The sequence below is a fragment of the Thalassophryne amazonica genome, chromosome 2 (genome assembly GCF_902500255.1).
Source record: "Thalassophryne amazonica chromosome 2, fThaAma1.1, whole genome shotgun sequence".
Classification (NCBI taxonomy): domain Eukaryota; kingdom Metazoa; phylum Chordata; class Actinopteri; order Batrachoidiformes; family Batrachoididae; genus Thalassophryne; species Thalassophryne amazonica.
Window position 1 is genome coordinate 145832312 of NC_047104.1, and position 144179 is coordinate 145976490.

At 42.3% G+C, this 144179-nt stretch overlaps 1 long non-coding RNA gene across 1 annotated transcript; it reads left to right on the forward strand.

Moving 5' to 3' along the window:
• Positions 1–43354: 43354 nt before the first annotated feature.
• Positions 43355–112295, forward strand: LOC117532259. The gene is made up of 3 exons (XR_004566822.1): positions 43355–43366; positions 43662–43761; positions 112166–112295. It is a non-coding gene; the product is annotated as an uncharacterized LOC117532259 (long non-coding RNA).
• The last annotated feature ends 31884 nt before the right edge of the window (positions 112296–144179 follow it).

Here is a 144179-nt window from a genome sequence, read left to right on the forward strand (position 1 = left end):
TTTTGAGGAACCTGCCCGCTGCTGGAAGCTCTTATTTACTACATAGCTTCCAGCAGCAAAGCAGTTGAGAGGAGCAGCAAAGCTTAACTCTCTACACAATAACAGCATCTCCGTGAGGCAGAGGTCTTGGAAAATAAAGCAGTGCTGACTTATGGTTTGATTTAGAAATAAAATTAATACTGATAGAATAACTCCATTAATGTCAATTATGTCATTTGTACAAAGTTAAAATATAACATATATCTTTTAATGTTGAATAATGCACTAATTCTGAAGCTTTGTAACAAACACAGACAAATGCAAAAGGGATTATAGGTAAAATGTGCCTCTGCTAACACTGAATGGTTGACTCATTCATTCTATGTACAAACCAACATGTTAATGTGAGGTGTGTGTTGGTGTTTACATATAAATGTGCTTTTGTAAAATATGCTGTTTTTTTATTTGTAAAAAAAAAAGGCATTTAAAAAAAAGCCAAGTTGTAATTAGATAACCATCTGATATAACCGGTGTCAAAATAAATAGAACACTGCCATCTACTGGTGCCCAGACACTCAGTACTTAGGGAGAATACTGCCATGAATACTACTGGCCAGTAGATGGCAGTAGAGACCATGAAAACTTGCCAAAACAAAATTCCAGATAATCCGTGTCTGCTACGTTTAAGATGCATGGAATTTAATAAACACAAACTGAATTTCAGACATCATATATATATATATATATATATATATATATATATATATATATATATATATATATATATATATATATATATATAGTGTTTGACATAAGCAGGACTCTAAATAGCAAACAGGAATTGATTGCAATGATTCCAATTGAAAATAATGGAGAAGCAATCTGGGCTTCTTCTGGCATTTTTACATAAAACAAACACAATAACAATGTCTAGAAACCCAGAGAATATGTTTACGAGAGTTTTAGGCTTTAGGCTAGTTTAATGCTTTTGTAGGACAAAACCACAGGAAGAATATAATGTGTTTGGGATATTTGAAATTATCACTTGTGGATAATTTTACCTCAAAAAGGCACCACCTAGTTCTAAGTATAGGTACTTCTAATTTAAACATTCATTAATTGATTAGTCTCAATTTAATTACTCAGTCTCAATTTCTACGCAAAGCTACGCAGGTCAGATCTGACACCCTCTGTAAGACCATACAAAAATCACAGACAACTTCACATGTTTAAGATATTTATTTAACTCTGGCAGGAGTTAAATAACAGGACATATCACAGTGAGCAATTTAATGATGACGACATTCAATGTGTAATGAGTAAATGACGTTCAGATAATTTGGCTTTGTAGCAGGAGTTTTAGGAGTTAAAAACGTCCTAATTTAACAGGGAATTTACTTTGGTATTTATTAAATTGAGAGAAGATTAATGATTTTGAATACAGTTAAATAAAGCCACTCTGTTTATCTGACATCATAGCCTGGTCTTACTTAGCGCAGTGCAACTGGTCTCCGTGAGGTCCGATGGTGGACGCCATCTGGTTCAGTCGACACTCCGTCTGCCAAACAGCTTCTTCAGGGACCTTGACAAAGAGGCTCTGCCGATCCGACCTGCCTGGTTTCGTCGGTGGCGGGGACGATCGCTGTTAACGTGCTGATTTTGCGGTGGCGGTTCAAGTCACTGTTGAACGTCTCAGCTGACCTGGATGTTTTTATCTGCAGTGCTCTGGAGTCTGGTTCATCAGAATAAAGGTTTGAGCATCTTTATTCTCTATCAAAAATCAAAAATTCGTCTATCGTCGTCTTTTGGAAGATGGGCCAAATCAAAACTCAATGGAAAAATAGCTGACTTTGGAAGAAAAATGTTCACGAAAGGAATCTGGAGTTTGAAGAAGAAAAAGGGTTTAATTTGAAAAAAAGGAAGTTAAATGCGCCTGAGCGTTTAACTTGACAAAAGTTGCAAAAGTTATCTGTCGGAAAAAGAAAAGTACATTCTTGTCGGTGTGCCAAACAAGAATAAGTCTTAAAGTAGCATGTGGCTTTAAACAAAGAGTCATAAATCTTTTGATGGCCAGGCCGCGCCTTTAGACTCAAGAAGCGCATGGCACACGATGCAGAAAACTGAAGAGAGGAAAAGAGCAAGAGAAAAAGAGAATGAACAGAGCAGACTCAGTGAATACAACTACAAACATGACAGTGGCTAGCTACTTCACAACGCCCAGTTTCAACGCTGCAGTGAACACAGTCAAAGACAAATAAAGGTTTTCCAAAGAGCGAGGCCTCCACGCTGCTGCTCCCAGTTGCACTGGTGCCCACTGTGGTACCTGGCGATGGCATTGGCACACGACACATCACCAAGTGGCTTAATGAAATATCTATTGATATTATTTAGTAATATGAATATAACACAGATTAGATTGATAACCAACATGTTTGTTTGTGTGTTTATCCTTGTTGTTTGTGTGTGTGTTTGTCCTTCTGTGGTGTTGTGAGCTATCTGTCATGCTGCTGGTTCCGTTCTGTCTTAGTATCCATGACCATCCAAATCTCTATATTCACACCTGACAGGTCTCTAGGGATGGTACTCCAGGGTAACCCCCTGCCTTGAGAGACCATCTCACCATCAGACCTGCCATTTTAATGCACCAACATCAAACTTTAGCAGGACAGGTGGGTAGTAATGTCTTGGAATAACCTCAGGATATTACCTCACTAAGGTCCTGTGTTTTTTAATTGCACCTCATATGACTCCATGCTTTAGCAGGTCCTCACCAAGGACCTGTGTTTTTAATTGCACCTCATACGACCTCATAATGCACCTCATACAACGCCGTGCTTTAGCAGGTCCTCACCAAGGACCTGTGGTTTTAATTGCACCTCATACGACCCCATGCTTTAGCAGGTCCTCACCAAGGACCTGTGGTTTTAATGCACTCACCTCAAGTGCCTCAAACTAAGCAGGGTAAACAACAACAGTAATAATAATCATCATAATAAATCCAACGATATGTGTTCCTTGTGTGTCTTGTCTGGTCCTCTGTTGTGTGTTATTTTGTCTATACTGTCCAGTGTGTAATTGTTATTCACTCCTGTGTTATATTACTATGGTATTGTATTATGTTACGTTTATATTTATATGTGTATGCACGTGTGTATGTATGTATATATGTGTATGTATGTGTATATATATGTGTGTGTGTATGTGTATGTATGTATGTATGTATGTGTATATATAGTATGTGTATATATGTATATATGTGTGTATGTATGTGTATGTATATGTATATATATGTGTGTGGGTGTGTGAGTGAGTGTGTGTATATATGTATATGTATGGGTGTGTGTGTATGTGTATATATGGATATGTATGTATGTGTATGTATGTGTGTGTTCATATGTATGTGTGTGGGTTTATGTTCCCATACATATATAATTGTATTATTTATATGTTTTATATATTATATATTAAATATTAAGCTCAAAATGATGGCAACCGTGTAATTTAATTTAACTGAGGATGAAATTGGGAGTCAATAAGCTTGTCTTCATCCCACTCCTTTCCAAGTTGATTCTGTTTGTGTTATGTTAATTAATTTATGCCTTTTTTTGTCTTTATTAATTTTCTTTTTTCTTTTCACCATCTTATGAACAGTGTCAAGTGTGTACATAAAACTGTACTATTTGTTTATATTGTTTATATTATTGTTTATATATTATGTTGACTTGGAATAGACAAACAAACCAAACCATAACACATCAGGTATGATACTTTCATGCATGAGGTGAAAAGAGTCATGTTTTTTTTTTTTCCTTTTCTTTTCTGTTACAACAATACAATGATTTTTTCCTCTTTTAAATGTGGTTACACTTAAGTCTGCAGGAGTTGGTCACCTGCCCTTTCACAAAATCGCCCAACAGGAGTCACTCTTGTTCCATGGCTGGATTTTGTATTTATCTGGCAGAAATGTGAAAAGCGTAATACTGGGTCGATTTCAACCAGAGAAGCTTTACTGTAATCAGTAGATTGATGGTAATCCTTCAGTGAACTGTTTTCTTTTGAGTCTGGTTGGAAATGTATCTTTTTAGGACTTTTGGTGAAGAAAGTATGTCTTTCTGTGGAGGGTTTTTTTATGGTAGAGGGAGCTGACACATCTGGTTTGGGGTCTTGATAAGATAATTCACAGCTCCGTGAGGAATGCACTTTGGGGAGTCTTAAATCCTGATTAGTGGTGGGGCGTTTGACACAGAGCCAAGCTGTGCCTGGCCGGAGCATCTCTGCTTTGACACCTGGAGATATACCAGGACTTGCTGTATGGAGTTTATCCTTATTCTTTTCTTTTCTTTTTCTTTGAAGAAACTTCAGAGCTTTTGTTTGTGCAAACTTAAGATGTTGGTTGGTTGATCACAGCTTTCCGCTAAATTGTTGTCCGTGTGGATCCTGATCAGAGCATCTCAAATGCATTTCTTCTGTTGTGAATGTACTGAGATTACCCATAATGCACTGGGCACAGCATGTCCACACTAAAACCTTCAAAATTAGTGCATTACTTTTAAACTAAAACATATATCAGATATTTTCACTCTATAAAACTTCAGACGTGACGTTAATTTAAATAACTTGTCTGAAATTAGTTTGGTTAAAATTTTAACCATAAGTTAAAACTGTATGCCTCTGGATGACTTGGGTTATATTGGCAGCGTATTAGTATTGGGTCAAAAGAAATGAGTATTTTTCTTTTCTGTGACCAGTTTGCTTTTGTTTGCAGAGGATAGAGCGGTTTCTTCTTGAACCAACTCTCCTCTGTTTGCAGTGGCTAGAACTGCACATCTACTACAGAACATTTAACAGGTAGGTACTCAACTGATTTTGTCTGCACGTTAGTGATCTAAAAATTATCTGACCAAAACTTATCGGAAGATAATTGGTTCAATGGTGGTTTTCAAAGTTATCTGAAAAGCTAATCCTATAATCAAATCAAAATCAAATCAATTTTATTTATATAGATAAGATGGGACCTGATTATTCAAAACCTTATACTTTTCAGTATAAGGTTTTCAGTATAAGGTGGCTTTTCAGTCATGTGACAATTTCTCACACGACTGAAAAGCCACCGAAAGCCTTCTGAATTTTCCGAATTGTGCAAGAGCTGGGCATGTTAGGGCTTGTCCTGTGAGACCAACACGGAGGTGCTTTCGTCCCGCGCCATGAGCGGCTCCGTGGCGAATTTCTCCGCTCCTCTTTCCATTACAAAAACTCCTGTAACAGTGGAATGTGCCGAAAAAGTGCTATGTCCAGCTGTCTTGCCATTTCTGTGGTAGTCAGACGACATACCGGATCAACAAAGTGTTCACTTTGGAAATGATCTGGTCGTTTGAGCCTGTCGATCGTCGCTCAGTGCGCGGCGTGCCATCTGCCGCTGTGGGCCATCTTTAATCCAGTTGTAATTGTCCTTAATCTGTGTGATCCCCATAAGATCTTCACTGAAACCCATCTGAATTTTCCAAATGGTTTCCACCTGGCTGTCTCTCACACTTTCTGAAAAAATTTTGATGAAGCAAAGCGGCAGTCGATCAGCCAATTTCCTGACAATAAAAATCTGACGAGGGGGCTGGACCACTCCTCCCACAAGGCGTGCTCACCAGCGAATGACGCAACTGACAGGCGTGAAAAAACTTGCATGCGCACAGAGGTTCAAGCTTGGCTGATGCAGTCACACATGATTCAAATCCATATAGTTTTTGCAAAAAATAAAAAGGTCGGATAGTTTTCTCACAGACCTCGTATAGTGACTAGAGGTGGGCAATACCTGGAATTTTGGTATTGATCCGATACCAAGTAAATACAGGCTCAGTATTGCCGATATCGATACCAATACTTTTTCATATTTAAGCTTCGTAGATCCAAAGGATCCAAAAGACCAAGGATAGAATTTCGACAAACATTGTACGTGACAACAAAATACTTTATTATCACAATCAACATTTTTGTTTTTAAAATATCACTCAACACAACTTAAGACAAAATCTCCTGAGGTAGAGGGCTGACAAACCACAATACAAGGGTGCGCTGCTCCATGCTGTGTGACACAGTGCAGCGCTGCTCTTACAGACAGAGAGTAGACTTTGATGAATCTGCGTGCACAGCAGTCAGTGCGTGTAGGAGAGAAAAAAGTATCGATCTTTTTACACGAGGATCGTCAGCCATGGTATTGATATTATCGATATTAAGATTGATCGGCCCACCTCTAATAGTGACCTTCATTCAGCTAATAGTTGGCACCGTAGGTTACGTCACTTTTATGGCTAAAATTAGCTCTGAATCTGTGTGCATGTTTCAGATGCTGTATGGCTAATTTTACTTTTATCAGTACGGACAAGGTGACGAACCTTGGGGAACCATCTGCAAAGGGTTAGCGAGGATTTATCCCATTCTGTCCATGGCTGATGCTGAGACCCTGATTCGTGCTTTTGTTTCTTCCAGATTGGATTATTGCAATGGCCTATTTTCAGGGTTGCCACAGTCCAGCATTAGGGTCTCCAATTGGTTCAGAATGCTGCTGCCAGACTTTTGACACAAAGCAGAAAGTTTGACCACATTACACCTGTTCTGGCATTTCTTCTTTGGCTACATGTCTCTGTGAGGTCAGCTTTTAAAGTTCTGTTTTTAGCCTATAAAACTGTCCATGCACTGGCTGTACAATTTGTTCTTTTTCAGACTGACATTGCTTGACCCCACACATCAGATGTGCAAGATCAAAGATGTGTTGGAAAGCAGTATGGTGTGACAATTTGCCCCATTGCACCACTTTGTCCTCTGGGGTCTTTTAACCCCAGAAGACAACATGCATCATTACATTCAATAAAACACCCATGATTCAAACAAAGTACTTCAAGCTTATTACCGGAGACCATCAAATATGGCCATTGGGTATTGCAAAGTCTTTGCATCCATTCATCTGTCTGTCTGTCTGTCAATTTGTCTCTCTGTCCAACTGTCCCTCTCGCTGTGCTCAGCATAACTCCAGTCCTATTACTGCCAGAGTCTTCAGATTCACAGGGAACATTCTTGGGACACAGACCTTCAAAGATGGCTAACTTTGACCTAGGTTAAGAGGTATTTTAAGAAGTTAAAATGACACATTCTGTTTCAGTCTGTTCCGTTTTTTGTTTTGAGTGGCGGAGGTGGCAGCCAATCAGAGTAGAGTGGCAAGGTCTCTCTAAAAATAACCCTCTGAAGTAATTTGGTGGATGTTAGCGTGGTGACATCATAGACGGGTAGCTATCTGCAAACTCCATTTCATTTGTGTATAAAGATAACTTCTTTGTCATACATATTATGTAAAAGCTAGCAAGAAATGCACACTTCTAAAACTGAAAATGCTGTTTTGTCAACTGATAACAACTCTAGAGTGATTTAAATCTCATTATGTAGACATCAGCATGTACGCTAACTTCTGCTAACTCAAAGCTAACTTCCACTCTTGTCAAAAGCTCAAAAATGGAAATATTTCTTAGTACTGATTGATTGAGGGGCTTTATTGAACATGTACAAATTGTAAGACAAAAGGATCTTAATTATAAATGTAAATATAACAATAAATGTGCATCCATATATATACGTATATATATATATGTGTGTGTGTGTGTGGGTGTGTGTGTGTGTGTGTGTGTGTGTGTGTGTGTGTGTGTGTGTGTGTGTGTGTGTGTGTGTGTGTGTGTGGTGTGTGTGTAACGGAGGCCAGCAGGTGTCGCTGTGCAGATGTAGTTAGTAAACCTCACTCCTGTATGATATCTATGTATATTACGATCAACTTTGTATGCATTTGATCAAGTGATAAAAGAATAAATTGCCAAACAGTAAAAAGGAAAATAGCACAACACAATATGCACAAAGTAAAACCTTAAATCGTAGTGGGAATGCCGTGTTTTTAAACGTGTTGTGATCAAATCAAATCAAATCAAATCAATTTTATTTATATAGCACCAAATCACAACAAACAGTTGCCCCAAGGCGCTTTATATTGTAAGGCAAAGCCATACAATAATTACGGAAAAACCCCAACGGTCAAAACGACCCCCTGTGAGCAACAGGAAGAATCCTCCAGCAGAACCAGGCTCAGGGAGGGGCAGTTGTCTGCTGGGACTGGTTGGGGCTGAGGGAGAGAACCAGGAAAAAGACATGCTGTGGAGGGGAGCAGAGATCAGTCACTAATGATTAAATGCAGAGTGGTGCATACAGAGCAAAAAGAGAAAGAAACACTCAGTGCATCATGGGAACCCCCCAGCAGTCTAAGTCTATAGCAGCATAACTAAGGGATGGTTCAGGGTCACCTGATCCAGCCCTAACTATACGTTTTAGCAAAAAGGAAAGTTTTAAGCCTAATCTTAAAAGTAGAGAGGGTGTCTGTCTCCCTGATCCCAATTGGGAGCTGGTTCCACAGGAGAGGAGCCTGAAAGCTGAAGGCTCTGCCTCCCATTCTACTCTTACAAACCCTAGGAACTACAAGTAAGCCTGCAGTCTGAGAGCGAAGCGCTCTATTGGGGTGATATGGTACTATGAGGTACCTAAGATAAGATGGCACCTGATTATTCAAAACCTTATAAGTAAGAAGAAGAATTTTAAATTCTATTCTAGAATTAACAGGAAGCCAATGAAGAGAGGACAATATGGGTGAGATATGCTCTCTCCTTCTAGTCCCTGTCAGTACTCTACCTGCAGCATTTTGAATTAACTGAAGGCTTTTCAGGGAACTTTTAGGACAACCTGATAATAATGAATTACAATAGTCCAGCCTAGAGGAAATAAATGCATGAATTAGTTTTTCAGCATCACTCTGAGACAAGACCTTTGTAATTTTAGAGATATTGTGCAAATGCAAAAAAGCAGTCCTACATATTTGTTTAATATGCGCATTGAATGACATTTCCTGATCAAAAATGACTCCAAGATTTCTCACAGTATTACTAGAGGTCAGGGTAATGCCATCCAGAGTAAGGATCTGGTTAGACACCATGTTTCTAAGATTTGTGGGGCCAAGTACAATAACTTCGGTTTTATCTGCGTTTAAAAGCAGGAAATTAGAGGTCATCCATGTCTTTATGTCTGTAAGACAATCCTGCAGTTTAGCTAATTGGTGTGTGTCCTCTGGCTTCATGGATAGATAAAGCTGGGTATCATCTGCGTAACAATGAAAATTTAAGCAATGCTGTCTAATAATACTGCCTAAGGGAAGCATGTATAAAGTGAATAAAATTGTTCCTAGCACAGAACCTTGTGGAATTCCATCATTAACCTTAATCTGTGAAGAAGATTCCCCATTTACATGAACAAATTGTAATCTATTAGCTAAATATGAATCAAACCACTGCAGCGCAGTGCCTTTAATACCTATGGCATGCTCTAATCTCTGTAATAAAATTTTATGGTCAACAGTATCAAAAGCAGCACTGAGGTCTAACAGAACAAGCACAGAGATGAGTCCACTGTCTGAGGCCATAAGAAGATCATTTGTAACCTTGACCGTCTCTACGGGGATGGGGTAATGAGGGGATGGCAGGTGGAGAGAAGCTGCAGAGAGGTGTGTAAGACTACAACTCTGCTTCCTGGTCCCAACCCTGCATAGTCACGGTTTGGAGGATTTAAGAAAATTGGCCAGATTTCTTGAAATGAGAGCTGCTCCATCCAAAGTGGGATGGATGCCGTCTCTCCTAACAAGACCAGGTTTTCCCAGAAGCTTTGCCAATTATCTATGAAGCCCACCTCATTTTTTGGACACCACTCAGACAGACAGCAATTCAGGGAGAACATGCGGCTAAACATGTCACTCCCGGTCCGATTGGGGAGGGGCCCAGAGAAAACTACAGAGTCCGACATTGTTTTTGCAAAGTTACACACCGATTCAATATTAATTTTAGTGACAGGTTGTCAATCAATCAAGTCGTCTGCAAGTGATTTAGCACCAGGTTCTCCACAAACATGAGTTGCGTGGGAGGAGAGGGGCGGCCTGCATATCCGGCTTGTGCCCCAGTCCAGTCACGAGCGGCTCTGCTCACCGGGCATCATAACCTCCACCATTGCTGGCAGAGGTAACAATAGGGGTGAAAACATACCTCCACACCAGTATCTTGACAGAGGTAAATATAATGGAAAATCTAGATTTAAAGGGTTTTCAATGTTAAAAAGAAATCAAATATCAGCTAAATCGTAAATGTGGATCAAACTTAGTTTATTCATTGACACATTGACATATTAGTCTATTCTATTCAGTGCCCGTTTGCACCTCATTGTCACAAATGACAGTGATTGAGGCACTTTTGATTGAGATATAATGTATATACATTAAATGGGGTTTTCGATGTTAAATTTAAATGGTCACAAAATCTGTAATCTAGATCAGATCTACGAGGTCTGTTAGAAAAAGTATCCGACCTTTTTATTTTTTTGCAAAAACCATATGGATTTGAATCATGTGTGATTGCATCAGCCAAGATTGAACCTTCGTGCGCATGCGTGAGTTTTTTCACGCCTGTCGGTTGCGTCATTCGCCTGTGAGCATGCTTTGTGGGAGGAGTGGCCAGCCCCCCTCGGCGGATTTTCATTGTCAGGAAAAAAGCCGAGCGACTGCTGCTGCTGTGAGAGACAGCCAGGTGGAAACCATTCGGAAAATTCAGATGGCTTTCGGTGAAGATCTCATGGGCATCACACAGATTAAGGAGCATTACAACCGGATTAAAGACGGCCCACAGCAGCTGAGGGCGCGCTGTGCTTCGAACGGCCATCGACAGGCTGAAACGACCAAATCATTTCCAAAGTGAAGGCTGTGTTGAACCGGGACGTCCTCTGACTACCAGAGAAATGGCAAGAGAGGTGGACATAGCACTTTTTCGGCCCATTACACTGTTACAGGAGATTTTGTAATGAAAGACATACGGCGGAATTCGCGCGTCAGGACAGAGCCGCATAATGGCGCAGAACAAAAAGCACCTCCGTGTTGGAAGTCTCACGGGACATGCCCAGCTCTTCCACCATTCGGAAGATTCAGACGGCTTTGGGTGGCTTTTCAGTCGAGTGAGTATCCGAGAAATTGTCAAAGATCTGGGCATGTCACATGTCCTGTGAGACCAACACGGAGGTGCTTTCGTTCCGCGCCATTAGCAGCTCCGTGGCGAATTCCTCCGCTCCTGTTTTAATGACAAAATCTCCTTTAACAGTGGAATGTGCCGGAAAAGTGCCATGTCCACCTTTTCTGCCATTTCTCTGGTAGTCAGACGATGTCCCGGATCAACACAGCATTCAGTTTGGAAATGATCTGCTCGTTTCAGCCTGTCGATCGCCGCTCGGAGCGCGGCACGCCCTCCGCCATTGTGCGTCATCTTTAAACCGGCTGTAACATTCCGTAATCTGTGTGCAATTACTAATAAATGAATTAAAAGAGTAAAAAGTGTAAAACAAAACTGTACCAGTATAATAGCCATATGAAAAGGAAAATAAGTGCGTCTTAAGCCTGGACTTGAAAATCTCCACAGAATCTTACTGTTTTATTGATGCAGGGAGATCATTCCACAGAACAGGGGCACGATAAGAAAAAGCTCTGTGACCCGCAGACTTTTTATTCACCCTAGGGACACAAAGTAGTCCTGCACCCTGAGAACGTAAAGCCCGGGCCGGTACATAAGGTTTAATTAGGTCAGCTGGGTAGGGAGGTGCCAGTCCATGAATAATTTTATAGGTTAGTAGCAGAACGTTTCTGTGTAGGCTCTCAGTTGTCCAGGTGGTTTCCATAGTAGAGAAGCTTGAATCTTCGACTGGACTGGGTTGCTTGACGCGAGGACATTTCGCTTCAAATCGTAGAAGCTTCCTCAGCTAAAATTCTTGCTCTTGAAGTCTGACTTCTGTCTCAATCTTGTAGAGACGAATGAACAGAAGCCAGCAAAAGCTGGAGTTTTAAACCTAAGCAGACCCCCCCCCCCTCCTACTGAGAGGCAGACTTCTATAGGCTAGTGACTAAACAATAGCTCTAATTAGCAACTACTGTGCTCTACTTAGCACTCTCCTAATGACAGGGCAGCTGTCACTCCTAATGATGGGATGGATGCCTTTCTTGATGGCTCCCTTGATGACTTTCCTGATGACGTGAATGACTCATTACCATGAACAAAAGACGGAAACTCCTTTGACCTGAGTACCCCATTGTAAACAGGGGGAACCATCATTTCAGTCTTATCAGAGTTTAAAAGTAGGAAGTTTCTAGACGTCTAACTTCTCACTGCTGCAAGACAATCTTCTAAGGATTTTATGTGAACGAGATTACCAGCAGTTATCGGCATGTATAATTAAGTATCATCTGCATAGCAGTGAAAGGTAATCCCAGAACTCCGCAATATGTGCCCAAGGGGTGCTATATAAAGGGAGAAAAGCAGGGGGCCTAAGTCAGACCCCTGTGGAACCCCAAATTTCATGTCACTAAGGTTAGAGGTAGTGTTACTGTACAAAACACAGTGAGAATGACTGGTCAAGTATGACGTCAGCCATGCAAGGGCACTCCCAGTAAACCCAAAATGATTTTCCAGCCTATCAAGTAGAATATGAATTTAAGAGGTCTTACCTTATCTGATGATTAATAATCCCACTAATCCATTTGATCACTTCAAGACAGTCCATACAAAGGAGCTGTTGAGCTCTGAAATGACACATGCACAGTGGAGGCAGGGCAGACCAATTTTTAGGGGGGGACCGTTCGGTCAATGACAATGGTAGACCTGATTTCACTCTACATTAGATTGTTTTTACTCTAATTAGACTGGGATCAAATGTTGTCCCACCAGAGAAAAATTTTACTCAGGAAAATGTACTGTGTATGAGCTTGAAAACTGAATCAAGATATGAATCTCCAGTAAAAATTTCATATGTATATGAAAAATTGCAGGCTCTAGGCTGATCACAAACAGACAAACAAACAGGGGCGATAACATAATCAAAACGTCGATGGTGAAACAAAAAAAAAAAAATAATTGAGTCCCAATTTCTTTTACAACTGAATTTCATTTGGGTGAATTTTACTATAATTTTAGAACAACATCATATTGGCCAGTTTATTGATTGACTAGTTTCATGTTTGTGGTCAATGTAGAATCACATACTGGGCTATAAATGCACAAAGTAATCAGATTTTTCTTCATCTGAAAACGTTTGTCATTTTCTTTGACGTGCTAATTTCTTTTTCCCACATTGTCAATATTTTGTGTGTAAATAAAATGTAGGTTTTTGCTTCAGGATAATTTGAATGTTTGCTGTGAATACATATGACAACATTCTTCAACCTTGGGCAGTCTTCGCAGTGACAGTGTGACCAACCGTCACTACCAGAAATGACCTGCATCATTAACTGAGAGAATGAGTGAACTATCATGAATACATTTTTTTTTTTCAGAACTTTAAAATTCACTCATCATGGGAATGAATAGCCATTTGGTGCTTTAAATGACATCTTTGAATTGTTCTTTTGCAGTGGTGGGACGACCATACAGCATACATCAGCAATGCATTTATAAAAAAGATTTGGGTGCACAAGTTGAATTTATTTTGCATCTTCTCTAATCCACACAGATTCAAAATGATACATACAGGCTCAAATATATACATACCCCCCACCAGTGTTTGGTTAAAGGTCCCTTAACAAGCTGCACCTCGACAAGATGATTTTGGTAGCAATGTTTCTGCCATAATTCTGGCTGGATATTTGACCACTCTTCTTGGCAGAATCGGGAAGCTTCATTTAAATTGGTTGGGTTCTGGCTTTTATGGACCTGACTTTAAAGTGTATTCCATAAATGATCAACAGAGTTGAGATCAGGGAAAGTCCATTCCAGAACCTCTTAATGTTAACCTGCTTTGTCCAATCCACAACCAGTTTTGATATTTGCTTGGGATCATTGTCTTGTTGGAACACCCAATTGTGGCCAAGTTTCAACCATCTACACTAAACAAAAATATAAATGCAACACTTTTGGTTTTGCTCCCATTTTGTATGAGATGAACTCAAAGATCTAAAACTTTTTCCACATACACAATATCACCATTTCCCTCAAATATTGTTCACAAACCAGTCTAAATCTGTGATAGTGAGCACTTCTCCTTTGCTGAGATAATCCAACCCACCTCACAGGTGTGCCATATCAAGATGCTGATTAGACACCATGATTAGTGCACAGGTGTGCCTTAGACTGTCCACAATAAACGGCCACTCTGAAAGGTGCAGTTTTGTTTTATTGGGGGGGGGATACCAGTCAGTATCTGGTGTGACCACCATTTGCCTCATGCAGTGCAACACATCTCCTTCGCATAGAGTTGATCAGGTTGTTAATTGTGGCCTGTGGAATGTTGGTCCACTCCTCTTCAATGGCTGTGCAAAGTTGTTGGATATTGGCAGGAACTGGTACACGCTGTCGTATACGCCGGTCTAGAGCATCCCAAACATGCTCAATGGGTGACATGTCCGGTGAGTATGCCGGCCATGCAAGAACTGGGACATTTTCAGCTTCCAAGAATTGTGTACAGATCCTTGCAACATGGGGCCGTGCATTATCCTGCTGCAACATGAGGCGATGTTCTTGGATGTATGGCACAACAATGGGCCTCAGGATCTCGTCACGGTATCTCTGTGCATTCAAAATGCCATCAATAAAATGCACCTGTGTTCTTCGTCCATAACAGACGCCTGCCCATACCATAACCCCACCGCCACCATGGGCCACTCAATCCACAACATTGACATCAGAAAACCGCTCACCCACACGATGCCACACACGCTGTCTGCCATCTGCCCTGAACCATGTGAACCGGGATTCATCCGTGAAGAGAACACCTCTCCAACGTGCCAAACGCCAGCGAATGTGAGCATTTGCCCACTCAAGTTGGTTACGACAACGAACAACGAACTGGAGTCAGGTCGAGACCCCGATGAGGACGACGAGCATGCAGATGAGCTTCCTTGAGACGGTTTCTGACAGTTTGTGCAGAAATTCTTTGGTTATGCAAACCGATTGTTTCAGCAGCTGTCCGAGTGGCTGGTCTCAGACGATCTTGGAGGTGAACATGCTGGATGTGGAGGTCCGGGCTGGTGTGGTTACACGTGGTCTGCGGTTGTGAGGCTGGTTGGATGTACTGCCAAATTCTCTGAAACGCCTTTGGAGATGGCTTATGGAAGAGAAATGAACATTCAATACACGAGCAACAGCTCTAGTTGACATTCCTGCTGTCAGCATGCCAATTGCACGCTCCCTCAAATCTTGCGACATCTGTGGCATTGTGCTGTGTTATAAAACTGCACCTTTCAGAGTGGCCTTTTATTGTGGGCAGTCTAAGGCACACCTGTGCACTAATCATGGTGTCTAATCAGCATCTTGATATGGCACACCTGTGAGGTGGGATGGATTATCTCAGCAAAGGAGAAGTGCTCATTATCACAGATTTAGACTGGTTTGTGAACAATATTTGAGGGAAATGGTGATATTGTGTATGTGGAAAAAGTTTTAGATCTTTGAGTTTATCTCATACAAAATGGGAGCAAAACCAAAAGTGTTGCGTTTATATTTTTGTTGAGTGTAATAATGTTATTATTATTATTATTATTATTATTATTATTATTATTATTATTATTATTATTATTATTATTATTTTACAGTTGTTTTGTTTTTAAACTTCATTTGTAAAAAAAAAAAAAAAAAGCCATTTGCAAAGCAAAAAAGTTGATTTGACAATCATCTGACATAACCGGGGTCAAAATAAATAGAACACTGCCATCTACTGGTTCCCAGACACTGCCATGAACACTACTGGCCAGCAGATGCTAGATGGCAGTAGAGGCCCTGTCTGCTCACATTTAAAATGCGTGGAATTTAACAAATGCAATTAAAAAATCAACGTCTATAAACGCAGAGAATATATTCAAGAGAGTTTTAGGCACTAGAGTTTAATGCTGTTGTCCGCAGAGCCTGAACAGAGTGCATTTGTCCTGTCGTGACGTACTGAGATTACATCATCCTACCCAAAATGCACTGCGGGGCAGAGCATGTCCTCACAAAACCTTAAAAATTAGCACATTACTTTAAAACTAAGACATATATCTGATATTTTTACTTTATGAAACTTCAGACATGACAGTAATTTTAAATAACTTGTCCAAAATTAGTTTGGTTAAAATTTGAACCATAAGTTAAAAATGTATGCCTCTGGATGACTTAGGTCATATTGCGAATATATCAGTATGGTGTTAAAGGAAATGTTTTTTTTTTCTTTTTGGGGCTGTTTTTCCTTTGTTTGCAGAGGATTGAGATGCTTTTTATACAAGCAGTTCTCTTCTGTTTGCAAAGGTTATAACTATGCGTCTGTTACAAAACTTTTAACAGGTGGGTGCTGAACTAATTTTAAAAATGCTTGTCGCTGTTCAGCTTTGTTTATCGGTTTAAAAGTTATCGGATAAAAATTAATTGGAAGATAATTGGTCTGATAATGGTTTTTAAAGTTATCTAAAAGGATAATCTGATACTGAAAACATTATCTTTGATAATTATCTGTTATCGGATTATCGGAAGTGTGCCCACCACTGGTCACATTTTTAGATCTACAGTCTTGTGCAAGATGTCGAGGTTTCAGGCATATTAAAACACCTTCCCATTTTCTTTAACTTCTCCATTCTGATTGCGACTGTGTCTTCGGTGCACTGTTCTGACTTATGGCTTGGACTGTTACAAAACATGCAATTTTGAATGGAGGGGGTGTTTGTGCTGCCCATGTGGAGAGCTGCAGCTGATGGCACATTAGCTCCTCTCCACTTTTCTCTGCTTGAATCTGGCTTGTAATGTGGTTTTTGAGCAGCATGGGAATCTTTATTATTTCTGGGTCTCGTCAAATGCACGGCACATTGCCTGCTTTCAACTTCTTGTTGCAAAAAGCTAACAAGATCATCAATTTCCCACTCTTGCCCTACATCTGTTTTGCGTGTGTACGTGAGAGCAAGGTCTTCAGGAATCATTTGGAGCAGTATAGGACACAATAATCCTCCATAACTGTTGGGCACCACACCTAAAGCCTCCAGGCTTCTAATCTGTACTTCCACATCATCATAGAGTTGTCTCAAAGCAACAATGTCTGAGGATCTCTTAACTGGGCTCAGGTTGAGCAATTTTGACATGTGTGCACTCACAATTAGGTCCTTCCTGCCAAATCTTTGTTTCAGCATGTCAACAGCTGTGTCATAGCTGCTAGACAACATGGCTAACAGCTCAAGCAAATGATCGCTGTTCACGGCATCCTTACTTGTTTCATCTTGGATCTGTTGCAGCAGCTTTGTAACGGAAGAACGCAGGACAGTCCGTTTCTGTTTTAATCTTTGTAGTTGCTCCGACATGTTTCTCTTTCATCTCGGTGTCGTTGTTGCAGCTATGGGGGTAATCTCAACAAAGTTCTTTGTTTACTTCTACATCTCCCAGGTTTCGGCACCAAAAAATGTTGAGATCCCAGCTGCAACATCTATTTTTAGAAAGGAAACAGTCCAGACTGTCCTTCTTTTCGTTTTCCGTTCTTTTCTTTTACTAATAAACAAACAAAGGAGGCATGACAATAAAGGAACTGCTGCATCGTACGTACTTTCAGACGCTTCTAGAATTCTTCTTCTTCCTTTTGTGGGTTCAAGACAGCATTTTCATTTTACATGCAACACAAGCGCCATCTAGTGTTCAAAAAAATGTCATAGATATCAATGTAAATAGATTGTTTAAACCCAAAATGAACTCATGCCATAAAAATAGGCTGTTTTTTTAAACTTATTATTAACTGTACCCTTTTTAATATGAAACATTACAAATCCTTTTCTTATTTATTCAACCTGTAAATATGAACTCATTTTCTTTTAACAAATATTCAACAGCTGCATTTGATACAGTGGATCATCATATTCTACTTGATAGGCTGGAAAATCATTTTGGGGTTACTGGGAGTGCCCTTGCATGGCTGACGTCATACTTGACCAGTCGTTCTCACTGTGTTTTGTACTATAATGCTACCTCTAACCTTAGTGACATGAAATTTGGGGTTCCACAGGGGTCTGTCTTAGGCCCCCTGCTTTTCTCCCTTTATATAGCTCCCCTTGGGCACATATTGCGGCGTTTTGGGATTACCTTTCACTCCTATGCAGTTGATACTCATTCCAATAACTGCTGATAATCTCGTTCACATAAGATCCTTAGAAGATTGCCTTGCAGCAGTGAGACATTGGATGTCTAGAAACTTCCTACTTTTAAACTGATAAGACTGAAATGATGGTTCTTGGTCCAGTGAGACATCGGCATCAATTTGACCAGTTAATGCTTAGCCTTGGCTGGTGTGTCATACATCACACTGACAAAGTGAGGAACCTTGGGGTAATTTTTGATCCTTCATTGTCCTTTGGCCTCCACATTAGAAATATTACTAGGACTGCTGTCTTCCACCTGCGAAATATAGGGAAGATTCGTCCCATCCTATCTATGGCTGATGCTGAGACCCTGATCCATGCGTTTATCTCTCTCTAGATTGGACTACTGCAATGTTCTATTTTCTGGTTTACCACAGTCTAGCATTAGGGCTCTCCAATTGGTTCAAAATGCTGCAGCGACTTCTGACATGAAGCAGAAAGTACAACCACATTACACCCATTTTGGCATCCCTTCACTGGCTTCCTGTCCCAGTGAGATCGGATTTTAAGGTTCTGCAACTAACCTATAAAATTATTCATGGACTGGGACCTCCCTACCTAGCTGACCTAATTAAACCTTACATACCGGCCCGGGCTTTACGTTCTCAGTGTGCAGGACTACTTTGTGTCCCTAAGGTGAATAAGAAGTCTGTGGGTCACAGAGCTTTCTCTTATTGTGCCCCTGTTCTGTGGAATGATCTCCCTGTGATTCTGTGGAGACTTTCAAGTCCAGACTTAAGATGCACTTATTTTCCCTTTCATATCACTAGCATACTGGTACAGTTTTGTTTTACGCTTTTTACTCTTTCAATTCATTTTATTAGTACACGGAGCGTGTCACGGCCTCACCTTTACCTAAATTCTGGGTCTTTTAGTGAAGCTTAGGGCTTGTGGCCGGTGGTCACCTTAGTATTTCTTCTGTTTTTCTTTTCTCTGTTTAAGGTGCAGCTCCATCCAGAGATAGGAGTTGTATTTCTGTTGGCGACCATCCTGTCCTGTGCACCAACCATTTCTTGTATATTTGTCCATGAATTGTTCTGTGAATTGCTCTGTAATTTATGTTTGTAGCATGGCCCAAGCAGAGGGTCACCCCATTGAGTCTGGTCTGCTTGAGGTTTCTTCCTCAGAGGGAGTTTTTCCTTACCACTGTTGCTCTGGGGGTTGGTAAGGTTAGACCTTACCTGTGTGAAGCACCTTGAGGCAACTCTGTTGTGATTTGGCGCTATATAAAGGAAAATAAATTGAAATTGAAATGTCCTGTAATTAAAACACAATCATAATTAGGCATGGTCTCAGCTAAAAAGACAGAAAAGTCATTGATAAAATTCAAAATAGTCACTTCAGCCTACACAGAAACAACTGAATGAACATCCTCCGAGGCCGGTGATTCCATAATTTTTGCCAGGGGTTGTATATTTGAATTTTGGGCTATCCTTTTACCACCCAACCATATGAAATTTTGAGGTATGGGATTGAGGTATGGGATACAACAAGGTTCAGGCATCTTGTGCCCTACACCTAGCCCGATCATTCATCCAGTGCCATTTAAGTCCCGTGCGATCTGTACACCATCCGGGTAACTGATGCCCCATTACCCTTGGCTCGGCTGTCCCGTGCTGGCACATCCTTTCGATTCAGGTGCGGCTATCTAACTATTATTCTACAACTAACTAAATTTCTAGTTAAGCTATATACAGGGGCTTATTAGATAGCATTTGGGACACTGAAATACTGAAAACTGTAGTGAGTATACTACTACAATAGTTAGTAAACTACAACTACAGCTACTGTACTACAAGCCGACACTGAATCCCATGCTGAGTCTCACAGCAATGATGCCACCAGTGTGCACTGGTTGTGCTGTGGCATCACTCTGGCTGCCATTTTTAAAAATGGTGGCCATTTTGGAATGACATTGATACTATTAAGTTCTCCTGGTCAGAATACATACATTTTGATATTTACATTACTCAGATGTTTTGATTCCTTGACATTCTGAGCTGAAAACACCCTTTTTCACCTTTAACGTGGTGGCCATCTTGAAAAATGTCAGCCATTTTGTTTTTTTCACCTGGATAGTGACCTTTTCTAAAAGAGTAGGTCCTGAAGTACCTATGTACCAAATTTGGGACTAGTATCACCAAGTGAAAGATTCTTATGTTATATTGACTTAAGCTGCCTCACTAGTGGTGCAAATTTGGTGAGAATCCATGAAGCAGTTTTCACATAATCCATAAAAGGCATACATGTCAACCACTTTGAGGGTCCACCTGTATAACCAAGTGAGAAAATCCATAAAATCAACACAAAATCCTTATAACCTCCAAATCGCACCAAAATCAGTTTTATTACAGTACACACAACTGCATAGCGGGATCACATAATGGGTTTTGTCCACATATTATGAGTTGCCACAATGACATTAAAGTCAGGATCATTAGTATCTCCTCCAATTGAATTTCAAACAATAAAGATCTAGTATTCATGCATCAAGCTGAATTTTATCGAACTGAATGTGCCAAATTTAGTTATTTTTTACAGAAACAAGAACTGTGTGTCACTAGTGGAAATACATTAATAAAATCATGAAAAACATATATAATGAACAAAATAAAACATACCTCAGAACTTCATCAAGTGTATCGAAAATTGCCTCGCCAGTGCCGATGTTGGCATGTTGATGATCATCGACTTCGTCATGTGTTCATTAGGGATGGGTATCAATAAGATCTTATCGATATCGATACCATTATCGATTCCGCTTATCGATCCGATTCCTTATCGATTCCCTTATGGATTCCCTTATCAATACCTCTTGTGAATGTTTTGCATACTAAAAGTTAGCTTTCCAGGTGTTCTATGTCAGCGGGTCAAAGAGCTTTTTCTTGTCATGCACCCGCTCTGTGGAATGGTCTTCCTGCGACCGTGAGGCAGTTGGACTCCGTGGAGGTTTTTAAGATTTAAAGCCTATTTTTATTCTCTATTTTATTTTATTTTATTTTATTATTTTCTTATGAATAGTTGTAATTTTTTATGTTTTATTCTTTTACTTCTGTTTTTAATTATGTATTTGAATTTTTTTAAATTGTATTTATTTATTTGAATTTTTATGTTGAAGTGTTATATGTCAGGTGCCTTGAGACGGCGCTTGTTGTGATTTGGTGCTTTATAAACTGATTCAATTGTAATTGAATTGAAATTTAACAACATTTTATTGAGTCTTAAAGTAATACATCTGAAATTGGTCATTGGATTCTTAAAAGTTTGACATAATAAACTCTACATGGTGGATCCTTGATCTCTGGAGATAAATAGGAATAAACAAAATCTGTAGTTTTTGTCAAAAACATTTCCTTTCAGACAATACTGGCATGAATATTTTTCCATACCTTTGAGCTGAGCTCCTGCAGCTGGCTGTGCTGCACTTCAGGATGTAATTCATAAAGAATACAGCACGTCTCATTTTGGGAGGAAAAAAATGTTTTAGCCTATTGTAGGTTTTCTGTATTACAGCATTTGGAAAGAGGTGTCATTTTATTTAAAGCAGCAATTTGTTTTGAAGTTATTAATTCAGATCGTACTCTCTCTCAGCAGCACAGGGTTTGGAGCTGTGCCAACGGAATGGAGGACGATTCTCGTTTCTTGACTGCAACAAGACAAGAGTCCCAGTTAGTGACTTTAATCCACACAAAAGTGAATCACGATATTTTAATGGCTTTGAGAGGGGTTAAGAAGCGGACTTGCCATTTCTGAAGAGCAGCGAATCAAAGAACCAACGAACAAGTGGATGAAAGCACTGCTTCATTGGTTCACCATCAAAGTGAGTCGCGCTGCAGAAACGGTTGATTACAGAGCCGCTGCAGACCAAACCCTGAATATCCATAAGACTTTATTTGTACTTCTGTATGACTCTTAAACTCAGAAAAATCTGTATAATTTACGGACAATCCGTATCGGTTGACATGTATGAAAAGCCTATAAAGTTAAACTTTATCCAGAATCCGGAACCGCATCCAGATCACCTCAGAACTTCAATGGAGTCTTCCATGGCATAATATGTATTTGTGGTGCAAATTTAATGAGAATCAGTGAAGTCGTTTTGACGTTATCCTTAAAAGCCTATATAAAGTGAAATCCTGAGCCAGAATCTGGATCTGGATCACCTCCAAAATTCAGTGGAGTCTTCCATTCCCTAATATCTACCTGTGGTGCAAATTTGGTGAGGATCTGTGAAGTAATTTTGAAGTAATCCTTCAATGCCTATATGAAGTGAAATCTTGATCCAGAATCTGGGTCACCTCCAAAATTTAAATTAGTCTTCCATGGCCTAATATGTATCTGTTTTGAAAATTTCATCAAAATCCTTGCAGTAGTTTTGACGTAATCCTTTGAAGCCTATATAAAGTGAAATTTGACCCAGAATCAGGGTCCGGGTCATCTCCAAAATTTAAACAAGTCATGGCCTAATATGTATCTATTTTTAAAATTCCATCAAAATCTGTGCAGCAGTTTTGACGTAATCCTTAAAAAGCAACAAAGTGAAACATGATCCAGAATCCGGATCCATATCTGGATCACCTCAAAAAAGTTCATAATAAGTATCTGTGATGCAAATTTGGTGAGAATCTGTGAAGTAATTGTGACGTAATCCTTCAACACCTATATTAAGTGAAATCTTGATCCAGAATCCAGATCCTTGTCTTCCATGGCCTATTTTGTATCTGTTTTGAAAATGTCATCAAAATACATACCTTCAGAGACTATTTAAATTTAAACTTGATCCAGAATCTAGGTCCGGATCCGGATCACCTACAAGAATTAACAGAGTCTTCCATGGCATAATATCTATCTGTCGTGAACATTTCGTCAAAATCCATGCAGTAGTTTTGACGTAATCCTACTAAGGACCCTGCCCCACTGGGGAGAGGATTAATTGCGCATGAAATGAGTATACAAAGTACGGGCATTTGTTGTCGTCCGCAACAAAAATGGACAAAAATGACAAATGTCCCACTATGAATTACGGATATATTAATAATATATAGCGAATATATGAAGAACAATCACGGTTGGATAACGCATGTAGTGAGGAAACGGATCAGACGCATTGCGATTATCACGGCAGTATTATGGCACGTGTTGCGCATGCACAGCATCTGCATTGTGGTCATAAATGACGCACACTACGGCTGCTTAGTCTCACCTATGTAGTGTTCGTTCCAGTTTTCCTGACATCTGATAGAATACACTACATTGCTCTGTTTGTAACTAGGGATCCTGTCCTTAGGGTGAACTAATTTCTGTCTCAAGGTGTTAACAGATTTAAAGTAACCTGGGATTTTGTGCTGTCTGAAGATCCTCTGTAGTTTTTCCCCCTACTCCTGCTAAATAATGGAGAGACACTCATCTTCTTGTCTCCGTCTCCTGTCTGTCTGGTCTCTTTGTTCTCTGGGACTTCTGCACTTTATCCAGGGACCATCATGGGTACCTACATATTGTGAGGGCTTTCCCGAGTGACTGCAGCAACCTACAGTGACCCTGCTCTGCAGCAACGTACAGTCACCTCGCTCTGCAGCAACCTACAGTCACCCCGCTCTGCAGCAACCTACAGTCACCCCACTCTGCAGCAACCTACAGTCACCTCACTCTGCAGCAACCTACAGTCACATCACTCTGCAGCAACCTACAGTCACCACGCTCTGCAGCAACCTACAGTCACCCCACTCTGCAGCAACCTACAGTCACCTCACTCTGCAGCAACCTACAGTCACCCTTCTCTGCAGCAACCTACAGTCACCCCGCTCTGCAGCAACCTACAGTCACCTCACTCTGCAGCAACCTACAGTCATCCCGCTCTGCAGCAACCTACAGTCAGCTCAATCTGCAGCAGCCTACAGTCACATCACTCTGCAGCAACCTACAGTCACCACGCTCTGCAGCAACATACAGTCACCCCACTCTGCAGCAACCTACAGTCACCTCACTCTGCAGCAACCTACAGTCACCCTTCTCTGCAGCAACCTACAGTCACCCCGCTCTGCAGCAACCTACAGTCAGCCCGCTCTGCAGCAACCTACAGTCACCTCACTCTGCAGCAACCTACAGTCACCTCAATCTGCAGCAACCTACAGTCAGCTCAATCTGCAGCAGCCTACAGTCACCTCAATCTGCAGCAACCTATAGTCACCCCGCTCTGCAGCAACCTACAGTCACCCCACTCTGCAGCAGCCAGAAGTGGAAGTGTGTGCTGGGCTGGATGCACAGGCTGCATGAACCAGATTCATTGTGTTTGTTTATTTATTTATTTGTTTATTTTTCTGACTACAGAAGAAGGGGAAGGGGACATAGCTTAAATAAGAAGGGGAAATAGCTTAAAAATAATTCTAATCTTATATGATAAAACACACTAAAACATGCATTTCCCACCCTTCTTATGAGTTTTTTTGTTTGTTTCTGATAATTAATCAATCAATAAAATAAAAAAAATATATAGAAAGAACACATGTGATTAGTCAGCAATTTTATGACTTAAGTGCGTGGTTGACCTTAAGCTCCCACTTTAATCTATTTGCAACAGAAGGAGAGTGTCCATAAGACGGACTGACAAAAGTTTCACAATGTTGAGGTGATCAGCGTGACTGTCACCTAGAGCCTCTGTGTTTGGGTGCATTTGGCTGGTGCTTGTCTAAAAATAGAATCTGACTCACTCACTTATAGATTCAACCACTAATGTGATGGCTGTGTTAGATAAAATGTACTGTACAAACATGTTATCATTTATTACATCTGCTCTTTTATATTGTTCCGTTTGCATCTTAAATTCTGCAAACTGTTTCTCTCAGATATTCCCAGATAGATAGCACAGCTGCAGGTCAGCCTGTTTGTGGTTTGACATTTAGCAAGCTTCAGCAAAACCACTCACTCTGTACCTAAGATCAGAACATTTCAGTTGATTGCATACATATCTGCACATGACTAATAGCACATGTTGTAACCACACGCCTGTGGACTCATGTAGCCCCCACCCTTATCTTTGTTTTTTACACACAATAAAAGAGCCTCGCGGAGGATGTCACAGTTGGAGAACTGCACATAGCAAGCTCTGCTGCGTCTCCCCTTTGCAAAGCTCACTAAAGACATCTCAACTCTCTGTCTGAGTACATTTTCCTGACGCCATCTCCTGTCACTGACTAATTTGACAGTCTAACACTAACCATGACCTTAATATACACCTACTCCCCAAATCACCCCCAATTTTTTGATACTATCACAAAATTTGGGGTGAAACTATCATGAAATGTACTTGTGTTTTGTGATTGTATCACAAAGTAGTAGATTAAATCATGTTTTTGTGATCCCACCACTTGCTGTGGGAGTGGGTTGCCCTGAACACTGGAGCTGATGATTTGGCGCTATACAAATAAAATAAATCGAATTGAATTAACATTAACATAAAATCATATATACAATTATAATATAATGAATGTATATCGTAGGTGCAGCCAGGGTGTAGAAGGGGTCTGGTTTGGGAACCACAGAATCTCGTCTCTGCTGTTTGCGGACGATTTGGTTCTGTTGGCTTCATCAAATCAGGACCTTCAGCGTGCACTGGGGCGGTTTGCAGCCGAGTGTGAAGCGTCCGGGATGAAAATCAGCACCTCCAAATCCGAGGCCATGGTTCTCGACCGGAAAAAGGTGCTTTGCCCTCTTCAGGTCGGTGGAGTGCCCTTGCCTCAAGTGGAGGAGTTTACGTATCTCGGGGTCTTGTTCACAAGTGAGGGACGGATGGAGCGTGAGATCGATAGACGGATCGGTGCAGCATCTGCAGTGATGCGGTCGTTGTATTGGACCATTGTGGTGAAGAGAGAGCTGAGTAGGGGGGCAAAGCTGTCGATTTACCGATTGATCTACATTCCGATCCTTACCTGTGGTCATGAGATTTGGCTCATGACCGAAAGAACGAGATTGCGAGTACAAGCGGCCGAGATGAGTTTCCTCCGCAGGGTGGCTGGGGGCTCCCTTAGAGATAGGGTGAGGAGTTCGGTCACTCGGAGGAGTTCGGAGTCGAGCTGCTGCTCCTCCACGTCGAAAGGAGTCAGTTGAGGTGGCTCGGGCATCTTTTCCGGATGACCCCTGGACGCCTCGCTGGAGAGGTGTTCCGGGCACGTCCCATTGGGAGGAGGGCCCGGAGAAGACCCAGGACACGCTGGAGGGACTACATCTCTTGGCTGGCTTGGGAACGCCTTGGGGTTCCCCCGGAGGAGCTGGGGGAGGTGTGTGTGGATTGGGAGGTCTGGGCGGCTTTGCTTGAGCTGCTGCCCCCGCAACCCGACTCCGCATAAAGCGGAAGAAAATGGATGGATGGATGGATATATGACATTCATGACAGAGAACTGAGAATTTTGTGGCGTTCACACGATATTATCAACATAATGTCAACTTGCAGAGAAGATTAAAAATACAGTTTACTCTTACTATGAACAGGAGCTCAATTTATTCTGTTTGTTTTCTTCGGGGGCCACAACGAGAGCAAACAGGCAGTTCTGAACACAAATGATGGCTGTGAGCAACAAACTTGTGGGGAACAGACTGTAATGATCTAACAAATATATTGATTAATATAAAACAGCTACACTGTGAAACCACTTTTGAATGATCCACTGAAAAACAGGTCAGACAAAAACTTTGTGAACCACTTTGTTTGAATGTAATGTGTCACATTCACCTGCGAACAAATGCTAAAATAGTTAAAAGATGCCTCAAAATCTACCACAGTTGCAGGCAACCTGGTAGAAGAAGAAGAAAAAGGGCCTTATTGTCAATAAATATACAATGAAATCTGTCTGTTGCATTTAAACTCTCCTAACTACAGTTTGACACAATCCAATGATGAGGAGCAGTGGGTCAGCCATAGTCCAGAGCCCAATCCCACATGTGGAGCTGCTGCCTTGTCAAGGACAGAGAAAGGAGCAGACCCTAATGTGTATATTTTAGATGGTGGGAGAAGACCCACGCAGGTACTGGGAGAACGACTGCTAAAATAGGCTTTAGCACTGCCCCCTCCGCCGTGACTCTTTATTGGAGTCAGCGGGTATAGAACATAGATGGATGGATGGGGTAAACTACCCCATTGCTTTGGAACTCACTCTGGTTTCTCTAACACGTCATTGGTGTGCACTGCCCTAAAGGGCTTTATCGATCTACTGTTGATAATTCACAGAGGCCCTTTGTGCACACTGTCCTGCCTTCCACTGTGACCTTCTTACCATATACATACTAATGCATGGGTTGACATGCCCTAAAACCCTTTGATGCATGCATTAATGCCCAATGTAGACGGGGTTCAAAAAGTGTCTGTGTGGTTGATCTTTGCTGCTCCAGGGTGGAAATGTTGTTTTCCCCTCTGCCCAGCAAGTCACTGTAGACTTTGATTCAACCCCATCAGATTACCATAATGGGGCTTCCAACCTTCAAGATGTGTAACACAATGAACACCAAAATCAAGATTTGGTGAGTCCTGTTGATATTCTGTTCACATCTCACATAAAGCTCTGATCCATTGTGATCTGCCTTCGTGGGCCAGGATGACCCAAGATGTGATGCAGCATTTTTTGAAATGTAGTGTTCTGTCATGTTGTGATGATGTATTGAGGCTCCTTGGCAGTTTTGTGACATCTTCCTGAATTATGATTATCCCTGTTTATACATGATACATGACAAAAAAAAAGGTTATGAATCAGCAAAACACTATGACAAGCTCAACATGAATCTGAAGAGACACATAAATCACCCAGATAGTCAGGATCATGACAGCAGACATTCTCCTTCTATATATTATTCAGCAGAGTGTTGCAACAAACTATAATTAATGCACACAAGTTAACTAAAAAAATTCAATGGAACCACAACATTTTTACTATTAGTTTTGAGTCAGCATTTTACTTCTTGCATCGTTCCATTTGCCACAATGTACAAGGTCTATTAGAAAAGTATCCCACCTTATTATTTTTTAAAAAAACATGGATTTGAATCACGTGTGATTACATCAGCCAAGCTTGAACCCTCGTGCGCATGCGAGAGTTTTTTCACGCCTGTCAGTGACGTCATTCGCCTGTGAGCACGCCTTGTGGGAGGAGTGGTCCAGCCCTCTCGTCGGAATTTGGAGGTTTTCAGCTTGAAACAGGATGACGACGTTGCATCGGAGCGCTGCGCAACGTCCCGCTCCGTGGGAAGTCCTTACAGAGATAGAAACAATCCAAAATCTCTCATCAGCCATTAAAATTTTCACTTAAAACCAGCTTAATTTGTCAAATGGTGTCCACTCGGATGTGCCTCACAGTTTTGGAAAACATTTTGATGAAGCACAGTGCCAGCCTCTCAGCAACTTCTCAGACAAAGGAATTCCGACGAGAGGGCTGGACCACTCCTCCCACAAGGCGTGCTCACAGGCGAATGACGTCACCGACAGGCGTGGAAAAACTCACGCATGCGCATGAATGTTCAAGCTTGGCTGACGTAAAAACATATGAATCAAATCCATATAGTTTTTAAAAAAAATAAAACGGTCGGTTTCTTTTCTAATAGACCTCGTATTTCTTACAATCATTCTGGGAGTCATGATATGTGAATCAATAAAAATAGGAATATTTTCCAGCCCAGAATTCCCTGCTCTTGGATTGTTTCTCATAAATATATTTATAGAAACTTAGGGGGAATGTGTGTTCTAGCAGCTGTCACAAGGATCAATAGCAGCGCAGCTGTTTTCCTCCTCCTCCTGCCCTTTTCTGCTCTTCTCCAAGTGGTTAGCTTTGATGGGCAGAGATGAGGAACAAATACCAGTTCCTTGACAGGTTTCCATTCAAATCCTTGTAAAAATGCCCAACCTGAAAGCAGGAATAAACATTTTTAAAGCTTGGTACAAATAATACGAGCGGAGCGGGGCTCGCTGTATGGTAGACGAAGGCACAAACCGGAAATGGCACAAAAAATCTCCCCAGGAGGAAAAAGCCACAAACCATTGTAAAATGCCCTGATGGTAGACAAAGACATTATAAAGAGGAGTAGATGCCATATTGGTTGCTGAGATGCAAGAAATGCAGCAGCTATCTTGGACCAGTCATTGTGATTCTTTCACAAGGCCGACGGCAGAAGAACATAGACATTACAAAGAGGAGTAGACGCATACTGGTTGCTGAGACGCAACAACACCCTGCTCAGCGTGCCACTCTCGTTGGAGTGACATCTCTGCTATTTTGGCATTGTGGGATAGTTCACCCACAGATTGAGCTCGGCGGACTACTTTCGCCTGACCCAGTTTCCAGTTGTTTGCAAAATGGCACTGAATTTGCCGACATGAGAAGATGCTGCTGGATGAGTGTGAGTATTGACAAACACATGGGATACATAAGTTCTTGTGCCAAATATTACAATATTACAATCGACGTGAGCGGCAGCCTATCCAGTAGCTCCGTCTGAAGTGCGTCTTTTCTTAATTTTTTTTCTTTTTTTTTTTTCTCTTTGTAAGTTAGTACACACGTCTGGTGTGAATATATTATTATATCCGATGGATATATGCACTTCATTTATTTCATACACGCGGGCCAGCGAAGAATATTGTGTTTATTCTCAGTAAGAACTGCTGGCCCTATGGCCGAAAGGACGCGAGGGCATTGTCCACACAATCCCGGAGGAGCTGAGGCAGAAGTATCGGGGCTGCAAAGCCGGCGCTAAGCTAAAGGCCAGGCTAAAGGATAAGAACATGGCGAAGCGGCAATATAAACCCTCGGTTCCGTCGGTGGTCATGGGGAATGTTAACTCGCTGACCAACAAATCCGATGAGCTGGCGGGACTGGTGAAGAATCAGAGACTGTACAGGGAGTGTAGTCTACTGTGTTTCACGGAGACGTGGCTCACTAGCGATACTCCGGATGCTAACGTGGAGCTACCTGGATTCACCATGCTGAGAGCGGACAGGGACGCGATGCAAAGCGGCAAGCGTAAAGGTGGGGGACTCGCACTGTTTATTAACAACAGATGGTGCAACCCTAGTCATGTAAACATAAAGGAGATTGTCTGTTGTCGGGACATTGAACTGATAGCGGTGAGTCTCCAACCGTATTACATGCTGAGGGAGTTCACACACGCCATCTTTACGTGTGTTTACATTCCTCCACGGGCTGACGCGCAGGCGGCATGTGACGTCATCCACTCCACTATCGCAGCGCTGCAGACACAACACCCTGAGGCTTTCTTCGTGATCTCTGGTGATTTTAATCATGTCACACTGAACTCCACTCTCCCTGCTTTTCATCAGTTTGTGGACTGTCCCACCAGAAAGAACAGGTCTATTGATCTGATGTATGCCAACGTGAGGGAAGCATACACAGCTACTCCACTACCACCACTGGGAAAATCAGATCACAATCTGGTTTTTCTACAGCCTCAGTACAAACCACTGGTACTGAGGCAGCCATTACTACACGTTCATTCAGAGTCTGGTCTCCTGAGGCAGAAGAAGCCCTCAGGGACTGCTTTGAGACTACTGACTGGAGTGTGCTGCAGGACACACATGGTGAGGACATTGATGGGGTGACACACTGCATTATGGGCTACCTGAACTTCTGTAGGGACGTTGCTGTTCCCATAAAAACTGTACGTTGCTTTCCAAACAACAAGCCCTGGATCACCAGTGATGTCAAGAATCTTCTAAACCAAAAGAAGAGGGCGTTCAAAGACGGAGATGGGACAGAGCTTAGGCGTGTACAGCGGGAACTAAAGGCTTGCCTTAAAGAGGCCAAGGAGTCCTACAGGAAGAAGGTGGAGAGAAAGCTGCAAGACAACAACATGAAGGAGGTCTGGGATGCAATGAAAACCATCACAGAAAAACAGCAGCTGCAGCCCAGTAGATGGGGGTGTGGACAGAGCAAACCAGTTTAACAACTTTTTTAACAGGTTTGATTGTTCTACCTCTGCAAACCCCCCATCAACCCCTCCCACAGCAGTTATCACTTCATCACCATCAAAACCCCCAGCACATCAGCCCTCACCATCATCATCATCACCGTCAGCACCAAAACCCACAGTAGATCAGCCCTCGTCCTCACCCTCACCATCCTCACCACCATCATCATCATCATCATCATCGTCACAGTCAGCCGGAACAAGCACCCACTCCTCAGACCTCAGGTCAGACATGCTGAGGACCCACTGCAGTTTGCATACAGGGAGAAGGTGGGAGTGGAGGACGCCATCCTTTACCTCCTTCACAGGGCCCACTCTCATCTGGACAGGGGTAACAGCACTGTGAGGGTCATGTTTTTTGACTTCTCCAGTGCCTTCAACACCATCCAGCCCCTGCTACTGAGAGACAAGCTCATGGAGATGGAGGTGGACACTCATCTGGTCACCTGGATCACTGACTATCTAACTGGAAGACCACAATACGTCAGACTCAGTAACTGCACCTCGGACACAGTGATCAGCAGCACTGGAGCACCACAAGGAACCGTGCTCTCTCCAGTTCTGTTCACTCTGTACACATCAGATTTCAATTACAACTCGGAGTCGTGCCACATGCAGACGTTTTCAGACGACACTGCTATTGTGGGATGTGTGCGAGAGGGACAGGAGAGAGAGTACAGGGACCTGATACAGGACTTTGTGGAGTGGTGCAAATCAAACCACCTGCAGCTGAACATTGCCAAAACAAAGGAGATGGTAGTGGACTTCAGAAGGTCCGGGCCCACTCTGCAGCCAGTCTCCATTGAGGGGGTCGATGTGGAGGTGGTCCAGACTTACAAATATCTGGGGACACTTATGGACGATAGGTTGGATTGGTCAGCCAATACTGACACCCTCTACAGGAAGGGACAGAGCAGACTGTACTTCCTGAGGAGGTTAGGGTCCTTCAGGATCTGCCATAAACTCCTGCGAATGTTCTACCAGTCTGTGGTAGCCAGTGTCCTCTTCTCTGTGGTGGTCTGCTGGGGGAGCAGCGTGAAGAGGAGGGATGCCGGGCGACTGGACAGGCTGGTGAGGAAAGCTGGTTTAGTGCTGGGAACAGAGCTGGAGACACTAACATCAGTGGCAGAGAGAAGGACCCTCAGTAAACTGCTGGCCATCGTGGACAATGTTGAGCACCCTCTGCACAGCGCCATCATCAGGCAGAGGAGCTCACTCAGTGGCAGACTGCTGTCCCAGTCCTGCCACAGGGTCAGATTCAGGAAGTCTTTTGTCCCTCAGGCCATCAGACTGTTCAACTCTTCCCATCTCAGTAAGAAATAATCCTGTGACACATCTGTTTGACCTTTTATTGCTTTCTTTTGCACTACCAACACTGTTTACACTGCTTACTTCTTTGCACAACCTACACTGTTCACATTGTGTACTGTTTACATCTGTGCTACCTCCTCACTACTGCAGTACTACATGTACTCCTCCGTCATATTCTCTGAGACTGGATGCTGTACTTCCACACAAATTTTATTTTAATTTTTAGTTAGTAGCTTTTATTGATTAGTCTATTTTTCTTTTACTTACTTAACCCTATTTTTGTGTGCCTGGTGCAATGTGTGTGTCTTGTCTAATGTGTAAGTTGCTAGATGCCTTGAATTTCCCTCTGGGATCAATAAAGTATCTATCTCTCTATGAACTTTTTGCACAGAAATTCATCAAGCACATTTGCCGCGGGTGCATATGAACACAGAAAGTACAAAATCTGTATAGATATAAACTAACTAAACTACTGTATTGCCATAAACTAAGCTAGTGGCGCTCATTAGAGTAGGGCGCAAGAAATGCGACCGCCATTTTGGACCGGTCACCATTGTGATTCTATCATAAGGCACAGTGAAGGTTTGATTTTATAATCTCATTTTCTTTTTTAATCTTTCTAACATAAAACCTCCCACCCCATCCCAGAAGCTGAAAGGTTTGAGCCATGCTCATGTTCCACCAAAGCATTTGCACAAAAAAGTCTGAAGGACCTAAATGACATGAGTTGATGCTGAAGAGCTTCGCTCGTCATGTCTGTGACATATGGCTCACAATATGCTAAACCGTTATATCACACCTGAGGTACTTCATGAATGTGTTTATTAAATATGGATTGTTGAATAGAAATGTTTGTTATTGTTAACACTAATGTAACTAATGTATATATAGTATGCATAATTTGAGTGTATTTCGTTGCTCATAAAATAAAGAAAAATTGAAAAGAAGTTTGGAAAATCCACTTTTTTTTCATCACATATTATAACACGATTGGACCTCACTTTTTCAACCAGGTCATATTTTTTCAAACCAACCTCAAGGCAATTGCATTGTGTGTTAGTCAATAGAAAACCCATGAAATGAAAAATTAAAAGTAAATAAAAGGCCCTTGAGTCAATTTTAAATACAAAAAAATTAAATTAAAAATGACCCTTGCAGATGTTACACCGTCAGTCAAAACCAAGTGGGAGATATAGATGGTTAAAAGTCACATAAACTATAGCTAACATTTCCACTTAGATGGGCATTCTACTTGAAATATGTATTCTCAGATATACATCGTCAATTTGTATAAAAGATACGCGTATTAAGAAATTATAACAAGCTGAAAACAACCTGAGAATTGTCTGTCAAAAATAACATCCGCAAAGGGTCCATACTCTTATTAATTTCACTTTTCAATAATGGAAAAGTGAAATTTTTAAAGTTAATAGTTAATGAGTTATCTTGAGCTTTGTGGTTTATGAAAGAAATATATGTGTACTACAGTTTCAAACTACTTTGCAATAAAAACATGTAACCTGAAAAACTGACCTTTGTGTTACACTTTCATAACAGTTTAGCATATTGTGAGCCATATACATATTAATAATAATAAACTGTTTTGTGCTCTGGGTATAGTTTCCTCCTCCATGACAACTGTAAGGTGAATGTTTTTTTTTTTTCTATCTTCTTAGTTTAAGATGTTTGAAGCTATAAAGTTCGACATAATTAGAGATATGGTTGATTTGAATGACAGCTGCTGAGCCAAGCGACTCAGTGTCAGAAGCTCAGAGGCTACTCAGTGCCACTGCAAGCTTTTGTGAAGAGCTGTGTCTGACATTTTTAGCATTTTTTGACAAATACCGGGAATAATATTGCATATTTTGTGGTGAAATGTCCTAACAGATCAGCTGAGATGTTCCTGAGTGAAATTCTTGTCTTATTTAATGTTATATGCTCATGATGTTACCACATTTAGCAGCTATCAGGGGTTTGATCATTTAGGTCCCATTAGTGTACATTTTTATTTATTGACATCAATAAATTTGCTTTGCTTTGCTTTGACGTTAATTTACTGAATATATATAATATAATGAATGTATATCACATTCATGACAGAGAACCCGGAATTTTGTGGCTCTCACACGACATTATCAACATAATGCCAACTCACAGAGAAAATTTAAAATACTGTTTACTCTGATGAACAAGAGCTCAGTTTATCCTGTTTGTTTTTTCTGGGGCCACAATGAGAGCAAACAGGTAGTTCTGAACACAAATGATGGCTGTGAGCAACAAACTCATGGGAAACCGACTGTAATGATGTGACAACTTTACTGATTAATACAAAACAGCTGCACTGTGAAACCACTTTTAAATGATAACACTATGTAACACAATTTTTGTTCCTGGCTTCTAAGTGTTATATTTCAACTGCTTATGTCTACAGTCTATGGAAAAATGACTACATTCAGCACAAACTTTGATTTTATTTTTTATTTTTTACGTTCTAGAAAGTTCTAAAAGTTTCTTGAAATTTCTAGATAATTCTGAAAACTTCTAGAAAATTCTGGACAGTTCTAGCAGTTAAAGAATATTCTTTAATTTATTTATAACATATTTATAACATTTATTTATAAAGCACTTTACAGCACCGACTGGTGTCCAAAGTTCTTAACATTAAAAACACAAATTTACAAAAATAAAACACATATAAAATAAAATTTTAAAACAACACATAAAAAAGAACATAAAAATAACAGAACATGTCACCTCCCCACTAAGTGTTAAAAGCCAGTTTAAATAAATAAGTCTTTAACTTAGATTTAAAAAGTGCTAGGTCAGGAATAGTACGTAACTCAAGAGGTAGCTCATTCCACAGTCTGGGGCCAGCTACCGCGAAAGCATGATCACCCCAGTGTTTATATCTTGACCTTGGAACATCTAAGTAAAGCTGGCCAGATGCCCTTAACGCCCTACTGTAGGTGCGCAAAGTTAAAATTTCAGACAAGTAGGGAGGTGCAAGGCCATAAATTGCTTTAAAAACAAACATTAAAATTTTAAAATCAATTCTAAAACAAACTGGAAGCCAGTGGAGTGAGTACAGGACGGGTGTAATATGCTCACGTCTAAAAGTGTTTGTCAAAAGACGAGCAGCAGCATTCTGCACCAACTGGAGACGTGCAAGAGAAGACTGATTAATGCCCGAATAAAGTGCATTACAATAATCAAGTCTGGAGCTCATGAAAGCATGAATGGCTGTCTCAAGATCACGTCTACTGAGAAAGTGCTTTATTTTAGCCAAAAGGCGAATCGAGAATATTCTTGAAAACACACAAATTTATCATTGTCAAATATCAAATATCATTGACAAATATCATCGTCCTGATCACAGAAGCAAAGTTTCTGTGGAATAACAGCTATTTTCTATTTATTTAAGGCATAACAGGTTAGGAAAACACACTGCGTACCCAGGAACAAAACAAAAATAAAAATTTGTTAAATAGTGTTATCCATTGAAAAACAGGTCAGACAAAAACTTTGTGAGCCACTTTGTTTGAATTATCAAAGTAATGTGTGACACTCACCTGCAAACAAATGTTAAAATAGTTAATATGTCAAGATGCCTCAAAATTTCCCACAGTTGCAGGCAACCTGGTAGATAAGAAGAAAAAGGGCCTTATTGTCAATAAATATACAATGAAATCTGTCCGTTGCATTTAAACTCTCCTAATTACAGTTTGACACAATCCAATAATGAGGAGCAGTGGGGCAGCCATAGTCCAGAGCCCAACCCCACATGTGGACCTGCTGCCTTGTGAAGGACAGAGAAAGGAGCAGACCCTAGTGTGTATATTTTAGATGGTAGGAGGAAACCCACACAGGTGCTGGGAGAACATGTACACTCCACACAGGAAGGAACTGAGTGTGGGTGGAATCGAACTTCAGACTTTTTTGGTGTGATGTTTAAACGGCGAATCACTGAGTCACTGTGATTCTTGTCAAGTTTCTCAAAGAATCGTCCACAGACTGCTGGTGGGCCATGTGCATGTTGGTAAAATATTACATTTTAATGATCATATTCGAACCTAAAAAGTGTTTCTCAAATTGTTCAACAACTTTAAAACATAGGAGCATTTATGTGAGTGAGTCAACAATCCTATAAGTAAAGCTGTCAATATTAGGTGGGAATTTGAGAAGATAAGATTTGTAACTTGAGTAAGTGACCCGGCTTTACAGTGCTTTAGTGGTTTGCACTGTTGTGTCCCAGCAAGAAGGTCATGGGGTCGATTCCACTTGTGGCCTACCTGTGTGGAATTTGCATGTTCTCCCCATGTTTGCGTGGGTGCTCCAGCTTCCTCCCACATCCAAAGACATGCAGATTTGGTGAACTGGAAACTTTTAATTGTCCATAGGTGTGAATACGAGGTCTGTTAGAAAAGTATCCGACCTTTTTATTTTTTTCAAAAACCATATGGATTTGAATCACGTGTGATTGCATCAGACAAGCTTGAACCCTCATGCGCATGTGTGAGTTTTTTCACGCCTGTTGGTTGCGTCATTCGCCTGTGAGCAGGCTTTGTGTGAGCACTTGTCCACCCCTTTCGTCGTTTTTTTATTGCGAATAAATGTCTGAATGATTTGGAGCTTTGCTGCATCAATTTTTTTCCAGAAACTGTGAGAGACCTCCAGGTGGACACCGTTCGGAAAATTAATATGGCTTTCATGGACGATTTTATGGGGATTATACAGATTAAGGAGTGTTACTGCTGCTTTACGGACAGCCCACAACTGCTGAGCGCCGTGCGCTCCCAGCGCCGATCGACATGCTCAGACCCCACTGAAACAACCAGATCATTTCCAACGTGAAGGCTTTGTTGATCCGGGACCTCGTCTGACTTTCACAAAAAGGCAGAAGTCGTGGACATCAGCACTTTTTTGGCACATTCCACTGTTACAGGAGTTTTTTTCATGGAAAGAAAAGCGGGGGGACGCGCCACGGAGCCGTTCATTACGCGGGACAAAACCACCTCGGTGTTGGTCTCACAGGACCAAAGGTGGATTTCAGATGGATTCCGGTTGCTTTTCAGTGGTGTGATTATCCGATTGTGATTATGCATGAGCTGGACCTGCCCCAACATGTCCTGTAAGGCTTCATCATGGTGTTGCTTTGCGCCATGCAGCTCCACCGCGACGCGCGGAATTCCTCCGCACGTCTGTCTCCCATGCCTTCTCTGGATCATCCAGATGGTCACTGGTGAACTTCAGACGGGCCTGGACATGTGCTGGCTTGAGCAGGGGGACTTTGCTGCCCTGCAGGATTTTAAGCCATGACAGCATCATGTGTTACTAATGTAATCTTTGTGACTGTGGTCCCAGCTCTCTTCAGGTCATTGACCAGGTCCTCCTGTGTAGTTCTGAGCTTTCTCAGAATCATCCTTACCCCACAAACTGAGATCTTGCATGGAATCCCAGACTGAGGGAGATTGACAGTCATCTTGTGTTTCTTCCACTTTCTAATAAATAATCATAACAATTGTTGTCTTCTACCAAGCTGCTCGCCTGTTGTCCTGTAGTCCATCCCAGCCTTGTGCAGGTCTACAGTTTTGTCCCTGGTGTCCTTAGACAGCTCTTTGGTCTTGGCTATGGTGGACAGGTTGGAGTGTGATTGATTGAGTGTGTGAACAGGTGTCTTTTATACAGGTAACAAGTTCAAACAGGTGCAATTAATACAGGTAAAGAGTGCAGAATAAGAGGGCTTCTTAAAGAAGAACTAACAGGTCTGTGAGAGCCGAATTCTTGCTGGTTGGTAGGGGGTCAAATACTTATTTTATGCAAAAAAAAAAAAATGCAAATTAATTATTTAAAAATCACACAATGTGATTTTCTGGATTTTTTTTAGATTCTGTCTCTCACAGTTGAAGTCTACCTACGATAAAAATTACAGACCTCTCCATTCTTTGTCGGTGGGAAAACCTGCAAAGCTGACAGGGGGTCAAATACTTATTTTCTCCACTGTAGATGGATGGAATAAACTCCCCCATCGCTTTGGAACTCACTCTGATTTCTCTAACACGTCATTGGTGTGCACTGTCCTAAAGAGCTTTATCTGGATTCCTGGTTTCCGCTGTGACCTTCTCACCATGTAAATACTAATGTGTGGGTTGACACGCCCTAAAATTCTTTGCTTCATGCATTAAGTGCCCAATGTAGACAGTGTTCAAAATGTGTCTGTGTGTCTGCATGCAGTCCCTAAACATATGATTTATTAAACACCTGTACCTATGTTAGCCTGTTAGCTTAGCTGGTTCAGACTTCTTTCATCACAGTCACACACACTCCACCTCTTTATCCATTTATGACTTCACTGTGATGTAGCCAAAGTCATCGCTGCCAACACGGCGATGCTCATCTTAGATAATATCTTTGCTAATTCTTTATTTTATGTTAGCTATCAAGCATTTGTGTTATTTGTTTGGAGGTTCAGAGAAATATAAGTTAAGTTGTACTTCATGTGTCCAAGTTTCAGACACAGGGAGATCTTCCCCTGTTGGTGAGAGCCAGTAACATTAGAAATGTGAGCCTAAACCAGACCCATTGTTAACACCCACAAGGTATAAAAAGTGTTGTATGACTCATTTTCAGGCCCTTTCACAAGATGGACACTGTCTGTGAGAGGCCCAGGCCTTATTTTTAACATGACCTTGAATAAACTCAGAATGAGGAATACAATGGTTTTGTTTTTGGTAAGGGGAAGAATCCTGTATAAAAGAACCGGGTAAAAATAACACTCAGATGGGGGCTTCTTATTGGCTCTGTGTAGACAACCTATGGGTGATGTCACACAGGGTTTGTCCAGTAAATATACAGTCTGTGTTTTCTCCAGGTAAAACTGGAGTTGCTTAAAGTGTAGGTGACACCAAAAAATGTGCACAAATAATCACTAAAAATGTTGATATTTTAAAAAACTGTGAACAATAAAAGTCGATGATAAGTGCGCAGGTGAAAAACAAACTACAGCTGTCTGAAGTCTGTGCTCCATTTCAGGCCCATTCAGCACTCAAGTCCCTTGAGTCCCATCTGTCTAGCAACAACGCACGGAGGGTGTGGCAAGGAATACATGACATCATAAACTTCCGGGGTTGTGATGCTCCAACAGCGTACCTGAGTGCACCACTGGCAGAGGAGCTAACAGCTTCTTTGATCGGTTGGGATCTTCCCAGCTGCACTCACCTGCTCCTGCCCTCCCCCTGCCCCCACCTGGTCCCCGCACCACTCCACTCACTGTAAAAGAGCATGATGTCAGGCTAGTGCTCCTCGCAGTGAACCCCAGGAAAGCTGCTGGCCCAGACGGAGTACCTGGCAAGGTGCTCAGAGCGTGTGCTAACCAGTTCGCCCCCACCTTCACCAGGATCTTCAACCTCTCCCTGGACCAAGCAGTCATCCCGTCCTGCCTGAAAACCTCCACCATAATCCCGGTGCCAAAGAAGTCTCCCATCACTAGCCTGAATGATTACCGCCCGGTGACCCTCACTCCAGTAATCATGAAGTGCTTTGAGAGACTGGTTCTTCAGCACATCAAGGACCACCTCCCCCCAGACCTTGACCCTCACCAGTTTGCATACAGGGCAAACAGATCCACAGAGGACGCCATCGCCGTAGCTCTCCACTCTGCTCTAAACCACCTGGAGCAGCCGCAGCGCGACGTCCGAATGCTCTTTGTGGATTATAGTTCTGCCTTTAACACAATAATCCCGGACAGACTCACCATAAAACTGGACACTCTCGGCTTCCACTCTCTCACATGTGCCTGGATTAAAGACTTTCTTTCCAACCATCCCCAGACTGTGAGACTCGGCCCCCACCTCTCCTCCACCAGCACACTGAGCATCGGCTCTCCACAGGGCTGCGTGCTGAGCCCTCTCCTCTACTGCCTCTACACCTACGAATGCAGACCGGCCCACAAAAACAACCTTATCGTCAAGTTTGCAGACAATACCACAGTGGTCGGTCTCATCTCCGGAGGTGATGAGCCTGCCTACAGAGAGGAGATCCAGCAGCTGGCAGCCTGGTGCTCAGAGAACAACCTCGCTCTGAACACTAGGAAGACCAGAGAGATCATCATTGTCTTCAGGAAACACTGGACCGACCCTGCCCCCCTTCTCATCAACGGTGAGCGTGTGGAAAGGGTCCACACCTTCAGGTATCTCGGCGTTCTCATCTCAGACTGCATCTCCTGGTCCGTCAACACCTCCTCTATCCTCAAGAAGGCTCGGCACTGGCTACACTTCCTGAGAGTCCTCAGGAAGTACAACTTCAACACCGACCTGCTGCTGGCCTTCTACCGCTCATCCATTGAGAGCCTGCTGACATACTGCATCACAGTATGGTTTAGCAGCTCCACCACTGCTGACAGGGAGAGAATGCAGAGGGTTGTAAAGGCAGCACAGAAGATCAGCGCCCCCCCTCTCCCCTCCCTGTTGGTCATTTACACCTCCCGCTGCCTCAGTAGAGCCAAAGCGATCTCCAAAGACTGCTTTCACCCTGGCTCTGCTCTGTTTGACCTGTTGCCCTCAAGGAGGCGCTACAGGCTCACAAGGACAAAAACAAACAGACTAAAAAACAGTTTCTTCCCCAAAGCCATAACCACATTGAACTCTATCATGCACTGATCCTCCTCATGCAAGCTTAACCATGTGCAATAACCCAATCACCAATGGACAATATACATTTCTGTGCAATATATTTATATCCCAAGCCGCACCTTGCATTAGTGTCAATTGTATATATATTTTTTCCTTACATTGTTGAATTTTTTTCTCTATATCTTGTTTTTAATATATATTCTTGCACTCTTTTATCTTTTTTTTTTTGCACTATTTTATTTTTATTCTATTTTATTTTTATTTTTATTCTATTTTATTGCACTGCAACTGGATGGCCCTAATCTCGTTGTACCAATGTATAATGACAATAAAAGGCATTCTGATTCTGATTCTGATTCAACTGCGGCCATATTGTTGCGATGTCATCACTTGAACGGCACCTGCTGATTCAAGCCCAAATCAATTGTAAACACGGCGGAGGTCAAGCTGTTTTCTGACTTTTTTTTTTTGTAGAGTGGAGCTTTTTTTTTTTAAGTCCAGTCTGAAGGTGTTTCTGAAGCGGCTGTGGGGAACACAGCATTTATGATTTAAAGAGCCTTATTTCAATGACAATAAACTTTGAAGGTAAACCTTCAGTCTGACAACAGGGATGATATTGGCAGAGTTCAGAACACAGAATGGTACTTATAAAAAATAAACATATAATCAAGGTTGGGTAGGATTACTTTGAAATGTAATCCAAAAGTAATCAGATTACAAGTAATCTGATTACTTTTGGATTACATTATTACTTTGAAATGTAATCCAAAAGTAATCAGATTACAAGTAATCCAACTGTATGTACATACATACATGTAATCCACATGTATTCTTTCAAAGTAATCCTACCCAACCTTGCAAATAATGCAGGTGATTTCAGCATGCGGGTGGACGTGATAAACTGTTTTTTTTTTGTTTCTTTGTTTTTCTTAGCAGTTTGTTCGTAATCAACTGATAAAAAATAGTTTTACTATCTGTGAAATTAGAAAAAAGTGATGAGGAAGTATGGATTTTTTTTTTTCTTAGAAACAATTTCAAATCAGGAAAATGACACGAGGGACTGAAAATATCAGCTATTTTAAAATAAATATTGTTTTCCTTCTTTGATATGTTATTATTACATTTTAAAACCATTCACACAGAAAGTAAAACAGAGATGTGAGGCTTCTCTTCTCCACACTGTAGAATAAAAGTATAAAGCTCAAAACTGCAGCAGCCAATAGTTTCCTCTAAATAAAAATGGAATTTTTTTAAATGCAACAAGGGAAACACATGAAGTGCTCTGTATTTGATCATTTGCAGTCCATGAACTCACTGATGAGTCCAAATCTATGTTTTTAAATGTTTCTGGACCCCTGAGTGATCAAGGAGATTATGACACCCTTTCAATTCAAATGCTCAAGCTGTGGCTGCCTTATGAGAGGATCTTCTTGACATCCTTACAGCTCAGGGTAGTTTGACTCACTTGTTGTTGTTGACATATTAACTGCCTGCATTTTCTACAGGGTCACTACTGTGGATACAGTCAGATCCGCATTGGAATTTGGTCCACGTTTTACGCCAGATGGGTAGTTTAACTCACATATCTTAATAATTCTTGAAATTGGAAGCAAAAGTTTCTGATCTTACGTGTTTTACTTCATTTTTTCAACTGTAAACAAGGTTTAGTGGTTAGCACTAGTACCACGCAGCAAGAAGGTCACGGCATCACTTTCCGCTCTTTGTGTGGAGTTTGCATGTTCTCCTTGTATCTCTGTGGGTTTCCTCTCACAGTCAAAAACATCCTTATTTAGGGTCTTCTACTTTCTCTGCCCCTGACCAAGGCAGCATCTCTACATCTGGAGTTAGTACCAGGCTGGACTGTGGCTGTCCACTGCTCCTAGTGGTTGGATTGTGTCTAACTGTAATTACGATGGGTTAAATGCTGAGGACAAATTTTGTTGTGTATATGTACAATGACACGAAAAGCTCTATTGTGTTCTATTATTAAATACTGGACAAAGAATTATGTTTCTAAACTAATTCATTGGTTATTTTCCTCTGCCGTGTTTTTCATCTTCTGCTTCATGTCTTCAGCGATGTAAATGACCTATTTTCATAAATCAAACATACAGATAAACCGGTCTTATGCTGATTTGTGTTTAAACAAGTAACTTGGTTATGTACTTAGGGATGAGCCCTGATTATAAATACAAGACAGAGATCCAGCTGGTTTCCAGAAGCAGGGGAGAGAAGGAAAGAAAAGAGATTATCTGTGGTGAGTTCAATGCTTTTGGAAAACTAAAAATGTCTCCCTGCTTTCTCTGACAGAGAAATCTAAACAATTAGGAACTCATTTGTTGATTGTGCTGGGGACCAAACCCTGGTCCTCAGGGACGCACTCAGCTGAATATTTATATGTCCATCTCTTGATGTTCTGCTGAAAGGTGTTGCAGCTGTCTGTTAGCTTGTGGTAGAGCAGGAGAGATGGAAAATGTGCAGATCACATGGTCTCTGAGGACAAGGATGTGGAACCACTCGTTTGTAACCAACATTAACCATGTCATGTTCAGGTCATATTCATCAGAAGAGAATTGGGAGCCATGCGTGCTGTTGTGGTCGCCGCTGTCCTTTTTCTGGTGGTCCTGGTCTTGATGCCGGAGTCTGATGCGAGTAAGAACCAAACAGTCATAAATATTGCAGAAAACAGGAATAAACCCTAACAACATTCTTTTATGTGTGTGTGTGTGTGTGTGTATGTATTTAAGACATCACTGAATCTTTATTGAAACATCACTGTCAGACAATTCCAAACGTTCCGTGTAACAATGATGGATGGCGCAAGCTGGATGAGCATCGCTGTTTCAAGGTTTTCTCTTCCCCGGAACCCTTTGCCGTAGCTGAGGTGATTACAAAACTACATATCAGTACAATATGAAAAACACATTTCCACTTCTTTTTTTTCATTCACAGTGAAATGATTCATTAATAATGATTCAATTTGTTCCCTAATTTTCTCAGAATCACTGTACAGGCATGAGTGGACACTTGGTATCAATTCTTAGCAGTCAAGACCTTTCGCAAGTGAGTTGTGAGACTCTGAAAATTTCCAAAAAGAGAGAGTACTGGATTGGGGCCGTTAAACGTAATGTAAGTGGTCAACATTTATTTTACAATGAAATGTAAGTAGAGAACAAGCGTTGGATGTTAAACCCCAAAACATGAAACTCTTCTGTTTTTCCGCCGTCTGCTCGTTCATGTCACTGTTATTTTTCCAGCTCAGAGGACGGTTCATATGGATGAAATAAGGTTGTAGCTTGTTGTCTACCTTCCTGAGGTTAGAAACTAGTGTTGATTCTTTTTCTACAATGTTTATGTTTCTGTGAAGGCTCTCAGTTGTCCAGGTGGTTTACATAGTAGAGAAGCTTGAATCTTCGACTGGACTGGGTTGCTTGACGCAAGGAAGTTTCGCTTCTATTCGCAGAAGCTTCCTCAGCTAAATTTCTTGCTCTGGTAAGCCCCTTTCACATTGGTGTATTTGCAGAGCTGCTCATTGTAGCGTATTGTCTACGGTGAGTTGAGGAGCTCTACGCCTACTTTTAGCAGCTCTACGTTGAGTTTTTTTCTCCCTACGCAGCAGTATGTTAAGGGCTACGTGCGTAGGACGGAAGAAGCTAAACATGTTTAATTTTCTTCAGCGTAAGAAAGCGTAGAGCGCTGAACGCTGTTTTAAGCAGGTCTGCACAGCACAGCGTTACTGCATGCAAGTCTGTGCGACACTGCGCTCCTGTACACAACCAAAAACTGAGAGCGTGCATCCAGAGGAATCAGCTGAGAACATGATCACATGATCACACAGCCCATAGCACCTGTGTGTGATCAGAACATGGAATCGAACCTCAACTCAAAAATCCGGAAATACAACAGAAACAGCAGGTCGGTCGCTCACTCTCTCGCGCGCGCTCTCCCTCACTCTCACTCTGTCTCTCTCTCTCTCTCTCCCTCTGTCGTGGTTTCTCTCTCTCTGTGTCTGATCAAACCTGTGACTTTAAAATAAAAGCGCACTTGCTGAATGTCGGTGCGCTCATCAACCGCCCTGATCAATCAGGTCTGATCAAATCAGTGGACCTGATCGGAGCAACCGAAGGTTTAAAAGTTTAACGAGTCACAGCGTTTCATTCACGGCAGCCTTTAACACAGCTAGACTCAGCAGCATTTGTACACAATGAAAGTGATCCACCAAGACAAATAATAATATTAATAATAATAATAATGTTAAATGACTCTGTTTTTGAGCTGCACCACACCTGCAGTAGAGAACAGAGCGCACTTCAACAGAGGCAGAAAATAGCACTGAACTGGTTTAATAGCGGCATGGTACACGCGACTGTGTGCACACATTAAAAAGCGAACACATGCAGCTGCAAGTATGACTCTTGTAGAGAAGAACAAACAGAAGCCAGAAAAAGCTGGAGTTTTAAACCTAACCAGACCCCTCCTACTGAGAGGCAGATTGCTATTGGCAGTGACTAACAGTTGCTCTAATTAGCACCTATTGTGCTCTAGTTAGCCTCCTCCTAATGACAGGGCAGCTGTCCCTCCTAACAATGGGACTGAAGCCTCTCCTGATTCATGGTTTGGGGGTTCACAGTTGGATCACTGGAAGGTTGCAAAAAAGAAAAACCTGAAAAATGTCTGAACAATTAAAGATGTTGTGTGAATCATTGGCTCTTTTAGAACAAATTCATCTGGATTGATGGAAACCAAGCGATGACGTTCTCACACTGGACTTTGGATCTGTCAAACAACTTGGCCAAAAGGGAGGACTGCGTGGTGACTAACTATCATTGTAAGTTCAACAGAAATGGAGCAGTTTCTAACTTGAAAAGATTGAAAAATATGATTTTTTTTTTTTTTTATTGAAGTGGCTTTTCTGTATGTGAAGATAATCTTCAAGTGTAAAGACAGAATTTGAAGAAGTGATGGAAAATGTGCAAACACAACTGCCACAGTGATAATACAGCTGAAGTCATGTTGTCAGGTTTGGATTTGTGATGGTCTAAAACCTGTTAACACTATGATGCCAAAAAAAAAACAAAAAAAAAACCTGCCTAAAATCAGTTTTAGTCAGTTTAACATATCTAAAATTGGTAAAAATGGGCAAAAACTTGTTATACCCTTGGTCAAAACCTATCAAGTCTTGCTATGAACTCACATTTAAATGTCATGTGTTTTCTCCTTGTTTAATGTACTTCCTGTACATTAAATGCCGGTTATTTTATAATTGGTGACTAGTTTACAGGCTGTTCCTAATGTGGCAAAAAAAAGAAAAAGAAAAAAAAACAGAATCACAAACAAATTGCAGTGATCCTTCCATTTACTTTGACTTCTATTTTATTGTAGTCTGTTTGGACCAAGATTTTCCCTGTTGTCAATTTCATTTTATTTTACTAATGTATTTCCCTGCATTAAAGGCTTTCAACACATTCCAAAATCTTTTGGATGCAAAGCATTTATCACTGTAATTTTACCATTGTTTCTCACAATACTTAAGACATTTATTCTATGATAGATGGGACATTTGCAATCATACATTTTAACAGTAGAAGTCTCACTAATAATATTTCAAAAATTCAAGACTGTTTAAAGAGTTCTAATAAACATTTTTCATTTATTGCAATTATAGAGACATGGTTAAAGGAGGAACATGTGGATGCTGTCCCGCTTGAGAGATATGACTTTTTTGCAACAAACAGTATGACTAAAAGGGGAGGTGACGTGACACTTTATGTTAGATCTAGTTACCAACGTGAAATTATTCATGAAGCAATATTCACATCCCATCCAGTATTTGTTTGAGGATCATTGTTTTTTAAAGATTTAAGTCATGTTCTAACATGTTTCTTGACAATGTGGAGATGTTCCACCAATCACTGGTCCTCAAACACTCAGCCGTTCATGGACGCTGCTGTTGTACAAAATCATGATAACAGTCACATGTTGACATCACCTGTTTGATATCACATCTTTCTTTATTTGCCTTTATTTTCCTCCTTTTGCCTTTATTTTGCCTTTATTTTCCTCCTGTCCCCTGTCTTTTTGTGATGCGGAACAATTCTGAAATGCAGGAATGAACATTAACACACAAAACAAGAAATATCTTGTTTCCATACTGTCTGTCAGAAGTCAAAATGAATGTAATAATCACTGCTTTTTTCCTTTTTTTTCTTTTTTCTTTTTGCATTATCCATCTCTTCCTGTTTTCTGATTTTGTTTTGCAAAATCGTAGTGTTATCCTGTATAGTTCAGATTATAAATGAAACTAATGTTTTATGTTAAATATTTTACAGCTTGGGGAAGCTGGCATGACGTCCAATGCTTGAAGAGGAGACCCTTTATTTGTCAAAAAAGAATGTGATCATCAACTGATGAATTTCACCTTTCCGTCGGTGTCCACATGACAGCCTAATGACGCATTACCGTTTTTCACTGCAGGCAATATTATGCAAACATTTAAAAACTTTAAAGTAAACATGGTGGTGTGTGTGTGTGTGTGTGTGTGGGGGGGGGCTTCACATTGTTTCCTTTCAAAGATAAGATAAATCTTTGCAAAGCTTTTAAATTCCTGCAATAAACGTTCAGCATCAAAAAACACATTTTCATCATTGTTGTTGTCAGTGTGTATTTGTCCCAGTATTATGGTATTATTGACAAATTAAAAGCACAAGTGTGTTGTTATGCAGGATAAAGAAAGATTCAATCAAGACAGAAAAAAAGAGTATGTGGTTTCTGAAGGTTTTTATCCATTCATAAAATACCTTTTGAGAACTTCACTCACTTATCATCAACCATTTAGTCTAGTTATGGGTTGTGGGGAGAACTTTCCAAATGGAAATTAAGAAAAAAATAAACTTAAATGGAACTCTTAATTTTTATTAACCAATATGATACACAATACTGGGTTCACAAGAATGAGACAATATTAACACAACACTATTTTTAAGAACACCTCAATGATGAAATATGACATGAAAATAGACTTTCACTTCAATGAAAGTCACAAAATACAAAACTAATGCAGATGCAGTTTAATTTTAATCATCTTGTTAATCAAGGTCACTTCAGGTCTTTCTACAGTAGTGTTCAGAATAATAGTAGTGCTATGTGACTAAAAAGATGAATCCAGGTTTTGAGTATATTTCTTATTGTTACATGGGAAACGAGGTACCAGTAGATTCAATAGATTCTCACAAATCCAACAAGACCAAGCATTCATGATATGCACACTCTTAAAGCTATGAAATTGGGCTATTAGTAAAAAAAAGTAGAAAAGGGGGTGTTCATAATAATAGTAGCATCTGCTGTTGACGCTACAAACTCAAAACTATTATGTTCAAACTGCTTTTTTAGCAATCCTGTGAATCACTAAACTAGTATTTAGTTGTATAACCACAGTTTTTCATGATTTCTTCACATCTGTGAGGCATTAATTTTGTTGGTTTGGAACCAAGAATTTGCTCGATTACTAGTGTGCTTGGGGTCATTGTCTTGTTGAAACACCCATTTCAAGGGCATGTCCTCTTCAGCATAAGGCAACATGACCTCTGCAAGTATTTTGACATATCCAAACTGATCCATGATACCTGGTATGCGATATACGAGGTCTGTTAGAAAAGTATCCGACCTTTTTATTTTTTTCAAAATGGATTTGAATCACGTGTGCTTGCATGAGCAAACCTTGATTCTTCGTGCACATGCGTGAATTTTTTCACGCCTGTCGATTGCGTCATTTCCTGGTAAGCAGCCTTTGTGTGAGGTGTGTGTCGTGCGCTCTGCGTTTTTTCATTCCAAAGAAAAAGATGGAACGACTGGAGCAGCGCGACTGCATCAAATTTTGCCAGAAACTGGGCGACAGCCAGGTGGAAACCATTCGGATTATTCAGACGGCTTTCGGTGACGATCCTATGGGCATCACACAGATTAAGGAGCGGTACAACCGGTTTAAAGACGGCCGCACAACTTTGCCATGAAAAGAGTGGCAGCGAAATTCATGCAGATGGCTTCGGCATGAAGCTGCTGACGGAGCAAAAGTGCCACTGCGTTGAAGTCTCACAGGACATACTGGACTCCGAAAAATGATGCCAACCTCTTTCACCATTCGGAAGATTCAGACGGCTTTCGGTGGCTTTTCAGTCCTGTGACTATCCGAGAAATTGTGGAAGAGGTGGGCATGTCACAACAGTACGAGGATGAGAGAAAAATGAAGCATTAGTGGAATTAGAACAATGTGCACAGTTGCCACATCTGAAGAAACCTTTTGGTGGGCTGGAGGGCCAGGCAGTTGAGACGGGAATAATCATATCTGAATGAACAAGTTTATCATGAATATTTCGGGCACGCCTAAATATAAATTTGGGCGGTTCACCACAGATGTCTTTAAGTGTCAGATCACTCTTCAGAATGTGCCAATATTTATAAATTATGTTTTTTATTCTTCCCGTAAATGGAGTATAGCAGGTAGAAAAAAAACAATTTAGATGTTGAAGAAGATTTAGATTTTTTCTTAAGTAAAGAAGCACGGTCAGTATTTAGAGCTCTGTCTCATGCTTTACCAATATCAATTTTGCTATACCCATGTTGTTCCAACAGAGTTGCTCGATGAGCTGCTTTTGACATGAAGTCAGTCAGAATAATCCCTGTCCATGTTCTTTGAGATTTGTATGGCCTTGACTTGAGCACATATTGAGAAGATTTAATATTCGAGTCTTGACTATTGACATGTCTTCTGTTTGTTGTTCTCGGAGTACTTTTTTGTTTATACTTATGAAGTGCATTTGTGGATTCTGGCCTTCATAATTATCCTTTTCTCATTTCCCTTCATACTGAGGAACCTCAATAAAAGGAAACTGTTGGGACCCACTGCACGGACCCACAAAAGGGGGCGCAAAGGAACGGACAATGAATAAGCCAATAAGTAACAATTTAATGTTGTGACAACACACAACTAAATTCACACAAAATATAAATAGACAATTAACACCAGGTGACGTGTGGGCAGGCTCGAAGATAGAAGACCCCCGACGAGAGATGAGCCGCGTCCCACACGGCTTCCACCACCAACGGCCTGAAGAACACCAGAGCCGCCAAGTCCCGAGTCCCCAGGTGGCCTCTGTCTTCGGCTGTCGACCCTGGTACTGCTGGCAGAAACAAAGACAGGATGGATGAGTGTGAATTCGCACACTCAGTAATCCCACAGTCTGTACACAGTTAGGAGGGAGAACCTCCACCTCCAAGTAGGAACACACTAGCAGCTCCTGTTACCACTTATCTGATTGGAGTGTGAAGCGAAGCCGTCGCTGATCACACCAAACGCCAATCCCACAGATAAGGCAGACACCTCAGGATAATGGCTGCAAAAGAAGTTCAGATTATTACTCAATGATTTGAGTCAGCAGAGAAAATTACCTCTTCGGTAGTTGATTTCTCGGCGGGGAGGTGGAGTTGCAGTCCGGCTTATGTAGGTGGTGTGAATGAGTGACAGCTGGTGTGATGAGTGACAGCTGTCACTTCTTCTGGGTCTGGCGCCCTCTCGTGCTTGGAGCCCGCACTCCAAGCAGGGCGCCCTCTGGTGGTGGTGGGCCAGCAGTACCTCCTCTTCAGTGTCCCACATAACAGAAACAACTTGCATTTAGTATTGGTTATCCACTTAACATATCTTTGCAGAAAGTTACTGTTGATTGGCTGATTAGAGTGTGTTAAACTGCACTGTAATAGACAGCATGTGTAGGATGTCACTTGAATGTCTTTTTTAGCCCAATTATATGGTTATAAATATGATTTTAAAAAGTCTCAAATTATAGTCATAATTGTCATTTTGCTTGCCTCTACTGGTGGTTGGCTCTCACTGCGGTATTGTATCACTTCCTGTTCCGGAGCACAGCGGTGTTTTGCTGTATCTGTTAGCTGTTTAATCTGCGCAGTTAGATTGATCTAGTTATCTACATTACGATTTGTTTCCCAGTGTAATCTTTACGTGCCTTAACTAAAGCACTCCTTCTGCTGAATCACCTCTAAATTATTTACACATTATTTACTTTGCGTGTTTTTAGGAATCCGCTAGCTTAGCGTAGCTACTAGCTCTTAGCCGATTTAGCATGGCGGCTTCTCCTGTCTCTCCCGCACTTTTCTACTCTGGGTGTGAAATGTTTAGTTATTCCTCGGCCTCCTTTAGCAGTAACGGTACTTGTAATAAGTGTAGCTTATTTGTAGCTTTGGAGGCCAGGCTGGGCGAATTGGAGACTTGGCTCCGCACCGTGGAAAATTCTACAGCTAGCCAGGCCCCTGTAGTGGGTGCGGACCAAGGTAGCTTAGCCGCCGTTAGTTACCCCCTGGCAGATCCCGAGCAGCCGGGAAAGCAGGCTGACTGGGTGACTGTGAGGAGGAAGCGTAGCCCTAAACAGAAGCCCCGTGTACACCGCCAACCCGTTCACATCTCTAACCGTTTTTCCCCACTCGACGACACACCCGCCGAGGATCAAACTCTGGTTATTGGCGACTCTGTTTTGCGAAATGTGAAGTTAGCGACACCAGCAACCATAGTCAATTGTCTTCCGGGGGCCAGAGCAGGCGACATCGAAGGAAATTTGAAACTGCTGGCTAAGGCTAAGCGTAAATTTGGTAAGATTGTAATTCACGTCGGCAGTAATGACACCCGGTTACGCCAATCGGAGGTCACTAAAATTAACATAAAATCGGTGTGTAACTTTGCAAAAACAATGTTGGACTCTGTAGTTTTCTCTGGGCCCCTCCCCAATCAGACCGGGAGTGACATGTTTAGCCGCATGTTCTCCTTGAATTGCTGGCTGTCTGAGTGGTGTCCAAAAAATGAGGTGGGCTTCATAGATAATTGGCAAAGCTTCTGGGGAAAACCTGGTCTTGTTAGGAGAGACGGCATCCATCCCACTTTGGATGGAGCAGCTCTCATTTCTAGAAATCTGGCCAATTTTCTTAAATCCTCCAAACCGTGACTATCCAGGGTTGGGACCAGGAAGCAGAGTTGTAGTCTTACACACCTCTCTGCAGCTTCTCTCCCCCTGCCATCCCTACATTACCCCATCCCCGTAGAGACGGTGCCTGCTCCCAGACTACCAATAACCAGCAAAAATCTATTTAAGCATAAAAATTCAAAAAGAAAAAATAATATAGCACCTTCAACTGCACCACAGACTAAAACAGTTAAATGTGGTCTATTAAACATTAGGTCTCTCTCTTCTAAGTCCCTGTTGGTAAATGATATAACAATTGATCAACATATTGATTTATTCTGCCTTACAGAAACCTGGTTACAGCAGGATGAATATGTTAGTTTAAATGAGTCAACACCCCCGAGTCACACTAACTGTCAGAATGCTTGTAGCACGGGCCGGGGCAGAGGATTAGTAGCAATCTTCCATTCCAGCTTATTAATTAATCAAAAACCCAGACAGAGCTTTAATTCATTTGAAAGCTTGACTCTTAGTCTTGTCCATCCAAATTGGAAGTCCCAAAAACCAGTTTTATTTGTTATTATCTATCGTCCACCTGGTCGTTACTGTGAGTTTCTCTGTGAATTTTCAGACCTTTTGTCTGACTTAGTGCTTAGCTCAGATAAGATAATTATAGTGGGCGATTTTAACATCCACACAGATGCTGAGAATGACAGCCTCAACACTGCATTTAATCTATTATTAGACTCTATTCGCTTTGCTCAAAAAGTAAATGAGTCCACCCACCACTTTAATCATATCTTAGATCTTGTTCTGACTTATGGTATGGAAATAGAAGACTTAACAGTATTCCCTGAAAACTCCCTTCTGTCTGATCATTTCTTAATAACATTTACATTTACTCTGATGGACTACCCAGCAGTGGGGAATAAGTTTCGTTACACTAGAAGTCTTTCAGAAAGCGCTGTAACTAGGTTTAAGGATATGATTCCTTCTTTATGTTCTCTAATGCCATATACCAACACAGTGCAGAGTAGCTACCTAAACTCTGTAAGTGAGATAGAGTATCTCGTCAATAGTTTTACATCCTCATTGAAGACAACTTTGGATGCTGTAGCTCCTCTAAAAAAGAGAGCTTTAAATCAGAAGTGCCTGACTCCGTGGTATAACTCACAAACTCGTAGCTTAAAGCAGATAACCCGTAAGTTGGAGAGGAAATGGCGTCTCACTAATTTAGAAGATCTTCACTTAGCCTGGAAAAAGAGTCTGTTGCTCTATAAAAAAGCCCTCCATAAAGCTAGGACATCTTTCTACTCATCACTAATTGAAGAAAATAAGAACAACCCCAGGTTTCTTTCAGCACTGTAGCCAGGCTGACAAAGAGTCAGAGCTCTATTGAGCTGAGTATTCCATTAACTTTAACTAGTAATGACTTCATGACTTTCTCTGCTAACAAAATTTTAACTATTAGAGAAAAAATTACTCATAACCATCCCAAAGACGTATCGTTATCTTTGGCTGCTTTCAGTGATGCCGGTATTTGGTTAGACTCTTTCTCTCCGATTGTTCTGTCTGAGTTATTTTCATTAGTTACTTCATCCAAACCATCAACATGTTTATTAGACCCCATTCCTACCAGGCTGCTCAAGGAAGCCCTACCATTATTTAATGCTTCGATCTTAAAAATGATCAATCTATCTTTGTTAGTTGGCTATGTACCACAGGCTTTTAAGGTGGCAGTAATTAAACCATTACTTAAAAAGCCATCACTTGACCCAGCTATCTTAGCTAATTATAGGCCAATCTCCAACCTTCCTTTTCTCTCAAAAATTCTTGAAAGGGTAGTTGTAAAACAGCTAACTGATCATCTGCAGAGGAATGGTCTATTTGAAGAGTTTCAGTCAGGTTTTAGAATTCATCATAGTACAGAAACAGCATTAGTGAAGGTTACAAATGATCTTCTTATGGCCTCAGACAGTGGACTCATCTCTGTGCTTGTTCTGTTAGACCTCAGTGCTGCTTTTGATACTGTTGACCATAAAATTTTATTACAGAGATTACAGCATGCCATAGGTATTAAAGGCACTGCGCTGCGGTGGTTTGAATCATATTTGTCTAATAGATTACAATTTGTTCATGTAAATGGGGAATCTTCTTCACAGACTAAAGTTAATTATGGAGTTCCACAAGGTTCTGTGCTAGGACCAATTTTATTCACTTTATACATGCTTCCTTTAGGCAGTATTATTAGACGGTATTGCTTAAATTTTCATTGTTACGCAGATGATACCCAGCTTTATCTATCCATGAAGCCAGAGGACACACACCAATTAGCTAATCTGCAGGATTGTCTTACAGACATAAAGACATGGATGACCTCTAATTTCCTGCTTTTAAACTCAGCTAAAACTGAAGTTATTGTACTTGGCCCCACAAATCTTAGAAACATGGTGTCTAACCAGATCCTTACTCTGGATGGCATTACCCTGACCTCGAGTAATACTGTGAGAAATCTTGGAGTCATTTTTGATCAGGATATGTCATTCAAAGCGCATATTAAACAAATATGTAGGACTGCTTTTTTGCATTTACGCAATATCTCTAAAATCAGAAAGGTCTTGTCTCAGAGTGATGCTGAAAAACTAATTCATGCATTTATTTCCTCTAGGCTGGACTATTGTAATTCATTATTATCAGGTTGTCCTAAAAGTTCCCTAAAAAGCCTTCAGTTAATTCAAAATGCTGCAGCTAGAGTACTGACGGGGACTAGAAGGAGAGAGCATATCTAACCCATATTGGCCTCTCTTCATTGGCTTCCTGTTAATTCTAGAATAGAATTTATTCTAGAATTAATTCTTCTTCTTACTTATAAGGTTTTGAATAATCAGGTCCCATCTTATCTTAGGGACCTCGTAGTACCATATCACCCCAATAGAGCGCTTCGCTCTCAGACTGCAGGCTTACTTGTAGTTCCTAGGGTTTGTAAGAGTAGAATGGGAGGCAGAGCCTTCAGCTTTCAGGCTCCTCTCCTGTGGAACCAGCTCCCAATTCAGATCAGGGAGACAGACACCCTCTCTACTTTTACGATTAGGCTTAAAACTTTCCTTTTTGTTAAAGCTTATAGTTAGGGCTGGATCAGGTGACCCTGAACCATCCCTTAGTTATGCTGCTATAGACTTAGATGGCTGGGGGGTTCCCATGATGCACTGAGTTTTTTTGCTCTGTATGCACCACTCTGCATTTAATCATTAGTGATCGATCTCTGCTCCCCTCCACAGCATGTCTTTTTCCTGGTTCTCTCCCTCAGCCCCAACCAGTCCCAGCAGAAGACTGCCCCTCCCTGAGCCTGGTTCTGCTGGAGGTTTCTTCCTGTTAAAAGGGAGTCTTTCCTTCCCACTGTAGCCAAGTGCTTGCTCACAGGGGGTCGTTTTGACCATTGGGGTTTTACATAATTATTGTATGGCTGTTGTGTGGGCCGCTGAAGAGGAGGTACTGCTGGCCCACCACCACCAGAGGGCACCCTGCCTGGAGTGCGGGCTCCAGGCACCAGAGGGCGCTGCCGCCTCACAGGAGCAGCCAGAGTGACAGCTGCCGCTCATCATCTTTGACAGCTGTCACCATTCGTCAGATCAGTGTCGGTATATCAGCCAGACGACATCTCCACCTCTTTGCCGAGATATCGTTCGACCCAGAAGGTAACATATCCAGCCAGCGAATTATTCTTTGACTAGAAAATACTTTTTGCCTTTGTACAGAGAGAAGAACAGCAGGAGATTGCTATACGGATAAGTACTTACATTCCTGCAGTGTTTTTCCTGACTAGAGGTGGAGGTGGTGTTTCACCCCACGAAACTTGTCCATCCAAATTGGAAGTCCCAAAAACCAGTTTTATTTGTTATTATCTATCGTCCACCTGGTCGTTACTGTGAGTTTCTCTGTGAATTTTCAGACCTTTTGTCTGACTTAGTGCTTAGCTCAGATAAGATTATAGTGGGCGATTTTAACATCCACACAGATGCTGAGAATGACAGCCTCAACACTGCATTTAATCTATTATTAGACTCTATTCGCTTTGCTCAAAAAGTAAATGAGTCCACCCACCACTTTAATCATATCTTAGATCTTGTTCTGACTTATGGTATGGAAATAGAAGACTTAACAGTATTCCCTGAAAACTCCCTTCTGTCTGATCATTTCTTAATAACATTTACATTTACTCTGATGGACTACCCAGCAGTGGGGAATAAGTTTCGTTACACTAGAAGTCTTTCAGAAAGCGCTGTAACTAGGTTTAAGGATATGATTCCTTCTTTATGTTCTCTAATGCCATATACCAACACAGTGCAGAGTAGCTACCTAAACTCTGTAAGTGAGATAGAGTATCTCGTCAATAGTTTTACATCCTCATTGAAGACAACTTTGGATGCTGTAGCTCCTCTAAAAAAGAGAGCTTTAAATCAGAAGTGCCTGACTCCGTGGTATAACTCACAAACTCGTAGCTTAAAGCAGATAACCCGTAAGTTGGAGAGGAAATGGCGTCTCACTAATTTAGAAGATCTTCACTTAGCCTGGAAAAAGAGTCTGTTGCTCTATAAAAAAGCCCTCCGTAAAGCTAGGACATCTTTCTACTCATCACTAATTGAAGAAAATAAGAACAACCCCAGGTTTCTTTTCAGCACTGTAGCCAGGCTGACAAAGAGTCAGAGCTCTATTGAGCTGAGTATTCCATTAACTTTAACTAGTAATGACTTCATGACTTTCTCTGCTAACAAAATTTTAACTATTAGAGAAAAAATTACTCATAACCATCCCAAAGACGTATCGTTATCTTTGGCTGCTTTCAGTGATGCCGGTATTTGGTTAGACTCTTTCTCTCCGATTGTTCTGTCTGAGTTATTTTCATTAGTTACTTCATCCAAACCATCAACATGTTTATTAGACCCCATTCCTACCAGGCTGCTCAAGGAAGCCCTACCATTATTTAATGCTTCGATCTTAAAAATGATCAATCTATCTTTGTTAGTTGGCTATGTACCACAGGCTTTTAAGGTGGCAGTAATTAAACCATTACTTAAAAAGCCATCACTTGACCCAGCTATCTTAGCTAATTATAGGCCAATCTCCAACCTTCCTTTTCTCTCAAAAATTCTTGAAAGGGTAGTTGTAAAACAGCTAACTGATCATCTGCAGAGGAATGGTCTATTTGAAGAGTTTCAGTCAGGTTTTAGAATTCATCATAGTACAGAAACAGCATTAGTGAAGGTTACAAATGATCTTCTTATGGCCTCAGACAGTGGACTCATCTCTGTGCTTGTTCTGTTAGACCTCAGTGCTGCTTTTGATACTGTTGACCATAAAATTTTATTACAGAGATTACAGCATGCCATAGGTATTAAAGGCACTGCGCTGCGGTGGTTTGAATCATATTTGTCTAATAGATTACAATTTGTTCATGTAAATAGGGAATCTTCTTCACAGACTAAAGTTAATTATGGAGTTCCACAAGGTTCTGTGCTAGGACCAATTTTATTCACTTTATACATGCTTCCCTTAGGCAGTATTATTAGACGGTATTGCTTAAATTTTCATTGTTACGCAGATGATACCCAGCTTTATCTATCCATGAAGCCAGAGGACACACACCAATTAGCTAATCTGCAGGATTGTCTTACAGACATAAAGACATGGATGACCTCTAATTTCCTGCTTTTAAACTCAGCTAAAACTGAAGTTATTGTACTTGGCCCCACAAATCTTAGAAACATGGTGTCTAACCAGATCCTTACTCTGGATGGCATTACCCTGACCTCTAGTAATACTGTGAGAAATCTTGGAGTCATTTTTGATCAGGATATGTCATTCAAAGCGCATATTAAACAAATATGTAGGACTGCTTTTTTGCATTTACGCAATATCTCTAAAATCAGAAAGGTCTTGTCTCAGAGTGATGCTGAAAAACTAATTCATGCATTTATTTCCTCTAGGCTGGACTATTGTAATTCATTATTATCAGGTTGTCCTAAAAGTTCCCTAAAAAGCCTTCAGTTAATTCAAAATGCTGCAGCTAGAGTACTGACGGGGACTAAAAGGAGAGAGCATATCTAACCCATATTGGCCTCTCTTCATTGGCTTCCTGTTAATTCTAGAATAGAATTTATTCTAGAATTAATTCTTCTTCTTACTTATAAGGTTTTGAATAATCAGGTCCCATCTTATCTTAGGGACCTCGTAGTACCATATCACCCCAATAGAGCGCTTCGCTCTCAGACTGCAGGCTTACTTGTAGTTCCTAGGGTTTGTAAGAGTAGAATGGGAGGCAGAGCCTTCAGCTTTCAGGCTCCTCTCCTGTGGAACCAGCTCCCAATTCAGATCAGGGAGACAGACACCCTCTCTACTTTTACGATTAGGCTTAAAACTTTCCTTTTTGCTAAAGCTTATAGTTAGGGCTGGATCAGGTGACCCTGAACCATCCCTTAGTTATGCTGCTATAGACTTAGATGGCTGGGGGGTTCCCATGATGCACTGAGTTTTTTTGCTCTGTATGCACCACTCTGCATTTAATCATTAGTGATCGATCTCTGCTCCCCTCCACAGCATGTCTTTTTCCTGGTTCTCTCCCTCAGCCCCAACCAGTCCCAGCAGAAGACTGCCCCTCCCTGAGCCTGGTTCTGCTGGAGGTTTCTTCCTGTTAAAAGGGAGTCTTTCCTTCCCACTGTAGCCAAGTGCTTGCTCACAGGGGGTCGTTTTGACCATTGGGGTTTTACATAATTATTGTATGGCTGTTGTGTGGGCCGCTGAAGAGGAGGTACTGCTGGCCCACCACCACCAGAGGGCACCCTGCCTGGAGTGCGGGCTCCAGGCACCAGAGGGCGCTGCCGCCTCACAGGAGCAGCCAGAGTGACAGCTGCCGCTCATCATCTTTGACAGCTGTCACCATTCGTCAGATCAGTGTCGGTATATCAGCCAGACGACATCTCCACCTCTTTGCCGAGATATCGTTCGACCCAGAAGGTAACATATCCAGCCAGCGAATTATTCTTTGACTAGAAAATACTTTTTGCCTTTGTACAGAGAGAAGAACAGCAGGAGATTGCTATACGGATAAGTACTTACATTCCTGCAGTGTTTTTCCTGACTAGAGGTGGAGGTGGTGTTTCACCCCACGTGTTGCTGGGTGCAGACGCACCCACATCTGACTGTTTCTGTTCCTCGCCAGCAGTACCGGATCTGACAAGCGGAGGCAGTGGCCACCTGGAGTTCGGGACTTGGCGGCTCCAGTATTCCCGGGGTTCGGTGGCGGAGGAAATCGTGTGGTTCCGGTTCGGCTTGGACGGACGTCTCCTACCTTCGAGCCTGCCCACACGACACCGTTGTGATTGACTTATCGCTACAATTATTATTATTGGTTGTGATTGTTGTGCTTGTTTCACAACAGTAAAGTGTTGATATTTGACTTCCTCCATTGTCCGTTCATTTACGCCCCCTGTTGTGGGTCCGTGTCCCTACACTTTCACAACAATGGCCTTGCCTTACAATATAAAGCGCCTTGGGGCAACTGTTTGTTGTGATTTGGCGCTATATAAAAAAATTGATTGATTGATTGATTTTGAAACTATAGCCCAAGCTCTAATAATTTTGATAGACTGTTGAATGTAAAATTAGCAAAACTATATATATATATATATATATATATATATATACATACACAAACATAGGTATTTTTTTTCTTTATTCTAGATAAAAAATGCACCATCCCTGAATGAGCTGTGGGTTCTCTCTGAAAAACACTCCAGCTCACTCCAGACTGCAGTCGATTCATGAGAACACGGGAGGATAAGAACAATGTCGAGGCTGAAAACATTCAGTGGTACTTGGTTGACCAAAACCATCTTTCCATCCAGAGGTATAACATTCTGACTATTCTGTGCCAATTTAACATCTTTTTTATTAGTTTTTTACATTAGTTACTTTTGTTTACTAATGAACTTCTTTTGTTTTCAAGATCCACTCCACCTCCCAATAAAACAAATGTTATAAATGTAAGAGCTTTTTCGGGGATGGTGGGGGGCATCTGTTTTATATTAGGATAATTGTCTTAAGCCCCCCGTCACACATAGCAAGTGTTCTGAACGATGTGTGTGTGTATTATCTGGCTAGTTACAGCTGGTATATTCCTGTCCTCGGTAAGAACGTACAGTGCAACAGATGAGAGAATATTTAGAACAGAATCCTGCAAATGGTGATAAAAGCATCAAATTCGGCACAAATACTCTTCAGACAATCCTCTTTTGAAAAAAACGATTGGCCACTTGAATTTTCAGTTGGCGTTCAGGTAGTGGTCAATTGAAGAATTACATTAATTCATTCATTCATTCATCTTCTACCACTTAGTCCAATTAAGGGTCGCGGGGGGCTGCAGCCTATCCCAGCAGTCATAGAGCACGAGACAAACAAACACAGACACACCCACACACACACCTACGGACAATTTTAAAGATTCCAATCCACCTAACCCACATGTCTTTGGATGTGGGAGGAAACTGGAGCACCCAGAGGAAACCCACGCAAACACGGGGAGAACATGCAAACTCCACACAGAAAGGCCACGGGAACTGAACCCACAACCTTCTCGCTGTGAGGCAACAGTGCTAAACACTAAGCCACCGTGCTGCCCTGAAGAATTACACAGGAGTCAAAATTAAAAGATGCTCCAATCATATTGAAACCTATGCCACATTACTTGCCTGATCATAAAGATTCCAAAAAGGTATGGTTTGGATGGTCTGTAACTGAATTCTATGGAGTTACGGGATAAAAACAGCAAGAATGGTGACAAAGGTCAATGTCGGTTTGTACAGGGGTCAAAAGTTAAAGTTGCTCCAATTTTGTTAAATGATCAGGCAAGTAATGTGGCATAGGTTTCAATATGATTGGAGAATCTTTTAATTTTGATCTCTGTGTAATTCTTCAGTTGACCCCTACCTGACCCCCGATTGAAAAGTCAAGTGGCCAATCGTTTTTTTCAAAAGAGGAGTGTATAAGGAATTTCTGCTGAATTTGATGCTTTAACAACGTATAAACAACGTAACTCTGGACACCACTATGGTTGGATTATCACATGGGATTTTTTATTTTTGGGTGAAAGGATTGTAACTGCAGGCTGCTGTCCTGGCTCCATGTCCGCACTGTGAAACAGTCCTGGACCATTGTTGGAGGTGAGATTCATGTTTCTTAATGCTGTCACTAGAGCCCGACCGATATATCGGCTGGCTGATAGTATCGGCCGATATAAGCCCTTTTCAAAGTACTCACTATTGGCTGAAATTTTGCCGATAGAACGCCGATAATTTCTCATAAACAGAACAGTTACTGAAATAATGTTTGTCGGCAATGTAAAATGTCATTGCACCATTTGTCCAGTAGATTGAGCTCTGACTCCATTCAACTGAGAGCTGCTTAAACCCCTGCTTAAATGTGTTCATCACAGCCCCGGTAGCTCGCCGTCACACTGCACTGATCGGCTGACAAAAGCATACAAGTAAGTTTATAAGGATGTTGTTTGTAATAACGTTGCGATTACATTCACCCCACATTTCTCCTGTTTTATAAATGACATCCACCTCAATTTTGTCAAAATTAAACAGGTAATTTCTAACTCTGTTACACAACGTGTCACACTCACCTGCTGACAAAAATAAAATAGCTAATATGTCAAGACGCCTCAAAATTTCCCACAGTTGCAGCCAACTTGTAAATAGAAGAAGACTTGGGGCCTTTAATTTCATTGAACATACAATGAAATTTGTCCTTTGCATTTAACCCTTTCTAATTACATTTTGACACAATCCAATGAGGAGCACCAGGGGTGGGCATCGAGGGCCGAGACACTGCAGGTTTTCCATGTAACCAATCACCTCAGCAGGTGGGTTGCTGATGAGCTTCTGCTCTGAACATAAACACCTGGTTGTCAATGAAATCACCTGCTGAGACACCTGATCATTAATGAAATCACCTGGTGAGGCGATTGGTTGCACGGAAAACCTGCAGTGTCTCGGCCCTTTATGGCACATGATTGCCCACCCCTGAGTTAGACCCACAGCCAGGACCTGTTCATTTGCTTCAAGTGACAATTTCAATTTAATTTCAATTTAATTAGCTTATAATGTGCCAAATCACAGCAAATCTGTCTCAAGGCACCTTACATAAAACAATTCAACATAAAACTTAAATAAATAATTTAAAAAATGAATAAAAAAATTTCAAATACATGATTAAAAACAGAAGTAAAAGAATAAAACAGATTAAAAAAAATAAAAACTATTCATAAGAAAGAGAGTAAGTCTTGACTTAAAAATGTCCACGGACTCCGACTGTCTCACGGTCACAGGAAGATTGTTCCACAGGGTGGGTGCATGATGCGAAAAGGCTCTTTGACTTGCTGACTTCTTCTTCACCCTGGGAACACAGAGAAGTCCTGCATCCTGCGACCTCAGTGACAGAATCTTTGATGGGTATTTCTGAGAAGGATATCCCATGGGACATTCAGAACAGTACTGCTGGCAAGTCCCAGCTGGGGAATATAGCCAGAACTAAACCTTTTCCACTTTTTTGCCGGAATTGCAAATGCCACAAATTAATGGGGTAGGACAACTTTGAAAATGAATAACTCCATATGTTTTTGAGCTAAAATTGAGCTCTATAGCTCAAAGTGTTTGGTTTGATGTGCTTTTTCTTTTGAAATCTGATCTAATTATGCAAATTAGTCCATTTTCAAGGTCGACAGGGGTCAAAAGGTCACGTAACACCGAAAAAGCTTGAAATTTACCCCTAGTTTCCTTTTGAGCCACATTTTGTGGCAGCATCCAACAGAAATTGAACCAAACTTATTTCTTCTGATAGGTTACATGCCAGTGCAGTTTATTAGAAATACTGCAGACAATACAGAAAATAATTCAGGTTGTACAGTAAGCATCATCCATGCGATCCATGTGCACATGGACGATGGATGGATGTCTAAAGACCCCCTGTATGGAGAACTTGTGCAGGGAAAACGTCCCACAGGCAGACCTCAGCTACGCTAGAAAGACGTGAGCAAAAGGGACCTAAAACCCTTGAGCATCGTCCAGAACAACTGGGAAAAAAACAGCTCTAGAATGTTTATCCACACCATGCTGGCAAACACCTGCTATCATTGCCACCACCACCAATCTCCTCGGACTGTTGTTCCACCTCCATCGCAGCGGGAGCCTCACTGTCACTTTCACTGTCCAAGTCCGACATCACCTGCTGCTGCTGAGAGGGACCCGCAGGCGCCTCTGCCAGGCTGGCCCCCACAGCAAACATCTCTGAAATTGTTGTGCTCTTCGCAGCATCAGTAGTGAGTTTTTCTGCACCTCCTTTCTGTTTTTTCTCCATTTTGTGACTTGCTTTGTTTTTCATGTTCTGCTATGTTGTTTCTTTGTCTCTCTTATCACAATTGCTTATCATTAAAGGTGAACGGACGAGGGGGCTGTGGGGTCTAGAACATGCATGGGTGGGACTCCTGGGACTCAAGCCACAGGGTCTATGCTGTGACTGGAGGCTGAAGCTGACCTCTGGGGGCTGGCGCATATCTCTGTCCCTGGGCTGGGAGAGTTACCATGACAAGGTGCATCAAAAAAGAAAACAAAAAAAAAATGAGCAGCCATCTCTCCTTTTTCCCAGCAGGCCGGGAAAAGTCCCTGCACTGCCAATGGCCAGTCCACCCCTGTCCAGAAGAGTGCAGTCCTAGCAACAGGTATGTAAGATACTGCACTGAACCCTCAAACTCCCAGGCCTCTGGTAGATGACCAGAGATGGTTGTTTGGTCTTCTTACAAAATGACAGAGAACTCATCTAATGGACCATTTTTGTGCCTCTCACACATTACCACAACAATGTAAACCCACAAAACATAATCAGATGTTTTGAAGCCTCAGAGGTGATGATCATATCTGTCTGGATTGTTGTTATAGTAATATTATGTGGGAATTCAGCTGCCTTCCCATGTCAGCCTGCGGCTGCATGTAGAGGGCGTGTTGTGTTTGACTTCCAACAGTTTATTCTGTTAACTGTCACACTTTCTTTTGTGTGTTCTCTATGGGTCACAAAGAGTGCAAACAGATAGTTTTGAACAGAAAAAAATGGCTGCGAGCAACTTTAAGGGCCCCTTCACACATAGTGTGAATTTGGTCGATTTGTTTCTTTCTTTCTTTCTTTATTTGACAGGGAACGTGCAATCAAACATAGTTACAAAACAAGGCTTGCAGCTGATGTGATGCACACAGAGTATAGTTCCTGCGAATTTTCAACTCCCATCCCTGGTTGAGCTTTTCTTCAGTAACAAGACATCATCTAAATTACAAATTCATTTACATGAGAACATTTCATCTATAAATAACAGTGCAATTGAAAAGCTCATCACTCACCCATCTCATTCATTCACACTCTCAAACATGGGTGCAGTTTTTGGTTTATTTTAAGCCAAGATTTAAGTTTGGATGAGAATAATTTAAACTCACTGATGGACTTAATTTCTGTGGGCAATGAGTTCCAGAGTTTACAGGCTTTATAAGAAAAGGCCGACTGTCCAAATGATGTTCTACACTTGGGAATTGTACAGTTGTGGTTTAAGCTGCCTCGTGTTGTCCTGCTGTTTCTTGGTCTCTGCACAACTTTACTGAGTGATTTCGGAACCAGATTATGGTAACTTTTGAAAATTAATTTGAGAAAGCACAAATTACTGAAACTATCAAAACTTAATAAATTATACTTGTTGAGAATTTGACAGTGGTGAAAATGGATAGGTTTTCTGTTCATAATTTTCATAGCTTGATTATAAAGTGAGCCAATGTACTTCGAAGCTGATGGAACTGCCTGGGCCCATGCTGTCATGCAGTAGGATATATGTGAAAATACCATCTCATGCATGTACAGCAGGGCCGCCTGGTTTGGAATGTAATGTCTGATAAGTCTATAAAACAGTTTAGGTTGCTTTGTATTGTTTTTGATACCTTCTTTATGTGTCCATCAAATTTTAGTTGTGAATCAAGAACTAAACCTAAATATTTAAATTAATTTACCCATTGTATTTTATCATTTTGCAAAAGTATTTGAAAATTCTGTTCTAAATTTTGTGTTCTGATGGAAAAACACATAGCAGCTGTTTAAGTGAGATTAAGAACCAATTTATTTTTGAAAAGCCACAGACTAACCTTAGTCATGCATGCAGATAAAACTTCTGCAGCTTGCTCCGGTGTGTTTGCAGGAGCATACAAAAACAGTATTGTCTGCATAAAGTTGACAGCGGACATGACAACAAATCAAAGGCAGATCATTTATGAAGAGACCAAACAGCAGTGGTCCCAATATGGAGCCCTGGGGTATGCCCATTGAGATGTTTATGATCAGAAGACTTTTCCTGGGCCACTTTCACACACTGCTCCCAATCCTGAAAAAACCACCGCACTGCCTCAGGGGAGATGTTAAATAAAGTCCATTTGCGCATAAAGTGCGCATGAAGCAGGAATCGTGTGCAAAACGTGCAAAATTGCATCTGCCTCGTACACCTGTTGCTACAACTATTTGCGCACACCATTGGCTGAAAGACAAAGTATGCACTGTGCGATCCCATTGAACTGTCTCACGGCAGGTGTTGGCCAAATTCCAGTTGACACACACAAACATTTAACACCACTCACTTGGCACTTACAAAATGTGTGGCCATTCGTACTATCATCATGAAAACAGTCTGTAGGCAATCACTGGCGAGGTGGATGTGAAATTTGTCTAAGGTCCCCACGAGTGTGGCTTTGCAAACACACACACTGACACATAGGTGTGTGCACTGAACCGGCCGCCGAGAGAAGCATCTGTGGAGATCTGTGGATCTGGACATCCCACCTGGACAACACGTACTGTGTTTGGACAGATATGAACTAACAACTACCCACTGTGATGTGCTTGCTGTCCTTACGTGGGCATAAATAAAAACATATATCATTGTGGCCACAGGCTGCAGCGAGTGAGCTCGAACATGGCACGCACATTGACAGGCTGCTCCCATGGTTGAAAAGGACCATCAGAACACGCAGTAGGCAATCTGACTGTCACACCACCCACGTGAGCATGATGCAGGGTCAGTCCTGCGGCACGGCGTCCACAAGACATGTGTGTCGGGCAGTACACGCGCACATGGCCAGCTGAATGCACCGGACCAGTAGATGTGGACATGAGAACAGCAAACTGCTTCATCATTCATGTCATTTCATGACTGTACGTCTGTGACCATGGGTCATCTACAGAGGCACAGACGGATCATATTTACATTGCCCGCTTGATAAATGCAGTGTTTTTATATGGTGTGTGGTTTTATTGCTTTTTTTTTAATATGTCCATGTCCTTCCTGATATGAGGCAGTTTCCTGTAGCTTTCACAGGACAGTGATTGTAGCTCAGTCTAAAGTTTCTGATGCAATCATAGCCTTTGGTGTGGGTTCAGTTCCCGTGGGTGGCATGTAATTTTTTTTTTTTTCATTTTCACAGCACCTGCATGGTGTGTAACCACATTGCGCAGCTGCTGTGAAAAGCTGCTTTGTTCCCACATACACAAAACCGTCGCAGCATGTATTTTTATTTTTTCTTCACAGCAGCTGCATGATGTGTAACCACATCGTTGGTTCACTAATATGAGCTGCTCCAACGGGTGTCACCCTGAGTTGTACATATTTGCACTATGTGTGAAAGGGCCCTAAATGATGGTCTCGGCACTCATACATTGGTGTTGTCTATCCGGCTGGACTGTAGATGATGTAACTCTTGTGTCTATAGTGCAGGAAGGATATCACGGCCGCACAGAATTTGTTCTCAGCCTGGTTCTCATTAATTTTTCCGCTCGTGTAAAGGTTAGCAGTGCACAAGCATTAGTGCTGTTTAATACAAATGCAAAAGGGCGCACATCATCAGCTCAGAAGAGCCTTCCTTTTTTGTCTCCTCCTTCTTCACAGTGTTTTTAAATAACATCATGCCATATTTGTAACACATTTTTAACCAATATGTGATCGTATAGTGGAAATAGTTCAGTACAACGCATTCAAGCATTTTTAGAATTTCCATACATAAAACATAACAGCTAGACAGAACTTAAAATACATTTCTGGCTGTTATACTGCATTTTAACTTCATTTTAATACAAACCAAAATATTAATTCACGCAGATAATTTTCAAACATTATAAGAAAACTCATTAAACAGTGTCTACCTGGTGTGAAGATTAACTGTGTCCAAGCAATAGTGCTGTTTAATGCAACTGCAAAAGGGCTCACATCTGACCTTACCCCGTCACACGAGAGCACAAACTGTACAAATGCCGTACAAATTGACATTCAGATAATTCAGATGAATCCTCTGACACGAGATGGACTGTCAATGGATGTGTGATTGCATGCACAATCTGGACGTTCAAACGTGATCACAGATGCTCTGCATCAGTGTGTCTCCTTGACATTTTGACACACACTGCGGCCATGTGGACAGGGTCTAACAGCCATGATGACATCATAATTCAGACAAAACCTCTGACACATGAGGTGGACTGTCAATGGATGTGTGATTATATGCACAATCTGGACGTTCTAACAAGTTCACAGCCGCTGTGCGTCAGTGCATCTCCGTGACATTTTGTTCACAAAGTATGATCACTGACAAAAAGTTTGTGTCCTGGGTGAGAGGGATCGGCCACTATCTTTCTTGCTCACCTCAGGGCCCTGGAGGTGCACAGGTCCTGTAGGGATGGCACATTGCAGTCAATCACCTTCTCTGATGCATGGATGAGACGCTGCAGTCTGCTCCTGTCCTTAGCAGTGGCAGCAGTGTACCAGACGGTGATGGTACAGCTAACTGATCATCTGCAGAGGAATGGTCTATTTGAAGAGTTTCAGTCAGGTTTTAGAATTCATCATAGTACAGAAACAGCATTAGTGAAGGTTACAAATGATCTTCTTATGGCCTCGGACAGTGGACTCATCTCTGTGCTTGTTCTGTTAGACCTCAGTGCTGCTTTTGATACTGTTGACCATAAAATTTTATTACAGAGATTAGAGCATGCCATAGGTATTAAAGGCACTGCGCTGCGGTGGTTTGAATCATATTTGTCTAATAGATTACAATTTGTTCATGTAAATGGGGAATCTTCTTCACAGACTAAAGTTAATTATGGAGTTCCACAAGGTTCTGTGCTAGGACCAATTTTATTCACTTTATACATGCTTCCCTTAGGCAGTATTATTAGACGGTATTGCTTAAATTTTCATTGTTACGCAGATGATACCCAGCTTTATCTATCCATGAAGCCAGAGGACACACACCAATTAGCTAAACTGCAGGATTGTCTTACAGACATAAAGACATGGATGACCTCTAATTTCCTGCTTTTAAACTCAGATAAAACTGAAGTTATTGTACTTGGCCCCACAAATCTTAGAAACATGGTGTCTAACCAGATCCTTACTGTGGATGGCATTACCCTGACCTCTAGTAATACTGTGAAAATCTTGGAGTCATTTTTGATCAGGATATGTCATTCAAAGCGCATATTAAACAAATATGTAGGACTGCTTTTTTGCATTTACGCAATATCTCTAAAATCAGAAAGGTCTTGTCTCAGAGTGATGCTGAAAAACTAATTCATGCATTTATTTCCTCTAGGCTGGACTATTGTAATTCATTATTATCAGGTTGTCCTAAAAGTTCCCTAAAAAGCCTTCAGTTAATTCAAAATGCTGCAGCTAGAGTACTGACGGGCAGTGTTGCCACAGTTACTTTGAAAAAGTAATCCAATTACTGATTACTGATTACTCCTTGAAAAAGTAACTTAGTTACTTTACTGATTACTCAATTGTAAAAGTAACTAAGTTAGATTACTAGTTACTTTTTTAGTTACTTTCCCCAGCTGCCGACAACAACCCACGTCAACATGACAATGATACCTGTTTTGCCAAAACTCACTTTATAGTCACCCTTTCTTGACTTCAATGAAAATAAATACTTGTTTTATAAAAAGTAAAATAAAGACCTCTTTCTTGACCTCATATTTAACTGTTGACAGCACTGTAACAGTAAAACTTGCAATTTCAAACCTACATTTTTTATAAATGTAACTATTCTAACATTTTTCTAACATTTAAATTCTCTCTAGACATTTTACTTGTCGAAATTATTATTATTTTAAGCAATATTAGTAGTTGTAGTAAAAAACGGCTTCAAAACTGGACCTTTAATCTAGGGGTGTTGTGGGGGGCACATTCCTGCCCCACGCCCCCATTCCAGCTGGATTCACCCCTGCTTTGGCGTTTGAGCACAAAGAATGGATAACATTTATTTATGCAGAAAACAGGACCAGATTTACAGGTAAGAAAGTTTTATTGCGTTTTCACATCATGTGGTCCTCAGAAAGAGAGTTTAGGTGCATTTGAGTGGAAAATAGTGTTAGTTGTTGACGCGTCGCGGAGGATCAGCTGTTTTTAACGAGACGATACGGAGCAGCCCAGAATTCTAAATAAAGGAGGGAAAAAAGTATAAAAATGTCTCACCTGCTCAGTGCAGGTGTGCTGATCACCGTGCTTTAAGATGTGAGGACGAGTCGAGCAGCTGCAAAAAACCGTGGATGAAAAGCTCACAACTCGCTTAAAGTGGGCAGTTCAGTCGAACCCCGACCTCCTGCCCACAGACCAAGTTTAATGCTGCTATCAACCCACAATGCAAAATAATAGTAACGCACAGTGACATGGAGAAGTAACTTTAATCTGATTACTGTTTTGGAAAGATTAACGCGTTAGATTACTCGTTACTAAAAAAAAGTGGTCAGATTAGAGTAACGCGTTACAGGCATCACTGCTGACGGGGACTAGAAGGAGAGAGCATATCTCACCCATATTGGCCTCTCTTCATTGGCTTCCTGTTAATTCTAGAATAGAATTTAAAATTCTTCTTCTTACTTATAAGGTTTTGAATAATCAGGTCCCATCTTATCTTAGGGACCTCGTAGTACCATATCACCCCAATAGAGCGCTTCGCTCTCAGACTGCAGACTTACTTGTAGTTCCTAGGGTTTGTAAGAGTAGAATGGGAGGCAGAGCCTTCAGCTTTCAGGCTCCTCTCCTGTGGAACCAGCTCCCAATTCAGATCAGGGAGACAGACACCCTCTCTACTTTTAAGATTAGTCTTAAGACTTTCCTTTTTGCTAAAGCTTATAGTTAGGGCTGGATCAGGTGACCCTGAACCATCCCTTAGTTATGCTGCTATAGACTTAGACTGCTGGGGGGTTCCCATGATGCACTGTTTCTTTCTCTTTTTGCTCTGTATGCATCACTCTGCATTTAATCATTAGTGATTGATCTCTGCTCCCCTCCACAGCATGTCTTTTTCCTGGTTCTCTCCCTCAGCCCCAACCAGTCCCAGCAGAAGACTGCCCCTCCCTGAGCCTGGTTCTGCTGGAGGTTTCTTCCTGTTAAAAGGGAGTTTTTCCTTCCCACTGTAGCCAAGTGCTTGCTCACAGGGGGTCGTTTTGACCGTTGGGGTTTTACATAATTATTGTATGGCCTTGCCTTACAATATAAAGCGCCTTGGGGCAACTGTTTGTTGTGATTTGGCGCTATATAAAAAAATTGATTGATTGATTGATGGAGGAGGACTTGATGGACTCAGTGATGACATCATTTGGAGCGCCTTGGGGCAACTGTTTGTTGTGATTTGGCGCTATACAAGAAAAAAGTTGATTGATTGATTGATCATTGTTTTTGACAGGTTGAGCTTCCTTAGCTGCCACAGAAAGTACATCCTCTCTTGTGCCCTCTTGGGGAGCGAGCTAACGTTTAGCTCCCACTTGAGGTCCTGAGTGATGGTGATCCCCAGGTAGCAGAAGGACTCTACAATGGCAACTGTGGAGTCACACAGGATGATGGGGTTGGCTGGGACTGGGTTCTTCCTGAACAACATCAACAACCTTCTCCACGGAGGGCAATGAGCTCCAGATTGGCACATTAGTTCAAATTGGAACATTAAGCTCCAGTCAAATTCATGGTCAACATGGATGTAACAGAAACTTTCTAGAATAACTTTAAAGTACTTAAAAATTAAACATTGATTTCAGAATTACACAAAAACACACCTACCATCAGCTCAGCTGAGGTAATACAGCAATAATATAAATGACATCCACCTCAATTTTGTCAAAATTAAACAGGTAATTTCTAACTCTGTTACACAACGTGTCACACTCACCTGCTGACAAAAATAAAATAGCTAATATGTCAAGACGCCTCAAAATTTCCCACAGTTGCAGCCAACTTGTAAATAGAAGAAGACTTGGGGCCTTTAATTTCATTGAACATACAATGAAATTTGTCCTTTGCATTTAACCCTTTCTAATTACATTTTGACACAATCCAATGAGGAGCACCAGGGGTGGGCATCGAGGGCCGAGACACTGCAGGTTTTCCATGTAACCAATCACCTCAGCAGGTGGGTTGCTGATGAGCTTCTGCTCTGAACATAAACACCTGGTTGTCAATGAAATCACCTGCTGAGACACCTGATCATTAATGAAATCACCTGGTGAGGCGATTGGTTGCACGGAAAACCTGCAGTGTCTCGGCCCTTTATGGCACATGATTGCCCACCCCTGAGTTAGACCCACAGCCAGGACCTGTTCATTTGCTTCAAGTGACAATTTCAATTTAATTTCAATTTAATTAGCTTATAATGTGCCAAATCACAGCAAATCTGTCTCAAGGCACCTTACATAAAACAATTCAACATAAAACTTCAAATAAAAATTTCAAATACATGATTAAAAACAGAAGTAAAAGAATAAAACAGATTAAAAAAATAAAAACTATTCATAAGAAAGAGAGTAAGTCTTGACTTAAAAATGTCCACGGACTCCGACTGTCTCACGGTCACAGGAAGATTGTTCCACAGGGTGGGTGCATGATGCGAAAAGGCTCTTTGACTTGCTGACTTCTTCTTCACCCTGGGAACACAGAGAAGTCCCGCATCCTGCGACCTCAGTGACAGAATCTTTGATGGGTATTTCTGAGAAGGATATCCCATGGGACATTCAGAACAGTACTGCTGGCAAGTCCCAGCTGGGGAATATAGCCAGAACTAAACCTTTTCCACTTTTTTGCCGGAATTGCAAATGCCACAAATTAATGGGGTAGGACAACTTTGAAAATGAATAACTCCATATGTTTTTGAGCTAAAATTGAGCTCTATAGCTCAAAGTGTTTGGTTTGATGTGCTTTTTCTTTTGAAATCTGATCTAATTATGCAAATTAGTCCATTTTCAAGGTCGACAGGGGTCAAAAGGTCACGTAACACCGAAAAAGCTTGAAATTTACCCCTAGTTTCCTTTTGAGCCACATTTTGTGGCAGCATCCAACAGAAATTGAACCAAACTTATTTCTTCTGATAGGTTACATGCCAGTGCAGTTTATTAGAAATACTGCAGACAATACAGAAAATAATTCAGGTTGTACAGTAAGCATCATCCATGCGATCCATGTGCACATGGACGATGGATGGATGTCTAAAGACCCCCTGTATGGAGAACTTGTGCAGGGAAAACGTCCCACAGGCAGACCTCAGCTACGGTAGAAAGACGTGAGCAAAAGGGACCTAAAACCCTTGAGCATCGTCCAGAACAACTGGGAAAAAAACAGCTCTAGAATGGTTAGCCTGGAGACTGTGCACAAAGGTCTCTCTGGGTTCGAAGAGACACTGACTCAGCAGCACGAGGAAAAGAGAGCAAGAAGAAAGGCTGCAGCCCAAGCAGACAGACCTGCAACAGACTTCATCTGTGCTCTCTGCCGGAAGGCCTGTCATTCCCGCATTGGCCTGTCCAGCCACACTCGACGTTGCACCAGAGTCAACACCCAGAGCACAACTCCATAGTCTCTCGAGACTGAAGGATGCCTACCATGTACAGTAAGAGGTAAATATGCATAACCTTTGGGAGAACGCTGCTGAGTCAGCACAATAGACACTCTATGTTTTTCCTTAGAAATTTGCTAGATACTTACAAATAACGAATAGCAATATAATATTACTGTACAGTATGTTTTGCTGGTGTCGGCGCTCAACTGCTCTCACAGAAAATAAACTAGTACTGGCATACATGTGCGTGGGCATTTTGAAAACAAAAGCACTGATGTATTTGTCTCTCTGGTTTGGCCAGAATCGGCCATGACCATACTCTACAGTAGATGGCTTATTCAAACCTACAATTTCCCAAAGGCACTGCAATGGCTAGTGGCCAAACTAGGCTGAACACTGGAAAAACTGTACACCAGAATTGGCCACAGCTCCATTCAAACCTCTGTTCTATGAAGAAGAATCATCGAGTGAAACCATATTTATATCACAACCTGAGCTAGTTGAGGCTTGTGAATGCATAAACAGCGCATAAAGGTGCCTTAGTCGTTATCTGATTCTTCCTCATCAGAGGACAGGTTCTGTTCAAGCATGTCATCATCTCTGTCACTCTCATCCTCTTTCGATGTATCCGTCTCATCTGACTCCAGATCCACGAGTGACAGACTATCAGGCATTTGAGGCCCTTCAAACCAAACCATTTCCAACCAGTTGTCTGCATTCATGCGCCATCCATGGCCACTTGGACCAAATTCCCCTGGCTGAGCTTTTCTGGCATTTTTCCATATAAAGACCATATGGTTGGTGCACTTCAGCTTTTCCTCCAGGACAGCTCTGCATGGTGGTAGGCAGCATGGATCTGATGACTTTATCTTTCTGAGCGGGTCATCCTGTGTCTTTGGGGCATACAGTTTTTTTGAAAAGGTGAAGGATACCATCGTTGACCTGGCTGACATTTTTCAAACAATATAGACAACACATGAACTCCTCCAGAGTTGCAGCCACATCCATATCTATTTTATCTGAACTTCAAAGAGCGCACATTGCTTGGATGAATTTCTCGTTTTTCACCATCACTTCGTATAGCCTTTGTTTCCCTTTCCACATAAACCATGTGGTATAATCACACTCTGATAGAGCATGAAGAGCGGGGAGAGTGTCAGTTATCTCTGTGGTGACTTTCACAGCCAGTTCAGATATGTGTATCAATCGCCTCATGTTCTTGGCATTAACACCAGCATCTAGCCAGAACTCAGCATCTATGTACTTTCAGTGATGGACAAGCAATGTGAACAAATCTGTGTCAATGCTTTGGACTACCACTTTTGGCGCTGGCCCTTCAGCAACAAAGTTAGCATGAAAGATGAGTCTCATATCAGCTTCCTTTGTGAAAACTCTGTAGTTCAGAAATTTCCTGCCTTTGCTCATGTCCAGCAACTACGGCGTCAAGAAAGCAATCCCCATAGAAACTATGGCCCTCTAGAATGGACACATAGTCAGGATTCATCCATTCATCTTTGAGAAAAGACAATAGCTCCAGTTTGAAATCTTTAGACCACAGCGCACTTCCAAAGTCGGCTGGTCGTCTTTGTAAAGGTCCGGTTATCTTGTAGGAACACATGGAATCACCACGAATGTCATGTTCTTGATCCTTGATCGGCGGCCCATCTGGATAAGTGTCACATTCTTCATGAACCTCCCTGGCATTAGCACATGCTTGTTGCAGGTTTAACCTGGCTACTCCACCGAAGGAAGGTGGCAAACTGAGCCGGGTTCTGATGAAGAACATGACATCAATTAGGTATGCATCAACTGTACTTGGCTCAATATTGCATGTCCACATTGCCTCAAGCACCTCCATCAGTTTACACTTTGACGTGTTATTCATATCACCTGTAATCTGACAAAGTGACAAGGGAACTGGCAGTAGCGGTTATGATAATGCTGTTCCTAAATCAAACTCCTGTGTTAGTGCCAGGTAAGGTAATCTATCAAACAGGTCCCTTGTACATTTGACCTCCTTCAGTTTCTTATTTTTAGCTGGAACCTTCATTTTGACTGTATCTTGGGCAACATTTTTCACTTTCTTGCATTTTATTGGTCACTCTTGGGGTCTTCCTTGCACTCTGACAAATTGTTGATGGCACTCTGATCCCTTCTCCTGCAGCGTGATCAGGTTGTTCTTTACAGAATCTGAAGCTGCCTTAACAGTGGACAAACAGTAGAGGTTATTATCACTCTAAACAAAAGGATTCCGTGTGCCCTCAACTTCACTCATAATATCCTTCAGGTTTTCATTTTCTTTTCAAAGTTGGGACAATTTCAATTCATTTGAAACTTCTTCTGGAGCTGTTAACCCTGTCATTAATATAAGAGACAACTGACTATTGCACCATGAAATGACCTGGTCGCAGTCTAGCGTTTCCTTGCATTGGTATTCTGTGTAAAGGCGGCTATGCCTCCTTGCCTTGAGGCTGCATCTTGAGGTGTGACCGAGAGACTCCAGATATTGCATCAAATTGGCATGGTGTTTCCACACCGAAAATGTACCCAAACTGCTCAGATCTTTTCTAAAAACTGCCCTGGTGTGTAATCTTTCAGAAAAAATAAGTTTGGTTTGATTTCTGTTGGATGTCGCCACAAAATGTGGCTCAAAAGGAAACTGGGGGTAAATTTCAAGCTTTTTCAGTGTTCTGTGACTTTTTGACCCCTGTCAACCTTGAAAATGGACTAATTTGCATAAATCGGATTACAAAAGAAAGAGCACATCAAACTAAACACTTTGAGCTATAGAGCTCAATTCTAGTTCAAAGAGAATTTCAAAGTTGTCCTACCCCATTAATTTGTGGCATTTGCGATTCTGGTGAAAGAGTGGAAAAGGGTTCATTCTGCCTATATGCCCGGGCTGGGACTTGCCAGCAGTACTGTTCTAAAATTCTGGAAAAAGTGGTCTCACGACAGCTTGTGGAGCATCTTACTGAGAATAATCTTTTTGAGCCACTTCAGTCTACTTTTAGAAAACATCTCTCCACAGAGACAGCGCTTATCAGAGTGGTGAATGATTTTCTGTGTGCAATGGATTCGGACACCACAATGGTTTTAGTGCTTTTGGATCTTAGTCTTGCGTTTGATACTGTGGATCATTGCATTTTACTTGATAGGCTAGAAAATTACTTTGGGATTACTGGAAGTGTTCTTGCTTGGCTGACATCATACTTGTCCAGTCGTTCTTATTGTGTTGTGTATAATAACACTACTTCTTGCCTTGGTGAAATGAAATTTGGGGTTCCACAGGGGTCTGTGTTAGGCCCCTTGCTTTTCTCACTTTATATAGCGCCCCTTGGGCATGTTCTGCGGCATTACGGGATTGCCTTTCATTGTTATGCTGATGATACTCAATTGTACATGCCGGTAACTGCTGGTAATCTTGCCCATATAAAAGCCTTAGAACATTGCCTTATATCTGTGAGAAGTTGGTTATCTGGTAATTTCCTACTCTTGAATTCTGATAAGACTGAAATGATGGTTCCTGGTCCAGCCAGACATCGGCATCAATTTGACCAGCTGGCGCTACATTTGGGTTCGTATGTTGTGCATCACACAGACAAAGTGAGGAATCTTGGAGTACTTTTCGATCCTACGTTGTCTTTTGGCCCCCACATTAGAGACATTATGAGGACTGCCTTTTTCCATCTGCAAAATGTGGTGAGGATTTGACCTATCCTGTCTATGGCTGATGCTGAGACTTTAATACATGTGTTTATTTCTTCCAGACTGGATTATTGTAATGCTTTATTTTCTGGCCTGCCGCAGTCTAGCATTCGGGGACTTCATTTGGTACACAATGCTGCTGCCAGACTTTTGACACAAAGTAGAAGGTTTAACCACATTACACCCTTTCTGGCATCCCTTTATTGACTACCTGTTTCTGCCAGATCGGATTTTAAAGTCTTATTGTTGGTTTATAAAATTGTTCATGGACTGGCACCTTCCTACCTGGCAGACTTGGGCAAGCCCTACGTACCTGCACGGCCCTTGCGTTTGCAGGGCGCAGGGCTTCTGTGTGTTCCGAGGGTGAACAAGACATCAGTGGGGTATAGAGCCTTCTCCTACCGTGGTCTGACTCTTTGAAACAATCGACCTGCAGTTATTAGGCAGTCTGACACGGTGGAGACTTTTAAATCAAGACTGAAGACCCACTTTTTTAGACTGTCTTATCATTAATCTAATTTGGTTTTATGTTTGCTTTGTAATTTCTTTTTATTCTACTGTGTTTTATCTTTTTATTGTGCTTTTCTTGATTTTAAATTACTTTGCGTTGTTATGAATTGTGTGAAGCGCCTTGGGGCGACTTTGTTATGAGTTGGCGCTATATAAATTAATAAATTGAAATTGATGAAATTGAATTCCCATGGGATATCCTTCTCAGAAATACCCATCAAAGGTTCTGTCACTTTAAGCAAATAAGCAGGTCCTGGCAGGGCTGTATATAGGAATGTGAAAGGGGGGGTTCAAATCCTTGAGTTGGGGGTCCAGTGGGCTGCAGGGCCCCCAGTGGGGTCGAGGGGCAATTCCCTCATGGGGAGCTCAGGGGGGTGAAGCTCCCTGAAGCAGAAGCTTTTTGAGGATTTCGAGGGGTAAAAAGCTACATAAATTTCACTTGAAACCCAAAATGTATCATTTTAGGAAATACATTTTTATATACAAATAGTCCTTGCTTGGGATTGGATCAGTTGCCATAAGAACCACCCAGGAAGAACCAAGATAACATTAATGCAAACTTTATACCTGCCTGTCGGTTGCGAATGATGCAACCGACAGTCGTGAAAAAAACTCACGCATGCGCACAAAGATTAGCTTGGCTGATGCAAGCGCACGATTCAAATCTATATAGTTTTTGCAAAAAATAAAAAGGTTGGATAGTTTTCTAACAGACCTCGTATTTAGAGGTATTAATATTCGCATTTACATTATGAATATGTATGTATATGTACGTTATGTATTAAAATAGCGGTATTTAATTTGGCGACCTTGTTCAACTCGCGAAATTCACATAATAAATCCCACGCGAATATTTTCACCTTTACAGTATTTGCCACAGGAAGGAGAAGCTCCCTTTATTTCTCAGCTTATACATACAAACATGTTTTTACAAACCAGACAAGTGTAGTTGTGTGTCTACATGGGTATTTACAAGCCTACTAATCTGTTTGATATCAGAGGAGGATAGGGACCAGGGAGCAAAAATTCTCAACCCCCATGGGAAAAGTTTATCTAGCAGTTTGCCCTTTCATCACTTAAGGGATTACTCTGGCAGAGGAAATTGAAACTTGAGGGCAGGGGCATGCTGGGAACATTTTTCAGCCCGGGAGTTTTATATCCAACCAGCCCACAAACCGGCAGGGCACAGGAATAAAAAGAGTTCTGCTGTGGCATTTAAATCCGGCATTTATGTGCTGAATGACTGTGAAAATTGGGTGGCTTATAATAGAAAGTAAAAGTTAGTTAAAACAAGAACGGTATTGTTAACTCACCAGTGCACCACTGTGCGATTTTTGGCCCTTTATCAGCCGATTTTTCACTCGTGCAAGAATTTTTTGGATCGCACTGAGTTTCAGCTTCGTGCGTCCTGCGTCTCTCACGACCACCTCCCGATGGGGAATCATATGGTAGGATGAAAATCAAACCTGTTTGATATTTTGGTCGGCCGTCGTGACTCGTGAGGGTTCTGCGCTGTTGAAGCAGCGCTATAAGCATCTACGCGCTGATTACGTCGCACACTGTACACATGCAAACATCGGAGAGAGCAAACAGTGATCTCATGTAAAGTCTTGTGTTTTTTTTATTACTTTCCCTCGCAATAACCTAATATCATGTTAAAGTTCATGGCTATCAGCGCGCACAGTGAGTATACACACACACACACAGCAGACAACAGGATTTACGACAGATGAGCACAGCTGTAAGACTCCGTATGAAATATAGTTTATTTATACAACAGTGTAAGTAGCAACACCTGTTATGAATGTCTATGTTTTCTTTTTTTAACCGTCCTCTCATGAATCATGTTGCTGCCTGCTGTGTGTGTGCGTGTGCATATACATTCAGTCTCCCCCCACCTGATTTCACTCACTGTGCGCGCTGATAGGCATGAAATAATTTTTTTTTAAAAAGAAACGCGACCCCGAAGTGTGGTTTTTGAACGTACAGTGTGAGCAGTCAGATCGCATCAGAGCATTGGGCCGTACAGTGTGAGAACATGAATCATGCGCTCTGAACTTTTAAATCCTGCGGTTTTTCACACAGTTTGTGCTGGAGCCAAGTACAACGATTGAAAATATCGTACAGTGTCTGCCCAGCTTAAGTCAGTGAAGTCTGTAAGTAGCTGGAAGAGGTGGTACTGGACTACAAATGTTGATACGGCTGACATCCGAGCATCAACAGGCACGTAGCCTGTTATGCCCGGCCCTATTTACCATTTCCCTCTTCGCTCTGTCTTCCTGAAAAAATATCTGTGAGCTTTGCACACTTGGCAGCTTTGCTTAATCTAGCTTTTTCAGCTCCACCTGGCTTTTTTCTGTCCATCTTTTCATTCACGGGCCACTCCTCCTATATTTGCTAGTAGTGCAAGTCCCATCTGAGCGCACAGGACCTGATTGGACTGAACTAACTGTAATGAATGCATAGGGGTGTTAAACGTGTAATGGTATGTCCCTACCTGGAAAAGATAACAGCGTTGCAAAAGAAGCAGTCTTAAGTTATTTTCTTGTGAATTTTCGTGATTGTAAAACATTTGTAACACTTAATGTCTTCTCTTTAAGATAAAGCAGCCCAAGTGTCTTGCTGTGTAGCCTAATAGTTAGTGGTGGTCATATATGTATGCATATATTAACACCCCCTCACAACGGCCCCAGGTTGGACCAGCCCACCGGGAAAACTCCTGACTCTCCCGATTACCCAGCACGCGGTAGCTTGAGGGTGTGTGATAATAGCTGTGTAACAGTTAGTGCTTGTTGCTTATTATCAATGCAAAGAAAATACATAACGTTGATATCCAGATCAGAAAAAAATCAGCAGAATTCTCGGGGGAGGGTTCGGTTGAACCCCCTCTACATACGGGCATGCTGGCTCTGCAAGTAAGTGGGGGCAGCCATAGTCCAGAGCCCAACACCACTTGAGGAGTTTCTGCAATATCAAGGTCAGAGAAAGGAGCAGTTTCTAACAGTATGTTTTAGATGGTGGGAGGAAACCCACACAGGTACTAGGAGAACATGCACACTCCACACAGGAAACACAGGAAGGAACTGAGTATGGGTGGAATCAAACCTTAGATTTTCTGGGTCTGAGGTTTAGTCTGCTAACCACTGAGCCACCGTGCTTCTTGTAAAACCAAATTTCAGAAAGAGTCACCCGCAGACTGCTGGTGGTCCATGTGGTGGTCTATGTGTATGTTACTTCATTCAATTTGCCACAATGTATTTCTTACAATCTGTTTGCCCCAAATATGGTCTTGGGGGTAGTGATCAATACAAAAATGTCAATTTTTTTCCATCCCAGGGTTTCCTGAGCCCCATTGCACAAAAGTAGGATAAGGGATTAAGCCAAGATTTCATGGTTATCCTGACTCAATTTATCCACAGTGTGGTTGAACAAAAGTGGGAAAGTGGAAAGCGATATATGTTATGGCATATGACACCATGATTTATTCAGTGGAGCTAGCCTGCTCCAGACCAGGCTAAGTGCCAGGATCTGTTTAATACTGTGAAACCCAAAAACCCTGAATCAGCTGCAAATTGTAAATTATCCACAGACCATGAATTACAAAATGTGGATAATGAAAAATACAGTATATCTCAAAACATGAGTGCACATGTTGCAAAACATGGATTTCTTCAAGATTTGGTCTACTGTGTTTTGCCAAGGCTGCCTTATGATAGGATCTTCTCATCATCAACAGCTCAGGGTAGTCTGACTCACTAGTTGTTGTTGGTGACTTTTTGGCAGATCACATTTTGTACACGATCACCACAGTGGATGCAATCTGATCCACATTGGAATTTGGCACAATTTTACACCGAATGAGTAGTTTAACTCACATACCTTAAAAATTCTTGAAATTGGAAACAAAATTTTGTGAATAGTAGAGAAGCTTAAATCTTCGACTGGACTGGGTTGCTTGACGCGAGGACGTTTCGCTTCAAATCGCAGAAGCTTCCTCAGCTAAAATTCTTGCTCTGGAAGTCTGACTTCTGTCTGACTCTTGTAGAGACAAATGAACAGAAGCCAACAAAAGCTGGAGTTTTAAACCTAACCAGACCCCTCCTACTGAGAGGCAGACTGCTATAGGCTAGTGACTAAACAATAGCTCTAATTAGCAACTATTGTGCTCTAGTTAGCACTCTCCTAATGATGGGATGGATGCCTTTCTTGATGGCTCCCTTGATGACTCTCCTGATGATGTGAATGACTAATTACCATGAACAAAAGACTGAAACTCCTTTGACCTGAGTAGCCCATTGTAAACGGGATAAAGCGTGTCTCAGACCCCCTCCCCAGTTAAGGCTGGGTTTCAAACGTTTCACAAAGAATGCCTCCTTGTCCCCTCTCTCAAACCATTTCTTCTCTCTGGCCAATATTTTAATTTCCTTGTCCTCAAACATGTGGTTAGTGTCTTTAAGGTGGAGATGAACTGCAGACTGAGGTCCACTGGCGCCCTCTCTGTGGTGCTGGTATAGTCTTTTGTGTAAAGGTTGCTTAGTCTCACCTATGTACTGTTTGTTACAGTTTTCCTGACATCTGATAGAATACACTACATTGCTCTGTTTGTAACTAGGGATCATGTCCTTAGGGTGAACTAATTTCTGTCTCAAGGTGTTAATCGGTTTAAAGTAAACTGGGATTTTGTGCTGTCTGAAGATCCTCTGTAGTTTTTCCCCTACCTGCTAAACAAGGGAGAGACACTCCTCTTCTTCTTGTCTCCGTCTCCTGTCTATCTGGTCTCTTGTTCTCTGGGACTTCTGCACTTTGTCCAGGGACCATCGTGGGTACCCACATACTGTGAGGCTTTCCGGACACATTGTTGTTCTTTAGCCCTTCCCGTCTGCAAGTTATGGGCACCTGTAGGGCCCTGTGTTGAAGGGCTTCAACACAGAGCAATGTAGTGCATTCTAACAGATGTCAGGAAAACTGACATCTGAAGGGGGTCTGAGACACGCTTTATCCCGTTACAATGGGGTACTCAGGTCAAAGGAGTTTCAGTCGTCTTTTGTTCATGGTAATGAGTCATTCACGTCATCAGGAGAGTCACCAAGGGGAGCCATCAAGAAAGGCATCCATCCCATCATTAGGAGTGACAGCTGCCCTGTCATTAGGAGAGTGCTAACTAGAGCACAATAGTTGCTAATTAGAGCTATTGTTTAGTCACTAGCCTATAGCAGTCTGCCTCTCAGTAGGAGGGGTCTGGTAGGTTTAAAACTCCAGCTTTTGCTGGCTTCGGTTCATTCATCTCTACAAGAGTCAGACAGAAGTCAGACTTCCAGAGCAAGAATTTTAGCTGAGGAAGCTTCTGCGATTTGAAGCGAAACGTCCTCACGTCAAGCAACCCAGTCCAGTTGAAGATTCAAGCTTCTCTACTATGGAAACCACCTGGACAACTGAGAGCCTACACAGAAAAAAATTGTGATCTTATTTGTTTTAATTATTTTTTCAACTGTAGAATTTATTATAAAATACTGGAGAAGGAATTATGCCTCTGAACTCATTCATTGGTTATTTTCTTCTGCCGTGTGTTTTTCATGTTCTGCTTCATGTCTTCAAGCAATGTACATTAGCTCGGTTTCCATACATTAAACATACACACAAACCAGTTTTATGCTCATTTGTGTTTAAACAAGTAACTTGGTTATGTACTGAGAGATGAGCCCCGATTATCAATCAATCAATCAATCATTTTTTTTATATAGCGCCAAATCACAACAAACAGTTGCCCCAAGGCGCTTTATATTTGTAAGGCAAGGCCATACAATAATTATGTAAAACCCCAACGGTCAAAACGACCCCCTGTGAGCAAGCACTTGGCTACAGTGGGAAGGAAAAACTCCCTTTTAACAGGAAGAAATCTCCAGCAGAAACAGGCCCTCGGGAGGGGCAGTCTTCTGCTGGGACTGGTTGGGGCCTGAGGGAGAGAACCAGGAAAAAAGACATGCTGTGGAGGGGAGCAGAGATCGATCACTAATGATTAAATGCAGAAGTGGTGCATACAGAGCAAAAAGAGAAAGAAACAGTGCATAATGGGAACCCCCCAGCAGTCTACGTCATATAGCAGCATAACTAATGGATGGTTCAGGGTCACCTGATCCAGCCCTAACTATAAGCTTTAGCAAAAAGGAAAGTTTTAAGCCTAATCTTAAAAGTAGAGAGGGTGTCTGTCTCCCTGATCTGAATTGGGAGCTGGTTCCCAGGAGAGGAGCCTGAAAGCTGAAGGCTCTGCCTCCCATTCTACTCTTACAAACCCTAGGAACTACAAGTAGCCTACAGTCTGAGAGCAAAGCGCTCTATTGGGGGTGATATGGTACTACGAGGTCCCTAAGATAAAGTGGGACCTGATTATTCAAAAACCTTATAGTAAGAAGAAGGAATTTTAAATTCTATTCTAGAATTAACAGAAGCAATGAAGAGAGGCCAATATGGGTGAGATATGCTCTCTCCTTCTAGTCCCGTCAGTACCTCTAGCTGCAGCATTTTGAATTAACTGAAGGCTTTTTAGGGAACTTTTAGGACAAACCTGATAATAATGAATTACAATAGTCCAGCCTAGAGGAAATAAATGCATGAATTAGGTTTTTCAGCATCACTCTGAGACAAGGACCTTTCTGATTTTAGAGATATTGCGTAAATGCAAAAAAGCAGTCCTACATATTGTGTTAATATGCGCTTTGAATGACATATCCTGATCAAAATGACTTCTTCTTCTTCTACTTCACAGTATTACTAGAGCTCAGGGTAATGCAATCCAGAGTAAGGATCTGGGTAGACACCATGTTTCTAAGATTTGTGGGGCCAAGTACAATAACTTCAGTTTTATCTGAGTTTAAAAGCAGGAAATTAGAGGTCATCCATGTCTTTATGTCTGTAAGACAAATCCTGCAGTTTAGCTAATTGGTGTGTGTCCTCTGGCTTCATGGATAGATAAAGCTGGGTATCATCTGCGTAACAATGAAAATTTAAGCAATACCGTCTAATAATACTGCCTAAGGGAAGCATGTATAAAGTGAATAAAATTGGTCCTAGCACAGAACCTTGTGGAACTCCATAATTAACTTTAGTCTGTGAAGAAGATTCCCCATTTACATGAACAAATTGTAATCTATTAGACAAATATGATTCAAACCACCGCAACGCAGTGCCTTTAATACCTATGGCATGCTCTAATCTCTGTAATAAAATTTTATGGTCAACAGTATCAAAAGCAGCACTGAGGTCTAACAGAACAAGCACAGAGATGAGTCCACTATCCGAGGCCATAAGAAGATCATTTGTAACCTTCACTAATGCTGTTTCTGTACTATGATGAATTCTAAAACCTGACTGAAACTCTTCAAATAGACCATTCCTCTGCAGATGATCAGTTAGCTGTTTTACAACTACCCTTTCAAGAATTTTTGAGAGAAAAGGAAGGTTGGAGGTTGGCCTATAATTAGCTAAGATAGCTGGGTCAAGTGATGGCTTTTTAAGTAATGGTTTATTACTGCCACCTTAAAAGCCTGTGGTACATAGCCAACTAACAAAGATAGATTGATCATATTTAAGATCGAAGCATTAAATAATGGTAGGGCTTCCTTGAGCAGCCTGGTAGGAATGGGGGTCTAATAAACATGTTGATGGTTTGGATGAAGTAACTAATGAAAATAACTCAGACAGAACATCGGAGAGAAAGAGTCTAACCAAATACCGGCATCACTGAAAGCAGCCAAAGATAACGATACGTCTTGGGATGGTTATGAGTAATTTTTTCTCTAATAGTTAAAATTTTGTTAGCAAAGAAAGTCATGAAGTCATTACTAGTTAAAGTTAATGGAATACTCAGCTCAATAGAGCTCTGACTCTTTGTCAGCCTGGCTACAGTGTTGAAAAGAAACCTGGGGTTGTTCTTATTTTCTCAATTAGTGATGAGTAGAAAGATGTCCTAGCTTTACGGAGGGCTTTTTTATAGAGCAACAGACTCTTTTTCCAGGCTAAGTGAAGATCTTCTAATTAGTGAGATGCCATTTACTCTCCAACTTACGGGTTATCTGCTTTAAGCTACGAGTTTGTGAGTTATACCACGGAGTCAGGCACTTCTGATTTAAAGCTCTCTTTTCAGAGGAGCTACAGCATCCAAAGTTGTCTTCAATGAGGATGTAAAACTACTGACGAGATACTCTATCTCACTTACAGAGTTTAGGTAGCTACTCTGCACTGCGTTGGTATATGGCATTAGAGAACATAAAGAAGGAATCATATCCTTAAACCTAGTTACAGCGCTTTCTGAAAGACTTCTAGTGTAATGAAACTTATTCCCCACTGCCTGATAGTCCATCAGAGTAAATGTAAATGTTATTAAGAAATGATCAGACAGAAGGAGTTTTCAGGGAATACTGTTAAGTCTTCTATTCCATACCATAAGTCAGAACAAGATCTAAGATATGATTAAAGTGGTGGGTGGACTCATTACTTTTTGAGCAAAGCCAATAGAGTCTAATAATAGATTAAATGCAGTGTTGAGGCTGTCATTCTCAGCATCTGTGTGGATGTAAAATCGCCCACCATAATTATCTTATCTGAGCTAAGCACTAAGTCAGACAAAAGGTCTGAAAATTCACAGAGAAACTCACAGTAACGACCAGGTGGACGATAGATAATAACAAATTAAACTGGTTTTTGGGACTTCCAATTTGGATGGACAAGACTAAGAGTCAAGCTTTCAAATGAATTAAAGCTCTGTCTGGGTTTTTGATTAATTAATAAGCTGGAATGGAAGATTGCTGCTAATCCTCCGCCCCGGCCCGTGCTACGGACCATTCTGACAGTTAGTGTGACTCGGGGGTGTTGACTCATTTAAACTAACATATTCATCCTGCTGTAACCAGGTTTCTGTAAGGCAGAATAAATCAATATGTTGATCAATTATTATATCATTTACTAACAGGGACTTAGAAGAGAGAGACCTAATGTTTAATAGACCACATTTAACTGTTTAGTCTGTGGTGCAGTTGAAGGTGCTATATTATTTTTTCTTTTTGAATTTTTATGCTTAAATAGATTTTTGCTGGTTATTGGTAGTCTGGGAGCAGGCACGTCTCTACGGGGATGGGGTAATGAGGGGATGGCAGGGGGAGAGAAGCTGCAGAGAGGTGTGTAAGACTACAACTCTGCTTCCTGGTCCCAACCCTGGATAGTCACGGTTTATAAATTATAAATACAAGACAGAGATCCAGCTGGTTTCCAGAAGCAGGGAGAGAAGGAACGAGAAGAGATTATCTGTGGTGAGTTCAATGCTTTTGGGAAACTGAAAATGTCTCCTTGATTTCTCTAACAGAGAAATCTAAACAATTAGGAACTTATTTGTTGATGATTGTGCAGGGGATCAAACCCTGGTCCTCAGGGACACACTCAGCTGAATATTTATATTTCTATCTGTCCATGTTCTGCTGAAAGATGATTTGGTCTTGCAGATCACATGGTCCCTGAGGACAAGGATGTGGAACCACTTTTATCCATGGAGTTTAATTCAATAAGACACCCAATAAGTCCAGATGTTTCTGCTTTCCTTTATAGAGCAGATTTCTGAGATCAAACATAATCAGCATTTCAACACCAGAAAAACTGGGCATTAATATGACAAAAATTAATGTGTGCATGTGAGTGGTGTTGTAATCAACATTAACATGTAATGTTCAGGTCATATTCAGCAGCAGGAATTGGGAACCATGCGTGCTGTTGTGGTCGCCGCCGTCCTTTTTCTGGTGCTCCTGGTCTTGATGCCAGAATCTGACGCTAGTAAGAACCAAACAGTCATAAATATTGCAGAAAACAGGAATAAACCCTAACAACATTTTATGTGTGTGTGTGTGTGGTGTGTGTGTGGTGTGTGGTGTGTGTGTGTGTGTGGTGTGTGTGTGTGTGTGTGTGTGTGTGTGTGGTGTGTGTGTGTGTGTGTGTGTGTGTGTGTGTGTTTTAGGAGGGATATCGTTGGAAACGTTTCTGTATGAAAAAAGTTCCATACAGGAAGTGTAGCAATGAATGGCGCAAGCTGGATCAACATCGCTGTTTCAAGGTTTTCACTGCCGTGCATCCTTTCACCATGCAGAGGTGATTACAAAACTATTTCAGTGCAATATGAATACCATATGTCCACTTATTTTTTCAGTCACAGTGAAATGATTCATAAATAATGTTCCAATTTGTTTGCTAATTTTGTCAGAGTTACCGTGTGCACCTGAAGGGACACTTGGTATCAATTCTTAACCTTCGAGACTTTCTTCAATTTCTTTCTATAAGATGAGTACTGGATTGGGGCCAAGAGAAAACATGCAAAACAAGTAAGTTGTTTTACATTGAAATGTGAGCAGAGCAAGAGCTGGATCAGTGGATCAGTTTTCTTTGCCAACAAAAAAACCTGAAAAATTCTCAACAGTTGAGATGTTGTGTGAATCATTGGCTCTTTTAGAACAAATAATTTGGATTGATGGAAATCGAGACGTGAGGTCCAGACTTTGGGCGAGGTGTCAGCCAAACAACTGGCAGGGAAAGCAGAACTGCATGAAGACTATCGCTGTAAGTTGAACAGAAATGGAGCAGTTTCTAACTTGAAATGTGATTTTTATTGCAGTGACTCTTCTGTATTTGAAGATAATCTTCAAGTGTCAAAACAGAATTTGAACATGTACCAAAAACGTGTGAACAACTGCTACAGTGATAATACAGCTGAAGTCATGTTGTCAGAAAGATAGATAGAAACCGAATGATTCGGGCAACCTGCCCTTTGTCATCTGACAAAGGGCAGGTTGCCAAAACGTTATGTCTTATTAAATAAAGGTCTTTTTTGTATTGGGGGCTATGGTTGTGCAGATCATTTGGTTTCTATCTTTGGTATAATTTTTCTTGGTGCAGCACGCCTTTTTACATGTTTTGGATGTGCATGTCTTTGCTGCATTACCAGGGTTGGGTTTTAGACCATCTAAACCCTGTTTTTACCACGATTCCAGCAAAAACCTGTCTAAAAGCAGTTTCAGTCAGTTTAGCGCATCTAAAACACACAACCTGTCCTGTTGGTGAAAACCTATTAAGTCTTCCTATGAACTCATTTAAATGTCATATACTCACTGTGTTCTCCTTGTGTACTACCTGTCCATTAAATGCCAGCTGTTTGATAATTCTTGACTAGTTTCCAGCCTGTTTATAATGTGGCAAATACCCCAAAAAAAAAAAATTTAGTCACAAACAAGCAGAGTGTCACCTTCCTAAAATAATGGCCTAAATCATTTTCCAAAACATGACTTTGGCCATTTTTAGGAAGGTGACAAAACAAAACACAGTGATGCTTCCATTTACTTTGACTTCTATTTTATTTGCAGTCAATGTGAACCCAGATTTTTCATGTTGCCAGTTTCACTTCATTTACTAATATATGTCCATCCCTGCATTTAAAGGCTTGCAACACATTCCAAAATCATTGGGTTGCTAAAACATTTATCAATTTGCAATTTTACCATTCGTTCTCACATTACTTAAAACACATTTGGCATTGAGGAACCAAGCAATGACATATTTCATGTGTTATTTTCCTGCAAAAGCTTCTAAGGGCAGACTCACACCTGACCCAAGTCCCTTTTTCTATGTCCAAACACTGTTTTTCCTGAATCCTCACTCCCCTGCTGGATTTGCACCAAACTCTACATTCAGGGCCAAGCATGTCTATGTCTACAGAACGTGACAGTTGTTTTGAAAAGATTACTGTTTAGCCCAATTCTGTTTAATTTTGTCTTAGGAGCTGAGATAATATTTATTGTGACTGAAAAGCAGGGATGAAAAAGCTTGAGAGATGGGTGGGTTAACCAATAAACAGGCCAAATGCACAGCTGTCACTAAAAGCAGTTTTAGTCAGTTTAGCACATCTAAAACAGGAAAAACTGCATTGAAATTCCTAGGACAGCATTTGTGTGCACTTTGGGAAGGATGCTGAATTGGATGTGGACAGCATGCACACTACTGTCATGCTGCATTCGAACTGGGGAGTTTCCTGTGGCGGTCGTACTGCTGTGTGACTGCTAGCTCAAAACTGCCATCTGAAATGGCAACCCACCAGCATTCGGAGCAGTCTGATCGTGTCGGCATATCCACGTGCCCCTGATGAGCTGATCCCCCCCGCATGCTGTTTGGTGCACAAAGGAAATATTGTAATGTGCAAAGTCTGTCACTCATCTTGTGAACATTGCATACACCATGTGTCACAGTGAGTCAGCGTGACTCCGTGATGCAATGATGCGCACTGTGACCATGTGGACTAGTTTAACAGCCATATGATGACATGGTAGTTCAGATGGATCAGTGCACCCCCATGATGCGTTGATGCACACTGCAGCAGTCTGAATGTGGTCTAACAACCATGATGACATGGTAATTCAGATGAATCCTCTGACACATGAGGTGGACTGTAAATGGAAGTCTGATTACATGCTCAATCTGGATGTTATACTGGAGCTCAAGCATTGCGTCAGCAAGTCATTGCGTCTTAGAACTGTGTGAGGTGCCACGCGCCCCATGGACATGCCCACCTGACTGTTTTGTTTGGTTTTTTTTGTATATCCTTATTATATGTTTCTAGGAATAAAAAAGAAAAGAGAAAACAGGCCGGTCAGGTGGCCGAGGCTGTGCGTCTCAGAGCCGTGTGATCTGCAGCGTGCCTCTTGGCCACCAGTGCTTTGTACAGGCAACCGGCAAATTGATGGATTCCTGCTCCTTTCAATCTGACAGGGACAACAGCTGATCACAGCACTGCCCGTGCGTGCGGCCGGTTGGAGTGATCACTCAGCTGCGTGTGTCTGCTTCATCCACACACCCCGCTGTTCGTGTGTGCGCATCATCAGCATAGAGGTGCTGAATTCTCAGTTTCGTGACAGGTGAAATTAACTGAAAGCAACCAAATGGCGCTATTCCTGACAAGTGCGTCAAAAGACATACAGGCCATGGAATCAGAACAATCAACCACATAAACCACGTTATTAAATAGCCTAGATGACGTGTTTTCCCCCCTTTATGGGAGGAGACATAAATGAATGTGAATCTTTTTTAGTGTATGTGCATAAATTCTGAGAGCTGCATAGGGCTCTGGTGCTGACCACAGTGCTTGGTCTGCCATGCCCCCATGAACAACTGATTTCCAGAGAGGAAAAGAGTGCAGGACAGAGTGAGAGACAGTGTGTGTGTGAGTGAAGAGAGAGAGAGAGAGAGAGAAAGGGAAAAGAGGAAGGCACGTGTGCAAGTGGGGGGGGCAATCCAACCCAGGAACTGTCATGTATGCAGTTCATGGGTTAGATATCATCAACACCTCACTTGCTTTCCACCCAGACCTCGGGTGCCAGCATCATGGTGGTTTACTTCCTTTGTATTAATTCTTTGGTATTAGAATTAAAACAACAAATTGTTTTGATTCCTTGTCTTTGTATTTTATTCTGATTTTATTTTTGTGGGGGAACGTTAATGTCCACATTCGACTTGCACTCTGGGTGGTCCACCTGGATTCAGGTGCTGCTGCACTCCTAATTGCACGAATCATTCGTGCTGGCTTCATACCACATTCTGAGTTTTCATACATGGCTGTACGAATGTCTATCTCATACAACTGCAGCTCGAATTTTGTTTGCTTTTCCAATTAGTGTGATTCGTACAGCATTTGGCCGAAAGGGGGATGATGTCGTGGCCATTTCTGTCCATCTGTCTATCCGTCTGTCCTGAAAAGGGTATAAGCATTCTGAAATCAACTCCTCTCACATTTTTTGGAGGAATTTCTTGAAACTTAGTAAAGTCCTTGTTATAGGTCCGTAATACACATATTATCATATTGTTCAACTTGGTCATAGAAAATTTGTTTTCATTTAGATTTTTCAGTGTAGCGTCTGAATCAACAGGTTAACTTTGAAAAGTAATATATTTATTATTCTATCCTGTGATTTTGCAAGAAATGTTTCTCTTGATTTATGAAAGAAGTCTTCTCTAAAATTAGCTCATTTACAGTTTTGTTTTGTTTTGTTTTTTTTTGCTGGAAATGCAAATAGCTGGTGTGTGTTGACAAAAAATGTTATCAGAATGTACCAAGCAGTTGTGCCAAAGCAGCATTTTCCAGCGGGGGATATTGTGCTCTCAGATCACTCTTCTTATGATGCATCTTCCACAGGAACAACAGTCAGTTCAGCACCATCCAGGCTAAAAAATAATGATGATAATAATAATAATGATAATAATAACAGTGTGTATATGATAATAATCTAAATTGACAAATACATTGACAGTAAATTAACTTTAAAAATTACATAATTAACGGGAAATAAAAGGGTTGAGTTCCTCTTCTAAAAATTGTTGAGGTCTGACACACCAATTCAATTCACTGCTTAATTTATTACCACCACTGAAAAATGTCAGCTACCTATTTTATAAACACTACCTAATCTAGAGCCTGTGGATCCCCACAGACAACATTCTAGTTATGTTTAATACTCATTCATCTGACCACAATATGTTTGTTATGTTTTGTTTTGTGTATTTTTATCCGACCATATGATTCCCCATCAGGAAGTGGTCGTGAGATGTTAAATGCAGCTCGTTACTCCATGTAGACTGCACGACGCAGGACACACGATTAAGCTGAAACTCGGCGCAATCCAAAAAATTCTCTGAGTGAAAAATTGGCTGAAAAAGGGCCAAAATCGTACAGTGTAAGCCCAGCCTTAGGTGGTGCACTGGTGAGTTAACAATACCATTCTTGCTTTAAATAACTTTTACTTTCTATTACAACCCCTGGCAATAATTATGGAATCACCGGCCTCGGAGGATGTTCATTCAGTTGTTTAATTTTGTAGAAAAAAAGCAGATCACAGACATGACACAAAACTAAATGTTGTGTGGGCCGCATAAACAGCTAGACAGACTTAAAATACATTCTGGCTGTTATACTGCATTTTAACTTCATTTTAATACAACCAAAATATTAATTCACGCAGATAATTTTCAAACATATAAGAAAACTCATTAAACAGTGTCTACTGGTGTGAAGATTAACTGTGTCCAAGCAATAGTGCTGTTAATGCAACTGCAAAAGGGCTCACATCTGACCTTACCCCGTCACACGAGAGCACAAACTGTACAAATGCCGTACAAATTGACATTCAGATAATTCAGATGAATCCTCTGACAGAGTGGACTGTCATGGATGTGTGATGTGCATGCACAATCTGGACGTTCAAACGTGATCACAGATGCTCTGCATCAGTGTGTCTCCTTGACATTTTGACACACACTGCGGCCATGTGGACAGGGTCTAACAGCCATGATGACATCATAATTCAGACAAAACCTCTGACACATGAGGTGGACTGTCAATGGATGTGTGATTATATGCACAATCTGGACGTTCTAACAAGTTCACAGGCGCTGTGCGTCAGTGCATCTCCGTGACATTTTGTTCACAAAGTATGATCACTGACAAAAAGTTTGTGTCCTGGGTGAGAGGGATCGGCCACTATCTTTCTTGCTCACCTCAGGGCCCTGGAGGTGCACAGGTCCTGTAGGGATGGCACATTGCAGTCAATCACCTTCTCTGATGCATGGATGAGACGCTGCAGTCTGCTCCTGTCCTTAGCAGTGGCAGCAGTGTACCAGACGGTGATGGTACAGCTAACTGATCATCTGCAGAGGAATGGTCTATTTGAAGAGTTTCAGTCAGGTTTTAGAATTCATCATAGTACAGAAACAGCATTAGTGAAGGTTACAAATGATCTTCTTATGGCCTCGGACAGTGGACTCATCTCTGTGCTTGTTCTGTTAGACCTCAGTGCTGCTTTTGATACTGTTGACCATAAAATTTTATTACAGAGATTAGAGCATGCCATAGGTATTAAAGGCACTGCGCTGCGGTGGTTTGAATCATATTTGTCTAATAGATTACAATTTGTTCATGTAAATGGGGAATCTTCTTCACAGACTAAAGTTAATTATGGAGTTCCACAAGGTTCTGTGCTAGGACCAATTTTATTCACTTTATACATGCTTCCCTTAGGCAGTATTATTAGACGGTATTGCTTAAATTTTCATTGTTACGCAGATGATACCCAGCTTTATCTATCCATGAAGCCAGAGGACACACACCAATTAGCTAAACTGCAGGATTGTCTTACAGACATAAAGACATGGATGACCTCTAATTTCCTGCTTTTAAACTCAGATAAAACTGAAGTTATTGTACTTGGCCCCACAAATCTTAGAAACATGGTGTCTAACCAGATCCTTACTGTGGATGGCATTACCCTGACCTCTAGTAATACTGTGAAAATCTTGGAGTCATTTTTGATCAGGATATGTCATTCAAAGCGCATATTAAACAAATATGTAGGACTGCTTTTTTGCATTTACGCAATATCTCTAAAATCAGAAAGGTCTTGTCTCAGAGTGATGCTGAAAAACTAATTCATGCATTTATTTCCTCTAGGCTGGACTATTGTAATTCATTATTATCAGGTTGTCCTAAAAGTTCCCTAAAAAGCCTTCAGTTAATTCAAAATGCTGCAGCTAGAGTACTGACGGGCAGTGTTGCCACAGTTACTTTGAAAAAGTAATCCAATTACTGATTACTGATTACTCCTTGAAAAAGTAACTTAGTTACTTTACTGATTACTCAATTGTAAAAGTAACTAAGTTAGATTACTAGTTACTTTTTAGTTACTTTCCCCAGCTGCCGACAACAACCCACGTCAACATGACAATGATACCTGTTTTGCCAAAACTCACTTTATAGTCACCCTTTCTTGACTTCAATGAAAATAAATACTTGTTTTATAAAAAGTAAAATAAAGACCTCTTTCTTGACCTCATATTTAACTGTTGACAGCACTGTAACAGTAAAACTTGCAATTTCAAACCTACATTTTTTATAAATGTAACTATTCTAACATTTTTCTAACATTTAAATTCTCTCTAGACATTTTACTTGTCGAAATTATTATATTTTAAGCAATATTAGTAGTTGTAGTAAAAAACGGCTTCAAAACTGGACCTTTAATCTGGGTGTTGTGGGGGGCACATTCCTGCCCCACGCCCCCATTCCAGCTGGAATCCCCTGCTTTGGCGTTTGAGCACAAAGAATGGATAACATTTATTTATGCAGAAAACAGGACCAGATTTACAGGTAAGAAAGTTTTATTGCGTTTTCACATCATGTGGTCCTCAGAAAGAGAGTTTAGGTGCATTTGAGTGGAAAATAGTGTTAGTTGTTGACGCGTCGCGGAGGATCAGCTGTTTTTAACGAGACGATACGGAGCAGCCCAGAATTCTAAATAAAGGAGGGAAAAAAGTATAAAAATGTCTCACCTGCTCAGTGCAGGTGTGCTGATCACCGTGCTTTAAGATGTGAGGACGAGTCGAGCAGCTGCAAAAAACCGTGGATGAAAAGCTCACAACTCGCTTAAAGTGGGCAGTTCAGTCGAACCCCGACCTCCTGCCCACAGACCAAGTTTAATGCTGCTATCAACCCACAATGCAAAATAATAGTAACGCACAGTGACATGGAGAAGTAACTTTAATCTGATTACTGTTTTGGAAAGATTAACGCGTTAGATTACTCGTTACTAAAAAAAAGTGGTCAGATTAGAGTAACGCGTTACAGGCATCACTGCTGACGGGGACTAGAAGGAGAGAGCATATCTCACCCATATTGGCCTCTCTTCATTGGCTTCCTGTTAATTCTAGAATAGAATTTAAAATTCTTCTTCTTACTTATAAGGTTTTGAATAATCAGGTCCCATCTTATCTTAGGGACCTCGTAGTACCATATCACCCCAATAGAGCGCTTCGCTCTCAGACTGCAGACTTACTTGTAGTTCCTAGGGTTTGTAAGAGTAGAATGGGAGGCAGAGCCTTCAGCTTTCAGGCTCCTCTCCTGTGGAACCAGCTCCCAATTCAGATCAGGGAGACAGACACCCTCTCTACTTTTAAGATTAGTCTTAAGACTTTCCTTTTTGCTAAAGCTTATAGTTAGGGCTGGATCAGGTGACCCTGAACCATCCCTTAGTTATGCTGCTATAGACTTAGACTGCTGGGGGGTTCCCATGATGCACTGTTTCTTTCTCTTTTTGCTCTGTATGCACCACTCTGCATTTAATCATTAGTGATTGATCTCTGCTCCCCTCCACAGCATGTCTTTTTCCTGGTTCTCTCCCTCAGCCCCAACCAGTCCCAGCAGAAGACTGCCCCTCCCTGAGCCTGGTTCTGCTGGAGGTTTCTTCCTGTTAAAAGGGAGTTTTTCCTTCCCACTGTAGCCAAGTGCTTGCTCACAGGGGGTCGTTTTGACCGCTGGGGTTTTACATAATTATTGTATGGCCTTGCCTTACAATATAAAGCGCCTTGGGGCAACTGTTTGTTGTGATTTGGCGCTATATAAAAAAATTGATTGATTGATTGATGGAGGAGGACTTGATGGACTCAGTGATGACATTTGGAGCGCCTTGGGGCAACTGTTTGTTGTGATTTGGCGCTATACAAGAAAAAAGTTGATTGATTGATTGATCATTGTTTTTGACAGGTTGAGCTTCCTTAGCTGCCACAGAAAGTACATCCTCTCTTGTGCCCTCTTGGGGAGCGAGCTAACGTTTAGCTCCCACTTGAGGTCCTGAGTGATGGTGATCCCCAGGTAGCAGAAGGACTCTACAATGGCAACTGTGGAGTCACACAGGATGATGGGGTTGGCTGGGACTGGGTTCTTCCTGAACAACATCAACAACCTTCTCCACGGAGGGCAATGAGCTCCAGATTGGCACATTAGTTCAAATTGGAACATTAAGCTCCAGTCAAATTCATGGTCAACATGGATGTAACAGAAACTTTCTAGAATAACTTTAAAGTACTTAAAAATTAAACATTGATTTCAGAATTACAAAAAACACCTACCATCAGCTCAGCTGAGGTAATACAGCATAATATAAATGACATCCACCTCAATTTTGTCAAAATTAAACAGGTAATTTCTAACTCTGTTACACAACGTGTCACACTCACCTGCTGACAAAAATAAAATAGCTAATATGTCAAGACGCCTCAAAATTTCCCACAGTTGCAGCCAACTTGTAAATAGAAGAAGACTTGGGGCCTTTAATTTCATTGAACATACAATGAAATTTGTCCTTTGCATTTAACCCTTTCTAATTACATTTTGACACAATCCAATGAGGAGCACCAGGGGTGGGCATCGAGGGCCGAGACACTGCAGGTTTTCCATGTAACCAATCACCTCAGCAGGTGGGTTGCTGATGATCTGCTCTGAACATAAACACCTGGTTGTCAATGAAATCACCTGCTGAGACACCTGATCATTAATGAAATCACTGGTGAGGCGATTGGTTGCACGGAAAACCTGCAGTGTCTCGGCCCTTTATGGCACATGATTGCCCACCCTGAGTTAGACCCACAGCCAGGACCTGTTCATTTGCTTCAAGTGACAATTTCAATTTAATTTCAATTTAATTAGCTTATAATGTGCCAAATCACAGCAAATCTGTCTCAAGGCACCTTACATAAAACAATTCAACATAAAACTTCAAATAAAAATTTCAAATACATGATTAAAAACAGAAGTAAAAGAATAAAACAGATTAAAAAAAATAAAAACTATTCATAAGAAAGAGAGTAAGTCTTGACTTAAAAATGTCCACGGACTCCGACTGTCTCACGGTCACAGGAAGATTGTTCCACAGGGTGGGTGCATGATGCGAAAAGGCTCTTTGACTTGCTGACTTCTTCTTCACCCTGGGAACACAGAGAAGTCCCGCATCCTGCGACCTCAGTGACAGAATCTTTGATGGGTATTTCTGAGAAGGATATCCCATGGGACATTCAGAACAGTACTGCTGGCAAGTCCCAGCTGGGGAATATAGCCAGAACTAAACCTTTTCCACTTTTTTGCCGGAATTGCAAATGCCACAAATTAATGGGGTAGGACAACTTTGAAAATGAATAACTCCATATGTTTTGAGCTAAAATTGAGCTCTATAGCTCAAAGTGTTTGGTTTGATGTGCTTTTTCTTTTGAAATCTGATCTAATTATGCAAATTAGTCCATTTTCAAGGTCGACAAGGGGTCAAAGGTCACGTAACACCGAAAAAGCTTGAAATTTACCCCTAGTTTCCTTTTGAGCCACATTTTGTGGCAGCATCCAACAGAAATTGAACCAAACTTATTTCTTCGATAGGTTACATGCCAGTGCAGTTTATTAGAAATACTGCAGACAATACAGAAAATAATTCAGGTTGTACAGTAGCATCATCCATGCGATCCATGTGCACATGGACGATGGATGGATGTCTAAAGACCCCCTGTATGGAGAACTTGTGCAGGGAAAACGTCCCACAGGCAGACCTCAGCTACGGTAGAAAGACGTGAGCAAAAGGGACCTAAAACCCTTGAGCATCGTCCAGAACAACTGGGAAAAAAACAGCTCTAGAATGGTTAGCCTGGAGACTGTGCACAAAGGTCTCTCTGGTTCGAAGAGACACTGACTCAGCAGCACGAGGAAAAGAGAGCAAGAAGAAAGGCTGCAGCCCAAGCAGACAGACCTGCAACAGACTTCATCTGTGCTCTCTGCCGGAAGGCCTGTCATTCCCGCATTGGCCTGTCCAGCCACACTCGACGTTGCACCAGAGTCAACACCCAGAGCACAACTCCATAGTCTCTCGAGACTGAAGGATGCCTACCATGTACAGTAAGAGGTAAATATGCATAACCTTTGGAGAACGCTGCTGAGTCAGCACAATAGACACTCTATGTTTTTCCTTAGAAATTTGCTAGATACTTACAAATAACGAATAGCAATATAATATTACTGTACAGTATGTTTTGCTGGTGTCGGCGCTCAACTGCTCTCACAGAAAATAAACTAGTACTGGCATACATGTGCGTGGGCATTTTGAAAACAAAAGCACTGATGTATTTGTCTCTCTGGTTTGGCCAGAATCGGCCATGACCATACTCTACAGTAGATGGCTTATTCAAACCTACAATTTCCAAAGGCACTGCAATGGCTAGTGGCCAAACTAGGCTGAACACTGGAAAAAACTGTACACCAGAATTGGCCACAGCTCCATTCAACCTCTGTTCTATGAAGAAGAATCATCGAGTGAAACCATATTTATATCACAACCTGAGCTAGTTGAGGCTTGTGAATGCATAAACAGCGCATAAAGGTGCCTTAGTCGTTATCTGATTCTTCCTCATCAGAGGACAGGTTCTGTTCAAGCATGTCATCATCTCTGTCACTCTCATCCTCTTTCGATGTATCGTCTCATCTGACTCCAGATCCACGAGTGACAGACTATCAGGCATTGAGGCCCTTCAACCAAACCATTTCCAACCAGTTGTCTGCATTCATGCGCCATCCATGGCCACTTGGACCAAATTCCCCTGGCTGAGCTTTTCTGGCATTTTTCCATATAAAGACCATATGGTTGGTGCACTTCAGCTTTTCCTCCAGGACAGCTCTGCATGGTGGTAGGCAGCATGGATCTGATGACTTTATCTTTCTGAGCGGGTCATCCTGTGTCTTTGGGGCATACAGTTTTTTTGAAAAGGTGAAGGATACCATCGTTGACCTGGCTGACATTTTTCAAACAATATAGACAACACATGAACTCCTCCAGAGTTGCAGCCACATCCATATCTATTTTATCTGAACTTCAAAGAGCGCACATTGCTTGGATGAATTTCTCGTTTTTCACCATCACTTCGTATAGCCTTTGTTTCCCTTTTCCACATAAACCATGTGGTATAATCACACTCTGATAGAGCATGAAGAGCGGGTGAGAGTGTCAGTTATCTCTGTGGGACTTTCACAGCCAGTTCAGATATGTGTATCAATCGCCTCATGTTCTTGGCATTAACACCAGCATCTAGCCAGAACTCAGCATCTATGTACTTTCAGTGATGGACAAGCAATGTGAACAAATCTGTGTCAATGCTTTGGACTACCACTTTTGGCGCTGGCCCTTCAGCAACAAAGTTAGCATGAAAGATGAGTCTCCTATCAGCTTCCTTTGTGAAAACTCTGTAGTTCAGAAATTTCCTGCCTTGCTCATGTCCAGCAACTACGGCGTCAAGAAAGCAATCCCCATAGAAACTATGGCCCTCTAGAATGGACACATAGTCGGATTCATCCATTCATCTTTGAGAAAAGACAATAGCTCCAGTTTGAAATCTTTAGACCACAGCGCACTTCCAAAGTCGGCTGGTCGTCTTTGTAAAGGTCCGGTTATCTTGTAGGAACACATGGAATCACCACGAATGTCATGTTCTTGATCCTTGATCGGCGGCCCATCTGGATAAGTGTCACATTCTTCATGAACCTCCCTGGCATTAGCACATGCTTGTTGCAGGTTTAACCTGGCTACTCCACCGAAGGAAGGTGGCAAACTGAGCCGGGTTCTGATGAGAACATGACATCAATTAGGTATGCATCAACTGTACTTGGCTCAATATTGCATGTCCACATTGCCTCAAGCACCTCCATCAGTTTACACTTTGACGTGTTATTCATATCACCTGTAATCTGACAAAGTGACAAGGGAACTGGCAGTAGCGGTTATGATAATGCTGTTCCTAAATCAAACTCCTGTGTTAGTGCCAGGTAAGGTAATCTATCAAACAGGTCCCTTGTACATTTGACCTCCTTCAGTTTCTTATTTTTAGCTGGAACCTTCATTTTGACTGTATCTTGGGCAACATTTTTCACTTTCTTGCATTTTATTGGTCACTCTTGGGGTCTTCCTTGCACTCTGACAAATTGTTGATGGCACTCTGATCCCTTCTCCTGCAGCGTGATCAGGTTGTTCTTTACAGAATCTGAAGCTGCCTTAACAGTGGACAAACGTAGAGGTTATTATCACTCTAAACAAAAGGATTCCGTGTGCCCTCAACTTCACTCATAATATCCTTCAGGTTTTCATTTTCTTTTCAAAGTTGGGACAATTTCAATTCATTTGAAACTTCTTCTGGAGCTGTTAACCCTGTCATTAATATAAGAGACAACTGACTATTGCACCATGAAATGACCTGGTCGCAGTCTAGCGTTTCCTTGCATTGGTATTCTGTGTAAAGGCGGCTATGCCTCCTTGCCTTGAGGCTGCATCTTGAGGTGTGACCGAGAGACTCCAGATATTGCATCAAATTGGCATGGTGTTTCCACACCGAAAATGTACCCAAACTGCTCAGATCTTTTCTAAAAACTGCCCTGGTGTGTAATCTTTCAGAAAAATAAGTTGGTTTGATTTCTGTTGGATGTCGCCACAAAATGTGGCTCAAAAGGAAACTGGGGGTAAATTTCAAGCTTTTTCAGTGTTCTGTGACTTTTTTGACCCCTGTCAACCTTGAAAATGGACTAATTGCATAAATCGGATTACAAAAGAAAGAGCACATCAAACTAAACACTTTGAGCTATAGAGCTCAATTCTAGTTCAAAGAGAATTTCAAAGTTGTCCTACCCCATTAATTTGTGGCATTTGCGATTCTGGTGAAAGAGTGGAAAAGGGTTCATTCTGCCTATATGCCCGGGCTGGGACTTGCCAGCAGTACTGTTCTAAAATTCTGGAAAAAGTGGTCTCACGACAGCTTGTGGAGCATCTTACTGAGAATAATCTTTTTGAGCCACTTCAGTTACTTTTAGAAAACATCTCTCCACAGAGACAGCGCTTATCAGAGTGGTGAATGATTTTTCTGTGCAATGGATTCGGACACCACAATGGTTTTAGTGCTTTTGGATCTTAGTCTTGCGTTTGATACTGTGGATCATTGCATTTACTTGATAGGCTAGAAAATTACTTTGGGATTACTGGAAGGTTTCTTGCTTGGCTGACATCATACTTGTCCAGTCGTTCTTATTGTGTTGTGTATAATAACACTACTTCTTGCCTTGGTGAAATGAAATTTGGGGTTCCACAGGGGTCTGTGTTAGGCCCCTTGCTTTTCTCACTTTATATAGCGCCCCTGGGCATGTTCTGCGGCATTACGGGATTGCCTTTCATTGTTATGCTGATGATACTCAATTGTACATGCCGGTAACTGCTGGTAATCTTGCCCATATAAAAGCCTTAGAACATTGCCTTATATCTGTGAGAAGTTGGTTATCTGGTAATTTCCTACTCTTGAATTCTGATAAGACTGAATGATGGTTCCTGGTCCAGCCAGACATCGGCCATCAATTTGACCAGCTGGCGCTACATTTGGGTTCGTATGTTGTGCATCACACAGACAAAGTGAGGAATCTTGGAGTACTTTCGATCCTACGTTGTCTTTTGGCCCCCACATTAGAGACATTATGAGGACTGCCTTTTTCCATCTGCAAAATGTGGTGAGGATTTGACCTATCCTGTCTATGGCTGATGCTGAGACTTTAATACATGTGTTTATTCTTCCAGACTGGATTATTGTAATGCTTTATTTTCTGGCCTGCCGCAGTCTAGCATTCGGGGACTTCATTTGGTACACAATGCTGCTGCCAGACTTTTGACACAAAGTAGAAGGTTTAACCACATTACACCCTTTCTGGCATCCCTTTATTGACTACCTGTTTCTGCCAGATCGGATTTTAAAGTCTTATTGTTGGTTTATAAAATTGTTCATGGACTGACACCTTCCTACCTGGCAGACTTGGGCAAGCCCTACGTACCTGCACGGCCCTTGCGTTTGCAGGGCGCAGGGCTTCTGTGTGTTCCGAGGGTGAACAAGACATCAGTGGGGTATAGAGCCTTCTCCTACCGTGGTCTGACTCTTTGAACAATCGACCTGCAGTTATTAGGCAGTCTGACACGGGGAGACTTTTACATCAAGACTGAAGACCCACTTTTTTAGACTGTCTTATCATTAATCTAATTTGGTTTTATGTTTGCTTTGTAATTTCTTTTTATTCTACTGTGTTTTATCTTTTTATTGGGCTTTTCTTGATTTTAAATTACTTTGCGTTGTTATGAATTGTGTGAAGCGCCTTGGGGCGACTTGTTATGAGTTGGCGCTATAAATTAATAAATTGAAATTGATGAAATTGAATTCCCATGGGATATCCTTCTCAGAAATACCCATCAAAGGTTCTGTCACTTTAAGCAAATAAGCAGGTCCTGGCAGGGCTGTATATAGGAATGTGAAAGGGGGGGTTCAAATCCTTGAGTTGGGGGTCCAGTGGGCTGCAGGGCCCCCAGTGGGGTCGAGGGGCAATTCCCTCATGGGGAGCTCAGGGGGGTGAAGCTCCCTGAAGCAGAAGCTTTTTGAGGATTTCGAGGGGTAAAAAGCTACATAAATTTCACTTGAAACCCAAAATGTATCATTTTAGGAAATACATTTTTATATACAAATAGTCCTTGCTTGGGATTGGATCAGTTGCCATAAGAACCACCCAGGAAGAACCAAGATAACATTAATGCAAACTTTATACCTGCCTGTCGGTTGCGAATGATGCACCGACAGTCGTGAAAAAAACTCACGCATGCGCACAAAGATTAGCTTGGCTGATGCAAGCGCACGATTCAAATCTATATAGTTTTTGCAAAAATAAAAAGGTTGGATAGTTTTCTAACAGACCTCGTATTTAGAGGTATTAATATTCGCATTTACATTATGAATATGTATGTATATGTACGTTATGTATTAAAATAGCGTATTTAATTTGGCGACCTTGTTCAACTCGCGAAAATTCACATAATAAATCCCACGCGAATATTTTTCACCTTTACAGTATTTGCCACAGGAAGGAGAAGCTCCCTTTATTTCTCAGCTTATACATACAACATGTTTTTACAAACCAGACAAGTGTAGTTGTGTGTCTACATGGGTATTTACAAGCCTACTAATCTGTTTGATATCAGAGGAGGATAGGGACCAGGGAGCAAAAATTCTCAACCCCCATGGGAAAAGTTTATCTAGCAGTTTGCCCTTTCATCACTTAAGGGATTACTCTGGCAGAGGAAATTGAAACTTGAGGGCAGGGGCATGCTGGGAACATTTTTCAGCCCGGAGTTTTATATCCAACCAGCCCACAAACCGGCAGGGCACAGGAATAAAAAGAGTTCTGCTGTGGCATTTAAATCCGGCATTTATGTGCTGAATGACTGTGAAAATTGGGTGGCTTATAATAGAAAGTAAAAGTTAGTTAAAACAAGAACGGTATTGTTAACTCACCAGTGCACCACTGTGCGATTTTTGGCCCTTTATCAGCCGATTTTTCACTCGTGCAAGAATTTTTTGGATCGCACTGAGTTTCAGCTTCGTGCGTCCTGCGCTCTCACGACCACCTCCCGATGGGGAATCATATGGTAGGATGAAAATCAAACCTGTTTGATATTTTGGTCGGGCCGTCGTGACTCGTGAGGGTTCTGCGCTGTTGAAGCAGCGCTATAAGCATCTACGCGCTGATTACGTCGCACACTGTACACATGCAAACATCGGAGAGAGCAAACAGTGATCTCATGTAAAGTCTTGCGTTTTTTTTATTACTTTCCCTCGCAATAACCTAATATCATGTTAAAGTTCATGGCTATCAGCGCGCACAGTGAGTATACACACACACACACAGCAGACAACAGGATTTACGACAGATGAGCACAGCTGTAAGACTCCGTATGAAATATAGTTTATTTATACAACAGTGTAAGTAGCAACACCTGTTATGAATGTCTATGTTTTCTTTTTTTAACCGTCCTCTCATGAATCATGTTGCTGCCTGCTGTGTGTGTGCGTGTGCATATACATTCAGTCTCCCCCCACCTGATTTCACTCACTGTGCGCGCTGATAGGCATGAAATAATTTTTTTTTAAAAGAAACGCGACCCCGAAGTGTGGTTTTTGAACGTACAGTGTGAGCAGTCAGATCGCATCAGAGCATTGGGGCGTACAGTGTGAGAACATGAATCATGCGCTCTGAACTTTTAAATCCTGCGGTTTTTCACACAGTTTGTGCTGGAGCCAAGTACAACGATTGAAAATATCGTACAGTGTCTGCCCAGCTTAAGTCAGTGAAGTCTGTAAGTAGCTGGAAGAGGTGGTACTGGACTACAAATGTTGATACGGCTGACATCCGAGCATCAACAGGCACGTAGCCTGTTATGCCCGGCCCTATTTACCATTTCCCTCTTCGCTCTGTCTTCCTGAAAAAATATCTGTGAGCTTTGCACACTTGGCAGCTTTGCTTAATCTAGCTTTTTCAGCTCCACCTGGCTTTTTTCTGTCCATCTTTTCATTCACGGGCCACTCCTCCTTTATTTGCTAGTAGTGCAAGTCCCATCTGAGAGCACAGGACCTGATTGGACTGAACTAACTGTAATGAATGCATAGGGGTGTTAAACGTGTAATGGTATGTCCCTACCTGGAAAAGATAACAGCGTTGCAAAAGAAGCAGTCTTAAGTTATTTTCTTGTGAATTTTCGTGATTGTAAAACATTTGTAACACTTAATGTCTTCTCTTTAAGATAAAGCAGCCCAAGTGTCTTGCTGTGTAGCCTAATAGTTAGTGGTGGTCATATATGTATGCATATATTAACACCCCTCACAACGGCCCCAGGTTGGACCAGCCCACCGGGAAAACTCCTGACTCTCCCGATTACCCAGCACGCGGTAGCTTGAGGGTGTGTGATAATAGCTGTGTAACAGTTAGTGCTTGTTGCTTATTATCAATGCAAAGAAAATACATAACGTTGATATCCAGATCAGAAAAAATCAGCAGAATTCTCGGGGAGGGTTCGGTTGAACCCCCTCTACATACGGGCATGCTGGCTCTGCAAGTAAGTGGGGGCAGCCATAGTCCAGAGCCCAACACCACTTGAGGAGTTTCTGCAATATCAAGGTCAGAGAAAGGAGCAGTTCTAACAGTATGTTTTAGATGGTGGGAGGAAACCCACACAGGTACTAGGAGAACATGCACACTCCACACAGGAAACACAGGAAGGAACTGAGTATGGGTGGAATCAAACCTTAGATTTTCTGGGTCTGAGGTTTAGTCTGCTAACCACTGAGCCACCGTGCTTCTTGTAAAACCAAATTTCAGAAAGAGTCACCCGCAGACTGCTGGTGGTCCATGTGGTGGTCTATGTGTATGTTACTTCATTCAATTTGCCACAATGTATTTCTTACAATCTGTTTTGCCCCAAATATGGTCTTGGGGGTAGTGATCAATACAAAAATGTCAATTTTTTTCCATCCCAGGGTTTCCTGAGCCCCATTGCACAAAAGTAGGATACGGATTAAGCCAAGATTTCATGGTTATCCTGACTCAATTTCTCCACAGTGTGGTTGAACAAAAGTGGGAAAGTGGAAAGCGATATATGTTATGGCATATGACACCATGATTTATTCAGTGGAGCTAGCCTGCTCCAGACCAGGCTAAGTGCCAGGAATCTGTTTAATACTGTGAAACCCAAAAACCCTGAATCAGCTGCAAATTGTAAATTATCCACAGACCATGAATTACAAAATGTGGATAATGAAAATACAGTATATCTCAAAACATGAGTGCACATGTTGCAAAACATGGATTTCTTCAAGATTTGGTCCTACTGTGTTTTGCCAAGGCTGCCTTATGATAGGATCTTCTCATCATCAACAGCTCAGGGTAGTCTGACTCACTAGTTGTTGTTGGTGACTTTTTGGCAGATCACATTTTTGTACACGATCACCACAGTGGATGCAATCTGATCCACATTGGAATTTGGCACAATTTTACACCGAATGAGTAGTTTAACTCACATACCTTAAAAATTCTTGAAATTGGAAACAAAATTTTGTGAATAGTAGAGAAGCTTAAATCTTCGACTGGACTGGGTTGCTTGACGCGAGGACGTTTCGCTTCAAATCGCAGAAGCTTCCTCAGCTAAAATTCTTGCTCTGGAAGTCTGACTTCTGTCTGACTCTTGTAGAGACAAATGAACAGAAGCCAACAAAAGCTGGAGTTTAAACCTAACCAGACCCCTCCTACTGAGAGGCAGACTGCTATAGGCTAGTGACTAAAACAATAGCTCTAATTAGCAACTATTGTGCTCTAGTTAGCACTCTCCTAATGATGGGATGGATGCCTTTCTTGATGGCTCCCTTGATGACTCTCCTGATGATGTGAATGACTAATTACCATGAACAAAAGACTGAAACTCCTTTGACCTGAGTAGCCCATTGTAAACGGGATAAAGCGTGTCTCAGACCCCCTCCCCAGTTAAGGCTGGGTTTCAAACGTTTCACAAGAATGCCTCCTTGTCCCCTCTCTCAAACCATTTCTTCTCTCTGGCCAATATTTTAATTTCCTTGTCCTCAAACATGTGGTTAGTGTCTTTAAGGTGGAGATGAACTGCAGACTGAGGTCCACTGGCGCCCTCTCTGTGGTGCTGGTATAGTCTTTTGTGTAAAGGTTGCTTAGTCTCACCTATGTACTGTTTGTTACAGTTTTCCTGACATCTGATAGAATACACTACATTGCTCTGTTTGTAACTAGGGATCATGTCCTTAGGGTGAACTAATTTCTGTCTCAAGGTGTTAATCGGTTTAAAGTAAACTGGGATTTTGTGCTGTCTGAAGATCCTCTGTAGTTTTTCCCCTACCTGCTAAACAAGGGAGAGACACTCCTCTTCTTCTTGTCTCCGTCTCCTGTCTATCTGGTCTCTTTGTTCTCTGGGACTTCTGCACTTTGTCCAGGGACCATCGTGGGTACCCACATACTGTGAGGGCTTTCCGGACACATTGTTGTTCTTTAGCCCTTCCCTCTGCAGTTATGGGCACCTGTAGGGCCCTGTGTTGAAGGGCTTCAACACAGAGCAATGTAGTGCATTCTAACAGATGTCAGGAAAACTGACATCTGAAGGGGGTCTGAGACACGCTTTATCCCGTTTACAATGGGGTACTCAGGTCAAAGGAGTTTCAGTCTTTTGTTCATGGTAATGAGTCATTCACGTCATCAGGAGAGTCACCAAGGGAGCCATCAAGAAAGGCATCCATCCCATCATTAGGAGTGACAGCTGCCCTGTCATTAGGAGAGTGCTAACTAGAGCACAATAGTTGCTAATTAGAGCTATTGTTTAGTCACTAGCCTATAGCAGTCTGCCTCTCAGTAGGAGGGGTCTGGTTAGGTTTAAAACTCCAGCTTTTGCTGGCTTCTGTTCATTCATCTCTACAAGAGTCAGACAGAAGTCAGACTTCCAGAGCAAGAATTTTAGCTGAGGAAGCTTCTGCGATTTGAAGCGAAACGTCCTCACGTCAAGCAACCCAGTCCAGTTGAAGATTCAAGCTTCTCTACTATGGAAACCACCTGGACAACTGAGAGCCTACACAGAAAAAAATTGTGATCTTATTTGTTTTAATTATTTTTTCAACTGTAGAATTTATTATAAATACTGGAGAAGGAATTATGCCTCTGAACTCATTCATTGGTTATTTTCTTCTGCCGTGTGTTTTTCATGTTCTGCTTCATGTCTTCAAGCAATGTACATTAGCTCGGTTTCCATACATTAAACATACACACAAACCAGTTTATGCTCATTTGTGTTTAAACAGTAACTTGGTTATGTATCTGAGAGATGAGCCCCGATTATCAATCAATCAATCAATCATTTTTTTATATAGCGCCAAATCACAACAAACAGTTGCCCCAAGGCGCTTTATATTGTAGGCAAGGCCATACAATAATTATGTAAAACCCCAACGGTCAAAACGGACCCCCCTGTGAGCAAGCACTGGGCTACAGTGGGAAGGAAAAACTCCCTTTTAACAGGAAGAAATCTCCAGCAGAACCAGGCTCAGGGAGGGGCAGTCTTCTGCTGGGACTGGTTGGGGCTGAGGGAGAGAACCAGGAAAAAGACATGCTGTGGAGGGGAGCAGAGATCGATCACTATTGATTAAATGCAGAGTGGTGCATACAGAGCAAAAAGAGAAAGAAACAGTGCATCATGGGAACCCCCCAGCAGTCTTACGCCTATAGCAGCATAACTAAGGGATGGTTCAGGGTCACCTGATCCAGCCCTAACTATAAGCTTTAGCAAAAAGGAAAGTTTAAGCCTAATCTTAAAGTAGAGAGGGTGTCTGTCTCCCTGATCTGAATTGGGAGCTGGTTCCACAGGAGAGGAGCCTGAAAGCTGAAGGCTCTGCCTCCCATTCTACTCTTACAAACCCTAGGAACTACAAGTAAGCCTACAGTCTGAGAGCAAAGCGCTCTATTGGGGTGATATGGTACTACGAGGTCCCTAAGATAAGATGGGACCTGATTATTCAAAACCTTATAAGTAAGAAGAAGAATTTTAAATTCTATTCTAGAATTAACAGGAAGCCAATGAAGAGAGGCCAATATGGGTGAGATATGCTCTCTCCTTCTAGTCCCCGTCAGTACTCTAGCTGCAGCATTTTGAATTAACTGAAGGCTTTTAGGGAAACTTTTAGGACAACCTGATAATAATGAATTACAATAGTCCAGCCTAGAGGAAATAAATGCATGAATTAGTTTTTCAGCATCACTCTGAGACAAGACCTTTCTGATTTTAGAGATATTGCGTAAATGCAAAAAAGCAGTCCTACATATTTGTTTAATATGCGCTTTGAATGACATATCCTGATCAAAAATGACTTCTTCTTCTTCTACTTCACAGTATTACTAGAGCTCAGGGTAATGCAATCCAGAGTAAGGATCTGGGTAGACACCATGTTTCTAAGATTTGTGGGGCCAAGTACAATAACTTCAGTTTTATCTGAGTTTAAAAGCAGGAAATTAGAGGTCATCCATGTCTTTATGTCTGTAAGACAATCCTGCAGTTTAGCTAATTGGTGTGTGTCCTCTGGCTTCATGGATAGATAAAGCTGGGTATCATCTGCGTAACAATGAAAATTTAAGCAATACCGTCTAATAATACTGCCTAAGGGAAGCATGTATAAAGTGAATAAATTGGTCCTAGCACAAACCTTGTGGAACTCCATAATTAACTTTAGTCTGTGAAGAAGATTCCCCATTTACATGAACAAATTGTAATCTATTAGACAAATATGATTCAAACCACCGCAACGCAGTGCCTTTAATACCTATGGCATGCTCTAATCTCTGTAATAAAATTTTATGGTCAACAGTATCAAAAGCAGCACTGAGGTCTAACAGAACAAGCACAGAGATGAGTCCACTATCCGAGGCCATAAGAAGATCATTTGTAACCTTCACTAATGCTGTTTCTGTACTATGATGAATTCTAAACCTGACTGAAACTCTTCAAATAGACCATTCCTCTGCAGATGATCAGTTAGCTGTTTTACAACTACCCTTTCAAGAATTTTTGAGAGAAAGGAAGGTTGGAGGTTGGCCTATAATTAGCTAAGATAGCTGGGTCAAGTGATGGCTTTTTAAGTAATGGTTTAATTACTGCCACCTTAAAAGCCTGTGGTACATAGCCAACTAACAAAGATAGATTGATCATATTTAAGATCGAAGCATTAAATAATGGTAGGGCTTCCTTGAGCAGCCTGGTAGGAATGGGGTCTAATAAACATGTTGATGGTTTGGATGAAGTAACTAATGAAAATAACTCAGACAGAACAATCGGAGAGAAAGAGTCTAACCAAATACCGGCATCACTGAAAGCAGCCAAAGATAACGATACGTCTTTGGGATGGTTATGAGTAATTTTTTCTCTAATAGTTAAAATTTTGTTAGCAAAGAAAGTCATGAAGTCATTACTAGTTAAAGTTAATGGAATACTCAGCTCAATAGAGCTCTGACTCTTTGTCAGCCTGGCTACAGTGTTGAAAAGAAACCTGGGGTTGTTCTTATTTTCTTCAATTAGTGATGAGTAGAAAGATGTCCTAGCTTTACGGAGGGCTTTTTTATAGAGCAACAGACTCTTTTTCCAGGCTAAGTGAAGATCTTCTAAATTAGTGAGATGCCATTTACTCTCCAACTTACGGGTTATCTGCTTTAAGCTACGAGTTTGTGAGTTATACCACGGAGTCAGGCACTTCTGATTTAAAGCTCTCTTTTTCAGAGGAGCTACAGCATCCAAAGTTGTCTTCAATGAGGATGTAAAACTACTGACGAGATACTCTATCTCACTTACAGAGTTTAGGTAGCTACTCTGCACTGTGTTGGTATATGGCATTAGAGAACATAAAGAAGGAATCATATCCTTAAACCTAGTTACAGCGCTTTCTGAAAGACTTCTAGTGTAATGAAACTTATTCCCCACTGCTGGATAGTCCATCAGAGTAAATGTAAATGTTATTAAGAAATGATCAGACAGAAGGGAGTTTTCAGGGAATACTGTTAAGTCTTCTATTTCCATACCATAAGTCAGAACAAGATCTAAGATATGATTAAAGTGGTGGGTGGACTCATTTACTTTTTGAGCAAAGCCAATAGAGTCTAATAATAGATTAAATGCAGTGTTGAGGCTGTCATTCTCAGCATCTGTGTGGATGTTAAAATCGCCCACTATAATTATCTTATCTGAGCTAAGCACTAAGTCAGACAAAAGGTCTGAAAATTCACAGAGAAACTCACAGTAACGACCAGGTGGACGATAGATAATAACAAATAAACTGGTTTTTGGGACTTCCAATTTGGATGGACAAGACTAAGAGTCAAGCTTTCAAATGAATTAAAGCTCTGTCTGGGTTTTTGATTAATTAATAAGCTGGAATGGAAGATTGCTGCTAATCCTCCGCCCCGGCCCGTGCTACGACCATTCTGACAGTTAGTGTGACTCGGGGGTGTTGACTCATTTAAACTAACATATTCATCCTGCTGTAACCAGGTTTCTGTAAGGCAGAATAAATCAATATGTTGATCAATTATTATATCATTTACTAACAGGGACTTAGAAGAGAGAGACCTAATGTTTAATAGACCACATTTAACTGTTTTAGTCTGTGGTGCAGTTGAAGGTGCTATATTATTTTTTCTTTTTGAATTTTTATGCTTAAATAGATTTTGCTGGTTATTGGTAGTCTGGGAGCAGGCACCGTCTCTACGGGGATGGGGTAATGAGGGGATGGCAGGGGGAGAGAAGCTGCAGAGAGGTGTGTAAGACTACAACTCTGCTTCCTGGTCCCAACCCTGGATAGTCACGGTTTATAAATTATAAATACAAGACAGAGATCCAGCTGGTTTCCAGAAGCAGGGGAGAGAAGGAACGAGAAGAGATTATCTGTGGTGAGTTCAATGCTTTTGGGAAACTGAAAATGTCTCCTTGATTTCTCTAACAGAGAAATCTAAACAATTAGGAACTTATTTGTTGATGATTGTGCAGGGGATCAAACCCTGGTCCTCAGGGACACACTCAGCTGAATATTTATATTTCTATCTGTCCATGTTCTGCTGAAAGATGATTTGGTCTTGCAGATCACATGGTCCCTGAGGACAAGGATGTGGAACCACTTTTATCCATGGAGTTTAATTCAATAAGACACCCAATAAGTCCAGATGTTTCTGCTTTCCTTTATAGAGCAGATTTCTGAGATCAAACATAATCAGCATTTCAACACCAGAAAACTGGGCATTAATATGACAAAAATTAATGTGTGCATGTGAGTGGTGTTTGTAATCAACATTAACATGTAATGTTCAGGTCATATTCAGCAGCAGAGAATTGGGAACCATGCGTGCTGTTGTGGTCGCCGCCGTCCTTTTTCTGGTGCTCCTGGTCTTGATGCCAGAATCTGACGCTAGTAAGAACCAAACAGTCATAAATATTGCAGAAAACAGGAATAAACCCTAACAACATTCTTTTATGTGTGTGTGTGTGTGTGTGTGTGTGTGTGTGTGTGTGTGTGTGTGTGTGTGTGTGTGTGTGTGTGTGTGTGTGTGTGTGTGTGTGTGTGTGTGTGTGTGTGTGTGTGTGTGTGTGTGTGTGTGTGTTTTAGGATGGAGTGGATATCGTTGGAAACGTTTCTGTATGAAAAAAGTTCCATACAGGAAGTGTAGCAATGAATGGCGCAAGCTGGATCAACATCGCTGTTTCAAGGTTTTCACTGCCGTGCATCCTTTCACCATGCAGAGGTGATTACAAAACTATATTTCAGTGCAATATGAATACCATATGTCCACTTATTTTTTTCAGTCACAGTGAAATGATTCATAAATAATGTTCCAATTTGTTTGCTAATTTTGTCAGAGTTACCGTGTGCACCTGAAGGGACACTTGGTATCAATTCTTAACCTTCGAGACTTTCTTCAATTTCTTTCTATAAGATGAAGTACTGGATTGGGGCCAAGAGAAAACATGCAAAACAAGTAAGTTGTTTTACATTGAAATGTGAGCAGAGAACAAGAGCTGGATCAGTGGATCAGTTTTCTTTGCCAACAAAGAAAACCTGAAAAATTCTCAACAGTTGAGATGTTGTGTGAATCATTGGCTCTTTTAGAACAAATTAATTTGGATTGATGGAAATCGAGACGTGAGGTCCAGACTTTGGGCGAGGTGTCAGCCAAACAACTGGCAGGGAAAGCAGAACTGCATGAAGACTATCGCTGTAAGTTGAACAGAAATGGAGCAGTTTCTAACTTGAAATGTGATTTTTATTGCAGTGACTCTTCTGTATTTGAAGATAATCTTCAAGTGTCAAAACAGAATTTGAACATGTACCAAAAACGTGTGAACACAACTGCTACAGTGATAATACAGCTGAAGTCATGTTGTCAGAAAGATAGATAGAAACCGAATGATTCGGGCAACCTGCCCTTTGTCATCTGACAAAGGGCAGGTTGCCAAAACGTTATGTCTTATTAAATAAAGGTCTTTTTTGTATTGGAGGGCTATGGTTGTGCAGATCATTTGGTTTCTATCTTTGGTATAATTTTTCTTGGTGCAGCACGCCTTTTTACATGTTTTGGATGTGCATGTCTTTGCTGCATTACCAGGGTTGGGTTTTAGACCATCTAAACCCTGTTTTTACCACGATTCCAGCAAAAACCTGTCTAAAAGCAGTTTCAGTCAGTTTAGCGCATCTAAAACACACAAAAACCTGTAATGTCCTTGGTGAAAACCTATTAAGTCTTCCTATGAACTCATTTAAATGTCATATACTCACTGTGTTCTCCTTGTGTACTACCTGTCCATTAAATGCCAGCTGTTTGATAATTCTTGACTAGTTTCCAGCCTGTTTATAATGTGGCAAATACCCCAAAAAAAAAAAAATTTAGTCACAAACAAGCAGAGTGTCACCTTCCTAAAATAATGGCCTAAATCATATTTTCCAAAACATGACTTTGGCCATTATTTTAGGAAGGTGACAAAACAAAACACAGTGATGCTTCCATTTACTTTGACTTCTATTTTATTTGCAGTCAATGTGAACCCCAGATTTTTCATGTTGCCAGTTTCACTTCATTTTACTAATATATGTCCATCCCTGCATTTAAAGGCTTGCAACACATTCCAAAATCATTGGGTTGCTAAAACATTTATCAATTTGCAATTTTACCATTCGTTCTCACATTACTTAAAAGACATTTTGGCATTGAGGAAACCAAGCAATGACATATTTCATGTGTTATTTTTCCTGCAAAAGCTTCTAAGGGCAGACTCACACCTGACCCAAGTCCCTTTTTCTATGTCCAAACACTGTTTTTCCTGAATCCTCACTCCCCTGCTGGATTTGCACCAAACTCTACATTCAGGGCCAAGCATGTCTATGTCTACAGAACGTGACAGTTGTTTTGAAAAGATTACTGTTTAGCCCAATTCTGTTTAATTTTGTCTTAGGAGCTGAGATAATATTTATTGTGACTGAAAAGCATGGGATGAAAAAGCTTGAGAGATGGGTGTGGTTAACCAATAAACAGGCCAAATGCACAGCTGTCACTAAAAGCAGTTTTAGTCAGTTTAGCACATCTAAAACAGGAAAAACTGCATTGAAATTCCTAGGACAGCATTTGTGTGGCACTTTGGGAAGGATGCTGAATTGGATGTGGACAGCATGCACACTACTGTCATGCTGCATTCGAACTGGGGAGTTTTCCTGTGGCGGTCGTACTGCTGTGTGACTGCTAGCTCAAAACTGCCATCTGAAATGGCAACCCACCAGCATTCGGAGCAGTCTGATCGTGTCGGCATATCCACATTGTGCCCCTGATGAGCTGATCCCCCCCGCATGCTGTTTGGTGCACAAAGGAAATATTGTAATGTGCAAAGTCTGTCACTCATCTTGTGAACATTGCATACACCATGTGTCACAGTGAGTCAGCGTGACTCCGTGATGCAATGATGCGCACTGTGACCATGTGGACTAGTTTAACAGCCATATGATGACATGGTAGTTCAGATGGATCAGTGCACCCCCATGATGCGTTGATGCACACTGCAGCAGTCTGAATGTGGTCTAACAACCATGATGACATGGTAATTCAGATGAATCCTCTGACACATGAGGTGGACTGTAAATGGAAGTCTGATTACATGCTCAATCTGGATGTTATACTGGGAGCTCAAGCATTGCGTCAGCAAGTCATTGCGTCTTAGAACTGTGTGAGGTGCCACGCGCCCACATGGACATGCCCACCTGACTGTTTTGTTTTGGTTTTTTTTGTATATCCTTATTATATGTTTCTAGGAATAAAAAAGAAAAGAGAAAACAGGCCGGTCAGGTGGCCGAGGCTGTGCGTCTCAGAGCCGTGTGATCTGCAGCGTGCCTCTTGGCCACCAGTGCTTTGTACAGGCAACCGGCAAATTGATGGATTCCTGCTCCTTTCAATCTGACAGGGACAACAGCTGATCACAGCACTGCCCGTGCGTGCGGCCGGTTGGAGTGATCACTCAGCTGCGTGTGTCTGCTTCATCCACACACCCCGCTGTTCGTGTGTGCGCATCATCAGCATAGAGGTGCTGAATTCTCAGTTTCGTGACAGGTGAAATTAACTGAAAGCAACCAAATGGCGCTATTCCTGACAAGTGCGTCAAAAGACATACAGGCCATGGAATCAGAACAATCAACCACATAAACCACGTTATTAAATAGCCTAGATGACGTGTTTTCCCCCCGCTTTATGGGAGGAGACATAAATGAATGTGAATCTTTTTTAGTGTATGTGCATAAATTCTGAGAGCTGCATAGGGCTCTGGTGCTGACCACAGTGCTTGGTCTGCCATGCCCCCATGAACAACTGATTTCCAGAGAGGAAAAGAGAGTGCAGGACAGAGTGAGAGACAGTGTGTGTGTGAGTGAGAGAGAGAGAGAGAGAGAGAGAAAGGGAAAAGAGGAAGGCACGTGTGCAAGTGGGGGGGGCAATCCAACCCAGGAACTGTCATGTATGCAGTTCATGGGTTAGATATCATCAACACCTCACTTGCTTTCCACCCAGACCTCGGGTGCCAGCATCATGGTGGTTTACTTCCTTTGTATTAATTCTTTGGTATTAGAATTAAAACAACAAATTGTTTTGATTCCTTGTCTTTTGTATTTTATTCTGATTTTATTTTTTGTGGGGGAACGTTAATGTCCACATTCGACTTGCACTCTGGGTGGTCCACCTGGATTCAGGTGCTGCTGCACTCCTAATTGCACGAATCATTCGTGCTGGCTTCATACCACATTCTGAGTTTTCATACATGGCTGTACGAATGTCTATCTCATACAACTGCAGCTCGAATTTTGTTTGCTTTTCCAATTAGTGTGATTCGTACAGCATTTGGCCGAAAGGGGGATGATGTCGTGGCCATTTCTGTCCATCTGTCTATCCGTCTGTCCTGAAAAGGGTATAAGCATTCTGAAATCAACTCCTCTCACATTTTTTGGAGGAATTTCTTGAAACTTAGTAAAGTCCTTGTTATAGGTCCGTAATACACATATTATCATATTGTTCAACTTGGTCATAGAAAATTTGTTTTCATTTAGATTTTTCAGTGTAGCGTCTGAATCAACAGGTTAACTTTGAAAAGTAATATATTTATTATTCTATCCTGTGATTCATTTGCAAGAAATGTTTCTCTTGATTTATGAAAGAAAGTCTTCTCTAAAATTAGCTCATTTACAGTTTTGTTTTGTTTTGTTTTGTTTTTGCTGGAAATGCAAATAGCTGGTGTGTGTTGACAAAAAAATGTTATCAGAATGTACCAAGCAGTTGTGCCAAAGCAGCATTTTCCAGCGGGGGATATTGTGCTCTCAGATCACTCTTCTTATGATGCATCTTCCACAGGAACAACAGTCAGTTCAGCACCATCCAGGCTAAAAATAATAATGATGATAATAATAATAATGATAATAATAACAGTGTGTATATGATAATAATCTAAATTGACAAATACATTGACAGTAAATTAACTTTAAAAATTACATAATTAACGGGAAATAAAAGGGTTGAGTTCCTCTTCTAAAAATTGTTGAGGTCTGACACACCAATTCAATTCACTGCTTAATTTATTACCACCACTGAAAAATGTCAGCTACCTATTTTATAAACACTACCTAATCTAGAGCCTGTGGATCCCCACAGACAACATTCTAGTTATGTTTAATACTCATTCATCTGACCACAATATGTTTGTTATGTTTTGTTTTGTGTATTTTTATCCGACCATATGATTCCCCATCAGGAAGTGGTCGTGAGATGTTAAATGCAGCTCGTTACTCCATGTAGACTGCACGACGCAGGACACACGATTAAGCTGAAACTCGGCGCAATCCAAAAAATTCTCTGAGTGAAAAATTGGCTGAAAAAGGGCCAAAAATCGTACAGTGTAAGCCCAGCCTTAGGTGGTGCACTGGTGAGTTAACAATACCATTCTTGCTTTAAATAACTTTTACTTTCTATTACAACCCCTGGCAATAATTATGGAATCACCGGCCTCGGAGGATGTTCATTCAGTTGTTTAATTTTGTAGAAAAAAAGCAGATCACAGACATGACACAAAACTAAATGTTGTGTGGGCCGCTGAAGAGGAGGTACTGCTGGCCCACCACCACCAGAGGGCGCCCTGCCTGGAGTGCGGGCTCCAGGCACCAGAGGGTGCCGCCGCCCCACAGGAGCAGCCTCGGTAACAGCTGTCACCCATCACCTGAGACAGCTGACGGCAATTATCACTGGGGTATATCAGCAGGACGGCATCTCCACCTCATCGCCGAGATATCGTTCTACCTGGAAGGTAATAATCTCAGCTGACTGCTTGACAGTAACCTTTGTGATTTTTGTGAGTGATTGCAGACTTTTTTCTCCAACGAGAGGTGGAGGTAGCTTCCCTGCCGTACAGGTTGCTGGGTGCAAACGCGCCCACGTTTAATTGTGTTCTTGTTCCTCGCCAGCAGTACCAGGTCCGACACGCGGAGGCAGTGGCCACCTGGGAGTTCGGAACTTGGCGGCTCCAGTATTCCCGGGGTCCTGTGGCGGAGGAAACCGTGTGGTTCCGGTTCTACTTTGGAGAGGCGTCTCCTATCTTCGAGCCTGCCCACACGACACCTTTGTGAATTGAACTTTGTCCATTGTTGTAATTTGTTGTGTTTGTTGTGCACGTTCGCAACAGTAAAGTGTTGTTATTTGACCTATTCCATTGTCCGTTCATTTGCGCCCCTGTTGTGGGTCCGTGTTCCTACACTTTCCCAACACTAAAGTCATTTCAAATGGCAGCTTTCTGGCTTTAAGAAACACTATAGGAAATCAGGAAAAAAAAATTGTGTCAGTCAGTAACGGTTACTTTTTTAGACCAAGCAGAGGGAAAGAAATATGGACTCACTCAATTCTGAGGAATAAATTATGGAATCACCCTGTAAATTTTCATCCCCAAAACTAACACCTGCATCAAATCAGATCTGCTCATTAGTCTGCATTTAAAAAGGAGTGATCACACCTTGGAGAGCTGTTGCACCAAGTGGACTGACATGAATCATGGCTCCAACACGAGAGATGTCAATTGAAACAAAGGAGAGGATTATCAAACTCTTAAAAGAGGGTAAATCATCATGCAATGTTGCAAAAGCTGTGTCTAAACTCTGGACCAAATACAAAGAACATGGGAAGGTTGTTAAAGGCAAACATACTGGTAGACCAAGGAAGACATCAAAGCGTCAAGACAGAAAACTTAAAGCAATATGTCTCAAAAATCGAAAATGCACAACAAAACAAATGAGGAACGAATGGGAGGAAACTGGAGTCAACGTCTGTGATCGAACTGTAAGAAACCGCCTAAAGGAAATGGGATTTACATACAGAAAATCTAAACAAAGCCATCATTAACACCTAAACAGAAAAAACAAGGTTACAATGGGCTAAGGAAAAGCAATCGTGGACTGTGGATGACTGGATGAAAGTCATATTCAGTGATGAATCTTGAATCTGCATTGGGCAAGGTGGTGATGCTGGAACTTTTGTTTGGTGCCGTTCCAGTGAGATTTATAAAGATGACTGCCTGAAGAGAACATGTAAATTTCCACAGTCATTGATGATATGGGGCTGCATGTCAGGTAAAGGCACTGGGGAGATGGCTGTCATTACATCATCAATAAATGCACAAGTTTACGTTGATATTTTGGACACTTTTCTTATCCCATCAATTGAAAGGATGTTTGGGGATGATGAAATCATTTTTCAAGATGATAATGCATCTTGCCATAGAGCAAAAACTGTGAAAACATTCCTTGCAAAAAGACACATAGGGTCAATGCCATGGCCTGCAAATAGTCCGGATCTTAATCCAATTGAAAATCTTTGGTGGAAGTTGAAGAAAATGGTCCATGACAAGGCTCCAACCTGCAAAGCTGATCTGGCAACAGCAATCAGAGAAAGTTGGAGCCAGATTGATGAAGAGTACTGTTTGTCACTCATTAAGTCCATACCTCACAGACTGCAAGCTGTTATAAAAGCTAGAGGTGGTGCAACAAAATAGTAGTGATGTGTTGGAGCGTTCTTTTGTTTTTCATGATTCCATAATTTTTTCCTCAGAATTGAGTGAGTCCATATTTTTTTCCCTCTGCTTGGTCTAAAAAAGTAACCGTTACTGACTGCCGCAATTTTTTTTCTTGATTTTTTTATAGTGTTTCTTAAAGCCAGAAAGTTGCCATTTGAAATGACTTTAGTTTTGTGTCATGTCTGTGATCTGCTTTTTTTCTACAAAATTAAACAACTGAATGAACATCCTCCGAGGCCGGTGATTCCATCATTTTTGCCAGGGGTTGTATAAGCCACGCAATTTTCACAGTCAGCACATAAATGCTGGATTTAAATGCCACAGCAGAACTCTTATTATCCCTATGCGCTGGCGGTTTGTGGGCCGGTTGGATATGAAACTCCCGGGCTGAAAAATGTTCCCAGCACGCCCCTGGCTATTGATAAATGACAGTTGTGGAAGAGGCACAGTCTAAAAGAAGCCTTTTATGCACTGAAATTCCTCCAGCTTGCTTAAATCACTTAATGATAATGCGCACTGCAGACAGAACAATATTCAAATCCCATCCAATATTTCTTTGAATAACATTGTTTTTTACACATTTCAATAATGTTCTCACACATTTGTTGACAATCGGGAGATGTTACAGCCATCACTGTGTTGTGTGGGCCGCCAGAAGAGGAGGTACTGCTGGCCCACCACCAGAGGGCGCCCTGCCTGAAGTGCAGGCTTCAGGCACGAGAGGGCGCTGCCGCCTACAGGAACAGCCGAGGTGACAGCTGTCACTCATCAACTATGACAGCTGTCACTGATCATCTGCATCTCACCTGGGATAAAAGCAGGAAGACACCTCCACCACATCGCCAAGATATCGACTTCTGCAAGAGGTAACATTCTCAGCCTTAATCTGTGCCGAACTGCACTGTGTGTTTCTGATCTTTGTACAGGAGGTTTCAGTCGTTTGTGTCAGCGGGAAGCTGAGCTGGTCGGTAACGGCAGGGTGACGGATCGCACCCTTCATGATCAGTGAGACAAGTGACTGTTCAGGTTCTGTAAAAGACTGTGTTCATATTTTCGGAGGTGGAGGTGGAATTCCCACCATTATTGTTACGGGGTGTACACACACCCACACTTGACTGTCTTTGTTCTCCGCCAGCAGTACCAGATCCGACACGCTGAGACGGTGGCCACCTGGGGACTTCGGGACTTGGCGGCTCCAGTATCCCTCGGGTTTGGTGGCAGTGGAAATCGTGTGGTTCCGGTTCGTCTCCAGACGGGCGTCTCCTATCGTCGAGCCTGCCCACACGACACCTTTATTGATTGACTTGTATTCATTCTGTAATCTGCTGTGTTTGGTTGTGGCATTCACAACAGTAAAATGTTCAAATTTAACTCCTTCTATTGTCCGTTCATTTACGCCCCCTGTTGTGGGTCCGTGTCACTACATTTTCCCAACAGGATATCTCGGCCAGCGTCATGGACTCCGAGGGGCATCACCCGGCTGTTGAACGACCAATGGGAGAGCAGGGAGCACAGGCGTCTGCAGGAGGTGTAATTGGTGAGCTGCAGCACATTCTCACCGCCTTTACAGCTCGGTTGGATCAAATGACCGAGCAAAACATCCTCCTGAACCGCAGGGTGGAGGCTCTCTCCACGCAGGTGGCGGCGAGCGCTCAGGGTGCTGCTGCAGCTCCTCCTCCTGCCGACCCTGTGCAGGATATGAATGTTCCAGTGGTGGTTCAACAACCCCTCCCACCATCCCCTGAAGCATACATAAGCCCTCCTGAGCCATACGGAGGTTGTGTGGAGACATGCGCGGACTTTCTCATGCAGTGTTCACTCGTCTTCGCACAACGTCCCGTCATGTACGCGTCAGATGCTAGTAAAATAGCTTATGTGATTACTCTGCTTCGGGGAGAGGCACGCGCTTGGGCTACGGCGCTTTGGGAGCAAAATTCACGGCTCCTTCACACGTACACTGGGTTTGTGAGGGAGTTCAGAACAGTGTTTGATCACCCTAACAGGGGAGAGACCGCTTCAACTGTGCTGCTGTCAATGAGACAGGGACGCCGGAGCGCAGCCGCTTATGCAGTCGACTTCCGCATCGCGGCTGCGAGGTCTGGCTGGAATAACGCTGCGCTCCGCGCCGCCTTCGTAAACGGACTGTCATCGGTCCTGAAGGAGCACCTGGTGGCCAAGGATGAACCGCGGGAATTAGATGGGCTTATCGATCTTGTTATACGGTTAGACAATCGGTTGGAAGAACGCCGTCGGGAACGAGACGAAGTGCGTGGCCGGGCGCACGCCGTCCCTCTTCCTTCCGGGTCCGAATAAGGTCCGCCCTTCCCACGCTCCCTGGCCTCTTTGTCCCGTGGGGCGACAGCTCCCCCTGCTGACGAAGCTATGGACACGAGCAGGGCCACATTCAGACCACCGAATAGACAGAGGAGGCTTCCCCGCGGGGCGTGTTTTGTTTGCGGCTCAATTGAGCACCAATTGAGTAATTGCCCCGAACGGTTAAACACCAACGCCCGCCCCTAGAAACTGGGCTTAGGGTGGGCCAAGAAATTCACGTGGGACACACACACGTTTCCACACGGCTCCCAGTTACAATCCTTAGCAGGGATTTAACCCTTCAGGCCCCAGCACTGGTAGACACAGGGTCAGAAGGGAATCTGCTAGACAGCAGATGGGCCAGGGAGGTAGGGCTCCCTCTGGTGGCGCTACCTACACCATTGCAGGTGCGAGCACTAGATGGCACCCTACTCCCTTTAATCACACACAGGACACTACCAGTAACTCTGGTAGTGTCAGGGAATCATAGGGAGGAGATTGAGTTTTTTGTGACTCCCTCTACCTCCCGTGTGATTCTGGGGTTCCCCTGGATGCTAAAACACAATCCCCGGATTGATTGGCCATCCGGGGTGGTGGTACAGTGGAGCGAGACCTGCCATCGGGTGTGTTTGGGATCCTCGGTTCCTCCCGGTTCCCAGGCTAAGGAGCAGGTCAAAGTTCCCCCCAATCTGTCGGCGGTGCCGGTTGAGTACCACGATCTTGCTGACGTTTTTAGCAAGGATCGGGCACTCACCCTTCCCCCGCATCGTCCGTACGATTGTGCCATCGATTTGTTGCCAGGCGTGGAGTTCCCATCCAGCAGGCTGTACAACCTCTCCCGACCTGAGCGCGAATCGATGGAGACCTACATCTGGGACTCCTTAGCTGCCGGGCTGATCCGTAACTCCACCTCTCCGATGGGAGCAGGTTTCTTTTTTGTGGGCAAAAAAGATGGCGGTCTTCGTCCATGCATTGATTACCGGGGGCTGAACGAGATCACGGTTCGCAACCGATACCCGTTGCCTTTGTTGGATTCGGTGTTCACCCCCCTGCCTGGAGCCAAAATCTTCACAAAGCTGGATCTTAGGAACGCATACCACCTAGTTCGGGTCCAGAAGGGAGACGAGTGGAAGACGGTATTTAACACCCCGTTAGGTCATTTTGAGTACCTGGTCATGCCGTTCGGCCTCACAAACGCCCTCGCGACGTTCCAAGCTTTGGTTAATGACGTCTTGCGGGACTTCCTGCACCGATTCGTCTTCGTATATCTGGACGATATACTCATCTTTTCTCCAGATCCTGAGACCCATGTACGGCATGTACGTCAGGTCCTGCAGCGGTTGTTGGAGAACCGGCTGTTTGTGAAGGGCGAGAAGTGTGAGTTTCACCGCACCTCTTTGTCCTTCCTGGGTTTATCATCTCCTCCAACTCCGTCGCTCCGGATCCGGCCAAGGTCGCAGCGGTGAGAGACTAGCCCCAACCTACGAGCCGTAGGAAGCTGCAACAGTTCCTCGGCTTCGCAAATTTTTACAGGAGGTTCATTAAGGGGTATAGTCAGGTAGTTAGCCCCCTGACAGCCCTGACCTCACCAAAAGTTCCCTTCACCTGGTCGGATCGGTGCGATGCCGCGTTCAGGGAGTTGAAACAGCGCTTCTCGACTGCACCTGTCTTGGTGCAGCCCGATCCTAGTCGCCAGTTTGTGGTTGAAGTGGACGCCTCTGACTCAGGGATAGGAGCCGTGCTATCCCAGAGCGGAGAGACCGATAAAGTTCTTCACCCGTGTGCCTATTTCTCCCACAGGTTGACCCCAGCAGAGCGGAACTATGACGTGGGCAATCGAAAGCTCCTTGCGGTGAAAGAGGCTCTTGAGGAGTGGAGACACCTGCTGGAGGGAGCGTCAGTGCCTTTCACGGTTTTTACTGACCACCGGAACCTGGAGTATATCAGGACCGCCAAGTGACTGAACCCCAGGCAAGCCCGCTGGTCACTGTTTTTCGGCCGTTTTGACTTCCGGATCACTTACCGCCCCGGGACCAAAGACCAGAGGTCGGATGCCCTGTCCCGGGTGCACGAACAAGAAGTCAAGACCGAGCTGTCAGATCCACCTGAACCCATCTTACCGGAGTCCACTATCGTGGCTACCCTAACCTGGGACGTGGAGAAGACCGTCCGGGAGGCCCTGGCACGGAGCCCAGATCCCGGAACAGGACCGAGAAACAGACTGTACGTCCCACCAGAGGCCAGAGCTGCCGTCCTGGACTTCTGTCACGGGTCCAAGCTCTCCTGCCACCCAGGCGTGCGTAGGACCGTGGCAGTGGTCCGGCAGCGCTTCTGGTGGGCGTCTCTGGAGGCTGACATCCGGGCTTACATCCAGGCCTGCACCACCTGCGCCAGGGGCAAGGCGGACCACCAGAAGGCACAGGGACTCCTGCAGCCACTTCCTGTGCCTCATCGCCCCTGGTCCCACATCGGTCTGGATTTCGTCATGGGCCTCCCGCCATCCCGGGGGCACACCACCATCCTCACGATAGTGGACCGGTTCTCCAAGGCTTCGTGGCCCTCCCGAAGCTCCCATCGGCCCAGGAGACGGCGGATCTCCTGGTCCACCATGTTGTCCGGCTGCATGGGATACCTACAGACATCGTTTCGGATCGCGGTCCCCAGTTCTCCACGCAGGTGTGGAGGAGTTTCTGCCGGGAACTGGGGGCCACTGTGAGCCTCTCGTCTGGGTATCACCCTCAGACTAATGGACAGGCCGAACAGGCCAATCAAGAGTTGGAGCAGGCCCTACGTTGTACAACATCCGCACACCCGACGGCTTGGAGTGAACACCTGGCCTGGATCGAGTACGCGCATAACAGCCAAGTGTCCTCTGCCACCGGCCTCTCCCCGTTTGAGGTGTGTCTTGGGTACCAACCCCCTTTGTTTCCTGTGGTGGAGGGAGAGGTCGGTGTGCCCTCGGTCCAGGTCCACCTGCGGAGATGCCGTCGGGTGTGGCGCACCGCCCGTTCGGCCTTGTTGAGGGCCCGGACGAGGGCAAAAGCCCATGCAGACCGTTGACGGCCCCCGGCCCCCGCATACCAGCCCAGGCAGGAGGTATGGCTATCAATCAAGTACATACCTCTCCAAGTGGCTTCCCCAAAGTTGAAAGACCGTTACATAGGGCCATTCCACATTCTCAAGGTCCTCAGTCCCACCGCAGTGAGGCTCCAACTCCCGGCCTCACTGCGGATCCATCCAGTCTTTCATGTCTCCAGGTTAAAACCACATCACACCTCACCCCTCTGTGCACCCGGTCCAGCGCCGCCTCCTGCCCGTATTATCGACGGGGATCCGGCTTGGACAGTACGCTGGCTCTTGGACGTCCGTCGAATGGGCCGGGGCTTTCAATATTTGGTGGACTGGGAAGGGTATGTACCCGAAGAACGCTCCTGGGTGAAGAGGAGCTTCATCCTGGACCCGGCCCTCCTGGCCGATTTCTACTGTCGCCACCCGAACAAGCCTGGTCAGGCGCCAGGAGGCGCCCGTTGAGGGGGGGGTCCTGTTGTGTGGGCCGCCAGAAGAGGAGGTACTGCTGGCCCACCACCAGAGGGCGCCCTGCCTGAAGTGCGGGCTTCAGGCATGAGAGGGCGCTGCCGCCTACAGGAACAGCCGAGGTGACAGCTGTCACTCATCAACTATGACAGCTGTCACCAATCATCTGCATCTCACCTGGGATAAAAGCAGGAAGACACCTCCACCACATCGCCGAGATATCGACTTCTGCGAGAGGTAACATTCTCAGCCTTAATCTGTGCCGAACTGCACTGTGTGTTTCTGATCTTTGTACAGGAGGTTTCAGTCGTTTGTGTCAGCGGGAAGCTGAGCTGGTCGGTAACGGCAGGGTGACGGATCGCACCCTTCACGATCAGTGAGACAAGTGACTGTTCAGGTTCTGTAAAAGACTGTGTTCATATTTTCGGAGGTGGAGGTGGAATTCCCACCATTATTGTTACGGGGTGTACACACACCCACACTTGACTGTCTTTGTTCTCCGCCAGCAGTACCAGATCCGACACGCTGAGACGGTGGCCACCTGGGGACTTCGGGACTTGGCGGCTCCAGTATCCCTCGGGTTCGGTGGCGGTGGAAATCGTGTGGTTCCGGTTTGTCTCCAGACGGGCGTCTCCTATCGTCGAGCCTGCCCACACTACACCTTTATTGATTGACTTGTATTCATTCTGTAATCTGCTGTGTTTGGTTGTGGCATTCACAACAGTAAAGTGTTCAAATTTAACTCCTTCTATTGTCCGTTCATTTACGCCCCCTGTTGTGGGTCCGTGTCACTACACTTTCCCAACACACTGGTCCTCAAACACTCAGCTTTTCATGGATGCTGCTGTTGTACAAAATCATGATGACAATCAAATGTTGCCATCACCTGTTTGATATCACATCTTTAGTTATGTACCTCTTTATTTGCCCTAAATTCCTCCTGTCCCCTGTCTTTTTGTAATGTCTAGCAATTCTGAAATGCAGGAATGAATGAATATTTTGCTAGAAGTCCAAATAAATTGTTTTGTTTTGTTTTTTTTGCTTTCTTTTTTCCCATTTACCATCTTCTCCCAACCTTTTTCTGATGTTGGGTTGCAAAATCACAGTGTTATCCTGTGTGGTTCAGATTATAAATTAAACTTGTGCTTTATGTTGAACATTTTACAGCTTGGGGAAGATGGAATGACAGCCAATACTGGAAGAGGAGACACTTTATTTGTCAAAGAAGAATGTGATCAACCCCTTTCCGTCTGTGTCCACGTGATGGCATGACAATGCAAGTTACCATTTGTCACTGCAGGCAGTTTTATGCAAACATATAAAACATTAAAAAATATATATGGTGGTGGGGGGCTTCACATTGTTTCCTTTCAAAGATAAGATAAATCTTTGCAAAGCTTTTAATTTCCTGCAATTAAAGTTCAGCATCAAAAAACACTGTATTCATCATTGTTGTTGTCAATGTCCCAATATCATAAAAGTATTGCCAAATTAAAAACACAAGTGTATTGAGATACCCGATAGCGTAAGATTCAGTCAACACAGAAAAAAGAGTCAGTAGTTTCTGGTGTATTTTATTCATTCATATTCAGGTTTATTAATTCTATTAGCTCTACTAATATGATACACAATATTTTGAATGAATAAATTTATTCAGTCCAAAACACAGTCCAAAATATTGGGTTAACAAAAATAACACAATATTGTTACACTATTTTAAGAAAACCTAAATTATGAAATATAACTGCAAAATAGTCTTTTATTTCACTGAAAGTAAAAACATACAAATAAATGCCGGTGCAAATTGAAATGTTCAATTCAATTTATTACATTTATGTAATGCCAAATCACAAGTGTGTGCCTCAAGGCGATTCACACAAGGTCTGACCTTTCCAACCCCTAGAGCAAGCACACAGGTGACAGTGGTAAGGAAAAACTCTCTCTGATGATTTGAGGAAGAACCCTCAAGCAGACCAGACTCAAAGGGGTGACCCTCTGCTTGGACCATGCTACCGACACAATTGACAAATATGTAGGAAATGTTGAGAGTCCATGTTGTTGTATCCGGTTGTTAAGCTCTGATGTAACGCATCACGTGATGCATCTGTTTACAGGTCCAAAGACCTGCAAGTTTGCGATTAAAGTTACATCTGTATGATCCTTTAAAAGGATCTACAGTTTAAGTTTAGTTTGTGTTTACAGTGTGCGCAAACCTCCATCCCTCCCTTCTCCACCTCCGTTAACCACATTCATCTGTTTCTAAGGTAAGAACACTTAATAAAATGTTTTTGTCTTTTACTTTATATATTTTATCATGCACATGTAAAATATACATGTCTGTTTGTTAATAAAAAATTATTTATTACAGTAAACGGGACGTTAAAGTGCAAACTTCATTTCCCCCGAACGACATGAACAGGAAGCGATCGCAGCTCACAGCAACTCCCACTGAAAATAACGGAGAAACAACCTGAGCTTCTGGCATTTTTACATAAAACAAACGCAATAACAATGTCTATAAACTCAGTTAATATATCCAGGAGAGTTTTAGGCACGCTATACAAAGTTTTATGTTGCGATGTTAATGCTGTTGTCCGTGTGCAACGGTTTAAGTGCAGCCTGATCAGAGCGTCTCATTGCAGTTCTCAATGTTAATGACAGCGCGCCTTTTTTGTTTGGAGCCAGAAGTTGAAAATCACATGATGCGTTACATCACACTTAACAACCAGATAGGATGGGAGACTTGCAGAAGAAGACACCCACTCCCACTTCTAAATGGAGCCACACCTCAAACAGAGAGAGAAAGAAAAAAACAGAATCAGTTGGCAGAAAGACATAGTCAGGCAGATATGTTTGTGTTCATATTGCTGGTATATATTGGTTGGATAAATTCAAAATTTTTGAAGTGTACTTGTGGGGTGCCCCAGGGCTCAGTCATTGGGCCTTTATTGTTTCTTTTATATATTAATGACCAGAGGTGGGACGAAGTCATAATGACCACCATTTTTTTATTTTTTGTTTTTTTTTTAGCAAGCTGACTTGAAACTTGACTTGGGACTTACAGATTGATGACGTGAGACTGACTTGAAAGTGACTTTGTCTCACCTCTGTTCATGTCATATGTTTGGTTTCTAAGTTTGTGGGTTGCATTTTATTTGCTGATGACATGACTGTGTTTTGTAGTGGGGATCATTTGGGACAGGTTCTACATGATAGAGAGGGAACTATAGACGTTCAAAGAATGATTAGATTCAAATAAAGTATCGCTTCATTTTAACAAAGCAAAGTGTATCATATTTGGAAATAAACCCAGGAATTTATGTAGAAATTTACTAGTACAACATGATATTGATAATGAAGATGTAACTGATATTGTAAACTAAATTTCTTGGGGTTTTCATTGATGATAAAATGTGTTGGAAAACATAAATTATGTTCAATCACAAATGTCAAAAGCCATTGCCATTTTGTATAAAGCACAAGACGTCCTCCCCCAGCACTCAATAGTTACCTTATACCATTCATTACTTGCTCTGGACATGACCTATTGTATTGAAGTTTGGGGGAAACAGCTATGAAACAAATACAAATTCAGTATTTTTACTACCAAGTAAAGCTATAAGAACTATTAAAGCTAAAGATAAAGATAAACTTTGCTGATCTCACAGAGGAGAAATTCACATGTTACGTCAGCTCTTAAAAAACACACAAGGTGAGCGCAAGTAGAGGAAAATGTTCATCAAATGTTCATCAAACAGCGTGTGCAAGGATAAGCAATAACAATAATACTTGTAACAGTACAAGACATAAGAAATTAGGTAGAAATAGAATATGTATGTATATACATATACACAAACACACATACATGCATATATATATATATATATATATATATATATATATATATATATATATATATATATATATATATATATGTATATACGAGGTCTGTCAATAAAGTATAGGTCCTTTTTATTTTTTTCAAAAACTATATGGATTTCATTCATATGTTTTTACGTCAGACATGCTTGAACCCTCGTGCGCATGCGTGAGTTTTTCCACACCTGTCGGTGACGTCATTCGCCTGTGAGCACTCCTTGTAGGAGGAGTCATCCAGCCCCTCGTCGGAATTCCTTTGTCTGAGAAGTTGCTGAAAGACTGGCGCTTTGTTTGATCAAATTTTTTTCTAAATGTTATATGGCTGGGGGGGCCTGGCTGCCGGTTTGTTTCTGTTTTTTGGTTTTCCTCCCAGGTGGCGTGCGTTTGGGACTGAGTGGCTGTGTTGCTGAGGCTGTCAGGACCTCACCCTGATCACCTGCGACTCGTCAGGACTCACAGCTGTGGTGCATCTGGATGGATTGGAACATGTTGGCATTTAAGACTGGAGTGCACAGTGTGTATTTGCCAGAGACTCGACCTTGTGACCAGACGGGTGAGATCGTCGTCTCGGGAGCCATCTCATCAACAGCGGATGCTGAGAACGTCCAGGTTTGATGCACAGTCTGTGAAAGAGGAGGGGGTGAGGTTTCACGCTCGTCAGCACACTTCCTGAGGTACGTTAGATTTTGTGACTAACATTTATACAGTCAGTAAATGTGGTGTCCCTCACACCTTATTGTATTGAGCTGTACGTTAGTCATGTATCAGCTTTCACTGCAGTGGAGTTTTGTGAACTGGATGTTCCATGCCTGCAGGTTGGGAAGCTGATCAGTAATCAAGCCAGGAAGTGTTTGCTGTTTGTACACCTTTAAGTGTTCTGTGTGTAGAGTGTGGACTCACATAATGGTTCCTTCTTTCACAGACTCGGTTGTTGCGGCCACCTGGGGGGTGTCGGCGGGGTCCTTGGGTCCGAAACAGCTTCTGGCTCCGGACCGTTAGCGCTGCTGGGAGCGCACCACGCCAGACCGCACCTTTTTGTTATTATATTATCACTGTTATGTATTAAATTCAGTTAGCCTTTGAACCGTGCTCTGCTTATTTCATACTGGGTCCTTCAAACGCTGGTCGGTTCTCCGAGCTGCGTCCGACACATAACACTAAACCTGTGAGACACATCGAAGTGGACACGGTTCGAAAAATTAAGCTGGTTTTCGGTGAAAATTTTAATGGCTGATGAGAGATTTTGAGGTGATACTGTCGCTTTAAGGACTTCCCGCAGAGCAAGACGTCGTGCAGCGCTCTCAGGCGCCGTCGTCAGCCTGTTTCAAGCTGAAAACCTCCACATTTCAGGCTCTATTGATCCAGGACGTCGTGAGAGAACAGAGAAGTTTCAGAAGAAGTCGGTTTCAGCATTTTATCCGGATATTCCACTGTTAAAGATTTTTTTTAATGAAAGATGTGCGGGCGGATTGCAGCGTCGGCTCACAGGCGCCACAACGCTCCGCCACAGGAAAAACACCTCCGTTGGAAGCCTTAAGGACAAGTTGGAACATGTTCAGCTGTTAAACAATTTCTCATATACTCACTCCACTGAAAGCCATCAAAAGCCGCCTGGATTTTACAAATGGTTATCAACACGGAGGTGTTTTTCCTGTGCCGCCGCACCGCGCCGGCTGCGTCCCGACGCACGGACCCGTCCGCACGTCTTTCATTAAAAAAGTCTCCTTTAACAGTGGAATATCTGGATAAAATGCTGAAACCAACTTCTTCTGAAACTTCTCTGTTCTCTCACGACGTCCTGGATCAATAGAGCCTGAAATGTGGAGGTTTTCAGCTTGAAACAGGCTGACGACGGCGCCTGGGAGCGCTGCGCGACATCTCGGTCCGTGGGAAGTCCTTAAAGCGACAGTATCACCTCAAAATCTCTCATCAGCCATTAAAATTTTCACCGAAAACCAGCTGAATTTTTTGAACCGTGTCCACTTCGATGTGTCTCACAGGTTTAGAAAAAATTTTGATCAAACAAAGCGCCAGTCTTTCAGCAACTTCTCAGACAAAGGAATTCCGACGAGGGGGCTGGACGACTCCTCCCACAAGGAGTGCTCACAGGCGAATGACGTCACCGACAGGCGTGGAAAAACTCACACATGCGCACGAGGGTTCAAGCATGTCTGACGTAAAAACATATGAATGAAATCCATATAGTTTTTGAAAAAAATAAAAAGGACCTATACTTTATTGACAGCCCTCGTGTATGTATATATAATATATATATATATATATATATTATATATATATATATATATATATATATATATATATATATATATATATATAAACATGATTCGGCTTGAAAAGGAGATAGGAGCATCTTATTTTCAATATGTGAAATGGAGTTTAGATGTGGTAAGGTGACATTAGTGCAGGGATTTGTAAACGAGTTGTTATTGCACATGATTTATGGACATATTAATATTGCACGTGATTTGTGGATATCTTATTGCATGTGGTTATTTCACAGTGTTGTTGTACAGCCTGACAGCAGCAGGGAGGAAGGACCTGCGGTATCCTTCCTTCTTGCACTGAGGGTGGCTCAGTTTGTCGCTGAAGAAGCTGTTCAGCTCCACTACAGTCTGGTGAAGAGGGTGAGAGGAGTTGTCCATGATGGATTTGAACTTGTGAGTCCAGTCCAGTTTGCTGTTGAGGTGAACACCCAGGTATTTGAAACTGTCCACAGTCTTTATGTATGTATTAATAACAAACCATATTGTGAGCCAACAAATCCATCAAATTTTGGGACCTGATCGTTATAGCATAATACAAATGATGTCTAAAGTAAAAAATAAACTTTTACCACAACATGTCCAGGATCTGTTCAAAATGAAGGACTATAATTTGCCAGTGTAACCGGGCTCAGTTGCACTTCTCTACAACTGGCTGGTTCAAGCAACCCTTCAACTCTGTGTTGTGTAATTTTTTTAAGAGATGAGCAGAAGGTGGAACAGTCTCTGTGCCAAAAAGTTAATTCTGTTTGGAACAGAGTAAATACTGGTCAGTTCTGCAATAGGCGCACTGGGACGGCTCAGACAGCGCTTTAAGAAGAAGAGTATGTATATATAGCATCAGAGCTAAGCTTGTTAGCTTACACATTATTATGCCATTAAGCATTATTTTTAGCATTTAAAATTCCAGCAACTACTCTTGGTTCTTATTTACATCACAATCCATCTCCATGCTTTCCTAGGCTCACAGAGCAACATTAACATTATTTTATATAAATTGGTACAGAGCACGTCCCAACAGCCAGAGGCTGTGAGTGCGGACTGGGCCGCCGGGCCATCCGCCTTCGACTGCCACCCAGTCCTCTCTGCACCCGACCATCATGGCCCCCTCTGCAGGTGGTGAACCCACAGGAGGGTGGAGGAGGAGGAGGGCACAGGAGTGGAAGAGTTTAAGTATCTTGAGTGAGGGATGGATGGAGCGTGAGATCGACAGATGGATTGGTGCAGCATCTGCAGTGATGCGGTCACTGTATCGGACCATTGTGATGAAGAGAGAGCTGAGCAGGAGGGCAAAGCTCTCGATTTACCGATTGATTTACGTTCCGACCCTCACCTATGGTCATGAGATTTGGCTCATGACTGAAAGAACAAGATCGCGAGTACAAGCGGCCGAGATGAGTTTCCTCCACAGGGTGGCTGGGCGCTCCCTTCGAGATAGGTTGAGGAGCTCGGTCAGTCAGGAGGAGCTTGGAGTCGAGCCACTGCTCCTCCACGTCGAAAGGAGCCAGCTGAGGTGGCTCGGGCATGTTTTCCGGATGCCCTCTGGACGCCTCGCTGGAGAGGTGTTCCGGGCACATCCCATCGGGAGGAGGCCCCGTGGAAGACCCAGGACACGCTGGAGGGACTACGTCTCTCAGCTGGCTTGGGAACACCTTAGGGTTCCCCCGGAGGAGCTGGGGAGGTGTGTGTGGATCGGGAGGTCTGGGCGGCTTTGCTTGAGCTGCTGCCCCGTGACCCAACTCCAGATAGAGTGGAAGAAAAGAGCACTGTGCCAGACATCTCACCTGTGGCATGTCTTAAAAACAAACATTAAAATTTTAAAATCAATTCTAAAATGAACTGGAAGCCAGTGGAGTGAGTACAGGACAGGTGTAATATTCTCAGTGTTTGTTAAAAGACGAGCAGCAGCATTCTGCACCACTTGGAAGTGTGCAAGAGACGACTGGTTAATGCCACTATAAAGTGCATCACAATAATCAAGCCTGGACCTGATGAAAGCATGAATGGCCGTCTCAAGATCATGTATACTGAGGAAGTGCTTTAATTTAACCAGAAGATGAAGCTGGAAAGAACTTGCTTCGTCAACATAGTTTATCTGTTGATCAAATGTCAAACAGCTGTCAAATAAATTATATCACATATCAATCAATCAATTTCAATCAATTTTTTTTTTATATAGCGCCAAATCACAACAAACAGTTGCCCCAAGGCGCTTTATATTGTAAGGCAAGGCCATACAATAATGATGTAAAACCCCAACGGTCAAAACGACCCCCTGTGAGCAAGCACTTGGCTACAGTGGGAAGGAAAAACTCCCTTTTAACAGGAAGAAAACCTCCAGCAGAACCAGGCTCAGGGAGGGGCAGTCTTCTGCTGGGACTGGTTGGGGCTGAGGGAGAGAACCAGGAAAAAGACATGCTGTGGAGGGGAGCAGAGATCGATCACTAATGATTAAATGCAGAGTGGTGCATACAGAGCAAAAAGAGAAAGAAACAGTGCATCATGGGAACCCCCCAGCAGTCTACGTCTATAGCAGCATAACTAAGGGATGGTTCAGGGTCACCTGATCCAGCCCTAACTATAAGCTTTAGCAAAAAGGAAAGTTTTAAGCCTAATCTTAAAAGTAGAGAGGGTGTCTGTCTCCCTGATCTGAATTGGGAGCTGGTTCCACAGGAGAGGAGCCTGAAAGCTGAAGGCTCTGCCTCCCATTCTACTCTTACAAACCCTAGGAACTACAAGTAAGCCTGCAGTCTGAGAGCGAAGCGCTCTATTGGGGTGATATGGTACTACGAGGTCCCTAAGATAAGATGGGACCTGATTATTCAAAACCTTATAAGTAAGAAGAAGAATTTTAAATTCTATTCTAGAATTAACAGGAAGCCAATGAAGAGAGGCCAATATGGGTGAGATATGCTCTCTCCTTCTAGTCCCCGTCAGCACTCTAGCTGCAGCATTTTGAATTAACTGAAGGCTTTTTAGGGAACTTTTAGGACAACCTGATAATAATGAATTACAATAGTCCAGCCTAGAGGAAATAAATGCATGAATTAGTGTTTCAGCATCACTCTGAGACAAGACCTTTCTGATTTTAGAGATATTGCGTAAATGCAAAAAAGCAGTCCTACATATTTGTTTAATATGCGCTTTGAATGACATATCCTGATCAAAAATGACTCCAAGATTTCTCACAGTATTACTAGAGGTCAGGGTAATGCCATCCAGAGTAAGGATCTGGTTAGACACCATGTTTCTAAGATTTGTGGGGCCAAGAACAATAACTTCAGTTTTATCTGAGTTTAAAAGCAGGAAATTAGAGGTCATCCATGTCTTTATGTCTGTAAGACAATCCTGCAGTTTAGCTAATTGGTGTGTGTCCTCTGGCTTCATGGATAGATAAAGCTGGGTATCATCTGCGTAACAATGAAAATTTAAGCAATACCGTCTAATAATACTGCCTAAGGGAAGCATATATAAAGTGAATAAAATTGGTCCTAGCACAGAACCTTGTGGAACTCCATAATTAACTTTAGTCTGTGAAGAAGATTCCCCATTTACATGAACAAATTGTAATCTATTAGACAAATATGATTCAAACCACCGCAGCGCAGTGCCTTTAATACCTATGGCATGCTCTAATCTCTGTAATAAAATTTTATGGTCAACAGTATCAAAAGCAGCACTGAGGTCTAACAGAACAAGCACAGAGATGAGTCCACTGTCCGAGGCCATAAGAAGATCATTTGTAACCTTCACTAATGCTGTTTCTGTACTATGATGAATTCTAAAACCTGACTGAAACTCTTCAAATAGACCATTCCTCTGCAGATGATCAGTTAGCTGTTTTACAACTACCCTTTCAAGAATTTTGAGAGAAAAGGAAGGTTGGAGATTGGCCTATAATTAGCTAAGATAGCTGGGTCAAGTGATGGCTTTTTAAGTAATGGTTTAATTACTGCCACCTTAAAAGCCTGTGGTACATAGCCAACTAACAAAGATAGATTGATCATATTTAAGATCGAAGCATTAAATAATGGTAGGGCTTCCTTGAGCAGCCTGGTAGGAATGGGGTCTAATAAACATGTTGATGGTTTGGATGAAGTAACTAATGAAAATAACTCAGACAGAACAATCGGAGAGAAAGAGTCTAACCAAATACCGGCATCACTGAAAGCAGCCAAAGATAACGATACGTCTTTGGGATGGTTATGAGTAATTTTTTCTCTAATAGTTAAAATTTTGTTAGCAAAGAAAGTCATGAACTCATTACTAGTTAAAGATAATGGAATACTCAGCTCAATAGAGCTCTGACTCTTTGTCAGCCTGGCTACAGTGCTGAAAAGAAACCTGGGGTTGTTCTTATTTTCTTCAATTAGTGATGAGTAGAAAGATGTCCTAGCTTTACGGAGGGCTTTTTTATAGAGCAACAGACTCTTTTTCCAGGCTAAGTGAAGATCTTCTAAATTAGTGAGACGCCATTTCCTCTCCAACTTACGGGTTATCTGCTTTAAGCTACGAGTTTGAGAGTTATACCATGGAGTCAGACACTTCTGATTTAAAGCTCTCTTTTTCAGAGGAGCTACAGCATCCAAAGTTGTCTTCAATGAGGATGTAAAACTATTGACGAGATACTCTATCTCCCTTACAGAGTTTAGGTAGCTACTCTGCACTGTGTTGTTATATGGCATTAGAGAACATAAAGAAGGAATCATATCCTTAAACCTAGTTACAGCGCTTTCTGAAAGACTTCTAGTGTAATGAAACTTATTCCCTACTGCTGGGTAGTCCATCAGAGTAAATGTAAATGTTATTAAAAATGATCAGACAGAAGGGAGTTTTCAGGGAATACTGTTAAGTCTTCTATTTCCATACCATAAGTCAGAACAAGATCTAAGATATGATTAAAGTGGTGGGTGGACTCATTTACTTTTTGAGCAAAGCCAATAGAGTCTAATAATAGATTAAATGCAGTGTTGAGGCTGTCATTCTCAGCATCTGTGTGGATGTTAAAATCGCCCACTATAATTATCTTATCTGAGCTAAGCACTAAGTCAGACAAAAGGTCTGAAAATTCACAGAGAAACTCACAGTAACGACCAGGTGGACGATAGATAATAACAAATAAAACTGGTTTTTGGGACTTCCAATTTGGATGGACAAGACTAAGAGACAAGCTTCAAATGAATTAAAGCTCTGTCTGGGTTTTTGATTAATTAATAAGCTGGAATGGAAGATTGCTGCTAATCCTCCGCCCCGGCCCGTGCTACGAGCATTCTGACAGTTAGTGTGACTCGGGGGTGTTGACTCATTTAAACTAACATATTCATCCTGCTGTAACCAGGTTTCTGTTAGGCAGAATAAATCAATATGTTGATCAATTATTATATCATTTACCAACAGGGACTTAGAAGAGAGAGACCTAATGTTTAATAGACCACATTTAACTGTTTTAGTCTGTGGTGCAGTAGAAGGTGCTATATTATTTTTTCTTTTTGAATTTTTATGCTTAAATAGATTTTTGCTGGTTATTGGTAGTCTGGGAGCAGGCACCGTCTCTACGGGGATGGGGTAATGAGGGGATGGCAGGGGGAGAGAAGCTGCAGAGAGGTGTGTAAGACTACAACTCTGCTTCCTGGTCCCAACCCTGGATAGTCACGGTTTGGAGGATTTAAGAAAATTAGCCAGATTTCTAGAAATGAGAGCTGCTCCATCCAAAGTGGGATGGATGCCGTCTCTCCTAACAAGACCAGGTTTTCCCAGAAGCTTTGCCAATTATCTATGAAGCCCACCTCATTTTTTGGACACCACTCAGACAGCCAGCAATTCAAGGAGAACATGCGGCTAAACATGTCACTCCCGGTCTGATTAGGGAGGGGCCCAGAGAAAACTACAGAGTCCGACATTGTTTTTGCAAAGTTACACACCGATTTAATGTTAATTTTAGTGACCTCCGATTGGCATAACCGGGTGTCATCACTGCCGACGTGAATTACAATCTTACCAAATTTACGCTTAGCCTTAACCAGCAGTTTCAAATTTCCTTCAATGTCGCCTGCTCTGGCCCCCGGAAGACAATTGACTATGGTTGCTGGTGTCGCTAACTTCACATTTCTCAAAACAGAGTCGCCAATAACCAGAGTTTGATACTCGGCGGGTGTGTCGTCGAGTGGGGAAAAACGGTTAGAAATGTGAACGGGTTGGCGGTGTACACGGGGCTTCTGTTTAGGGCTACGCTTCCTCCTCATAGTCACCCAGTCAGCCTGCTTTCCCGGCTGCTCGGGATCTGCCAGAGGGGAACTAACGGCGGCTAAGCTACCTTGGTCCGCACCGACTACAGGGGCCTGGCTAGCTGTAGAATTTTCCACGGTGCGGAGCCGAGTCTCCAATTCGCCCAGCCTGGCCTCCAAAGCTACGAATAAGCTACACTTATTACAAGTACCATTACTGCTAAAGGAGGCCGAGGAATAACTAAACATTTCACACCCAGAGCAGAAAAGTGCGGGAGAGACAGGAGAAGCCGCCATGCTAAATCGGCTAAGAGCTAGTAGCTACGCTAAGCTAGTGGATTCCTAAAAACACGCAAAGTGAATAATGTGTAAATAATTTAGAGGTGATTCAGCAGAATGAGTGCTTTAGTTAAGGCACGTAAAGATTACACTGGAGTTTGTATGCAGTTCATGCAATTGAATAAAAGTTTTGTTTGGTTTTTTTTTTGCGGTGTTTCAACTTGCTCAGTTTTTGAATTCTTTTTCAGATCATTTTCACAGAACATTGGTTATCTCTGCTACGCACAGGTATTGTCATGGCTTTTTGGCACTTGGTTTCTGATGGATAACTGGAAGACAAACAGGCTTAAAATTGGAACCTCCGTCCAATTTTGGTGGTGTAGGTAAATCTAGAACTGAACAATGAGAGTGATTGACACACTTTTGATTGGGATATAATGCAAAAAGTATACCAAATGGGATTTTCAATATGAAATTCAAATGTCTACAAAATCCACAATCTGTATCAGATCTGGATCAAACTTTGTCAGGTGATAGTGAGTGCCAGTCTGCACCTCACTGTCAAATATGCGAGTGACTGGGGCATGTTTGTTTCAGATATAATGTAAAATATACATTAAATGGGGTTTTCAATGTTAAATGGCCGCAAAATCTGGACTCTGGATCAGATCCGGTGTCACGGTCTGAGATTACCACCAGTCTGAATTTACCAGGTAAAATTAGACTGTAGCAGCCACAGTCTGAACTTACCACCAGTCTGATTTTACCATCTTGGTATATTGAGACTTGTGTGTTATTGACCCTGGTCCAAATTTGCCAAGCAAATATATAATTTTTTTTAATTGGAACCACAAGTAAATCCTGTCACTTTCTATTGATGCTTATTGATTTAACCATTATAATTCTGGTTACTAGTTACCTAGCTAGTCTGAAATTTCCAGCCTGCAAGTCTGAATTTATGTCCCACTTCAAGTTTTCTGAATCAAAAGTGTGTGGAAAATGCAGTTATTTCAAAATACATCTGCTCGGTTGAAGATCGCCGCAAGAAATGGTAAATCTAGACCTCCCGGAAGTTGACCGCGAAAAAAAATCAATTTGCGCATGCGCTTGGTAAAATGAGACTGGCGCAAACTCAGACCACTACACCGGATCAGACTTTGTCCATCTATAGAGGATACCATTCAGCATAATGCTGTGCTGTCATATATGAAAGAATTTGATATTTTTTGAAAGAGTTATGGAGTTAAAGACAGAATTTTTCCAAGATTTTCCCAGCTTTGACCTTTGACCTATGACCTTGAAAATTGAATCACTTTTTGCCTTTCAGAATATGAACATTCTGTTAAAAAATCATAACAATATATGTAAAATTGTGGGCTTCCAGCCTGTTTACAAATAGACAAACAAAAAAATAAACAGGTGCAAAAACGTAACCTTCTGCAGTTGCAGTGGCAGAGGTAAAATGATGCCAAATTGTACTGACCAATGTAATTAATAAAAGACATCATTTTTCTTCTTACAACTTTAGAAATTATGCACTGACATTTGCAAATTATGCAGCAGATAATAGAATATTTAGAGAGAAATCTTTCAAATGGTGATACAAGCACCAAATTCAGCAGAAACACTTGACATTACTCCTATGAAATAGCAGATGGGCCATTTGAATTTTTACTAGGTGCCAGGTAGGGGTCAATGAAGAATTACACAGAGTTTAAATTTTTAAAATGCTCCAACCATATTAAAAAAATACACCACATTATTTTCTGATCATAAAGATTCCAAAAAGGTATAAGTTGTACAATGACAAAGCTCAATTTCAGTTTGTACAGGGATCAAAATGTATGGTTGCTCCAATTTTGGTAAAAAGTGATGCACATTATTGCTTGAGATTGCAGGGTTTTTAAAATGGAACAGTTTGCACCATGTGTCATGCTTAGTCATCACATTACTGTGTGACATACATGTCTTATGTTATAGAATCCAATGCACATCAGTATTGTTTGACCTTTACTTTGGAGACCAAACATTCAAAACCGTCAAAATCATTTGATTTATTAATTATATTACCGCAACCAAGAATTTGCCTCACTTTTTACCAAAAGTGTTGTTGTTTCTTATGAAAATAAGCACTACATTTTTAAATGCAAAACCTTATTTTACTTAAAATGAGAAAATACTGTTTATTTAATTACTACTTTTTCAATACAACGTCCTCATCTAACTCAGGCAAATATCGGTCATTTTGAGCGACTGGGCATGGATGTCAGGCCTCTGAAAATGCATACCGCCCTCCAAAAGCATGTTATTGTATTATTATGATGTTCTGGAACTTTTCTTGGGGAAATTGTCTTGAACTGATCCTCTTTGAATTTTAATTGAATACACCTGTTCTAAGGTGACGACACTCCGGGCAGGAACCAGGCCGACAAGGCAAATATGGTCATATTCCAGACGCAGTCTGGAGAGAAAGAGGCATGATCAGCCATGTCAGAATGGAGCCAGACTGCCTCGTGCACACCTGCAGGATGCAGCCCAAACATATTTCAGACAACAGTCAGAAGACACAGACTGCTTTCAGACAGCACAGACATTGGAGCTGCCACTCACCCACTCACTCACCCACGCAATCAAATCTTCGCTCGTCCTCACATTCCCAGCACTAAACTGACCGCTCATCAGGAGGAGGGTGCACTGGGAGGAGTGTGTGTGTGTCTCACATGACAGAGTGGGTGCATGTACGTGCCTAGAACAAGTGATCCAAACAGCGTGCGAGTGTGTGGCCGAATTGTTCACTCAGCTGCGCAAGATAATGGCTGGAGGAGCCACTATGCACGTGTTCCTGCATGCATAGAGTAGGTGATCAAAGCAGTGTGCGATTTTGTGGCTGAAATGTTCGCCCAGCTGTGTGTATGTGTGTTCATAATGGCTGTACAGTGGTCGCTCATTTATCGCGGGAGTTACGTTATAAAAATAACCCACAATAGGTGAAATCTGCGAAATAGTCAGTGTTACTTTTTTTTACAATTATTATAGATATTTTAAGGCTGTAAAACCCCTCACTACACACTTTATACACTTTTCACAAAGAGGCATTAACATTTTCTCACATTTCAAACCAGTATTATAGAATGAAACCAAAGATCAAAACCTGTTTTCAGGCCCAAACTGTTGTGTGGGCCGCCCGAAGAGGAGGTACTGCTGGCCAACGCCAGAGGGCGCCCTGCCTGTTGTCGGGTTTCAGGCACTAGAGGGCGCAGTGGCCACCCAGGAGCCAGGACTGACAGCTGTCAGTAATTATCATCAGCTTCACTATAAAAGCCTGGAGGAGACACCACATCTCTGCCGAGATATCAGCTTACCTCACAGGTAAACACTCAGCCGTGGTTTTAGTGTCATACAACTTTCTGAACATTTGCAGAAGTACCTGTTTGACTGGTCAGCAGCTGGAAGCTGGGAGGAGACGATGTCTTCGCTCCTCGGATAAGTAGTCCTTCAGGCGCTGCACATTTTTGTTCCTGTGTGACTGTGATTGAGAGGTGGAGGTGTTTCCCACCCTTAACCTGTTTTTGTTCCTGCCAGCAGTACCGGATCTGACAGCTGGAAGCAGAGGCCACCTGGGGACTCGGGACTTGGCGGCTTCGGTATACTGCAGGTCTTCGTTGGCGGCGGAACCTTGTGGGCCCCGGCTCTTCTCTGGATAGGCGTCTCCTACCCTCGGGCCTGCCCACACGTCACTTATTGTATCTTGTGATTGATTGTCTAAAAGCAGTATTCGAGCTGTTGTGCACATTTGCCGCAATAAACTGTATTTATTGGATTATCTATTGACCGTTCATTTGCGCCCCCTGTTGTGGGTCCGTGCATTACACTTTCCCCAACAGGATATCTCGGCCAATGTCATGGATCCCGAGGGGCACAACCCACCCGTTGAACAGTCAATGGAGACGCAAGGTGCACAGGCTTCTGCAGGAGGAATAATGGGTGAGTTGCAGCAATTCTTGGCCGCCTTCACTGCTCGGTTGGATTTGGTAACCGAGCAGAATGTACTACTCAATCGTAGGTTGGAGGCTCTCACCGCACAGGTAGAAGCACGTGCACAGGGCACGGCTGCTGCTCCTCCTCCTGCCGACCTGTTGCAGAACAGGGACCCTCCAGTTGTCGTTCAATGGACCCCCCCCCTCCATCCCCTGAAGCATACATAAGTCCCCCGGAGCCATACGGAGGCTGTGTAGAGACGTGCGCGGACTTCTTAATGCAGTGCTCGCTCATCTTCGCTCAGCGTCCTGTAATGTACGCGTCAGACTCCAGCAGGGTGGCTTATGTTGTCAATTTTCTTCGAGGTGAGGCATGCGCCTGGGCTATGGCGCTTTGGGAGCAGAATTCACGGCTCCTAACGACATACACTGGGTTCGTACGGGAATTCAGACAAGTGTTTGATCACCCTAATCGAGGCGAATCTGCTTCCACTCTGCTGCTGTCCATTCGACAGGGGCGTCGGAGCGCTGCAGACTATGCAGTCGACTTCCGTGTCACGGCTGCGAGGGCCGGCTGGAATACGGTAGCGCTCCGCGCCGCCTTCGGAAATGGACTGTCTTCGGTCCTGAACGAGCACCTGGTGGGTAGAGATGAGCCGCGGGATTTAGACAGGCTTATTGATTTAGTCATACGTTTAGACAACCGATTGGAAGAACGTCGACGGGAGCAAGACGAAGGACGTGGTCGGGCACGCGCCACCCCTCTCCCTTCCCGGTCCGAAGCAGCCCCGCCTTCCTCACGCTCCAGAGCCAGAATGCTCCATGTGACGACAGCTCCCCCTGCTGACGAAGCTATGGACACGAGCAGGGCCAAAATAAAATTAGAAAACAGACAGAGGAGGCTGGCCCGTGGAGAGTGCTTTTTCTGCGGCTCTAATGAGCATTTGCAGAAACAATGCCCCAAGCGGTTAAACACCAACACTCACCCTTAGAGACTGGGCTAAGGGTGGGCCATAACACACACGCGGGTAATGCACGAAAATCCGCACGAATCCCAGTTGTGATCCTCTGTGGGGATTTAACCCTTCAAGCCCCAGCACTAATCGACACAGGGTCAGAAGGGAATCTGCTAGATAGCAGATGGGCTAAACAAGTAGGGCTCCCTCTAGTGGCCCTTCCTTCACCAGTGAGGGTACGGGCACTAGATGGCACCCTCCTTCCACTAATAACACACCAGACACAGCCCTTAACACTGGTTGTGTCTGGAAACCACAGGGAGGAGATCGTGTTCTTCGTAACACCTTCTACCTCCAGAGTTATTTTGGGCTATCCATGGATAGTAAGCACAATCCTCGGATTGATTGGCCGTCTGGGGTTGTGGCTCAATGGAGCGAAGCCTGCCACCGGGAGTGTTTAAGATCCTTGGTCCCACCCGGTGTGACTGCTAAAGAGGAGGTTCGAGTCCCTCCCAATCTCACGGCGGTGCCAGCTGAGTACCACGATCTTGCTGACATTTTCAGCAAAGATCTGGCACTCACGCTTCCCCCGCATCGACCATATGATTGTGCTATTGATTTGATCCCGGGCGCTGAGTTTCCATCCAGCAAACTGTACAACCTCTCACGCCCCAAGCACGAATCAATGGAGACCTATATCTGGGACTCTTTAGCTGCCGGGTTGATCCGGAACTCTTCCTCCCCGTTAGGTGCTGGTTTCTTTTTTGTGGGCAAGAAGGACGGCGGACTCCGTCCATGCATTGATTTTAGAGGGCTGAACGAGATCACGGTTCACAACCGATACCCGTTGCCCCTATTAGATTCAGTGTTCACGCCCCTGCATGGAGCCAAATATTCACGAAATTGGATCTTAGGAATGTGTATCACCTGGTTCGGATCCGGAAGGGAGACGAATGGAAGACGGCATTTAACACCCCGTTAGGTCACTTTGAGTACCTGGTCATGCCGTTCGGCCTCACTAACGCCCCCGCGACGTTCCAAGCATTGGTAAATGATGTCTTGCGGGATTTCCTGCATCGGTTCGTCTTCGTATACCTAGACGATATCCTCATCTTCTCCCCGGATCCTGAGACTCATGGGCAGCATGTACGTCAGGTCCTGCAGCGGTTGTTGTTTGTGAAGGGCGAGAAGTGCGAGTTCCACCGTACTTCTTTGTCCTTCCTGGGGTTCATCATCTCCTCCAACTCCGTCGCCCCCGATCCGGCCAAGGTAGCGGCGGTGAGACATTGGCCCCAACCAGCAAGCCGTAGAAAGCTGCAACAGTTCCTCAGCTTCGCTAATTTCTATCAGAGGTTTATCAAGGGCTATAGTCAGATTGTTGGTCCCCTTACAGCCCTGACCTCCCCAAAAGTTCCCTTCACCTGGTCGGATCGGTGCAAAGCCACGTTTAGGGAGTTGAAACGCCGGTTCTCTACTGCGCCAGTTCTGGTGCAGCCCGATCCTAGCCACCAGTTTGTTGTGGAAGTAGATGCCTCTGACTCAGGGATAGGAGCCATGCTGTCCCAGAGCGGGGAGTCCGATAAGGTTCTCCACCCCTGT